The 144,179-nt window shown below is 37.7% G+C and overlaps 8 protein-coding genes across 25 annotated transcripts; 3 read left to right on the top strand and 5 right to left on the bottom strand.

Moving 5' to 3' along the window:
• Positions 1-35,285: 35,285 nt before the first annotated feature.
• khdrbs1b (KH domain containing, RNA binding, signal transduction associated 1b) lies at positions 35,286-44,859 on the bottom strand. Of its 3 annotated transcripts, XR_013190441.1 has the most exons (11): positions 44,544-44,804; positions 42,999-43,120; positions 41,827-41,943; positions 41,460-41,606; positions 40,809-40,945; positions 40,472-40,679; positions 40,294-40,361; positions 40,006-40,064; positions 39,446-39,635; positions 37,379-37,442; positions 35,286-37,072 (listed from the first exon to the last, which is right to left on the bottom strand). XR_013190441.1 is itself a non-coding variant. In XM_077196317.1 (9 exons), the coding sequence occupies exons 1-9, from the start codon at positions 44,635-44,637 to the stop codon at positions 39,529-39,531; spliced, it is 1,059 nt and encodes a 352-aa protein (XP_077052432.1). In that variant the 5' UTR covers positions 44,638-44,859; the 3' UTR covers positions 38,394-39,528. The 3 variants fall into 3 exon arrangements, 1 of the variants encoding a protein (XP_077052432.1); XR_013190442.1 differs by lacking the exon at positions 35,286-37,072 and having other exon boundaries at positions 37,378-37,442; XM_077196317.1 differs by lacking the exons at positions 35,286-37,072; positions 37,379-37,442 and having other exon boundaries at positions 38,394-39,635; positions 44,544-44,859.
• tspan13b (tetraspanin 13b) lies at positions 44,376-71,094 on the top strand. 3 transcript variants are annotated; one of them, XM_077196320.1, is made up of 6 exons: positions 44,376-44,438; positions 61,789-61,956; positions 66,979-67,059; positions 67,755-67,868; positions 68,413-68,523; positions 70,228-71,094. In XM_077196320.1, the coding sequence occupies exons 1-6, from the start codon at positions 44,433-44,435 to the stop codon at positions 70,300-70,302; spliced, it is 555 nt and encodes a 184-aa protein (XP_077052435.1). In that variant the 5' UTR covers positions 44,376-44,432; the 3' UTR covers positions 70,303-71,094. The 3 variants fall into 3 exon arrangements, with proteins under 3 accessions (XP_077052435.1, XP_077052434.1, XP_077052436.1); XM_077196319.1 differs by lacking the exon at positions 44,376-44,438 and adding an exon at positions 60,008-60,244; XM_077196321.1 differs by lacking the exon at positions 44,376-44,438 and adding an exon at positions 61,081-61,218.
• Positions 71,095-71,429: 335 nt separating this feature from the next.
• On the bottom strand, positions 71,430-73,831 carry agr2 (anterior gradient 2). Its single transcript, XM_077196687.1, has 8 exons — positions 73,773-73,831; positions 73,492-73,618; positions 73,119-73,182; positions 72,738-72,790; positions 72,579-72,655; positions 72,180-72,243; positions 71,779-71,862; positions 71,430-71,685 (listed from the first exon to the last, which is right to left on the bottom strand). The coding sequence occupies exons 2-8, from the start codon at positions 73,607-73,609 to the stop codon at positions 71,636-71,638; spliced, it is 510 nt and encodes a 169-aa protein (XP_077052802.1). The 5' UTR covers positions 73,610-73,618; positions 73,773-73,831; the 3' UTR covers positions 71,430-71,635.
• Positions 73,832-76,964: 3,133 nt separating this feature from the next.
• ppp1r10 (protein phosphatase 1, regulatory subunit 10) lies at positions 76,965-89,362 on the bottom strand. Its single transcript, XM_077196346.1, has 19 exons — positions 89,340-89,362; positions 88,851-89,158; positions 84,251-84,366; positions 84,053-84,139; positions 83,833-83,968; positions 83,682-83,733; positions 83,506-83,592; positions 83,248-83,379; positions 82,683-82,788; positions 82,446-82,549; positions 82,221-82,324; positions 81,947-82,106; positions 81,710-81,853; positions 80,891-81,137; positions 80,164-80,239; positions 79,832-80,050; positions 79,611-79,746; positions 78,633-79,001; positions 76,965-78,549 (listed from the first exon to the last, which is right to left on the bottom strand). Exons 3-19 carry the CDS (start codon positions 84,355-84,357, stop codon positions 78,425-78,427), a joined length of 2,391 nt encoding a protein of 796 aa, XP_077052461.1. The 5' UTR covers positions 84,358-84,366; positions 88,851-89,158; positions 89,340-89,362; the 3' UTR covers positions 76,965-78,424.
• A 607-nt stretch (positions 89,363-89,969) lies between these two features.
• Positions 89,970-92,558, top strand: mrps18b (mitochondrial ribosomal protein S18B). Its single transcript, XM_077196369.1, has 7 exons — positions 89,970-90,148; positions 90,291-90,459; positions 90,533-90,630; positions 90,739-90,807; positions 90,903-90,969; positions 91,063-91,122; positions 91,966-92,558. Exons 1-7 carry the CDS (start codon positions 90,068-90,070, stop codon positions 92,169-92,171), a joined length of 750 nt encoding a protein of 249 aa, XP_077052484.1. The 5' UTR covers positions 89,970-90,067; the 3' UTR covers positions 92,172-92,558.
• A 6-nt stretch (positions 92,559-92,564) lies between these two features.
• abcf1 (ATP-binding cassette, sub-family F (GCN20), member 1) lies at positions 92,565-106,683 on the bottom strand. 3 transcript variants are annotated; one of them, XM_077196344.1, is made up of 28 exons: positions 106,437-106,645; positions 105,839-105,885; positions 105,477-105,551; positions 105,235-105,358; positions 105,118-105,152; positions 104,417-104,539; positions 103,398-103,457; positions 103,043-103,144; positions 102,941-102,950; positions 102,798-102,898; positions 101,657-101,752; positions 101,456-101,554; positions 101,043-101,165; positions 100,864-100,964; positions 100,685-100,770; positions 99,540-99,679; positions 99,112-99,260; positions 98,929-99,012; positions 95,271-95,395; positions 95,065-95,177; positions 94,809-94,980; positions 94,618-94,692; positions 94,439-94,509; positions 94,259-94,291; positions 94,006-94,174; positions 93,802-93,866; positions 93,632-93,704; positions 92,565-93,411 (listed from the first exon to the last, which is right to left on the bottom strand). In XM_077196344.1, the coding sequence occupies exons 1-28, from the start codon at positions 106,510-106,512 to the stop codon at positions 93,242-93,244; spliced, it is 2,697 nt and encodes an 898-aa protein (XP_077052459.1). In that variant the 5' UTR covers positions 106,513-106,645; the 3' UTR covers positions 92,565-93,241. The 3 variants fall into 3 exon arrangements, with proteins under 3 accessions (XP_077052459.1, XP_077052458.1, XP_077052460.1); XM_077196343.1 differs by having other exon boundaries at positions 102,798-102,950; positions 106,437-106,683; XM_077196345.1 differs by lacking the exon at positions 103,398-103,457 and having other exon boundaries at positions 102,798-102,950; positions 106,437-106,644.
• An 834-nt stretch (positions 106,684-107,517) lies between these two features.
• cunh6orf136 (chromosome unknown C6orf136 homolog) lies at positions 107,518-118,148 on the top strand. Of its 2 annotated transcripts, none has more exons than XM_077196316.1 (7): positions 107,518-107,696; positions 108,781-109,030; positions 109,829-110,491; positions 110,707-110,795; positions 114,597-114,797; positions 114,876-114,945; positions 117,739-118,148. In XM_077196316.1, exons 2-7 carry the CDS (start codon positions 108,932-108,934, stop codon positions 117,880-117,882), a joined length of 1,266 nt encoding a protein of 421 aa, XP_077052431.1. In that variant the 5' UTR covers positions 107,518-107,696; positions 108,781-108,931; the 3' UTR covers positions 117,883-118,148. The 2 variants fall into 2 exon arrangements, with proteins under 2 accessions (XP_077052431.1, XP_077052430.1); XM_077196315.1 differs by having other exon boundaries at positions 107,523-107,696; positions 108,785-109,030.
• A 2,064-nt stretch (positions 118,149-120,212) lies between these two features.
• Positions 120,213-143,285, bottom strand: bag6l (BCL2 associated athanogene 6, like). 11 transcript variants are annotated; one of them, XM_077196303.1, is made up of 25 exons: positions 143,151-143,285; positions 142,482-142,571; positions 142,159-142,276; positions 139,727-139,956; positions 139,526-139,597; positions 138,551-138,673; positions 138,305-138,459; positions 137,794-137,923; positions 137,499-137,705; positions 137,188-137,416; positions 136,896-136,958; positions 135,765-136,072; positions 134,472-134,550; positions 134,042-134,394; positions 132,913-133,195; positions 132,657-132,826; positions 131,614-131,667; positions 131,428-131,530; positions 129,344-129,468; positions 129,115-129,249; positions 128,505-128,573; positions 127,939-128,133; positions 127,570-127,701; positions 127,339-127,485; positions 120,213-120,976 (listed from the first exon to the last, which is right to left on the bottom strand). In XM_077196303.1, the coding sequence occupies exons 2-25, from the start codon at positions 142,557-142,559 to the stop codon at positions 120,881-120,883; spliced, it is 3,654 nt and encodes a 1,217-aa protein (XP_077052418.1). In that variant the 5' UTR covers positions 142,560-142,571; positions 143,151-143,285; the 3' UTR covers positions 120,213-120,880. The 11 variants fall into 11 exon arrangements, with proteins under 11 accessions (XP_077052418.1, XP_077052420.1, XP_077052419.1 ...); XM_077196305.1 differs by having other exon boundaries at positions 127,594-127,701; XM_077196304.1 differs by having other exon boundaries at positions 136,896-136,955; positions 143,151-143,282.
• Between the last annotated feature and the right edge of the window lie 894 nt (positions 143,286-144,179).

The following is a 144,179-nucleotide window of genomic DNA, read 5'->3' as shown; positions in this document are numbered from 1 at the left end:
TCATGACAGAGTGAGCAGTCAAGCAAACACAAATGATGAACAATGCATTAGGAGTAATGTTTGTTAGCTTTCCGCCTGGCCGCACCAAACGCTGGAGGACTTCCGTTGAGGACTTTCATATGAGGACGCCAGAGGCGTCTCTCTGACTGTCCAAAACAGATGGGCAAACAGAGGCAGCAGACCCTGTGAAAGACCAACAAAACAAAACCGACAGAGAGAGATTTAACAAATGCAAATGACCCCATGATAGATTAGAAATCCACATCTTGACATAATTGTTACATAAGACATCTAAAATTGTTACTTAAGAGGAAATAGCTGGAGGATTGATGCGGATATGAAACATTGATCTCCCTAAGCAAATATGAGTCAACTGGTGATTATGTGTGGATTTATGCAAGCACAGAAAGAGAGCCATCAAAAAGCGAAATTCAGGGTCTTTGAATATGAATTATGCCATCTGTCACAAAGCAAAGCAATCTCAACACAAATGGACATTGTCCCAAAGTGAAGATAGATCTGAAAAAACAGAAGAAGGGGACCACTATCCTATGACAAGTTAAAGATATCTTATATCTTATTCTTTGGTGTCTTTATTATGTTTTTCATTTTAGAAGGTTTGATTCCTTCTTTTGTCCTAACAGGAGATAATCCAATCTGCCATTCGTCAAAACAAAATGTATATACTTAACATTCAGTACTGAAAAATTATGGAAGAAGTTTAAACTAATTCAAACAGGCCTACCCTATATTTTGTGTGCTATGTATTTTTATGCTTAGGCCTATTAGAGTATCACATTTTTATCTTAGCAACATTCTAACATCTAGCCCTATTTTAATATATTGCAATTCAAGACTCCAGTGCTCAAGATGCACTGTGTTGCATGAGTTTCTGCAGGCTCTAAATTTCAGCTGGGATGCTGTGATGCCTATGTAGGCTGTAAACATCAAGGCAGGCTTTGGCATACAGCTAGAGACATCACTGTCACCAGAATCAGGCCTGGAGGGAGACATGAGAACTCCACACCAAAGCTGACTTCATTACGCTACATCTGTCACCGTGGCAACAGGGGGTTGTTCCCAGCAGTGATGAAGTAAGGACTTGAGAAAGGCAGTTTAAATACTTCAGTACGCCTGTCATAGTACCACCCCAACAAAGTGGAAATGGTAAACCAAAGGAACACATGAATTCCATTATCACATGCACTCTCCTGCTCTCTGGTTCTTATGGTACAAGGTGCTAAACATGTCTAGAGAAATTTCCTCAAGATCACAGCCCAGTGAGACTCTCACTGAGTAAAACATATAACAACACAATCATTTGGCTTTTTTTAAATAATGTCATGTTTCATTTTCTCCCGGATCATTTCAGTCCTATATTGAACCAACAGTGCTGTCATAACTTTGTTAATTACGACTTATGTAATAATGAATTCATATCATAATTATGACTTTATCTCATTATTTGAGGTAATTTAACATTTTTAACTCAGTATTTGGTTACCAACATTTTTCATTCTTCTTTGGTCCCACTTTATATTAAGTGGCTTTAAGTATTATGTACTTACATTGAAAAATATGTAAAATAAAAACCCTATTCCTTTAAAGCTGCAGTAGGGAGTTTTGAGAAAATGTTGACTTAGGCTGAAAATTTGAACAAGCACAACTTACAGGTCCAACCCCCTTGCTCTCTGCTGGCTACAGCCCTCCCTCCACAGCTCCTTCCCCAGAGCGGAGCCTGCCGTGAACTTTATAACGTTGCACTCTTTCTATAAGTTATAAATAGCTAGCAAGATAACGTTAAAGGATTAGTTCACTTTTAAAAAAAACTTTTGCTGATAATTTACTCACCCCCATGTCATCCAAGATGTCCATGTCTTTCTTTCTTCAGTCGAAAAGAAATTAAGGTTTTTGATTAAAACATTCCAGGCTTTTTCTCCAATGGACTTCAATAGGACACAAACGTTTCAAGGACCAAATGACAGTTTCAGTGCAGCTTCAAAGGGCTTTAAACGATACCCGATGCTGAATAAGGGTCTTATCTAGCTAAACAATCGGTCATTTCAAAAATAAATAAAAAACTTTAAGTTTTATAAGCACAAATGCTCGCATTGCTCAGTTATGTGATGCACGTTCGTGATCCTGTTCGAACTCGTTCATCAAAATGAACAAATCTTTTTTCGATTCATTTCGTTCATTGAATGAACGAAATGACTCCGAAAAACACTCGTAATAAATGAACAAATCTTTTCTCGAGTCATTTCGATCGTTGAATGAACGAAATGACTCGAAAAAAGATTTGTTCATTTGGATGAACGAGTTAGAACAGGAGAGTCACGAACGACGGTACGCGCTCGCGCTGTGCAAGAGAGGGGTGATCAGCGCGTACACGAGCGTGATTGACACTGCTAAGACATTCCTCCTGGCTCTGATTGGTTGTTTCTGACCGGGAGCGGTGTATTTCTGCAAATGGCAATAGGACCACAGGGAGGAGCCAGAGGAGCTTGATTTTTTCACAGATTATCCGTCTCATATTCTACTGTCAGGACATAATGACAGTTTTAACAAATATTTGTTTACAAAAGTTACCTACTGGAGCTTTAAATGTCAGTCTTTTCTCCACACAAAGTGATCAGATGGCTTCAGATGGTTCTCTATGGAGTTCAAAAGATTCAATCATTTTCATTTTTGGATGAACTGTCCCTTTAAAGTCTTTCTTAAGAAATAAACAGTCTTCTCATTTACATTATAAAGACTCCTTTTAATACCCGATTCAGTCCAGCTGGAACAAAATATGACAGCAGACAGTGAATTATCTCATTACTGCTGTGTCCTTAGTGGGATGGAGGTCTTTCTTTGAGAGTGTATAACATAATGGCTGGACTCAATCAAGTGCCTATATACTCAGGTGCACTGTGTCAGCACTTCACAAGGAGAGCTCTTCACGATGGAGCCAGCTCAGCGGCAGACTGCAGACCAATTGATACCTCTTTTGATACCACTGCGCTCTGGAAGTGTGATAACTGCTCAGGTTTAAAAGATGCTCCTTTAAGTAGGCAGGAAATAAATATCCAATCTGGAGAGATACAACGTGAGAGGGGATTAACGGCTGCATCTTTCCTGTATCTTGAATGTACTGTATGGATTGCTTTTATAAACATACCTTCATGAAGTCTCATCAGTCTACATTACATGCTCTGATTATGTGCGAAAGGGATTACTTTAGATAAAAGCTCTCAAAATCAAATAGCACCTGAAAGAAGTGCACTGACCCTAATCTCATCTGTTATAACATCCACTTACTGTTCAGTATGCAAAGTCACACTACATGGATTCTGTAACACAATGATCATGCATAAGATATTTTCAAAAGAAAAGGTTAGAAATGTTACAGCAATCTGCATAATGATAAAATTACCATTTTTCTCCGCATGAGACTTTAATGCGGCTGCTGAAAGAATGATCTCAAATGTGCATAGTGGGGTGACAGTAAAGGCCTAAAGCCACTACACACTACTAGATAATCGGGACGACATTGGGCCCAATTGTCCCCTTTCGACAATCCTAGGCAAAGTCCAAAATATCTTGATGGTTCTACAGATTATCAGTTTTTCAAGTGGTGTGATTGTGTTAAGAGTGATTGAATCTGCTCGGAAGAACTGCGGGGGCCCACGATTGTCATGTTGAATGAATCAGCAAGAGAGCTAATGGAAGATGGAAGCATAACAATCATAAAATAACAATTAGTACAGGAGTACTTTAGTTCCTAAATTAGTCAGAGGCTTCATTCGAATGCTGCCTACATAGCGTCCTTCTTTTTCTCGACCCCGGAGGAAAGAACGAGTGGATCCTTCGCAGCTTATCTCAAGATTCATTGTGCGCCAATGACGTTTGGATTTATTTTAGAGAAAATGCTAGCTTACACTTTTTAAATGCAAGTATTGCTGAGTTTCAACTTACTTGAATATCTAACGATACAAATGTTTCTAAAAAAAGCACTTTAAAGCTGTTCAAATGTTGACATGTCTTAATATGTAATTTTATAGAAAGTTTATATACTTTTATTATGTACTTAAAATGGACAAAAATATTTAGACAGGTTGAGAACCCTGTTTTGTTTTCAGACAGTTATAGGCGATATAACTTTCAAAAGTTCAATACCAACGTAAATGCCGCTTGTCAATGGCACCGGTCACAGTTGCTTGGTGACAAGAACAATCCTCCGTAGACTAGACCGTCCCAATTAACAATGCTCGGTCTGACTTTCACGGATTTCTGAGCCATGGCCTTTGAAGTCTGCAAGGACTTTAGCTAAATGTATTCATTACTTCAATGCGCTCATAGTCTTCTGCCTTTAATAGATTGTTAGCTAACTGCATGATTTGTAAATGCACCTTTCTGAAATGCATACCTTAGACAGTCACCTCTGATAGCACCTCTGTACTCAGATACCTCTCTAAATTGTAATGTAGACACATCCATTTCCTGTAAAGCTGCTTTGAAACTATATGTATTGTCAAAAGTTCTATACAAATAAATGTGAATTGAATTGAAGTCTGCATTGGTATACTTTAAGCCTGCTAAATTGTAACAACTAATTTTGTACTAAATGTACTTTAGTTATCCAGAAATAGTGCTGAGGTCAAACTAAACATACGTTAAATATACTTGATTGTGCTAAAGTGGAACTATTGCAAGAATACTTTAGGTACACTTTAAATATATTTCATTTAAAGAATGATATCATACGGAGATCATACTATCCTTACTTATAGTGATATTAAACACATTTTAGGCTTAATATTAAGAAATGTGCATTGTGCAATAAAAAAGTACTCCAAATAAAGTTTAATTATAATATTCATATCAGTAAGTCTCAAGTGATATGTAATTTAAAAACATTTTGGTATAGTTTTTTTTCACTATAGGGTACTTATTGATAAAACAACCCACCTGGCACCTACCAAACTACCAGAGTGTGCCCTTTTGGAATCAGAATGAAAGTATCTTTCTGAGATTTTGAGTGATTTGTTGAATCATTCTCTCAACCGATTTATTAAAAAAACACTGATTCCTTCAGGAATGTCACTTGCTTTGCTACTGAATGAATCAGTGGTTGTTGTTTTTAACAAATCGGTTGTGCTTATTAAGTCGATTTATTGAACCATTCACTCAATGGATTCACTTTTTTTTAAAAACTTGGTAACACTTTATGTTACAGTATCCCTGTTACACATCTTAAATGTGTAATAACAGTTTATTTTCAAGACTGAAAATTTCATGAAACTAGGCACTTTTTTCCTCTATCCTTCTCTTTCATTCTGGTTCTTTCTTGGCAGTTATCTCTGCTTGCACAAACACAGGTGTTACTTAAATAAAATGCAGAGAGCAATGCCATTTACAGGATTCTCAGCTGTTAACAAAGAAAACGATGCAGCATGTTTCTATTAACGATTTACCACAATTATAATGTCTTGCAAAATGGTATTTTCACCTGCCAGGAAAGGTCTCTCACTCAGTTGTTGTTCAGTATAAAGTGATAATTCACCCAAAAATGGTCACTAGGTCAATGATGTGATGCACATTTTTTTTCTGGATCTATTAATTAAAGGAGCTGTATGTAAGAAATGTATTTAAATTAATCATAAAATGGCCCTGATATGTCACTAGACATTAAGAAATCATGTTCATTTCAAATACTTATATCACTGACAACAGTAGTCCGGCCAGGATATTGTCATTTAAAAAGTGAAGTTGCAGCCCTCAACTGATGTTGATGTTGTCATGTTGTGTTTTGGTGTTGATGCGTCACCCTCCACCTATCTACCAATCACGAAGTCAGTAGTGTTGCGGCATCCGGGTTGCCAGCTCTGCTAGTTACCACAGCTGCATCTACAAACGTGTCAGAATCGGATAAAAGAAAAGTCTAACGTTGCGAATCAGATAAACTGATAAACTCATAAACTCGTTATGAATCCGGAATACTTCTATACAGATCCTTGTTTTATTTTGGACTTTGTAACGGAGATGCCTTTGAAAGATGGAGACGGCTGAAAACGGAGAAGAATTTCTGGACAGGTAAGATTCATCTATGTTTGGCTGACTTGTACTTGATGTAAATGGACATTTCAAATATTCATGACAGTCGAACAAAGTTATGCATGTTCGTGCAAAGTAACGTTACGTTAGCTCATATGGAGGAGGTGGGTCATCGAAATTGGAAGCACTAGGCGCAATTCCACGGTAAAATAACTTTTTCTAACGTCAATAACACCAATGAAAAGCACATTGTAGCCTATGATGTGAATAATGTGTCCCACTTGGAACGTTTTGTAGCCTACTTGTTTATCATGCAAGTTCTACAGCCAAAAATAATAGAATGACATGTAATCTTTCACATCACATATTTTAGTGTTATGGACGTGTACTGCAGTAAGTTAAAAAATACAGCTGGTCGCTTTCACTTATAGCGTCAGCTAAATGAATAGCTGTATCTTTGATATCGATTAGGCCTACACACAGTGCTTGTGCTTGTACTTACGTTAATGACAGATACCTACCGTTAGTATACTAACAGCTACTGTTCTAACAATGTACTGTCACATACGAGCGTACATCTTTACTATTATATTTGGCTAATCGCCATTAGTACATTTTTGCGATATATAATTACTTTGTAAAACATCTCTCATTTGAAGCCAGGTCCGGATTGGCTAATCGGGAGCACCGGGAGAATTCCCGGTGGGCCAGTCTGTTTTATTGGCCAGGAGGGCCGGTGTTGTCATGGCACTGGGTTGGATGCTCCAGTCTCGCAGCACCACTGTTTTTTTATTATAATTTTCTGAGTGTATAATGAACTTTGTGAAATAATTGCCTAACACTCTAATTTGGTGCTGCAATGATTCGCATATCGCGGCGATAACCGACCTCATAATCTGAGCTGCTTGCAAACGTTTGAGATGACCGATCAAAGCAAGCGGGATTTATGTTAACAGAAGCGCGAGGCGTGGCCGCGCGCGAATCCCAGCGCGACGCTTCAAGAGATTAGCAAGTGGAACTAAACTAAACAGCTGTTTTACGATAGTTTTAAACGAATGAAATAAATAATCAGTTTGCAAAGACTGTATCAATCAAAGCTCAGCTTCGGTAAGGGGGGATTTACAGGTAACCTAAAGATAAAGAGACTGAGGTTGCTTCTCATTTCTTATTTGTGCATCCTCGTTTCCTTTCCTCGCTTCCTTTCCTAGCGCCTCAGCTCCTCCCACTGTAGGTTGTGACGGGAGGCTGCAAGGAAAGAAAATGAGGACGGAGGAATCGAATGAAAGCTTTTTTTATACATTGGAATACTTGATCACTCGAGCGTCACTTCACAGCGTCATCAGCAGCGCTCAAAGGATCTGCCCTTATGTTGTTGAAGTTTGTTTATTAAAGAAATTTATAATGAATAATAATAAATCAAGATACCCTGTTGAAATTGATTGCTTTCCGGGTCATAGGATGTAGGACAGAGGAGCGAGGAGGGATATTGAGAAGCACCCTGAGAGAAGAAGAATGAGAGAAGGAGATGGAGATAAGAGAGGAGAGCAGGAAGAGAAATAGCCTGTTACATACTATGCCCAGAAGGAGAATAACTTTATTACAATGGATTCCTATTTAACACAGATATACATATTCTTTGCCAATGACAGTGGAAAAATAATATGCCCCCGAACCCAGATCACCTTTGGGACCTTTGTATATACGGCTATTGCACTGAATAGATAATTATATTTTTGAAAAATACAATGAATTACAAGGCTGTACAGAACAGTGCACTATTGCAGACTTATATACTGAGGGTTTAATTACATTATTTTAATATAGTCGATCGGGAACTAAAGTGGGCCGGTCTAAGGTATGAAACTCCAGGGCTGAAAACTAGTCCCACTCTGGCCCTGTTTGAAGCATAAACATAATTAACAGAAAAAAAAAACTTAGGACTCGTCACTTGCCATTGGAAGCTTCTGTAGCAGCCTAGGTTCCTGCTGTATCCTGCAGCCTATCTGGCAACCTCGAGTCAGGGAGGAGTGGAAGGGGATACACCGCTCTACATTAATTTGAAGGGTGATTGCAGTACCAGTTTTGGCCACAATCCTACATACTGCTCCTTTAATTTCTATTTTTAAAAAAACATTAAAAATACAATTCATACACATAATGGCAAGAATGTTTTGAAATTCTGAATTAAAATTCATAAGAAAAAGAAAATTTTCATTTATTTTTTATTATTATTTAAAATTATTATTATAAAAAAAGAAAATATTTGAAAAATATTTTTTATGACAAGGTTCAGATTATCTAATGTCATGTGGTGTGACTCGTCAAAAACTTAAATATATATTAATTATATAGCTATATTTCCATCAAGACAACTCTCTCAATAAAACTCTTAAAAACTGGCATAAAAACTCTCTCAATAGTTTAGCATGTTATTGAATATGGCAATGTTAAAGGTGGGGTAAGCTATATTTCAAAAATGCTGTTCGACATTGTTGATTTTTGAAATCAATCCAGCCTCGAACACCGATCCCCCCGCATGTGAGGCGAGTGCACTAACAATGACACTAAACATCGCGTTCTCTAGCAATCATCAGCGCGACTCTCACTAGCTGGCCTCCGTTATGCACGCAATCCAAGAGTGGATGTCTGTTTATCAAAGCAGAAGCACAACAAAATAATGCTCCACGAAAAATAAAGCGCAGATGATGAACGAATAACAAAAAAGCACAAAAAAAATTTACGTACAGTACACAATAGTAATTACAAACAAGAGTTCGTTGTTATTTGCCAACAGCACAGCAGCTCCAGACAAATAATGACACTCAAACCCAGTGTTACTCACGGGTGGAGCGGAATCAAAGCAACGTCCATTTCTGTTTTCAGGCCTTCCCGCTTAGCTCTCTCCAGCGCTGGAAAGCTTTTCTAATATTAAAGTGCGTCCTAAAGCTCTTTCCTGATAATAACCCTTCATTTTCCAGTGATATTCTTATGAGCTTTTGTATTTTGTTTTGCGTCTCATCTCTATTGCGTCCCCTAATGCTTATTGGTAATGCTACACACATTTGTTGTTGTTGTTCGTGTGTTGGTCCGACTAACTTCCAAACAGCGTTTTCAAATAACCTTTAATGTATTTGGTCTGGGTGGACTAGATCTGCTACGCTCCTGCAAAGAGTATGGACTTGCTACGGCTAATAGATACACAGACGCAAGATATGCTGCTGCTGCATAAATAAACATACATTAATCCTGTAGCTAGCAGATCTAGGCAGGTGGAGCTGGGGGAGCTGGAGGATTTCAGAGGAATACGTGCTGCAGGACTTACAGCAAACAATGAACCAGACTATTTAAATGTTGAAATGTTGAGTAAGCAAAAATCAACTTGTCTCATGCGGTAATGATGAGATTGCTTGCAGATTTTGGGGAGTCATATTTTATATATGCAATAAATTATTACCTTGAAAAGAATATTTAAATGTTCTGTTGTATAAGAAAAAGCAGTCAAAATTAGGGTGAAAAAAGAGGAAAAAAAGAACATTTATATAGGTTTAGAATGACATGAGGGTGAGTAAATGATGACAATTTTATTTTCGGGTGAACTGAGAAGAGAGTCTCAAAGTGGTCTTATTACAGTGACTAAAATGAGCGCCCTACGAATCCTGGATCTAATTCATTTATTAAGTCCATTAGAGTTTATGGGGCTGTATAATGTAACTTATGCTTTATTACTTTCCAATCCCATATAATAAAAGTGCCATATTCGGTTACTGTGCATTTCCAATACCTTAATGGCAGAAAATTGGAACATAAATCTACAAAAAAAGCAGTCTGAACTGTTTTATTCTGTATATAATGGTTTATCTGAGCCTATATATATAATTTAATAGCCGATACCTTCCGTCGATCATATACTCAAATACTGGAGAAATAAAAAGAGCAGGCCTTCAAAGTGTAACAAATACTTCCAAATGCCTGTATAACAAGACTATTCTGAAAAAAATATATGTGAAGCAGATCCTTGACAGTCTTGCCCAAGAGTGAAAGCTGACGTTCTTGGTTTAACTGTCCCTTCAGCCTTAAAGGCTTCTCCAGATGCCCATTTATGGCATTATGCTTTTCACAGCCTTGTTCTAGATGTGTCTTAAACCCATTTAGAAGTGTATAATCGTATTCCAGTGCTTTCAAATGAAAATTCACAACAATTACAGGCTGCTTGGTGTTCAATTTCACTGGCTTTTACATTCCCAGGGCTCGGGCTGCTGCTGGTTTTGGCCCCTGTTGCATTGAGAGCGTGGTTTAAGAGAATAAGAAGTCTAATACTAATGTGTTATATCCTTCAGTTCAGTCAAGCCTGGACTCACAACGACCACGGAGTCTGGACACAAGTCAGATTAGGCCTGGGGATTAAGACAATATAAGTCTTGAAGAAAAAGCATCCTCTCTGTGGCAGGCCACTCTTGAGGAGATGAAAAGACGCTCTACTGTAGCGTTAACTGCTAAGCACTCTGAGTCTCTTTAAATAAAGGCAGTCTTTGGATAATGTACGTGTTCACAGAAGGTCTCACATCGCTACAGGCAGGCGCATATGTACTCTGCCTTCCCCCCTATTTTCAGCATTAAATTAGCTAATATTTAAATGGAAGGCGTGGCTAGTATTTAGGAGAGCATGAATGATGGCATTCCAATTCTTCAGACTTCTGTCAGAATGTTTGTGGACCTGTTTATGGTTAAAGAATGCATTTTATTTACATTACATTTATATTTGTTCATTTGGCAGATGCTTTTATGCAAAGTTATTTACAGTGTTCATGGTGTTGCTAATGGCATACTCTAACAGAGCTGCCTGGAGGAACATGACTTCACATGTTTTCAAATTCAAAGGCACCAAAATGTGCAAATATAAACAATGCATGATTTAAATCCATCTAAATTTTGTTCAAAGAATAGTGACCATGAGCATGACATGAGCAAAAATTGCAGTTGTTCTGTGTGACGTGCAGCTATCCAGTCCAAAAGCATGAGTGATATTGCTAATATAAACGTAAAAAAAAGAAAAAGAAGAATGTGTTTTATTATTATAGACATGTTTTCAACATTGATAAAAATGAAAAATGTTTTGTGAGAATCAAATCAGCATATTAGAAAGATTTATCAAGGGATCGTGTGACACTGAAACCTAGAGTAAAATTCAGCTTTACCATTACAGGAATAAATTATATTTTTAAATACATTTTAAAAGAAAATAGTTATTTTAAATTATATTAATATTTCACAATATTTCAGTTTTTACTGTATTTTTAATCAAATAAATGCAGCCTTCATGGCGAATATAAGGATCTTCTTTTAAAACATGTTACCTGTCACGTTTTCTATGTGTTTAAGTTCTGTTTTGTGATCTGGTTTCCCCCTGTCTCTGTGATTTTGGTTCAGTCCTGTTAATTTCCTGAAGTTTATTTTGTAAATAAATCAACTACTTTGAAGTTCCTGCATCCTCGTCTTCAGCTACCTGCACACACCCTGACAGAACGACCAAACATAAAGAAAAGAAAAAAGGAAGATGGAGATCTGGAAGCAAGCCTTTGTGGGAACCCGCCAAGCTGTGTTCCGTGGGAACCGTGGAGGTCACAGGGGAGGATATGGGCGATATAGTCCAGTTCCGAGTCCAGTTAAACCAGAACCAGTCATCTGTACAGTCAAGTTTATTTACGAGTTTGATGACTTCACCGATCTCCCTACTCTCATCGGTCCAGAAGAGCCAGAGCCAGTCTTCGAGCAAGAGCCAGAGCCAGTCTTCGAGCAAGAGCCAGAGCCAGTCTTCGAGCAAGAGCCAGAGCCAGTCTTCGAGCAAGAGCCTGAGCCAGTCGTCGAGCAAGAGCCAGAGCCAGTCTTCGAGCAAGAACAAGAGCCAGTCTTCGAACAAGAGCCAGAGCCAGTCTTCGAGCAAGAGCCAGAGCCAGTGTCTGCTGTTCCTGAGCCGGAGCCAGTGTCTGTTCCCGTTCCTGAGCCGGTGTCTGTTCCAGTTCCTGAGCCGGTGTCTGTTCCCGTTCCTGTGCCGGTGTCTGTTCCCGTTCCTGAGCCGGTGTCTGTTCCCGAGCCAATGTTTGTTTCTGTGTCTTTGTAGCTGTTACTGCTCTAGTAGCCGCTGATCCTGCGCCAGAGCCCGTTGATCCTGCGCCAGAGCCCGTTGATCCCTGCGCCAGAGACCGTTGATCCTGCGCCAGAGCCCGTTGATCCTGCGCCAGAGCCCATTGATCCTGCGCCAGAGCCCGTTGATCCTGCGCCAGAGCCCGTTGATCCTGTACCAAATACACCAGAGCCCACTGATCCTGCACCAGAGCCTATTGATCCTGCGCCAGTCCTGTCCAGCCCAGAGTTTCCTTTGCCGCTGGTCCTGCTTAGCTCAAAGCCCTCTTCACTGCTGGTCCTGCCCAGCCCAAGACCCCCTTTGCTGCTGGATCCCCCCTTTCCTGTCAATTTCCCCATTAAAATTTTGGGGGGGCGCCCACCCAAAGGGTCCTCACCGCCATGGCCACCCGAAGGGTCCTCACCGCCATAGCCACCCGAAGGGTCCTCACCACCATGGCCACCCGAAGGGTCCTCACCGCCCATGGCCGCCCGAGGGGTCCTCACCTCCATGGCCGCCCGAGGGGTCCTCACCACCATGGCCGCCCGAGGGTCCCACAGCTCCGCACTGGACTAATGGACTAATCGCCCTGGACGCCCGAGGGTCCGACAGCTCCTTCCTGGACGCCCGAGGGTCCGACAGCTCCGCCCTGGACGCCCGAGGGTCCGACAGCTCCGCCCTGGACGCCCGAGGGTCCGACAGCTCCGCCCTGGAGGCCCAAGGGTCCGACAGCTGCACCACCATGCCCTCGTCAGCCTCCAGGGCGCCCACTCTCCCACCCCTTTGGATGTTATACGGCGCGAGGACACACCTTCAGGGAGGAGGAGATTCTGTCACGTTTTCTATGTGTTTAAGTTCTGTTTTGTGATCTGGTTTCCCCCTGTCTCTGTGATTTTGGTTCAGTCCTGTTAATTTTTCCCGCTCCTCGTTTGTGTTCAGTTTCTTCACCTGTGTTCAGTTAATTATCCCATTAGTCCCAGTTCTTTTAAGCCTTGTGTTTTCCCTCAGTGTTTGTTGGTCGTCTTCCGTGTATGGTTGTGTCTCTGAATTCCTTGAGTTTGTTATTTTGTTCCTGTATGTTCCTGAAGTTTATTTTGTAAATAAATCAACTACTTTGAAGTTCCTGCATCCTCGTCTTCAGCTACCTGCACACACCATGACATTACCGACCTCAAACTTTTGAATTGTAGAATAAGTTTAAAGAATTTAACCAGTTTTGTATTTGTTAATGGAAAAACTTCCAAAAGCACCACTCCACACAGTGCACATCTGAAACAGCTATTAGACTGGACGCTCAGCCAATCAAGATAAAATTCTGCTTGGGACGTGGTGCCATCACCTGAGAAGGAAACTAATTTTGGAAGGTATTTTATTTTGATAAAACATCACAAAGACATATCTGGAATAACAGCATGTATGCAGAAAGTACATTAAACTCCCCCTGTGGTGAAAATCAAGCTTTTAATGTTGTTTGTATGCCTACGTTGTGGTTTTAATATGCTTTAAGGCAGACCATGTGTGCAATTTAACACCATTGCTGAGTATGTTCTCCATAAAACTGCAGTGAACCAAAGATTGTTTGAAATCACTGGTGTTTCTGACATCACAAACTACCTTGTAATCAATCACATCAACGTGTGATCATCAACGAGTGGATCTCTGAGCTGGTGTGAGTGAGTGGAGGCGGGGCTAATTTGCATATTCATAGAACGGCGTATACTAAATGAGGCAAGGGTGTAGAGTTATGTTCAAGCTATTTTAAGGCATGAAGAATTTTTTCATGAAAAAGCGTAAATGTAATTTTGGTGATCAAAGCTGAGTTTTAAGGGATACAATTATTGACTACAGGGGGACTTTAAGTCAATTTTGATTAAATATGTACGTGATCCAGGAAGGACAGATCAGGGTGTCATTAGAGCGTCACTTAAGACACATTACCGCTGCATCTGCATGAGCAGCCTATTCTAAAGCTGCTTTGGACAAGTGAGAACAAGCAAGTGAAATTAGGCCCCACTGGTGACGCACCACATCCAGCTCACTTCTGATGGAAGGAGAGACAGAACAGAGGTGCTTATAACACATCCACTGATGAGAGACAGACAAATGGGGGAGGCCTAGAGAGCGAGTGCACTGAGAACGAGAGAGAAAGGCTCATTAAAAACACGTGTTGCTGGGGTGTGCAGTGGGGCCCAGAACAAAATCCAATTATCACCTGCCTTTTTCTCAGCATCTCTGCATCAATACTTCATTACAAACGAAGCATCCACAGAGATTCACACTCACACAGGGCTGAGTCTCCAGACCTGCAGCACACCTACCTGTTCAGCTCCAGATCCTGGATCTGCCCCTATATCAGGCCATGTGAAAGAACTGGTAAACTAACAAAGACACCCTACAGTCCCCGCTCATGACTGCCATCCTGTTCTGAGCATTTTGGTATTTTCTTTGAAATAGCAAGTTAATAAGGACAGGCAGAATTGAGGGTTCTTTTTTGTAGGAAACTCAGCCAGAAAAAAAAAATCTCACATTTTTTTATTTTAGGGGTCATGTACTGTTGTGTTTGACCGTTGCGCTCTCGTCTCACATCTTTTGCAGCATCTCACTCATGGCATGGCATTGTAAAAAGCAACACTACATCTCGAGACCTTGTGTTTTTATTCTCCATTCCACTGGCCTCAATTTCGTGTTTTTCATTGTGAACTAGCCATTAGTCTTATGCTTCAAATGACGGCAGCACTCGAGCTGCATGAACTCCAAATTTGTGAGAACAACCCAAAAGAGCATCTTGAGCTTCATTGGCAGAGAACATCTGACTGACTGTACAAAGTCACATGACTACTGTGTCTTACATTTGATTTGTGATGTAGAAATAGTGCAGAATCTGAAATTATTTTTTCTAATTTTACATTGTTTCTTTGTTTTAAACTTTTTCAAATACTAAAACGTTTTAGTATTTAAGTTAAAATGGAAAAGAATGTGGTTCCGGATGTATATATAGACCAGCATCACCAAAGATCTCATCAAAGTGAGAAAGCCCACAGTGTTGTTAGCTGGGCTAATTGGCTGTAAAATAATAATACATTTAATTTCATACCACAATACGTGTTTTTATATTACAGCAGAGTGCCTGTGAAAGACTTCAGAACAGCAGCAGCTATAGCAGGATTGCATCATCTGGCATCTTAGAATTAAGGCTATTCAAGCTTTCGGTTCTTCTTACAAATAGCCTAGTGCATCCAATAAAAAGCAATAGAAAATGTCAGTCCAAAGGTCAAAAGCGGCCACATCAGCTGTGAGGTCAAGCAAAACCGCTCACAAATTGGATGTTTGCTTTTCAAAACATACGCGCTGCATAATTGAGGAGCAGCAATTTCAAACTGATCGATTGTGCAAGCAGCTGCTAAAAGGTGGAGGGAGAGTGAGAGAGAGAGAGAGAAAGAGAGAGAGAGAGAGAGATGAAGAAAGAAAGATAAGATGGTGCATTTGTAAAATGATAAACTGTGAATTTCTAAAGAACTATTATGATGGCACTACAGATATGACCCTGTAGACCTACTCAACACAATGGAATATTGCTTTTTCACAAGCTAAATTGAAAACTGACAAGATGATTGTAATATTACTGATACTGGCAACAAGTACTATCATCATTGACAAGTGATAATTACCATGTGGTGCGAATATTTCCTTGGTAATATTTGATTCAGTTCAGTGCTTTTCTAGATTTCAAGTTTTAGTAAGGCGCATAATGCACGGCTCTTAGGAATACTTGAACCAGTTTTACAGTACAGCGTTCTGGCCATGATTGCTAAACTACAAAATTTAATTTCAGTGGAGAAAAAAATAACATAATTCAAAGAAGAAAAAATCCTAATTGGTTTCCATTATTCATGCCAGAGACAATGCATCCAATCAAACAATTCAGCGTTTTGGTGCAAATTCCTGGTAAAATTAGAAATCTTATTTTGTTGTGCTTTTTTTTTTATAAAAAATTACAGTAAAAACAGTAATAGTGTGAAATATAACTACAATTTAAAAGTACCTGTTTTTTTATGTAATTTCTTCCAGTCTTCAGTGTCACATGATCCTTCAGAAATCATTCTAATATACTGATTTGCTGCTCAAGAAAATGTCTTATTATCAATGTAAACTGTGATAAAAAAAAATCAGGATTCTTTGATGAATAGAAAGTTAAAAAGTTATTTTTGTAACATATGTATTTACAGTCACTTTTGTGATGAAACTCACAATTTATCATATCACACTTTGCATCCTTGGTGAATAAAAGTATTAATTTCATTCTAAAAAAAAAACTCAGACTACACTGGCAGAACAATAATAAACTATTGACAAAGTTCAAGAAATACTTGGAAATCAACCAACTAAAATAAGTTCATAATATATAAAATACATATGTCTCCTTTTAGGACATTTTTGTTTACCTTTGTGCAAACCAGTAGAAAGTGTATAAACATCACATTATATTATAACACATATTCACATTGGGGCTAACTGTACATTATCCCTTATATACACATAAAATAGATACATGTAATTAGAGTATATGTTGGAAATAGGAACCATATACAGTACACATAAAATAAATACATGTAATTGGGCATGCATCACACAGTCGGTGACATATTTTGAACACCCAATCCCAGAAACTCCACAAACAGCCTCGGTGGAATACATTACAGACGAAAATCCCTAAAAGAGGTAGGACTGATGACAAGATAGCAGATAAGTGATTCCTTCACAAAAGATTAAAACACAACCTGGAAGGGGTTTGAGAGAGAAGGACACTAGAGAGATAGAAAGAAACCCACATCTCATTAGTAGGCAAGTACACGAAGACCTCAGACCGTAGTGGCGCGCATCGTCTTGTCATCCTGTCAGGCAGTCTGAATGAGAGAAAAGTGAGAAGAAACAAAACACAGAGACATCCAGAGAACAATGTAGGTGTTTATGTCTATGGTTGGTTTTGTCAGGAGTTTGAGTGTAAAGTGCCAGCTGTGCTAGTGCTGATGCAGAGTGTGTGTGTTCTGCTCGGGAGTGTTAATGCCACTAAGGGCCACAGTACAGACTCAGCCTGAGGCCCACACAGATAGAAGCGCTGGAAGATAGCACGACAGCATGCTACTGCACTATTTATGGTGGAAATGGTAAATAGGGGACAAAAAGAGCAAAAAAGCTTTGAAAAGAGTCAAAGGAGAAAGATAAGTCAAGTATTTATGATTGAATCTCACAAACACTGCCAAATAAATATCCTGGTTATAATGAAACCCCACAGTCAAAATAAATCATATTTTGTTTAACCACTAAGGTTAGTTCACCCAAAAACAAAAATCAAATAAAAAAGAATGCAAATGCACCATACAAGCATAAGAAATAGACTTGTGTGATATTTATTCAATCTTTATCTAATTTTGAGTCATTATTCACTAACATTCTTCACATTTGCCCTAGTTCTCATGTACCATGCATGTTTCTTGGGAAAGGTAGTGCTATTTCAATTAATTAAAGGGGTGGTAAAATGGCATTTTCACAAGATGTCAAATAAATCTCTGAGTTCCCCAGAGAGTGTGTGTGTGTGTGTGTGTGTGTGTGTGTGTGTGTGTGTGTGTGTGTGTGTGTGTGTGTGTGTGTGTGTGTGTGTGTGTGTGTGTGTGTGTGTGTGTGTGAAGTTTTAGCTCAAAATACCCCACAGATATTTTTATATAGCATGTTAAAGTTGTCACATTTTGAGGGTTTGCAAAAATGCACCGTTTGGTGCCTAGCCCTTTAAATGCAAATGAGCTGCCTCAGAGGGCGGGGTTTCAAGAGCTCGTCTGTTAGCCATAGACTGTAAAAAAATATGGACGTAGTGTCCATGACGTCACCCGTAGGTTTCTGAAGAGCGTTTTTGAAGCCTAAGGCCGTGTGTCCACCAAAGCGTTTTTAGCCGTCTGAAAACGCTAGGCGCTCTGCTGAAAACTCATAGCTGTGGGCGCTTGAGAGCGTTTTGACAGCGCTGCGTTTTTTCAGTTGAGACGATTCGTTGCTATGATACAGAATATCCGCAGCACAGTTTACTTGTAACTGATTTCGTAGATAATTTGTTTCATACTAAACATTTATTTTTCATCCATTTTGTTCGGTTAGCTCTGCTGGTTGATGTAGTTGTACAGAAAGAATGTTGTGACAATTGGTCGGTGTGATATTTGTCCCGCCCCTTCTCCATTGTGATTGGACGGCTGGGTAAAAAGTGACAGTGATGAGCGCAGCGTTTTACCCAAAGTTGAACATTTTTCAACTCTCGGCAACCAGTAAAAAACGCCGGACGCTCAGCGCTTGAGCGTTAAATACACGCTCAGCGCCTCGCTACGCTCATGGCGTTTAAAAAACGTGGCGCTCCCATCGAAAACAATTGGAATTTTATGCCAGCTGCGTGAAAAAACGCTTTGGTGGACACACGGCCTAAAGTGGGCGGAGTCGCTCGTCGCCATCTTGGAAGCGCGTCACTCCTGGATAAACGAAAATGGGCAAAAAGGCGGGACGTGGGTGGAATTGAGGTGCCTGGATGCTGAAACTACGCTCGCCTAGCTCGACTTTGCTCAGGCTAAGCTAATGTGCTACTGGCCTCGTGCTAAAGTGACAGGTGACTTGAAGTAGACCTAAAGCCAATAGTTAAAGTTCATGTTTTTGCCCTTTGAAATACTATAATAGTTAAAAGACATAACTAACCGTGAGACTATGTGTATTGTGATGCATTATTATTCTCATGCAGTAACTTACAATATTTGCTCTGAGCGTGTGAGTGACATTGATTCATGCGCATACATGTCAGTCAGCGCGGCATCGCACGTCAAGTTCGTAGAGAGCTTTATTCAGTCCATTTTAAATTTGAATATTACCTAAGAAGTTAAAGTAATGCACTAGAAATCCGCGCTCATTTAAGGGACGAGGAGAAAGCACTGACACCTGCAGGATTTCATCTGAAGGTACTTTTTATTGAACACTAAAAAGTTAAATAAGCATAATATAGTCTATCTGCTCCATAAGATCAACGGTACAGCAGAGCAAGTGTGGCCTCTATATCTTAGACATTTTTAAATCTGAACTCCAAAAGCAACGATATTGTCAGACATCCATGAGTGCATGTTCACAGAGGAAAACAACTGAAGAACAGCGCTGGTTGTTCTCTCGACACTCGACAACGACGGAATCCAACGGCGTGGGCGAAGTCAAGGGCGGCGTGTAATAAACTGTATGAAATAATCCCAAAAAAAGTACAAACACGGCAGAGATGACAAGTTCAGCAGCTGGAATCAGCTGAGGTGACATGATGGCTAACAGAGAGCAGGCAAACGGCTAGTAACAGCAGCAGCAATCCACCTGTCACTCAAGTGGCTACGCCCTTGATTATGCAGCATTTTAAGGCTTAATATAATTTAAACGGATGAGTTCTAAAAAAAAATTCACCACCCTCACAGTTGTCATTACGGGCAAAATTAGCTGTATAGAGCAAAACCACTTAAGACACCAGGCTGTAAACATATTTTTTTCTGCGGTAAAGTTTGGCATTTTGACATGGGGGAGATACAGATTTGACTCACTTTTGCTGCCAGCCTCAAGCGGCCAGGCGATGAATTGCAGTTGAATTCACTTCCGTTTTGGTTTCAAGATAGAGACAGGGAGGTTGCCGCTTGGTGTTAGCAGAGCAATTACCTCACGCAGACGCACTAAAATGACAGAAACTGTTCTGCCTTTAATGTTAAAACAAAGTCAGACAAAGATGGAGAGACTCAAGAAGAAGTGACATGTAGACGTCTCTGAATGGTTAGTTGATAAATTTATGTTGCTGATGTGGAGTTAACTATCTCTAATTAGGATATTACGTCATGTTAATCTATAAATCGCTCGTATAGGAACTGTTGTGAGATGCACACAGAGTGACTTTCTATTGCATGTGAAAAGAAGGATGCTAAAGTTTGAGCAGACTCACAAATACACTCTTATACAACAACTTTTCCTCTTCTCAACATGGAACATGGTTCCCGGGGGCGGGGTTTATTTAGGGTTGCTGATGTTAAACCCGGGAGGAATGTCGTGTAGTCCCTACCAGCCATTTTTTGTAGTCCCTTTCTTTAAAAGCAAATATCTCCCTTTGCTTTGAACTTTGAGAGTTCAGCGTTGTAACTTTGCAGATGTTGTTTATGCTCAAACAGCAACATTTCACACTAGCTAAAGTTAGAAAAGTGAAATCATACTTTACCACCCCTTTAAGTGGATTTGATTCATGAAACCAGTCTGAATGTTTCATGGACCTGACTAATCGAGCTCAACTCACTTACTCGATTTAGCAATGGATATCAATTCTATCAATTTTTGTGTTTCTCATTCAAAAAAAACTGCTGTTTGCCTTCACAAATCATGGATTATAGTTCAAGTTTCGCATAAACAACTTTTATGATGCCTTTTTGAAGAATGAGAGCTTCAGGCCCCATTTGTTGTAATTTCTTGGAAAAGTGAAATATTAATCACTTGATTATTAAGTTAATATTAATTATATTATTAATCAGTATATATTTAATATAGTCATGAAAATAATGTCACATTTTAATGGAAAAGTGGTTTAATGGAAAGTAAGTAAAATTAATAGTTATCAATTGATTTAAAGGCACAGTAATATTTTTAGATTAAAAATGTCCAAAAACTACAAGAACAATGTTATATATTTTGTTGTCTTGTGTACTTACATTATCCAGAACGTTACCAAAAATGTTTAAATCCAGAGAAATCAGCAATTTTAGTCATTACGCCGCTTGTCAGTGACATCATATCCGAGTTACCATCGATTTCCAGTTTTAATTTTGTAGAAACCATGTGGAATCACCAAAGACACTTTAATTTATATTTATTTAATATATTGTATATATAGTGTATTTTTTTTAGACATGTGTGCAACTGTTTGGATACATTTTTCAACAGAAAACTAATCATTGTTATATAGCTCAACACGGTTAGTCCTATTTGTTTGAATGGTTTGTGTTCTTGATTTAACAGGAGTACCATGTTTTCTCATGCCTCAGAGACAACACTATTTTGTCAAGTGGCTAACATAGTATATTCAGAAAGCTTTCTCCATCATACAATATATTTTAAAATGCAAATGTGTCATTTAACAACACAAGTCATCCAGCTTTTATTAATATGATATTCTAATATCAATCTAGATTACTGAAAAGTGCAGCAATTGTCTCATACCAGCCACCGAACGAACAAGTCACCTTTATTTATATAGCGCTTTTAACAATACAAATTGTTTCAAAGCAGCTTTCAGAGATAACAGGAAAGTAAAGTTGTAATAGTATTGTCAAATTCAAAATTAAATTTTAAATGTCCCCAACTAAGCAAGCCAATGGCGAATAAAGGCGAAAAAAGGCGACAGTGGCAAGGAACCAAAACTCCATCAGGTGACAGAATGGAGAAAAAAAACCTTGTGAGAACCCAGGCTCAGTCCGGGGGCCAGTCCTCCTTTGGCCAACAAACGAACAGTGTATGATTATGATTTAGGCGGCATAATAGGTCAGAAGTCAGATTGGATCAGAACTTTCACGATAATTATCCAGTTCATCTGGTTAGGGGTCGGAGTCATCACGGCGGTATGGAGAGGAGTTTGTTGAGGTGTCCATGAGGCCTTCACAGTGTTGATGAGGCTGGAACTTCAGGGATGTGTTGTCGTCGTGTCCATGTGATGGTCCTTCCTCAGATCTGGATATGGCCTGGATCCGGCGGTTTGCGGTAAACCTTGGGATAAACAGAGAGACTAATATTAGCGTAGATGCCATCCTTCTTATGATGTACAAAGTACATCAGGATTTATGGGAAGTGTTCCCGGTTCCGGCTAATCTAAACTATGCAGCCTAACATTAAATTATAGCAATCTATAATGTGTTATGTGTATGCTAAGCCAAAGAGATGTGTTTTTAGTCTAGATTTAAACTGACAGACTGTGACTGCTTCCCGGACCATGTTAGGAAGATTGTTCCAAAGTTTTGGTCCCAAGTAGGAAAAGGATCTACCGCCAGCAGTTGATTTTGATATTCTAGGTATTATAAACTGGCCAGAGTTTTAAGATTGCAATAGACGTGAAGGACTATAATGGGTTACGAGCTCGCTCAAGTACTGCGGAGCTAAACCATTTAGTACTTTGTAAGTAATCAGCAATGTTTTAAAATGTATACGATGTTCAATAGGGAGCCAATGCAGTGTTGACAGAACCGGGCTAATATGGTCATACTTCCTGGTTCTGGTAAGAACTCTAGCGGCTGCGTTTTGAACTAGCTGTAGTTTGTTTAAGCGTGCAGGGCAACCACCCAGTAGAGCTTTACAATAATCTAGCCTTGAGGTCATGAACGCATTAACTAATTGTTCCGCATTTGTCAATGAGAGCATATGATGTAATTTAGATATATTTTTAAGATTGAGAAATGCGCTTTTACGGATACTAGACACGTCATTTGACTTTCAAATGAGAGATTGGTATCAAAGAGCACACCCAGGTTCCTAACTGATGACGAAGACTTTGCAGAGCAGCCATCAAGTGTTAAACAGTATTCTAGGTTATTGCGTGTGGAAGTTTTTTTCCAATAATTAGAATCTCTGCTTTTTCAGAATTTAGTAGTAGGAAATTACAAGCCATCCAATTTTTTATATCAGCTATGCATTCCGTTAATTTTGTGAATTGGTAAGTTTCGTTAGGTTTTGAGGAAATATAGAGCTGAGTACCATCAGCATAATAGTGAAAACTAATTCCATGTTTCCTAATGAAATCTCCTTACCGTAGCATGTACAGAGTGAACAGCAGCGGTCCTAGTACTGAGCCTTGTGGTACGCCATAGAGTTCCTTCCTGGTTATTGTTTGTGCACTAGCTCACTGTTCTGTTTGTTTGGGTATTTACTTATTGGAATAAAACCTTTGCTATTTTGTATCTTCACCTACCTTCATCTTCTTCATCCACCCAAGGACGTTACAGGAAGCATCTCTTTCAATAGTTTAGTCGGTATAGGGTCTAACATACAAGTTGTCGATTAAGATGAGTTAACGATTTTGCTAAATTCTTCTTCTCCTATAGCAACAAATGAATCAAATTTTTCCTCAGGGAGACTACAAAGCACTCCCTGATGCGATACTGTATTAGACAGTTCCATAGTTTTGTCCCTGATATTATCGATCTTATATAGTGAAGAAGTTCATAAAGTCATTACTGCTGTGTTTCTTGGAAACTTCTGGGCTTGAAGCTTTCTTTTTCGTTAGTTTAGCCACTTTTTGAAATAAATACCTAGGATTATGTTTATTTTCTTCTAATAGGTTTGAAAAATAAGCAGATCTAGCAGCTTTTAAAGCCTCTCTGTAAGCAATCGAGCTCTACTTCCATGCAATCCGAAATACCTCTAGTTTTGTTTTCTTCTCTTCCAGTTGCCCTCCATTTTTCTGGCTGCTCTCTTAAGGGCCCGGGTGTGCTCGTTGTACCACGGCGTTGGGCTATTTTCTTTAAGCGCAGCGGAGCAACTGTGTCTAAAGTGCTGGAAAAGAAAGAGTTAAAAGTTTCTGTTGCAATATCAAGTTCTTCTAAGCTATCCGGGCTCCTGAGATGATGAAACTGATCAGGAAGATTATTGATAAAGCAATCTTTCGTGGCAGAAGTGATAGGCCTAACATATTTATAACACGGAGTCGGCTTTGCAGCCTTGGCTAAATGTAATTTACATGAGACTAATGATCTGAGATGTCGTCACTCTGTTGCAGTATTTCAACGGCATCAACATCTATTCCATGTGATAAAATTAGATCTAGAGTATGATTACGACAATGAGTAGGTCCTGACACATGTTGTCCAATTGAGTTTACAATGTCTTTAAATGCCAAACCCAATGCATCTTTTTCATTATCTACATATATATTAAAATCACCAACAATTAGTACTTTATCTGCAGCCAATACTAATTCTGATAGAAAGTCAGCAAATTCTTTGATAAAGTCTTTATGGTGCCAGCAGTAGCCAGCAGAATTCTCAAACGTGATTTATCGTTTACACTATATATTTTTACATTACACCAACACTTCAAAAGAATTATATTTAAAACTAGATTTCTAAGTGGTTTTGAAAATATTACTATAAATTACAGCAACACCTCCCCCTTTGCCTTTCGGACGAGGTTCATGTTTATAACAGTAATATTGTGGGGTGGACTCATTTAAATTAATGTAATCGTTTGTTTTTAGTCAGGTTTCTGTCAAACACAGCACATCTAGGTTATAATCTGAAATCATATCATTAACTATGAGCGCTTTTGAAGTAAGGGATCGAATATTCAGCAACCCAAGCTTTATCGTTTGTTCATCTGTATTATATCTGTTCTTTATTTGTTGAACATCAATTAAATTTTTAACCTTAGATAGGTTTGGAAGTTTTTTGTATTTCCAAATTCGGGAAACAGACACAGTCTCTATATGATGATATCTAGGTGAAAGAGCCTCTATGTGATGGGATTTATCTGACCTTGGTGACGCGAAGCCGCTAGCAGACGGTTAGTTCAGCCAGTCTGTCTGCTTCCTGACCTGAGCCCCAGATTGTCATGTTTTATCTCTAAGGGGGCTTTTACACTGGGCTCGTTTGCTGCGGTCGGAGCCCAGGCGCGATTGTTCCCGGCGCCCCCCGCAGCGTTGGTCTGGTTTCATACTCAACTTGATTCTATCGAACTCTGATGCATTTGCGTGCATCTTACGTCATTCCAAACGTGCACGGCGCATGATAGAAAACACGACGCAGGTCAATATATTGTGTTTTTTTATTAATGTGGTGCTATTATGCATAGCTGAGTAACAACGCAGGTTAAGTATGTGTGTGTGTGTGTGTGTGTGTGTGTGTGTGTGTGTGTGTGTGTGTGTGTGTGTGTGTGTGTGTGTGTGTGTGTGTGTGTGTGTGTGTGTGTGTGTGTGTCGCATAAGCTGTCTTTCTGCTGCTTGCAAATGGACTCTTTTGAGGAGACAGTGGATTTCTATTAATTTGTTGCCCTGATTGCACGCACTATACGCGAATACACTGCAGACTCACTCTTGCTCGTATCCAGGGTAAATCTTCATCTCTTACGTGTGTTTTATTTAAGAAGATACATCATAATCGGCTAAAACGCATGCGCAGGACACTTTACTTCCTGAACAAGTGCGCACCCGAGTCTGTGTTGCTTTCACATGCACGCGAACCGCAGCACGGTTCGGGAGCAACCGAACTCAGACCACCTCCTCCAGGTTGTCTCGGGTTCGGGACCCAGTGCGCACCCGGGTTCACATGACAGCGTTCACATTAGCGATTTTTCATGCGAACCCTGCCCCGTTCCGAACTAAACTGCCAGTATGAAAGCCCCCTAAGACTATGAGCCAAATTACTAGAGAGAACAGCAGCACCATCCCAGGAGGGATGAATACCATCTCTTTTCAACAGGTCAGGTTTGCCCCAAAAACTTTTCCAATTGTCTACGAATTCTATAGTAATTTGCAGACACCACTTAGACAGTCGGCCATTGAGTGAACACAATCTACTAACTATCTCATCACTCCTTCGAACAGGAAGGGGGCCAGAGCAAATTACAGTGCCTGACATCGTACTTGAGTTCAAGCACCTCTTTAATGTTAATTTTGGTGATCTCCGACATGCGGAGTCGAACATAATTACTGCCGACGTGAATAATAATCTTAGAGAATTTACGATTAGCATTAGCCAGCCCTTTTAAATTTGCTTTGATGTCAGGCGCTCTGGCTCCCGGCAAACATGTGACTATGCTGGCTGGTGTCTCTATTTTCACGTTCCATGTAATAGAATCGCCAATTACCAGGGTACAATCAACAGAATTCTCAGGCGGTGTTTCACTGAGTGGGGCAAATCGATTTGTTATGGTAATCGGAACGGAAGAGTGGTTTTTTGATCCGCGACTAGAGCGATCTCTCACTGTCACCCATATGCCTTGCTGCACAGGCAATAATTCAGCCGGAACCGAATCATGTAAAGGGTTCACTATGCTAGGCGCATCCAAAATAGTATCTAAAGCTCTTGCACACTTACTATCCTCAATTAAAGTTTGGATGCGTGTCTCTAGTTCTGAAATCTTCTCTGTCATCCTGACTGTTTCCTTGCATTTATCACATATCCCGTATTGCCGGCAGGGAAGGCTATACTAAACATGTGGCATGAAGTGCAGGTGACAATAACAGGACAAGACATTACTCACCGTGTTTGTTGACTGATTCTTACTCACCTGGGCTTTTATGAACTCAGAGGCGCGGGCGCGCGAGAGAAAAATAAATAAATAAACTGAGCACACGGGTGGCGCTTTAACAGACTAGCGAGTTACTAGTTTGTCGTGCTAAGAATAACGGAAGCTAGCGAATGTTAAGTAAGCTGTAATTAGTAGTATAAACAATTAGAAATGATGGTTCAAAACAGAAAGAAATACGAAGCTAATACGAGGCTTAAACGTAGCTTACAGCCTCGAAGCAGACAAAACTCACAGCACAGCAGGCAGCTAGGCAGACAGGAGCCATCGATCAGCGATCGATCAATCAATCAGCGAACACACAGAGTAACGTTTTAACATAACTTTCAGCACACTCAGATGTATTGAGTATGATTGTTTAAACCATGTAAAACAGCACTGCGTTTACCCACATACGAAACAAAAAGAGCAAATGCAGCATAAGCATAATAAAAGCTCTGCTGGACTCGAGACCAGTGTATTGCAGGTGTCTTTAATAGCATCGCTCCAGCTGCCTTGTTCTGCTTCCACGGCTCTCGGCCCGCCTTAGTTCATACCACATTAACGTTAATAAAACCGTAATACATTAGCTCATGCATGAATCCATGAATGCTTTCTGCCAGAGTCCGTCGGATTCCATTCCACTGTGGAGGTGAAGACGACAACTCCCATTAATCCACTCTCATTCACGGCGTCATCAAGCTACACCTTTGTTGTTTTGAATAAGCGAACTCAAGCGGTGAAAATTACATATTGTGCCTTTAATAATTGAATACTAAACAATAAAAATGATTAAAAAAAGGTTTATAGTCAGGGTAAACCTTTACCTTGACTGTTTCATGCTGGTGGAATGACCTGCCCAACTCAACCCGAGCTGCTGAGTCCACAGCCATTTTCAAGAAACAGCTGAAGACGCATATTTTTCGACAAAACTTGATCCATTAATACTAACACTTTCTTTTCACTTCTCTTCTACTCTATAGCGATTTAATTTTTTTTAAAAATAACTAAACTGGAAAGGGTCACAGCACTTACATATTGTTGTCTGATTGTTAGTTTCACTGCTTCTATTGTTTCTCCTCAAGTCGCTTTGGATAAAAGCGTCTGCTAAATGATTAAATGTAAATGTAATATACTTAATATTATTGTCATTAAAATGAAGGTTTTTTGGAGTGAAATATGACATTTCTTTGAGACATTCCTTATAATATTCTTATTCAGATGGGGAATAAGAGAGATTTCAATGGCCAGCCCTGCGCAAACAAGTGATGCTCTTCTCCTTTTGAATCTCACCCTCAATTCAGGTCACTGTACAATCATGGCGGACACCCCTCCGGTCAAGCCCGATTCAGACTCGTGACCCATGGAACGTGTGGCAGACTCCCTACAGAGGCAAAAGCCTGGCCTTCTGCTCTCAGGCCCGGCAGCTATTTTATCATCAAAAGGAGCTTTATCTTGCACAATAGCCCACTGACATACCGGCTGTTTCACAAGCAAGAAAAACAGCAAAATGGTTTTAATTTTGCACCAGAATCTTGAATGAAACCCTTGGGCAGAGGAACCAACTCGATGAACACCAGCAAGCACTGAGATCATCAGTCACGACTTAGACTGGATTCTCAACCAGCCAACAGCAAAAGAGAAGCATGTGGTAGTACAGCATCAAGCCCCAACCGGCTCTCTTTCAATAACGAGGACAGAAAGACTTGAGAGAGATCAATAAAATGAGCGGGCCCACAGGAGCATGAGCCTGGCCATGCTGCGACTCAGAAATAGGTTGCCTGTCAGACAGAGCGCTGTACAAAGAGAGATAGAGAGGGCTAAATGGAGACAAAACAGATAGAGACAGCAGAGCCAGCAAAAGGGCTAAAAACCAAGAGTGAGACGGCAAGAATGATGGGTCAGGTATTCGCGTGAGCTAGATGGTTGAGGGACGCAGACAGGATTGTCTAGTTGGTGGCTAATGACATCCCTCGTGACAGGTGCTGGCTTTCCCTACAGGCAGATGGTTGATTTGCCAAACTCATCTCTGCGTCTTCAAAGGAACGGAGAGAGCAGATGTGACTCAATTCGGTTTGACAACTCGAGAGGGTGGGAGAAAGCCAGGCAGCAACAGTAGACATATTCTATTACCTAAAGTAGAAATATTTCCAAGAATACATTCTTCAAACCTCTTTTCTCGATGGCCTGGTGGTGGAGGACTACGACACATTGAGGTTTCTCTTAGCACGCTCCAAGCATTGATTAAAAGGGTTGCTGCAGCCAAATCATGTGAAAGCAGGACACTGTTTCCATGCACATTCTTCCTGGTGAATGTGTTTGGTTATTTATTAAGATGGAAAAAAAATTAGTCATGTCTATAGTATTGCAATCAATGCAAATGTGAATAATAAAGAATATTTAATTAAATGTGTTTTTTACATTTTCTGCAAGCTGTCATGTCATATTTAATGGGACAGCTCACGAAAACAGAAAATTCCCAGCAATTATGTTCTTCGGTGGAATATAAAATATGTAATATTCTGACGAATCCTCAAAGATCTTGTCCATTCAATGACAGACTCCAAATAAAAAAGTCACTGCTACAATTCTACCACTGTTTTGGAGTAACTAACTAAAATTAGCAATGCTAACTTGACTATATTTTTCAGTAGCTTGACTAGTTCAGTTATTTTCATAATAGTGTAGCTTTTCTAATACTACTTGGAATTCTGGATTCCAACGCTACTCTTTTTAACTTCTGAGGGAATAACAATGCCATTCACAACTCCTCTCTCGTGGCCTCATGGGATAGTAAAGCGTCCATTGAATGCTCACTTCAGAATCTCGCCAGAAGTAGTAGGTATTCCAGGTACTTTACGGCTACTTTTTGATTACTATGAATTTACTATTCGTTTGACAAACTGTTTGTTTGTTTTTTTCCCCTATTATATAGCAGTAAAGTATTAAATGCAGAGCCTGTATTATACTGTATACTGTTTTCAACTTGATTATGTAAATGGAGCTTTTTCTTATATTAAGAACAAATTTAACTACTTGGCTAACTTACACTTAGCCAATTACATTTTTCTTTTTTTTCTCAAAACTGTGGCATGTAGCATGTGAGCAGCTTTAAAAAAGCAGATCTCTCCACACAATTCACATGATTTAGTGAGTTACGCACCAGTTTAATACTTAGTTGTAATACTTTTGGGTTCGAACCCCAAATCCAAAATATGATCAATTTGCTTGCCTTAGAAAGCACCATTAATAAGCACATCATAGAAGATTGCAGAATAAAATTAATTTCAGTTGCAGCTACATACTATATAAATGCAAATTACTCAAATTAGCAGCTCTCTTATCAGTTTTGAACTCAAAAGCCCCCAGACATAAACCATTTAACCACTAGCTCTGCTCATCTAGATTAATAGGAATGATACATTTTGTAATTAAAAGCTTATTTCATTATTATGGTACTCCTTAGCAAGAGGGAAAATACGACTCAAACTGCTAGGTCAGTAGTCTCCCAGGTGACAATTTGGGTATAATATGGTATAAGGTGTAGTGACTAACTGATATATTGACAATTAAATGGATAGTTCACCAGAGGCCCAGGAGGAATGTCCTCCTCAGAAAATTGTCTATGTCAAAAAAAAAAATTTCCATATTGGGCTAAATATCCATGCGCACTGGCCTTCCCGTCCAGCCTAGGGAGGGTGCCTTAGTCCCGGGCACAGTCAGATCCGTTTTCCTGTCCTCTGGAGCTCAGCCTCAGGTACAGACTGGCAGAAAACGGGCCGTCAGGGTGTTGGTAAGCGGGTGACAAGGTGGACTTTGAAACAGACTACATCCAGGAAGGCAGACCGAGGGAATGGCACACTTCAGCCCAGAGAGAGTGCACTTGTTCCAAACCTGTATTAATTTCTTTCTTCTGCTGAACACAAAAGATGACATTTTGAAGAATGTCAGTAACCTACCAGTTGATGGGCCCCCTTGACTTCCATAGAATAAAAAAAAAAAATTACTATCAACTGTTGGTTACCGACATTCCTCAAAATATCTTCTTTTGTGTTTGGCATAAGAAAGAAATTCAAACATGGAACAACGTGAGGGAAGTAAATTATGAATTTTAATTTTTCAGTGAACAGCAGTTAAAACGCTAGTAGTTGGTGGTCTGTTGGTTGCTATTCAACTCCAAGACTTTTCATTCTCATTGCTTTATATCTGTATAAATAAAGTCAACCCTAATACTGCATTAATTCATTTCCCAGACACTTATCCAAAGCAATTTAAATTGCATTCAAGATGCTTTTTTTTTTTATCAGTTGATGCATTCCTTGGGAATCGAACCCATGACCTTGGTGTAGGTGACCTGGCACCATGCTTTATTTGAGCTACTGGTATGCAACTTTGCTACATCATCCACATTATCACATGTCTCTACAAATTACCAACTTTTATTGGAACATATCTACTTGCAATGCTGTCAATGTGACATCATTATGAATCTCTTTACTCTTAAAAAAGGCATCAAAATTGCTTCTATTCACCTTATTTATTTCTATTAATCTCCCTTTCAATTTGTAATGGGTATGCGATAAAATATCCATCCCACCTCCAATTTACTATATCTCCGACCATTATTCTCAGGGAAAAGCTCTGATCTATGGAGAGGTGACTGAGTCACCACTGCGTCTGCCGGCTGGGTTTGCTGCAGGGAGGCTGATACCGAGGTAACAGGATGGGTAATTAGGTTGGAAGTCTGAGTATCGCAGAAAGACCCCCTTGCCCTTCCCCTGCTAGACTTTTTTAAATCCTACTAAAATAAGAGCTGAGCCGAAGGCAAGACACAACAACCGCAGAGGGTCAAACATGAGACCTGTGAGAGGAAGAGGAAGAAAACTGCAGGTTGGAAGGAGAGAATGAGCTGGCGATGTGAATGACTAAGACCTGTATAGTAGAGCGAGAGAGAGTAAGGTAAAGACAGCTTGCGGTGGTCAGAGTTGTGACTAAAGCGCAAGGGACGTGTGGGAAGCCTACGGCTTGGTAAAGCGCACACTTTCCCACCCCCTCTCCTCCTTTCAAGGCAACTATTTAACATAAAAATTGATTTATATCGAGCCCTAAATTGCTTCCGAGGGATTCGCTCCCATAGACACGCAGACAGGGGTCTAGAGTCAAGTGCGTGAGCTAATGAGGCCCAGGGTTTCCATGCGAACAGGCAAGAAGAGGAGCAGCATGCGCGGACATGTCAGCGCAGACCACAGTCGGTGACCTGTGACAGACCGTTGTGTTTAAACTACATTCCCAACAAGGCGCAATCTTTAAAAGGTGATTCTGGGGTTAGCTTGAGGAGGCGTATTTGCTTGGAAACGCTAACGATAAAAAGCATAAACTACATCAACTGCAACAACTTTCCACATGAAAATGCTTCTGAGGCTTTGCTGCCATTTCAGTCTCACTTCAAGCGAACATATTGGCAGCAGACCAGTGAAGAGGAAGGATGAGAGCAGGCAGATTTGTACTGTCGGCGTGGGTTGTAGGTCAACATGAGAACAGTTTCCTTTTTAGTCATTTAACTTTCCCAGACTAGAAACTAAAAACACAAGGAAGGAAGCAATTAGTCGTCTATAAATACATAGAAGATTCAATGCTAAGGTTCTTCTGCAAACACTGTGTTTATCACAAGGAAGACATGATACTTCCTCTAGAACTTAATGCTTGTTGAGCACAGCCAAAGGGCAGACTGGCGCCCACTTCCCTACAAGCTGCGTAGCACCCTGAATGTCTCATTGATTCTCATCTGTTGCATCAGATACCTGAGCGCACTTGCATTAAACACACATTCCATTAAAACCCCACAATCACTCAACAGACCCTGCTTACATCAAGGATTGGTCCAAACATAGTTTTCTAAGTGCCCGGCCCGTGAAAGCACATCCTCGTTGTGCATTAAAGTATTCAAGACTAAATGTCTTTAATTATTCATGAGGGAAACACAATGCAGATGTCATATTAATCCTCACTGGTATCAGAACATGCTCATCACAGCAACCAGCAGGACAAGTAGTCATTACGCAGATTGTCTGATTGTTGCTTGCACTTTCAATAGAAGTCTATGAGGACTCCATACATCAGCTGCTCCACAGACATCCTTTACAAATGCATTTCTGCTGATTTTATAAACTTGATATACAAGCCAAAATTATTTTCTGTGGTAATCAACATCCAGCTAATGCCGTCTATAGAACTTAACCATATTAAAAGCATAGTTGTATTTGACCATAAATGTTCCTTTAACCAGATAAATCTGGAGACCCAGGATGTATTCTAAAAATCACCCCATATACCCTTATATAGTATGGATTCCCATTCTTTTTCAGTGATCATTTTCAATTTCACTAGCAGGAATTAAAAAGTCATGCCCTAAAGTAATATATTTCTCTCCCCACAAGCCACAAGTCTCTAAAAGACGTACAGTTCATGGCCATGACAACTCTAAAATCAGTTATTTTATTAATACGAGTTCTTATTATGCATTATGACAATTGAAAATTAAAACTTACATTCATAATTTTGAATGAGTTATTTAGCCTGCTCACAGAGTTCTGCACTCTTGTGAAAACTCCCATTATAATCAATGAAGCTGGCTACACTGCACAACTAATCTCTCATTTACATGTTCTGTAAATTGCTATTCTGAACAACTTGAACACCTCTGATTGGTCAGTGCATTCAGGTATTCAACACTGGCTACAATGTTTAATGCTGGAAAAACACTGTATATGGAAAAATTTGAAACTCTTCAGAGTTCTCACAAATATGAACGGGAGTGTCTGAAAGCAGCCGCCTTTCATTGGATATACCAGATTGACCCAGTACTCTACGTATACAGTGGTTCCCAAAGTTTTTGAAAGCAAGACACCCCATTTGTAGCATTTTTCCCCCGACGACACCCCAACCCAATCAAATTAAACATGCATGTGTACATGTTTAAAATTATGAAAATAGCGTATAAATGATCAAATTGACTTGTTTTATCAAACAAATGAGAAAAATAAGAATATACTTTGTTTTTTATTGTGTCATTTAACCACATTTTACACTCACTGAAGTTAGCTGAGCAGTGTGTGGGACATGCCAAAGTCACTTACATCCAGTCAAAGAAAATGGTATAAAATGAGAAAACACATTTCAAGAGATTTATCATTGTACTTCTATATGTGTAAATGTTTGTTGATTTATCATTAAACCTCAGCATTTCATTATTTTGCATTATGTTCATGATGACTGAATGATTCTGATGTAGGGTGGCCAGGGTGTTTTTTTTTTTTTAAAACTTCAGTATCGACTTGGTACCAAAGTATGCTACTGCTACTTTTGCCAACAATCAGAACTAAACAAAAAAGCCTGTGTGCCTGCTCAGCTAACTGCTGCAAACATGACTAAACCTCATTATCCAAAATACTTCTCTCCGTGTCAAAACTCAGCATCCGTGAACATAGCACTTTCTGCTACAAACAATAATTGTTTCAGGGTGTGATATACTAATTTTCTTAGCTAAAGAAAAACAAGAACATGACTAAAATAATTTTACATGCCTTTTCCAGGACTGGAAAAATAATAAATTTTCCAGATTTTACAGTAAACGTTGAAACCCTGATAGTACTGAGGGGACAGCCATTTGTAGTTGTGTCTGAAACCATATCCACATTATCCAGCGCTCTCTTTCAATCCCATAGGACAGTGGGTCTTTAAGAGCAAGGTTGAAGGTTTTAGGGCTTAAAAAAAAAATCACTGATACACAAAATAAAACATTTAAAAGCTAAATGGCTTGACAAATTAGAATCGTTTGATACAGATAGTAATTGATTGAGTGCATTGCTTTGCTTCACTGTTTGAGTGATATTTTTTGACACTCTTCTACATATTTTTATTATACAATAAATGTAATATCACCCAAAGTTGCTGCATGCAGGAAACTACATGCAGACAAAAACCTTTCCCGATTACCAACAATGGCAACTAGATTTTAAATTACCTTTGAACATGGTCCAATTTGCGTCCATTTATTCACAGTCTGAAACCCTGAGGAGGACAAGCTATCAAGAAACATGAAGACATAAGCTTTGAAAGAGACACAGGAGTCAGGTCTAGAATTTATTTATTTTTTATTTTGACATTATAAAATAGGTAAAAACATATGCCAAGTTATTAGGTGTTCTCTTTGTAGTTGCAAGTAATAATTTGCAGGCTGTGCACGCACTTGGATGCACCAACTTTCCAAACAAGTTTGAATAACTTTCAAAAGTGAAAAATTCTGTCCGCTCCCCTAAGTCACCAAAAGGTTACTACAGCCCCAAAGGCATTAGTTTGCTTCTACAGAAATAAGGCCAACAGCTATGCTGAAAGACGAGCACTTCAATAAGCTTAAATCCTGTTTAGCTGCATTGAAATACAGGCTCGTCAATCTCCTTCAGAAAACAAAAGAATACAGACTCCTGGCACTCATCACTCATCTATTTAATGTTGGAAGTGCCCAGATCAAAACTGAAACACTGGGGTGACCGCGCTTTTTCGGTTTCTGGACCTAAGCTTTGGAATAAGCTACCCAGTGAGATGCGTATCGTTACTGACCTGGGCCTTTTTAAATCAAGACTTAAAACGCATCTTTTTAAAGTGGCGTTTTGTACCTAGTAATGTGATGGCACATTCATATTGATTTCACATTCATTCATATTGTTGTTTTAAACTTGTAGTTTAATTTGTTGTGAAGCACTTTGGTTCACCCATCGGTTGATGTAAGGTGTTATATAAATAAAATACATTTACATTTACATTTAATCACTAATCCCAAGCAATTCCCATGGTTTCCACAACATTGTTTTAGGTGTGTCTGCTTATGTGGATGCTGGAAAACATGCAATGGAATGTTACGTCAGCGACAGCCAAGGTGGAGGTGTCCAACTCTTTGTCCTGGAGGGCTACGGATTACTCAAGCCAGATTCCACATGGATGGATGTAATTCATTTTCATCACAGCACATTGAGAGAGACCTTTAGGAGGCTAAGTTATTACCAGCATTTCACACTGAAGGAGTTGGCCAGCAGCCATGGTTCTCCAGGACATGAGCCAGAAACCATCACAACTCCTCCCCGTGCACTCAAAACCCTGACTCCCTGGAGAGTGTGTACTTGTTAGGTGTGAAACTAGCAAAATAGCCATGCAGGAAGACAGACAGACATTGGTGAGCATTTCATTTGCATTTGTAAAGCCATGCTTCCTGTTTTCAGTATGCACAATGTGTCGGTTTCAGACCACCACACATGCCTTGCACATTACCCCAGAGGCATTTCCCCAGCAGCTGTAGGCCACGCATCTCCAACGCAAACAGATATGACTGTAAACAAAGACTCATTTAATGCATACAGTTGGGTTGAACATTTCCACCTCCTAGAGACTTTCGAGTTTTCTTTACCCCTTAGCATCTGTCCGGAAAATAAATATTTCCATTATCTCCTTTTGCGATTTCTCATTATAGTGAAGCCCGCATGCACATCGGTCAACCTCCTACCTACATGGTCCCATTGTTCGACGCCACTTGAGCGGTGGCTGATGCTTATTAAAATCTGTGCAGAGGACAGATTTGTCTCTAATGCAATAAGGCATTAGTCCTGTTAGCCAGTCGACAACCAGTGGCGGCTCCGCGGGGGACGGACACACTGTCATCGGCGGTAATTGGTCAGAATGACGGGCTCGAATCGTACGTGTGCATGGGGGGGAGGGGTGAGCTCAAGATAAAAGCTACAGCAATACACACTGACAGTGACATGCACAAAAGCCATGCAGTGCTAAATTCAGACTCTGCACAGCGAGGATTAGAAAAAGCTGAATTTATGGAAAGCTCTCAATTAGGGCAAGAAAGACCTTTATCCAGACCTTAAGGTAACAATGTTAGTATAGTATGATTTAGATAAACAGTTGCGAGCCCCTGGAGATGGTACACAAAATGAAAAATTCAATTCTGATTCACGCTAATGCAAGACAGCTCCGGCAGCCTAAACCCATTCAAACATATCTACTCAAGAGCAAGACAAAAATTACCATGGCAATTAAAGGAAAAAGTCTTTGCTAAGAGATAGGGGCCGGACAGCTCTAAATTAGCATGTACGTTCCTCCGAGCGAGGAACTGGGGAAGACATGCTTGTCCTGCAGAATAAAGCACTGGAGTATTGTCTGAGGTAGACGTTTAGAGAGCCCGGACAGAATTTTTCCAAGCTTGTTAAAATGATTTTTTGGCCAACAGGAGCAGAAGAGGTCAATTTTAGATGAACATTTAAAGTTAAGTGTGCTTAGAAAGCACTAGAGGTTAACAGTAAAAAGAAACTTTTCAGTACAGAGAATTGACTTCGCATAACCACTGGAGAGCAGATATACACAGCACCAGGGCTCAAGACTTTTCAACCCTTTTAAAGAGCTGGATGGTTTAAACTTTAGCTGACAGGACCATCGATTTCTGCCATTCCACCCCATTCAGAAGCTGTCCAGGCAGACCGTCCATGGTTCCATAAAGACTGCTGGTGTTCAAAAGGTAAGATTGCTCTTACACTGCAAACAAACACTTGTCTTTTCCTGTAGGAGAATTACAAGTCAATCAGCAAAGTGACCAAAAAGGGGAGGAGCGCACACACACAACTCTGAGCCAAACATCTGATTCATCTTGTATGATATCACATCAATCACATTAGGCCACTGAAGCAACCAGTAATTACTGAGCTGAGTATATAGTGGAAACAGGAAGCAAGCCCATTAGGGCAGTTCAACTTCGTACCATTTAGAGCTTCTTGCAGAACATGCAGATTTGGAAAGCTTTGACTCATCAGAACAGGAATGGACTAAAACTACAGAGAACAATAGGATAAAGAAGGGATAACTGACCTGACGAGAGGTCTGATATTCTTGTTTAAACTTTCCATTTCCAGGAATTTCCAGGCATCACAACCTGAGGGAAGAGAGAACACTATGAGCGAACAACCAAACATAGCTATGATAAACTATATTGTATATAATAAACTCATGCAATCTTCCAAGATTGAGTCATGCAACTCAAGCTTTCCCAGGTAACGTTTTCAGGTAGGACATTGAGTTTTTTCAATACGTTAAACAAATCGCAAAAGAAAAAAACAGGAGCAGCATTACAAACATAGATGGATCTAGATTTGACACCTTGCACCTTTAGCATAAGTTGCATTACAATTCTGCTCTAGAATGTTAGTACACAAATATTATTATAAGCAAAATCTATTACTGCGTGTTTGTATATTTTTTTCCACTTTACTTTTATATTTTGAAACGACTGAATATTTTAAATCATTGCACGCCGTCACCAAATACTTTTAATGTATAAATGTAACATTACTCACAAATTTAGGGTTAGGGTTACCTTTACAATGCTGCACTTAAGTTTAACAGTCCTCTCCTGCCCTCTTTACTAAAAGCAGCCAACGTGTCTTTGTATCAGACTTGACAAATATTGCCCCTGCAAGCTTAACTTTTAAATTCAAATTATTTCAGCCTATAATACATTTCCCATTCTGAGAGAGACCAAAAATAGAATGTCATTCAAGAAAAGTTTAATACATACCCAAGCATCGAATGCTTTAGTTCTCTCTATAGACATTAGGAAGCTATCCAGGTTATTTTAAAGAGCACAGGTCTTACCTCTAGGGTCCTTTTTAAGTATAAAAAGAGAGAGAAACATTAAAGGTGTGCTTTTAATTGTCAGATCAAACACTTTAAACAGACTCTTTAGTGTAGTTTACGTCTTCAGACTACATGCATTGTTTTAAATTTAAAATCTGTTTTTGAAGAGGAAGAATGATTGGAACCGAAGGTTATGAGTTATTTAAAAGGCCATTTCAGATTTTATGAAGACAAAGAAAAATAAACCAGGTTAAAGTTTCATAAAAAACAATCTAGGCTTTATTGACAACTGCTGCAAAACATGTTTTGGACAGATTTAGTTACCTATTTAGGCAAGCTTACACATGTCATTCTGCATTTTATGGAGAGGATACAAATACTAAATGGCAGTACAGTTTGGATGTGAGTTGTTTTTTTTTTCCTTTTTTAAATTATATACAATAGTCAGTTTTAGCTGCAGTATCCCTTTACATAAGAAAGAGATGACCCTTGTGGAGATTGTTGTCCAAATCCTTTTTTTAAAGCAGTTTTTGCATGCAGTTTATATAGCATGGTGGCATCCATGATAATCTGACTTTTGATTATTATGTTTTACATAAGTAGCCAAACATGGGTTATTCTACAGAACAGTTTTGAAGAGTAACATCTTATTTTAACAAATTAAGGATTTGAGGACATTCCATCTCAACAGCGTCTAATTGGGCTATATTTCAAAACTCTAAAATACAAGGAAAAATATTGAGGCCTAAATCTACATTTACAGCTTTTAAGACTATTTAAATCAAATGAAGAATAATCAATGGCTGTTGGAAATACCATTAAAGACATTTTGACTTTCAGTAATTTATACTCCTTATTACAAAACAGAGATTAAGTTTAGGGTCTATTTGATATGCTAGTATTAAACAGAATTTTGAAATGTAGCCTACATGGGAATCTGCAACTGCACCTCAGCAGAGTTTTTAAGGTAACACAAATTAAAGTGGTGTCCTGAGACACAAAAAGTGGCTGTACAGTTGTTAGGGTTTACCTTTCAACTAAATACTTTTTCCAATCATTTGACAAACTTTTACCATCGACAAATGCAAAAAAGCAAGGGTAGGTATGAGCAGAGGAAAAGATATTTGCAAAAACAAATAAAAAAACAGCAATGTTTAAACTTTAATCCCTTCTAAAAGTTATATTGATTCTTGAGGCATTCGAATGCCGTTCCGTCAAGTTTCTTTTAAGTCCGGAGTAAAAAACACAAAACGAGAAAAAAGAAAGAAGAAAAAAAAACGAGAAAAAAAAACAGACAATTACTTTTGTCGGGTAGCTTAAAGTGTGAGCTGCCATGGGAGACAGTTGTTATGGCGACGCGTTGGATGACTTTCCGCTAGTCAGACTTAGTATCGTCCATAGGGGGGTTCCCTGAATCCAGGCTTAGTCGGTCTCTGAGTGGGAGCTTTTCCACCACCAACAGTGCGCTGTGTCCCGTTCCAGTCATCTTGAGCTACGGGAGCAAACACAACAGTGCAAAAAGGTAAGAAAGCAAGCAAACAATAGCTTTCCAAGATGTTTAAATAACTGAGCTTTCACGAAGTCTTACCTTAAAAACATTACTGATCAAAATACCAAGACAAGTCTGTGTTTGGATGGTTTTAAACTCAAATTTACAGGAATTATCCAAAAATAAGATGCCTGTTCTTTTAAACTAGCATTATCAATTGTAATAGCTATAACAAAATCTCACCCTTTCATTAACTAGAATAAATGTTTGAAACCATTATCAACAGCAAATAAGGGGTTACAACTTAATTGACCCTACAGTGTCATGAAAAAAAAACTAGAAAAAAAAAATTATTCAAAGGCAAAAATCTTACCGTAGTTTTCATACCCCTCCTGTGTCTCTCCGTGTCCATAATCATAGTACTCTGGTTCTCTGGAAAAAGAACAAACATAGTTCAAACTAACTCTTAAACAAGAGAAACTGGCCTGAATTTCAAAAAATAACATACTAAGCCAAGCACATTGTGGTTTTAAGACACTGGGATGTTTCCAAAAAGCCTCCATAAACCCCAATAATTATAAGCAAAGTTGATCTTTTTGAGGAAACTTGGACTTTAGAAGTCCCAAACCAGCAGCAATAATATTCTGTTCAATCAACTTACGCTTGTGGCTGGCTGTAGTAGCTGTCATAGGATTCATAGCCTGGCTCTGTGTAGCTCTCGTCATAAGACTGAGGAAACGGAAAATATAATCAGTCCACAGCAACAAACTTTGAAGATACTAGTGCACTCAACATCTCCAAAGCAAACTCAGAAGATATATTTTCTAAAAGAAACATACATAGTCTTCGTATGAGTCTTGGGCCGGAGGATGCTGGGCTGGTGGAGGGGGCATCCGCTGAGACGTGGCGGGTGGACGGGCACGGTTGGAAGCTGCTCCTCTGGGCGGCTGGGCTGATGGTCCACCTCTACCTGCAGGAGCTCCCCTTGCGGCTCCACCTCGAGGGGGACCACCACGGCCACCTCCACGTGGGGGCATACCACGACCCCTGCGAGGGTAAAAAGTGTTAATCTTCTACTCATCTAAATCTACTAAATGGAAGTTCTCATTGCATTAAAAATCAGGTTTAGCAGTTCAAACTACTGGTCACAATGAATATTAAATAGGTGTATGTTACCTGGGTGCCCCAGGAGGTGGAAGACCTCCACGGCCTCTGATGGGTGGCCCTCCTCGGCCTCTGCCCCCATGTTCCTGACCCCCATTTAGATACTTCATCTCCATGAACTGCTCCTGGCAAATGTCATCCATCATATCCTGTGAGACAGGCACACAGCTCACTAACATAACACCAGACACTTCACAAGAACATCCATCTCAGAACATAAGAAATGCAAATAGTGGTTTCTACAAAATCCAATGCTGAAAAGAGCTGGACAACAACTATATCTCTTAATGAAGAGCCAGCATTAGGCCTTGAGAAATAAACTTGCATAGCTCACATGAGGCCATTAGAACAGGGCACAGAAGTTTGTTCTCAAAGGGGAAACATTGTTTAGCAAACCTTTCAGTCACTCAGTCCAGCTACAGGAGTGAACACAAAACAACCGATTTATCTGATTAAATATTAATCTGCCGCCACGGGCAAAGCAAGTAGAGTTACAATCCAACAACGCAGGCGTTTTGGACTTAAACAATGGCCCATTTGGAATTCATAAATCACAGGACTATAAACAAAGAAAGCTTAGACAAAACACATTATCAGCACTTCACTGCAAAACATGATCTCTGGGCCGCCTTTCTTGAATCCAGAGCATATTTCAGTACTTACAGGGAACAAGAACTTTTTGATCTCCTCCATTGCATGAGCCATGCGCATGTATGCCTCAGGAACAGGAGCAAACACCTCGATAAACACATGAAGCTCCATGGACAAGTGTGCGTACTTCGGCTCTCCACTTTTTCTCAAGCCATCCTCCTGAAGAACACAAAAAAAAAACGTTCACCAGATCCAATCTACCCTTAGTTGTGTCACTTAACCTTCACTCACACGCACACAGCAAGACAACCAAAACGTGATGAATCAAATAGCCTAAAACCATCCTTTTATTTTTTCCAAGTTTAAAGCTACCTTAGAAAAAAAGTTGCTCTTGCAGCAATCATTCATACTTTTAAAAACAACCTCAATTACACTTTACCTTGGTTTTGTCCCTCATGGATCCTTTCCCCAGCACAGAGATCTTAGCGCCTGTCTCCTCCTGCAGTCTCTTGATGGTGTTCCCCTGTGGTCCAAGGATCTTTCCAACAAAGTTAAACTGTACAAAGCAACAGAAAATTAAATATTAAACACACAGCGTTTGAAGAAATCTACAGCTCTTAACTTAGCCTGACTGTACTTGTTTTCAAGGACTGAAAACTCAGAAGTTTTCATCTTCCTGAACAGGACAAGATTAAATGGAATGCAAACAGATCAAAGGCTGGAGTTGTGCTCTCCTCGACACCAAAGCAAGGGGGAACATTAGGCGGTCTGTGAACTTAAGGACACAACTAAAATGGGGGGGGGGGGGGGGGGAGAAAAAAAGAGGGAGACAGCAGAAAACATCTGTTTGGTGCACAAACCAAAAAGTGCCACTCAACAAAAAGGGGGGAAAAAAGTCAAATATTTAAATTTATGGTAACAGCAGTAGGGTGTGCAGCTGACAGGTGTGTTGCAAAGGTCACAAATCAAAGATCTAACAGACTCTAAAAAGCAACCGTAAGAATTAAGCAGCATAATCAGTCACACATAATTCACATACCAATCTGATATCCACATAATATTTAAGAAGAAAAAGCGCAAAAGATTGGATTCTGAGATGCAGCAAAAAAAAAAATTAAATTCAGCTAGACTCAAATGATCTGGCACATCCTTAGACACGGAAAGTCAAAGAAAAACACTGCAATGCTATCTAAAACAGCAGAGGACTCAATCAAACGGCCTGATCGCATCTGGCTGGTAAGCGATCACAGGACATGCACAAATAAACATGCATTTCGAAGATAACTTAAGAACCTTCATGACAAATTGCAGCCCTTTCACAGGTTTAGGCAATCAAAGGTTTGCAAATTTGTCAAAATGCATCCATGAGGATTGTAGACGTACCATTTCACTCTAATAGTGCTTTTCAAAACTAATTAAATTCTATGCACAAGTTCTACTTAGTCTCAAATGTTTGTACAAATTGAATACCTCCCAAGAATCCTCAGGTAACCTTTGCTTGCGATTAGTGAGGTGTTACACATTCCTTCAACACCAGATCAGAAGCAGCACACATGTAATCGAGTAAATCGGCACAGCAGACATGTTCCTAAATACCACAATGACACTCACCTTAGGGTACTGCTTGACTGGTATCAGAACCCTTTCCTTCAGTTTGATGTTTTTTGTCGTAAAGAGGTCCAGGTAGCTTTCTGTATCTTTCTCAGTCTCCCCATTTTGAACCTTTTCAATTTCTAAAATGCACAAGAAACATTTTTAGGCATGAGATTTGAACATTTTAAATGTAAATACTAAAAGATATTTGAAGACACTGATTCCACTAAAGACATTTGCACACATTTCTTGCCTTCCACATTAGACAACAAGGTCAGAAACTTATTGCAGAGCTAAAATCAGCAAAAAGTAGTTTTGCCCCTTTTAAGATTAAAACCCCAATGAATGCATCATACTCAACAGGGATCAAATATCCACTGATAACATATGTTTCTTCTCATAACTTGCTGGATGATGATTACAAATGTGTAGGCCTGAAATAGTCTCCAGGTCATTTTACTTCAATGGCAAATGTATGCCTGACACTTAGATGTTTGCTTCGGGTTGCAAAGAAAAGTGCTTGCCTCAAAGATAGATAGACTCCGCTTCACTAGGGGACTTTTCAATGCAAGTCTGGTGCTAAACACTGAACATTTACACGCCTCTGCAAATATAACTTATGGAACCGATCTGCTAATATAAACCACAAGATACAGTTAAACTCCCACTACACTGATGATATAAGACATGTGGTGAAACGAGGCAAGGAAAAGACATTTCCTACACCCAAAAAAATCCATTTCATCTCCAGATGCAACACTTCCCACACTAAAAGGCACATATGGTCCGGAACATGGTTATTACTACGACAAATCTCAAACTTAAGATTTTCGGTCTTGGACGATTTCATCTAAAGCTTTCCAGATCTTTCAGTCTAGACAAACACGATAGGCGCAAGTAGACTGGGACTCGATGTGTACAAAGAAACGCCACGTTGACCCATTAGATACAGAAGCCCTCTTTACAAACAAACAATGATGTAAGAGGTAAAACTTTTTTCCTTAATTGTGTTGCGATACTGTAGTATGACTCACTTAAATCACGACTGTGTATTTTTTACATTGAATATGATCATTAAAAAAAAACATTTCCGACTAATTAGGTATCGTTAAGTTGTACAAAATACGTATACAATACGGTTAAAACCAATCCAGCACGCGGCTCACAATGTAACGTTGGGCTACTCGAGCGGAAATGGGAATGCTGCCCGGGGCATGATGGGGTAAAACTATACAGCGTTACGGCGTGCACAGTGGAGGATGATACAAACAACTGATATTATCCATGAAAAGTGGGGGTTTTCCCTCCGGGAGTAAAAAATCATTAGCTACAAGCCGAAAATGGCTTCGACAGCACGTGCCTGGTTCGAGCTAAGAACACGAACAGGGTCCTCGCGCACTGAAATGAGACTTTGTAACGGTCGACCTCCGTCCCACGAACGACTACAGTCGTATGGAGGTAAGTGGCTTCCCTCCAAACAAAACTGCTATTTATCTACATCCCGAAAAGTTACTCGGTTACACGTGCATGTCTCCCTCCTTCGTTTTCACAATCGGCTGTTACCTGCTGATATAAGTTTCGTGGCATGAGTGAACGACGCGTCCAGGGTGTCTCGTTCTGCCAGCAGCTGCGGGAGGTATTTGTTCTCGCTCTCCATGTTGAGTTTGTAAGTAAATGAAGATCTAAACACCAAACGTCTGACGGTGAAACTATTTTAGTATCCACGTCCTGCAAGAGGTAATACGAACACACGCGTGACTTGCTGCCAAAGACCGTAGTGAGTCGCAATGGCTCCTGTTCTCCGCGGTGCGGCTGGAAACAGATGAACAAAAGCTCGAGACGAGCGCAAAAGACTTGAACGAGCGGAAATTGCGTCACTAAAACTAGACGTATGGAACCGCCCACTTTGATGTGAAAGTTTGTAGAATCAATGTCTATTCAAAATTGATTTTGCTTTCGGTAGAGGCTGTCTGTCCTATTCATTAACACACACACACACACACACACACACACACACACACACACACACACACACACACACACACACAAATAATAATAATCTAAAATTACATGTGTTCATTATGAAGTATGTTAAATTACACACACACATACATACATACATACATACATACATACATATAATAGTGCTGGACTGGTCATATAAAAATGATCTATGTTCTTCCATTAAATGTAAGGCTGTTATCCATGAGTTAATATGCTGCTATGCTGTCTGGTTTTTGGAGACATCCACAAAGGTTTGCATAAGCTTCTGGGCTCATCTAAGTGGTAAATTATGAAGGGATAGCGCACACTATACATAATGTAATGTTTGCTGCCCCCCTCTGGATAAAAATGGAAAATTATTTACATTCAAGGGTTGGTGGTGAAAAATGTGGACAGTATTGATATGGCAAAATTGTAAACATGACCAATTTGCCTATCCATTGAACCAGGGGCGTCGCTAGGCCCTTTTTAGGGGGGCTTCAGCCTAGTCCCCCTAAAAATTTGTGATTAATGTAGGCTTACTAGGCTACACAAATTCTTGTTCGCTTCAGTTTTGTTATAATTAGATTTAGCACGCTCTTCATGTTCAATCCGCAGCGGCGCCGAGCAGAGAGCACGCCAGAAACAGAGGACTGTGTGTGTGTGTGTGTGTGTTCATCTGAGCATCATTAGTCTGTCACTGCTCGTCAATGTCAGAATATTTGAGATGACCAATCAAATCAAAGTAGGCGGGCTTTATGTTCACAGACACTGCTGAGCGCGAATTTTAACAGTGCGACTCGACGCGTACGGTCAAGTGCGAGATAAGTAGCTAAACTTAACATTTCATATTTGACATTTTTTTAGGTCATAAATGTTAAACGAATGACAAAAAATAATCAGCAAACTAATATAGTTTTGTCTAATTTCGTCATTTTGAGCAGAAAATATGCCCATGTAACGCTACCTATTTTCAGTTCAAAAAGTATGTGACTTATGTAATGTAATAATTAGTTTACTGTCATTGTGAGGGGACAAGAAACATTAACAAAGCCATTTTCATCATGTTAGGCACAAGATTAATAATGAATGTGTACATATTGAAAATATAATACAAATTGTAGCCTTTAGTAAATTAAAAAAGCTCAGCTTTAGGAGGGGAAGAGAAAGGGATGAAGAGACTGAGAAAAAAAGAAAGAGTGATGGAGATGAGGAGAGAGCAGGTATTGAAAAATAATACACTGCCCACTAACATGGTTTTAAAGCTATTTCTTATCCTTTTTTATCTTAAAAACGTCTTGAAATCCACATATCAGAGAGATAAAAAATTTGAACCCCCTACCAACCTCAAATTTAGGACCTCTTTGATTATAAAGCCTTGTCTACGGCCCTGTATTAGGCATAAGATCAATAATGAATGTGTAGCCTACATATTGTGAATGCATTTAATACCTAGCTTTAGTAGCTTTCAGTAAATAAACGTGTCTGAGAAAATGATTCATAGGCAAAATCAACCTATCAGTTGACCCTATGTTTACTTTCTTCACTGACAGACAAAAATGAAAAGCCTATATCAGTCAAAGCTCAGCTTCAGGAGGGGAAGAGACAGGGCAAGATAAAAACAAAGAGAAAAAGGGTGTGATGCTGATGAGGAGAGAAAAATAATCAGCTGCCCACTGACATGGTTTAAAGCTGTTTTCCAATTTTTTTGGCCTTCAAAACATCTTAAAATATGTAGATCAGAGAAATCAAAAAATTTTCTCGGGGAAACCCAGAACCCCGAGTGAGCATTAGGTCCTAAACTAAAGTGTTACCTTTTTTTATATTTAAAAAAAAAATCATACCCTCATTGGGGGCTTAGCCCCCCTAAAATGAAAATCCTAGTGACGCCCCTGCATTGAACAATAAATTATAATATAGCAATGACGTATAATGTATTACAATATAGTAATGATTTTAGCATGATTTACATGCTTATGTATTTATTACATTTACAAGGCAATCCTTGCACATTATATTCAATTTTGAATCCATACTATTATACTATTATTATTTTCAGGGCATCCTTCATTTAAACTCAACTGTGCTTGTTTTCCTTCACGGCTTGAGCACTCTCTCTTTACTGTAAACACAGCTTCTCGGTGCCAGTGCTAGCGAGCAGTGAGGTCAGCCGTGGCTCAGCATTGCTAGGAGGCCAGTGAAACCTTTTTGTCCAGTGAAAGCTTTCAGAACTGTCACACCTGCTTAGGTCTTTAGCACCACTACCACCTCAGCCTCGCTCAAGGTTAACACACTCTGTTTGTGCATGTCAGAGTATTCAAACTCGTAAAGAAATGGCTGCTGACTGCTGTGGCCTTTGAGCTTGACTGGGCATGGCTAGCATATATTTCTCTATTTTTTGTGCTGCTTTATCGGTCTCATTCTCTCTTTTCCAGGGCTATTGTTTACATTCACAGGGCCCATGCAAGAGAAAATATTTATAGGTGAGCCCACTGAGTAGATTTAGTTACTTATTTGCTTGTTTGTTTACACTGTTTGTTTATTTCCCTGATGTTTCGGGGCAAACACTTCCATTTTTTATAAGCTAGTGTAGCAACACATTTAACAAATCTCTTCTGCTCTGCTGATAACTGACAAATGACACATCAATTATATGTAGGAAGTGCATTTCAAAGGAAGTTTTAATTTGAGTTACTGAAATCTATAGCAGAACACACACACCTTTCAATATGAATACAATGGTAAAACGTTTCATATTACACAGGGAAAAAAAACACACTATTAACACAATGTTAATTTTATAGTAGGCCTACCCCTATTAACAAATTAGTAAGTAATAGCACTTTTTTTATATATATCGCCTAATACTTATTGTGATATAATTGAAGTATAATTATTGTGGATGATGCATAATTAATTCTAAAGTAAAGATCATGGTAAACCACTACTAATGACTCAAGTAGAGCAAATCCTTCAGAAGGAATTGCTAATTATTTTGAACTGTATTCTAAAGTGAAAAACAGGATATCTCCTTGTAATGTAAGCTGTAAATGTATAAATAAGGGAATATAGTTTTTCTTAGTTGTTCTCAGGGAGGTTTTGTGGAAAAATAGTAGATTTATTAGCTAATAGTGAACTACGCATTCAACTGAGTGCTATTACAAATTCGTTAACCAGAGTTTCATGATAGTTAATAGCAGTGATGGGAAAAGTTACTTCGGTAACACTTTATTTTCAGGTGACGTAGTTACACGTTACTACATGTACTTACTACAGTAATAACAGTACATTATACATAATTACAAGTAACTAACTATAAACCTAACCATAACTCCATAGTAGGTAAATGTATTTAATTAATATTAATCTGCACTTGTTGGAGTATGTAACTACGTCACATTAAAATCAAGTGTACCCGTTAATTTTAAAATTATGTGTTACAATATTGCGTTACTCCATATAAAAAGTAATTAATTGGGTTACTAAGTTACTTTTTATGGAAAGTAATGCATTACTTTTTCTAATGCTATACTTTTTTCACCTGGGCTGGGCTTGCTTATTTGTTTTTTAATAACAAAAAAGTTATATTTTTGGCACAGGGAATAGGACACAGGAGATTAAAGTTCAGCACTCTTACTTCAGCAAAGAAAAAAAAAACAATAATGAAACACAAATGTGATGTTTAAAAGAGTCCTTTTTGCTTATTCGAATATAGTTGAATTGGTTCATCGAAGGTCAGCAGCGAAGACATTAATAAAGTTAATAAAGTGAGATTACATTCATAAAGCATGTGTTATTTTAACATTAAATGTTGCAGGTTTGCGTAATGTTCTAAATATGCATTTCACTGTTTTTGTTCATTTTGAGGAATACTGAATCTGTTTTTGTGCGATGAGTAAATGTATGATCACATTTAGTATAGAACTACAATAACCATCATGTTCACATAGCACACACACAACGCCTCTGCACCTTACTCCTGATTTTTTTCAACATGTCAGTCAATAAATGGGTCAAGTCACTTGCATTACTTATTTAAAAAATACTTTTTTAAGATATTTTGTTGTAAATTTAAAAGTTACTTGAAAAAAGTAATCTGATTACTTGTAATGCGTTACCCCCCAACACTGGTTAATAGTCGCTATAGATTACTACTATTGCTATGCATTTATTCCTGTGTAGTTATTCAGTAATGACGGAGCAGTAAAGTAACATATCTAGTAAATCAAGCCGTATGAGAAAAGCTCCCATGGTTTTATTAACTGCTGTGGTATTGTTTTCCTGGAAGCACTGATGTTGGAGCCGCACATCAGGCTCTGACTTCACATTGTGAAGCCGATGAATAGCCATTTCAAGCCAAATTAGAGGGCAGATCTCACTGAGAGGAATTGTTGCACTTATTTCTCCCAATGACCCGACATCCCAGACGAAGGTCATTCATCATATTAATATCTCTCTGTATTCTGTTTTTTTTTCTCTCTTGGAATGAATTCCTTAATATATTAAAGACAGATGTGTGCATGGATTAATCTGGTAAAGCTTCTCAAAGGTTTGTTAAAGTAAAAATGAAGATTTAAAAATAACTTCAAACCATGCAATCAGTTTGACCCAAAGGGAAGCTGAATAATGATTTTTTTTCTCTTCAGAAAATGAGTTAAAATTAGCACTGCGATGTGTTTGATGTGAAATAATACAGCGCTGCTTCTAGAAGGGTCTGTATAACACACTTCTCAACATGTCACAGCTTCACAGTAGATCAGATAATTAATCAGCACAGGGTTTGATTCCCTTTAACCTGCTTAAGGGCCCCAGGCTAGATCTGTTTCTTGAGAAACCAAAAAAAAAAAAAAAGCACAAGATAGGCTACTAATGATGCTGGAATAATCACCTCAAGCAAAAAACATGTTCAATGCTTTTCCACGCAAGCACAAACACGTACCGAGAGTGAAATGCCATGTGTAATGTGCTTTTGCTGCTCTTTCTTTGATCAGTTTTGATATAGTGCGAGTCTGGAGTCTTTATCCGCTGCATATTTGAGCTCTGGTTTCACCAGCAGACCTGTAATGATAAAGAGAGATGGCTAAAAATGAAGATGTTCTCTGCAGGTTCAGAGCCTGAAATTGCAGTTTCCTTATAATGATCCTTACTGCAAGAATGTCTTGCTAATGATTTGTGATTTCTCAGTTTGGTTGCTGCTATACATAATGTTAAAGTGCAATGCACACTGGGAGTATCGAGCTGGATTTGAGTCAGGTTCAAGAAAATAAAGGGCTGATTTTGAAAAGAGAGCTGCTAGAGATGATGATGAGTACTAAATTATAAAAGATGGTGTCATGAAATATAATTAGCTATTAGAGAGTAATGATAATGGCATTTGAGAGCTTCATAATGATTTCAAATTACTATAGTTTGCAAGTTCACCCCTTGTTTATGTTACAGGGTATTTCAAGGATTTCTGAGCAAAATAATAAAAATATATTGACAGATTTTATAGGAAAGAAAAATCTTAGATCTTGCTACAGTCTCGACAGCAATGCGATTACATGGAGTGAATACATATAAATTAAAATGAAACAACTGTGAAACATAAGAAGAGTTAATTTGCTAATTTTTGTAAATTTTCAAAAATCATGTTTTTTATTGAGCATTCCAAGTAATATCAATCAAACTGCAGGGTTGTTCTTTAAGTAATAGTAACTAAAACGTACTAAATTAAAGTTCACAAAAAGTTGTCCAACTTTGTTGTGACTAACTTTACACGCGAAAGAGCTTTTCGGTCCCCTCGCCACTGTAACGTGCTGCTTTAGCAAGGTTCCGTGAAAAAGTTTCAGCTTTTATTTTCCTTTTGCGCCCCGAAGATGATATCACTGGTCCATCCATTTCGCTGAAATGATCCATCCTCGATCACTTTTCAGTTTTCCCGGACAGAGATTAAGCCTAGTCCTGGACTAAAATGGACTTTTAAACCAGATTAACAGAAATCCTAGACTTGGTTTAGCCCAGAGTTTATAAACTGATTTCCCGGAGGAAGATTAGAGCTACTTCAGGACTAAATTGAGGCTTGAATTAAACCTAGGAGGCAGGTTTAACTTCAGATTAATGTCATGTTTCAAAGAAAACACATGTATTACTATGTCAGGATCAATACATACAAATGTGTGTGTGTGTGTGTGTATATATATATATATCTATATATACACACACACACACACACACACACACACACACACACACACACACACACACACACGTGTGTATAACATGTGTGTGTGTATGGAAGTAGGCCTATGTAGCAGAGGCAAGCTAGTAAGAGCTGTGTGGGTAAACTTCACTTCCCTAACCTCAAGGGGTCTCAGTAATTGACACCAGGGACTAGCATCCTTGTTAGCATGTCTGCCTTCCATGCTGGAGACCCAAGTTCAAATCCAGCTCGGAGTGGGTAAAGTGGGAAACTTTCCATTTGCTCACAGTGTTTTTGTAAATGCAGTTTTTCAAGGGAACACAAAACATTTTGAGAGTGAACGCAAAGTTTCTTGAGGGAACGCAAAACATTTTGCGAGCGAATGCAAAATATTTTTCGAGTGAACGAAAAGTTTCTCCAGGGAACGCAAAACATTTGTGAGAGAACACAAAAACATTAACGCATAATTTTTTCTCCCTTCTCATATTATTTTTCCTTCACCATGTCCCTTTATGGGCTTTTTCAGAAAGGCATTTTTATGACACAATTAACTATTCTAGATTAAGGCCTACTCCTGTCGCAATTTAAACCCTGTCCTGGAAACCACCCATTAATGATTAACTGTGAAGGTTTACATTACAGAGACTCTGACACAATGTCCATCAGGACGTCTGCCATGATGTGTGAACATTCTTACTTCAAGTTGTTTGATTGACTTGATTGAAACGTTATCTCAAGTGACTTTGACTGTCTAATTGGATCAGACAGGGTTGGCCTTTGGTTTGGGTGAACGCTTGTGGCTGAACTACTATCTTTCTTTTTTACTCTGCTGGTCCACCTGACACATTCAAAACACACAATGTCGACAAGCAGTTTGAGGGAGCCGCAGGCATGGTTTGAAGTAAATGGCATACTGCCAGCTTTACTTTGCTCATGAACTCAGTCATATACCTCAAGTCATGATTCAGCCGGCGTATTCCGTAAGCTATGAAGCCGCATAGCCTCATATGAACTACTGAGCAGCCAACCAAATTAGTGTTAATAGCTAGTAATTTCCTTTTCTTCTTACTTCACATTTGTCCCGTCCTTTAGGTGGCCTCCATGTGGTGTTTGTCATTCATGTCACTCACTGTAGGCCTTCATTGGGAAGTGTGCCAGAGCATTAAAAGACTTTATAATTACTCGTGCATCAAGATTAGCCCATCCAAACAGATTTCTCTTCTCCCTCCTGACTTTAGGCGATCTATATGTATTGAAACCAAGTAGACATTTAAGTATCTGCAAGGTCAGTGACATAAGTTGCGCAGTTCCCTTGGGGGAACCTCGAACGCTAAAGGTACTAATTATCGCTCACACGCTGCGCATTTTCAAAGAGCAGACGCTGATAAGATGCGAACAGGCAACGGACCGCGGTGTGTGTGTATTTGCATAATTCAAAAGCTAGGCTGAATATGAGCCTAATGTAAATCATCAACGGCCTACAGTGGAGATTAACCAGAACAGAAAGGAAGGAGAGCACCATGAGTAAACTATGCCACACGTACCAGGCCAGACTGTGTCTGATCCTAATCGCTTGTCAACGAATCAACAAGAGCCCTCAGCACTTGACAACAAGACCTTGAGTATGGTTATCACCCTCGAGTCTTGTCTCAATGTCAGGCTGACCGTGTTCGCGAGCACATATGCACACCCCCGCGCTCAGTAACTGCCAAACACACAAACACTCGGAGGATAGAGGGTGTAAATGACCTTTTAGAGCACAGGGTTGAAAGACAGCAAAGAGCAAAGCAGAATATCAATTCACGTAGTCACTCTGCATTTTTACATAAATATATTTTAATCTAAATACGCTACCATTCAAACGTTTTGGTTCTGTTTTTTTGAAAGAGTTTAATACTTTTATTCAGCAAGGATGCATTTATTTATCAAAAAATAACAGTAAAAGACATGTATGATGTTACAAAAACAAAATATTGTTCTCTTGAACTTTCTATTTATCAAAGACTTCACTTTTTCACGAAAATATTAAGCAGCACAACTGTTTTCAACAGTGATAATAATAAGAAATGTTTCTTGAGCACCATTGAACAATCATTTCTGAAGGATCATGTGACACTGAAGACTGGAGTAATGATGCTGAAAATGCAGTTTTGCCATTACAGGAAAAAAATATACATTTAAAAATATATTCAAATAAAAACAGGTGTTTTAAATTGTAATAATATTTCACAATATAATTTTTACTGTATTTTTGATCAAATAAATGCAGTCTTGATGAACATAAGAGACTATCAAAAACAATCATACCAACCCTAAACTTTTGAACAGTAGCGTAAAATTATACTTTTTCTGAAATTTGTATTTTAACATGAAAATTTCCTCGCGCTTTAAAGTATATTTCGCAAAATATACTGAATCTGATTACAAGATATTACAATATATTACATCGCAATATATTACATCAGCTCGATTTTTGCATTTTCTAAGAAATTATCAGTGTGGTTTGTCTGTGCAGAACTTGCAGACACAATTTCCAGGGTATTGTGGGAGGTATAGGGCATTGTTTGGTTGTTGCTAGGGTGTTATGGGTGGTTGCTATGTGGTTTCCTCACAAAAGCCCCCTAGAAATACGATCTATTTTATCCTGCGACAGCCAAAAAATCCAAGTGAAGTACTTTGAAAGGAGCACACGTCTCCTCTTCTCAACAAACTGTATGATTTGTGATTCCGTTCAGGTTTGAAGCACAAACAGTGCAGGACGAGTTACGTATCAAAGTTTAATACTTTAGGTCAGAGGTTTGTTCTAATCCCTGACCCTAAGCTTTAGCTAGAACCTGTAATATTGTTTACGGATACATTTTTTAGCTATAACTGAGTATAATATTGATGTGAATCCATTCTAACTCGTCTTGCACTCTAATGGGCCCAAGTCAAAAGCTATGTTGGCGTAGAAGAGGGAAAGGAGGTCGAGGGTGAGCTTTTAAGACTCCAGACTGTGTTCCTCATTGTAAATGGATGGTGTCTTGCCTTCTGAAAGGTTTTGAAGTCCTCTCTTGATATAGCAGGTCCATAAAAAAATCTGTGTGGCCGTGACATAAGTGAAAGAATGTGCCGCCAGGGGACTTCTGGGAGCGTTAATGTACCATCACCGGATGAAAATAAAGCTTACAGGACCCCGGAGAGATGGAGAGGGGAACATCACATAGTTTTCAAACTCATTCAGTAGTAACAGGAGTTTTATTTCAAAAGTCCTTGCAGCGCATGCATGTCGTAAAAACAGTATGAATAAAATAAACACAAAAGCACAGAGATCATCCATGATCTTTTCGTAAACATCAGGGGGCTCAGATGTGTCAATGGGGTCTTATTTCAGAAGACAGATTATAAATCATGATATCTGTCATCTTTAAAAATACTCTATTCTGTTCATTTGTTCACTTTAATTTAGGCGGACTAGATTACTGAATGTGATGGATGACACAGCACTACTGAAGTTTGATGTAGCCTCTATATCTATCTATCTATATATATTTGTGCTGTCAAATCAATAAATCAATAAAAGTTTATATGAAATTTAAGTTCAAAAGTATGAAATCAAATGAAAGATCACAAGAGCAGCATTCAATTTGAAATAGAAATCTTTTAGAACATGCACGTTTGCACATTTTTGGTATGTACATCCCATGAAACACATAATTTTATATGTCGTAAGACAGGCAAAATAACTCTTAGGCTTTAATCTAACCTAGTTGCTGAACAAGCTCTCTCCCTCTGTTGCCTTGAAGGCAATGAAATAGTGGCCATTTCCAAGGATTATGCTATGATTTTCTGTAAGAGCCAGCAGTGTGGACAAGATTTTGACAGATTCAGGGCGGTTAGTGTGATTTCTTTTTACCGCACCCCTTTATAGTGGCTAAAATAGGACACACTGAATAAGAACGTGCGCCAAAATCTAGAACTTATCTCCCTCTCAAGGGCAAACCAGAAACTAATGTTATCAGCAATCGTCACACTCAGAAAACAGGGACATTTTATCACCTTTTTTTCTCCGTGATCAAATGTGAGAAACATATATCAGCAGAACTGACAAAATAAAAAGGTGATTGTGAGTTCCAAACGGCAGCTGAGATATTGAGACATCGGTCTAGCGAATCTTAAAGACAGGATTCCTTATCCACTATTTTTAACCTCATACACAACATAGATCTGTCCCATTTAAAAACTAAAGTGATAGGCAGTGCTTCTCCTGCTTGGATGACCTCTCATAAAAGTCACATTTAGAACTGAAAGGTTAAGACCAGCTGTCAAGACAATGCTTGTGCCATATAGACTGTAATACAATTAATTAAATAATGTGTAATTTGTATTTGTTTTACCAACTGGTTGTTTTATATAAGAAAATGAAAGTGGGACTCTTGGGAAAGTGCTTTGCTGTCACCTAGTGGTCAATAGATTAAAATACTGTTGAAAAATTGTGCAGCGTGTGTCATTATTTTTCGATTTTCATCACCATGACTGAACATTTGGACCACGTGTATTTCTCCCAGAATCCTTCTATAATAAAGCGCCACAAAAGACACATTATCAATTTCATTCCCACGATTTCATGCTTTCATTTCAGCTAAAATAAGCACTTTAGAAGCTCTTCTCATCTCATACTCTTTGACTGTGTGAGTGCCTCAGGGGCCTTTAAGATTTTAACACGGCCTGCTTCTGTTCTCTCACTGGCAGGTCAGCTTTACTCTGATCTTATTATCTCTGTGCCTCAGGAAAAGTTGTAGATCTTGACTGGAGCAGGCGTCTGCCCTCTAGTGACTGTAAAGCATGCCTTACATCGATTAAAGGGAATTTCCACCCACGTAGCTTATTTCAGATTGCATCGTTAAAGATTTAGTCCCAAAAGTTAAATTTCATTACAGTGAATTAGACTACTTCAATACAGTCACCATGAAATATATATTTTTTTAAAATATGAATATTGCAGTAGGCTATTTATTATAAATGATTTATCTGTGAACATCGTTCATTCTTTGGAGATCACAGCAACAGCAAACAACAACGATCCAGTCAATTCCTGATGGACAAAATCAAGTCCAATCCTACATTTTCTTTCGAGAAGCCGTTTAGTACAGCATTAATAGGGAAGAAAAGACTATCGCAAACTTCAGTTTCATGCCATTACTGTAAGATATCTATATGTATGTTGAATCTAAAAGTAAATCTTAATCTCAAATTAGAGTTAAATATTTAGTAAATTTATAATGCCCTGGGATTTGACTATACTTTTATATCATGCATTATTGTATTACTTTAAAGCTGCATTCCGTAACTTTTTTGAGGGTTAAAAATTGTCCAAAATATTTTTTTTAGCAACTACATAACCAGCCCCTGTTCAAATCTATCTGCTTGCCTGAGCTTGATTCAAAACGGTAAGCTTGTAATAATGTTTTTTATTCCAGTGGTACTGGTGGATTTCCGTGGGAAATTCGAGCATGTCTTTGCATCATTACGTCACATCTGTACACAGAAGGTGTCTCGGCTAGTAGGCTATATTGCGTATGAGGATGTTGGAGGTGGAGATTTATAGCCTTTTCTCACAGCACTTTATATAATTAAACTTATCAATTTGATGACGGATCCAGAAAGGTTCAAATGAGAATGTTCAGATGACATTTTACAGTGAAAATTCATATGTTGGTCATACTTCCAAAAAGTAGAATCTGTGATTCCAAATGACAGGATCCACCCCAGCGCGGTGACTGACAGCCGCACATTCTCCTCAAAACATTGGATTCATCCGCGCTGTGCTGTGCTGAGGCACAACCCACATAAGTTGATAATTCCGCAAATAACGCAATTGCAGTTTTAGAACAGAGATGGCAACAAAGAGGAAAAACTACAGACAGCAGCTTTAAGTTATCTTAGGCTTTAAAATATGTTACATCCTTAAGAGGCCCAGAGAGCTCAATGCTCTGCAATTGAAGAAAACACAAGCAAAATAGAAAGAACACCATCAAATTAAAGCAACACCAAGGAACTTTTCTCTGCGGTCGCCCTACAGGTTGGAAGCGGAATTGTCCATTACCGCTGTCGTAAATAATTTAGCCTACCGCAGCTTACTGTTGCACACGCTCGCTCGCTGTTTATCCAGCACCGGCTTTGGAAGCAACAATGGCCACAGACAAGGTAGAGTATGATGCATGATTTTATGACAGACATCACAAACGAAGAAAAACTATGCATGCCGTAAAGCAGTCGAATTTTGCAGTTCTTTTTGTGCTCCGGTTACTACCCGAAACCCCTTAGTTACATAGTGCCAGAAAAAGCGATACAGACCACGTCAGGCTATGGCAAACATGTCATTTAACCTATTGTAAGTCGATGTACCATCACACGGATCTTGGAAATATATTATTAAGGTTAAAAAACTACATAGTGTTACATTAAGAAAATATCACACGTGCTGCAAATGCTCACAATGCAACCAAATACAGAAACACACTGTAAATACATACAACACAACTAAATACAGAAACATGCGGCAAATACTCACAACGCAACCAAATACAGAAATGCACTGCAATTACTCACAACGCAATCAAATACAGAAACACGCAGCAAATTCTCACAACGCAACCAAATACAGATACGTGCTGCAAATACTCACAACGCATGCCAAATACAGAAACCAGCTGCAAATACTCACAACACAACGAAATACAGAAACACGCAGCAAATTTTCACAACGTAACCAAATACAGATACGTGCAGCAAATACTCACAACACAACCAAATACAGAAACACACTGCAAATAATCACAATGCAACCAAATACAGAAACGCTCTGCAAATACTCACAATGCAACCAAACATAGAAACGCGCTGCAAATAGTCACAACGCAACCAAACACAGAAACACGTTGCAAGTACTCACAATGCAACCAAATACAGATAAGCACTGCAAATACTCCCGATGCAACCCAATACAGATATGCACTGCAAATACTCAATGCAACCACGGGCTGCAAATACTCACAACACAACCAAATAACCAACAACATGTTATCAAACTGGTAGAGACAGACAAGAATTTTACTTTTTTTGTTTAAACTTCTTTTGTGAACAAAAGTCAGCTTGTGCTCAATTAACTGTAACTGTATTAACTGTATACTATTTTACAGTAAGTTAAAATAAGAATAGAAGACCGAAACCTAATATGCTGTTGGAATAACAGATACATAAACTGTAAAATGCACGATATGTGGGAGGCCAACCAGTTGGAGCTGAAAAGGGAAGTGACCTACTGTAAAAAAAAAAAAAAAAAGTTGATGCAAATTCCAAAAATGCTGTTTTATTGGAAGGTTCTAAAATATTTACAGTGCAGGAGAAAACAAAAAGAAATAAAAACTATACAAAAAGAAAAGGGCAACAATGTGCTAATTTTGGCTAAACCAAATGGCCCAAGTTCGCAACACTCCTCAGTTTTATATTTCTCTGAGTCCACAGCAAGCCTATCAAGCCTGAAGCCCCAGGGCATATAGCCTACCAAACACAGGTAGCCTATACAAACTAAAACATTTGTAACTCAAATTAAATAATATAAACACTCAACACAACACTTAAACCTTCCAAACAGCTAAAATAACAACCATTAACAGAGAAAGAGTTTAACAACCAATTAAATGGCAAAAACAACTGGTTCTAACCTGTTTCTAACGTATTTGGCATGTTGTCCGAGGAGAGGGCTCCAAGCTCGGTATTTGGCTCGAACCCAGAGTAGCCTCCCCGTATTCCTGGCTGTGCTAGGAACAATGGCATGATGCTAGGAACAGTGGCATGATGACTAGTTGATTGAATAGATTAGCCTATTTTAACGTTCTCCTCCTGAACTTTGTCAGCGAAACATCATTTTAAAATGATGATAAAAATTGATTTGTTCATTGCAAGCAGCTGAATTCTGTAAATTGTGCCAATAAACCTGATTTGCAATGGGGGCAGCCTATATAAAATCTAGAAAATGCTGAAAGTTGTCTGTGACGTGCAGGTTTATGGGTAGGGTTAGGGATTAGAATGTAGGCCTATACAGTTAGAAAATCGTTACGTTAAAAAATGTAAAAACATAAAACATGGAACAGCTATGACAATAATGTATGTCCAGATGTTTTCCATCTTAAACTTCTCATTGTTGTCTTGGAGAATAAATGCTTCTCATAGCAACTGTTACTAAGGGGAGGCGGGAATACGTGCAAACCACAGTCATCATTATTCAGAAAAAAAACTGACCAATCAATTTTACAGCAGACAGCCAGTTCCGCCTCCTGAAATAGTTGCCATTTCGGAGTAAAGCCCTCATTGCAATGTTTTGTAGGACTGTATAAATGTTTATTTGAGAATACAAATGCATACTACTTATTATTGTATCCGACTCATTAGTAAGATATTTTTTTTATAGCTTGGCAAAATTAATTTGTATCTGTAATTATTAGAAAGAAGCATGCCAGAGGGACCTATTTTGTGTGTGTGTGTGTGTGTGTGTGTGTGTGTGTGTGTGTGTGTGTGTGTGTGTGTGTGTGTGTGTGTGTGTGTGTGTGTGTGTGCGCAGTGGTAGTGTTAATAACATTATTATTATGATTATTATTATTATTATTATTATTATTATTAAATTTGCAGGCCAGAATCCGATAGGCTTAAAAGCAGCTCTGGGGTGCGTTTCCCAAAGCAAACTATGGTCGTAAGTTATGTCGTTACAGTGGAACTTGCGACCATAGTTGGCTAACGATGCTTTTGGGAAACGCACCCCAGTGCAGACCTCCCGCATCCTAAAAAAAAATGGATTTTATTTGGTGGGATCTGGCAACCTCTCACGCATCAGCGTTCATCACTGTGAATTGGTCTGAACCACACGCGTATTTTCTCCTTGCTCAACTACAATTTCTTCTATTAAATTGTTCGATTTGCTTGTCATGTAACTGAAATTTCCAGTGACGGAATTTTATACAGGTGAAAGCTTTTGTCCGGGGGAAAAAAAACATTCAAGATGGGTTGCGCTGGATTCACCTGCTCCAAGAATTCCCTGTGCGCGCTCAACATCCTCTATGTTGTGAGTAACCAATGCATGAAGGGAAGCAACCATATGGAACATCTTTATCGTAACATTTGCACATGTGTTTTATAAATGCTCATACAAGAGGTGTTTCTATGCGGCTGTATTACAGTTCTAGAATTCTCCGGGCTCATGTGAATTATTTAGAGAGATTCTTTGTGTGGAATGAGGCCGATGAGCGGTTCTGGTTTCACGCACAGCCTGTAGAATAGCATGCCGGTTTCCTGCTCCACATCCTGCTTTTGTTCTACTTATCCAGATATCCTGCTTCATTAGTCTCGAGCTGATATTGTGGTGCTGATTAAGTTCTTATCTTCATTAGAGTAGAATCTAAGAAAACATTATAATCAGCTGTGATCATTCACTTAGGTAATTTATCATTGTCGGTCAATGATAGCAGGACTAACCTCTAAAGAATAATTTGTGCTTTGGAGGAATTAATAGCCTTTTGTATAAACATTTTGTGTTATGATGTGACTGCTTGTGTTTTGTTCTCAAGTGACATCACAGCTGTTGGGTCTTTCTCGCCATTTGTAGGCTAGGCTACTCCCTTGAATCATCACTGACATAATTAAAAAGAAACTGAATCTTTTGGGGGGGTGGGGGGGGGGGACTTTAAGTGTGTGCAATACACAATGCAATAACTTTTGGGATTTGGAAAATTGTTTAAGAATCTGCCATTATGTAAAAAAAAACATGGTTCACGCCATGTCTTGTAAATACCGTATATTCTGACCAGATTCTGTCCTGTAAAAAAGCATTCACGTGACTAATTTTCTGGGAGCTACGACTTGCAGGCCAACCACGTGACCGCTGTACCACGCGAGTGACGCGACCACTGCAGATTTATTTTGGAGTTAATAGTGCAAGTACAAGAGAATTTAAACGTATACAAGAATAATAATAACTTATAAGTTTGAATCCGGGGATAGCTCCGAATACAGCGTCACGTGTTGTCATCTTTTAATTCGGTAATTACGACATGGCGTGAATGCAGCATGAACTCTATTTGACTCTAAAGTGGGAAAATGTTATTGAATATTGAGAATCAAAACATAATATAAATAATAATTATAATGATGATGATGATTACTCAATTATAGTTATGTTCCAAAAGTGTATTGTCTTGGCCTCATTAATGATTTCTTATATTATTTTCTTAGCTTCCTCACCAGTTATATTAGTATTGTTTTTTTATATACTATTATCGTTTTTATTAATATTTTGAATTAGCTTTTATTTTTATGTTTTCATTTTAATTTAGATTTAGTATGTTTATGTGTTTGGGACATTTGTGTTCATTTTTGTATTTTTATATTTCTTTTTAGCTTTATATTTATTTCAGTTTAAATAGCCTATTTCTAGTTACTTCCAATTAAACTTACTTATTTTAAGTAGTGGCTAAGGCAACACTTGTAATTTGCATTTAATTTTTGTAAAAGTTTTTAATCAAATATTTTATTTCAGTTAATGAAAGCATTGCAATGAAAGTTAATGTAGTTTTATTTTAAAATAACACCACTGTTCCTCCCTGACCTCAGATGGTGAGCTTGCTGATGATTGGCATCGCTGCCTGGGGGAAGTGTTTTGGGCTGGTGTCGAGCTTCCAGGTGGTGGGTGGCATCATTGGAGTGGGGGTCTTCCTCTTCTTTGTTGCCCTTGCTGGACTTATTGGTGCCATGAAGCACCACCAGGTTCTGCTGTTCTTTGTATCCTTTACTGTGATCATAAATAGCAGTGAACATAGTCCAGTTGTAGTGCAGTGTTTACACATTGGTGAGTATGTATGTCAAGTAGAATGAATAAATAAGTTTTACTGCAATAATTAGTGGCTGCAAGTTTGTGGCTGCATCTGAAATTGTGTTCTATATGGTATGAATCTGGGTGCACTACATTCACCATGTTGTCAGTATCATGCGACCTACCAGCGTCGGTTGCGTCGCTTCACTGCCATTCTCGGATCCTCTCCCGTGGCCTCATGAGATAGTAAAGTGTCCATCATATGCACACTTCAGAAAGTAGTAGGTCATCCGGGTACTTTTTGCCTACTCTTTTATGAGTATTGTGAATTCAGACATGCTTCTTTTGTCACATACTGTTTTTTGCCTACTATATAAATATAAACTTTCTTGGTGTATGTTGTAAGATCCTTCTGTAAACTGAACACCACTGGATCACCCTATGTAATCAGTCTAAAAATAATTAACTGAAACTAAAATAGCTAGTTATTTATATTAATTGCTTGAAATGCTTTTTTCTAATTGGATCAAACTGTTTATTAATGTACATATATATATTTTCAGTGGCCTCATCATGCAAACAAACTCTAATGTGTGTCAGGTCTTTGTCTTTCATTACGTGTTGTGCTTTGTGTTTTTTTTCATTGCTCCTGGGAATGAGACAGGGTTATGATCTGCTCATGTAATGCATTTCACTCTGTGTCCATAGAGTGGTGCAGTTAACATTACTATTTGTAATGTAAAAAAGTCTCTTGAACTAAATGAAATGAAGTAATCCTGAGATGAATTTGGGTCATTACTAAAAATGTTTATAGGAAGCTTGTATTACACTCTGATACTCGAGGAATAATTGCATGATTCTTCCAGTCTGTTAATGGATATGGGAAACTATTTTAGTATATTACATTTCTTTCTTACTCAATAAAACATAAAATAATATATCTGTTTTAATTTTAAGCATAGCTTACTGTGTAATATATATATATATATATATATATATAACCTTTATTTAAACAGGAAATGTCCCATTGAGACAGTCTCTTTTACATGGGAGTCCTGTATAGCACAATTTTCAACCATAAACTGAAAAACAATACATTACGTAAATTAAAATACAATACAGATTTACACAAAGTTTTAAACAGATATAAGAAGACAAAAGACCTAAAATAGCTTTATATATAAAAATGTGCCAATGTAGCAACCTGCGCACTTTTAGTGACGGCCAATTTACCATACTGTATAAGATGCAGTGATGTGTCTGATAGCCAGCATTTGTGATAAACCTAAGAGCCGCATGATAAAGAGGATCAAGCATTGACAGAGTAGATGGACATGCAAATTTATAGATGGTATCACCATAATCTATCTGAGACAGGAATAATCCTGTAACCATTTTTTTCTGTGCAGTCCTTAAAAAGCAAGATTTCAATCTAATTAAAAATGCCAGAGTGAATTTAAGTTTTGTAGCAAGAGCTTCAATATGTTTTTTAAATGTAAAACCTTTGTCCACCAGATACCCAAGTTTTTATAAGTATCAACAAATTCGATGGCTTCATCTTGCAATGTGTTATAGCAGCCAAGAGCTGGGACTTAAGTATTTAAAGGTGCAAATATCACCGCTTTTGTCTTTTTTGCATTTAAAAGTAGTTTCAGATCGAACCGGGCAGATTGTAATGAGGTAAAGTCAAACTGCAAATTTGCACATTCAGTTTCAGGTGTAAGGGCACAAGAATACATAATTGTGTAATCGGCATACAAATGATACTGTGAGTGTTTAAACTCACTGCAGACATTGTTTATATAGATGATAAAGGTGATGATAGGACCTAGAACTGATCCTTATGGGACACCCTTTTTTAGGACAACAGGGTCAGATGTTACATTTCCATGCCTTACAATTTGCATCCATTCAGAGTGATAGCTGTGAAACCATTTTACAGCTCTATGCCCAACACCAATATTCAACAGGGTTTTGATTAACATGAAGTGGTCTACTGTATCAAATGCCTTTGTAAGGTCAATGAACACAGCCATACAGAATAACTTTTTATCAATCGCCGCTTTAATATCATCAATAACTTTTAAAAAGGCAGAAACTGTACTGTGGCCAGATCTAAAACCAGATTGCATTTCATTAAGGATATTTTGTGAAACCACAATTTTTAATTGATCAGACACTAAAATCTCCAAAACCTTTGCTAAAACCAAAAGATTTGAGATAGGTCTATAATTATTTGTGTCAGATGGATCCCCAGCTTTCAGCAATGGCGTGACATAAGCCTGCTTCCACGAAATAGGCACTGTGTCTGTGTAAATGGATAGGTTAAATATGTAAGTGGCTTCACTATAATTTCTGCTGCCATTTTTAACAAAACAGGATCGAGTCCATCTGGCCCGCAGCCTTCTTGGAGTCGATGCTCTGCAAAACGTGCAAAACATCTGACTCAAGAATGGTGCAAGCTCAAAGGTCAAAGCAGAAACAGAATAAGAAACCACTTCCCTTTGTGGTGACTGGGATCTAGCTTCAGCCAGGAATAAATTATTCCAAGCTTCAATTGGGATTGCCATGGGGAATTTCACCTATTGCTACCTGGGCACGATGTTGAACAAGAGAGGTTTCACCCAGTGTATCCTCAAAGATATGTCCTGCTTTTTCAAAATGTTCATTAAAAGCATTTAGCATATCCCTGTGCTCTGTTATAACAGCATTTCCTATTTTCAACTGGTGAGGGAAGCTATTAACTTTCTTATTCTGTAGTGCTCTAATAGTTTTCCAGAATTTCGAATGGTCATGCAAACTAAATGACATTTGTGCTAAAAAAGTATTCAGCTTTAGATTTTCTAATGAAAGCTGTACACTAATTTCTAAGAGTTCTAAAAAGACGACAATCGTTAGCACTCTGTGTTTTTCTAGCTATAGACCATTGATTATTTCTGGCATGGATTAAGTCAGCTATGTCTTTAGAGAACCAAGGATTGTCTCTGTTTTTTATCCTGAACTTCCTAATAGGGGCATGTTTATTTGCAAGCTTTAAGAAGTGTTGCTGAAAAAAAGCTACAGCATCCTCAATGTAGGTATCAATTCTATTTGAAACCATTTCATTCTGGACAAATCTTGAAGGAAAGCTTGCTCCGAAAAAATGCCTGAAACTGTCTAAGAACAGTCAGACCTTCGGATTTGGGTAGTTTTGTACTCCTAAAACATGCAATAGTACAATGATCACTCATATCGTTTGGAAAAACACCAAAAGCAACATATTTATGTGCTGCATTTGTTAAAATAACATCAATGAGTGTATCTTTACCTGGCTGTAAAGGATTTATCCTGGTAGCACAATTTATAAGCTGTGTTAGATTTGAAGAATCACAAACCCGCTTTATGTTCTCAGACTTCTCGGTCATCCAATCCCAGTTCAAGTCACCTAGCAAGATCAATTCAGATGAATGAAAATTTGATAACACCTCTGACAGACTAGTGATGCTATCGTTAATGGCAGAAGGGGGCCTATAACAACCGATGACAATAAGTGGATCATTGCCTACAATGTAATATAATTTTGGATGTCATTGCCATTTATTATTGGATTCCAACCACTATGTGCCTTGATTCATATTATGTCTTGTTGAATCCTTTGTCTTTATTTAAAGTTTAAATATTTAATAGTATTTATAACACGTGTGTGTGTGTGTGTATATATATATATATATATATATATATATGTGTATATATATATATATATATATATATATATATATACAGGTGCTGGTCATAATTAGAATATCATCAAAAAGTTGATTCATTTCAGTAATTCCATTAAAAAGGTGAAATTTGGATATTATATTCATTCATTACACACAGACTGATATATTTCAAGTGTTCATTACTTTTAATTTTGACGATTATAACTGACAACTAATGAAAACCCCCAAATCAGTATCTCAGAAAATTAGAATATTGTGAAAAGGTTCAATATTGAAGACACCTGGTGCCACGCTCTAATCAGCTAATTAACTCAAAACACCTGCAAAGGCCTTTAAATGGTCTCTCAGTCTAGTTCTGTAGGCTACACAATCATGGGGAAGACTGCTGACTTGACAGCTGTCCAAAAGAAGACCATTGACATCTTGCACAAGGAGAGCAAGACACAAAAGGTCATTGCTAAAGAGGCTGGCTGTTCACAGTGCTCTGTGTCCAAGCACATTAATAGTGAGGCGAAGCGAAGGAAAAGATGTGGTAGAAAAAAGGGTACAAGCAATAGGGATAACCGCACCCTGGAGAGGATTGTGAAACAAAACCCATTCAAAAATATGGGGGAGATTCACAAAGAGTGGACTGCAGCTGGACTCAGTGCTACAAGAACCACCACGCACAGATGTATGCAAGACATGTGTTTCAGCTGTCGCATTCCTTATGTCAAGCCACTCTTGAACAAGACACAGCGTCAGAAGCATCTCGCCTGGGCTAAAGACAAAAAGGACTAGACTGCTGCTGAGTGGTCCAAAGTTATGTTCTCTGATGAAAGTAAATTTTGCATTTCCTTTGGAAATCAAGGTCCCAGAGTCTGGAGGAAGAGAGGAGAGGCACAAAATCCACGTTGCTTGAAGTCCAGTGTAAAGTTTCCACAGTCAGTGATGGCGTGGGGTGCCATGTCATCTCCTGGTGTTGGTCCACTGTGTTTTCTGAGGTCCAAGGTCATCGCAGCCGTCTACCAGTTAGTTTTAGAGCACTTCATGCTGTTGTCAGTTTTAATCATCACAATTAAATGAAATAAACATTTGAAATATATCAGTCTGTGTGTAATGAATGAATATAATATCAAAATTTCACTTTTTGAATGGAATTACTTAAATAAATCAACTTTTTGATGATATTCTAATCTAATTATATGACCAGCACCTGTATATACTGTATATATATATTCTTCAGTGATTTTACTCTGAATATTTCTGAATTGTATTCTGTGTTTTAATCCTTAATTTGTTGAATAGTACATGATTATCCTGTTCCTGGTGTTTGTAGTTCAGTTTTCAGTGTCTAGTGCATGTCTGGCTATCAATGAGGACCAGCAAGTAAGTTTGATCACTGTACTTCAATATACTGTATATACTAGCATAAATCCACTTTGGTGGTTTGTAGTCTCTGGAAATGTGCTACAAATATAAATAATTTTGAAAGAATTAAAAAATATTCTGCAAGGATGCATTAAATTGAATAAATTAAACTGAAAAAATGCTTTTATAATGTTACAAAATATATCTATTTCAAATAAATGCTGTTCTTTTGAACTTTTTATTCATCATAGAATCCTGAAATATTAACTGTTTTCAACATAGATGATAATAATAATAAATGAGCAGCAAATCAGCAAATTAGAATGATTTCCAAAAGATCATGTGCCACTGAAGACTGGAGTAAAATTCAGCTTTGCATTAGCTTGAATAAATGACATTTTCAAACATATTTGAATTGAAAACAGTTATTTTAAATGGTAATAATATTTCACAGTATTAGTGTTTTTACTGTGTTTTTGATCAAGTGAATGCAGCATTGGTGAGCATAAGAGACTTCTTTGAAAAAAAAAACATTTGGTGCTCTGAATATTGGGTCTAAAATGAACTAAAACTAAAATGACTAACATTAACCCCATCCCCAAACATTGATGCATGTAAATGGGTGTCTTTTTATTTGTTTGTTTATTATTATTGTTGTTTGTTCGATTTTGTGTTTTCTCATAAGTTGTTGTGTGTTTCATACCTGTGTGTAGAATCACCTTCTGGAGGTGGGCTGGAATAACTCTCTGACCACTCAGAGGGACGTGGAGAAGAGTCTGAACTGCTGCGGTTTCTCTCACATGGACATCAATGGAAGCTGTGCCGCAGTAATTTCCTCTGATTCACACTCTTCATTGTTGTTTTGTTGTGTTCTTGAAGCATTGCTTGTGCTGAACGATAATAAATGACACCTGTGTGAGGGAAAATGACTGTGTTAATCATTTGCATGCTTATTATGAAAGCATAAGTTAGGCAGTTACATTATTTGTTCTATTATAATAACTCTGTTTATCTTTATTTTGATGGTCCCTTTTAACACATTCTGTTGACTAGAAGTAATGTTACACCTATATGTCTACTAACTCTCATTAGAGTGTTAGCAGAGTATTAGTAGACTGGTTGGTTTAGGGTTAGAATAAGTTAACATGTACTTGCAAAGTTAGTTATAGTCAGTAGAATATCTTTTGGGGGAGCATCAAGATAAAGAGTTAGAAGATATTAAGCAGACAGTCTACTAATACTCCAATGAGAGTTTGTTGATATGTAGTTGCAAAGTTACTCATAGTCAACAGAATGTTCAAAAGGGACCATCAAAATAAAGTGTTATCAATAACTCACCGCTCTTGTCAATGTCTGATCTGCTTTGTGCAGCCCTGCTTCCATTACAGCACTTGCACCACATGTGCAGCAAAGATCCAGGAGCACGCCGGCGAGGTGCTGCGCTTCGTCGGAGGGATCGGTCTCTTCTTCAGCTTCACTGAGGTCAGCCTGCTAAACTAACTTCTGATTTGATCTCTTCTTTGAAATTCTTCACTGAATTTGACAACCAGGTGTTCTTGAGCTTTCTTTAGTGTGTAATGTTGCTGTTTAAGCATGAAAAGGGTCTGCAAAGCTACAAAGCACAAAGTCCACTCCAAAGGGAGTTATTCTTTATATCAGTAAACTGTTACTGAACTCCCTGAAACGCCACGCTTGTAGTCTTGGGGAAAAAACTCTTTTCTACAGGGAACATACACATCACAATATTCCTCATTTAAATTAATCCCACCAAAGACATACGCAAAATTAAGGGTTGAGTTGCATTGGAAGTGTATTGAAACTAGCAGTTATGGTAAGGTCCATGACATTTCCAAAACATGCTCGAAGGGGTTGACCAATCACAACACAACTGACCGATCAGAGCACTCTAACCTTTCTGAAGTAGGGGGTTCATATAGAGACAGGAACTAATCAGGGCGTTACAGACAGACTGGGAGTGGAGCTGTATTGTCAACACTTCTGTGATTTATCAATAAAATTAAAAAGTTCTAGCATATATTTCTTAGTAAACTTATAGCTTCACTATTAGTAGAGAGATTCTGCCAGGTAGAATTAATTCACACGCAATTTCTCTCTCACTTATGCATTCATGTAAATGTAATCTTTACTGTGCTACATTATCTGTATCTGATTTAGAACAAGCAGAAATCTGTGAGAAATATAATGACTCAAAGACAAAAGAGCTTAAAATAAGCTGTTATGTTGGAGCAATAGTCTTGTGGGCAGCGCTGTGTCATATGCTACAGCTGTGCACAAGGCAACCCGCGTTCAAGTCTCAGCTTAAGGTTGAGGCTTATTTGTTCATTAATGAAGTCATCAGACTTTAATCACATAAATGTTGACTTAAACAATCTGAAGACGTTCAACCCCTAATTTTTACAAAAAATACAGATTGTAAAAATTGTACAGAAAACAGGTTAATTGGTTAACTGCAAGTTAGCTCACTGTATTCTATAAAAAAAGTTTAACATTGCATCGGATTGCAATTTTAATGTAAAATACTGTAAAAAGTATGGTTTTTGAAAGTAAAAAGAATGAATTACAAAATGAAAAAAAAATTACACTTAAAATCTATATAATTTTAAAAAAGAACATGTATTTTTAAAGTAAATTATTGTTAAAATGATATATCATTGTATTATTAAGGTGGTTATCAGTACATTTTAGTTTATGAAGTAGTATTTTAACATTTTATCACTTAAAGGAATAGTTCACTTAAAAATGGAAATTCTGTCATTTACTCACCCTCAAGTTGTTTCAAACCTGCCTGAATTTCATTCTTCTGCTGAACACAATATTCTTCTGTAACCAAACATATGGAAGTCAATGGGGTACATCAACTGCTTGGTTACAGACATTCTTCAAAATATCTTATTTTGTGTTCAGTAGAAGAATGAAATTCATACAGGTTTGAAACAACTTGAGGGTGAGTAAATGATGACAGATTTTTCTTTTTTAAGTGAACTATTCCTTTAATGAAATATACTAGTAAAAAAAATACTGTTTCCAATATGCCATCACATGACACCTGAACACTGTCACTGTATTTTTTACAGAACATTTCTAGCAACCACAGCTACCAGTTTATTACTATACATTTAACAGAACATTTACAGTGTGTTTGTTTTTCCTCTCTCGATATTTCAGATTCTGGGTGTTTGGCTGACATATAGGTACAGAAACCAAAAGGACCCACGGGCGAATCCAAGCGCCTTCCTGTAGATTCGAATCGTATTATGTCCTCTGACCACTGGAATTCTCATTGGAGCTGTTAAAGAGAGTGCGTGTGTTTGCTTTTACTGAAGAGGAGACCAGCCTGTGTGTTCTTGCTGCTATATATTATTATGTGCTTGATTTTTCAAGAGTACAGAGTGAATGTACTGTACATCATGAGGCTGTACTTATAAGAATTCCTCTCTACGAAAGAACAGAACACGAAATACTAGTATGCAGTACTTGCACTAATGGGATAAACAACATAGACCATTTGACTTTATGTTAACAGTTTTATCGTATGTGGTAAAACACATTAACAGAAAAAGAGCTGCTGTGATCAAGATGTGCAGTGTGAGCATGACACTATTTGTGTTGTTTATAAATATTGACAATATCAGAATGTATCCATTTCAATTCCACATTGATTTCTGATGATAAATGCACACATTTACAATTAGCATGGATGACAGTGAAAGTTGCTCGGAAACTGTCTTTTTATTATTATTTGGAATTCATAATTAGTATGAAAAAAGTAAAGAACTCAATTAACATAAAGATTAATGGATGAATGTTTTTTTGAGCACTGTTTAATGATTTCGGATTTCATATTACATATTTATCTGCCTATTTGCATTATGTGTGTGCGTGTGTGTTAGTTTCACTGACTTGATTTCGTGTATTGTTTTTGATTCTTGCATGAATTCCTCATTGAAATGTACATCTATATCCAATGGTTCTGTGAACTGCGCTCTCAAGCATTTGAAATCAGAAAAAAAATAAAGACTCTGTGGACAATTGTACTTTGCCCAATTTTGTCTTTTGTATAACTTAATTTTTGGGTTATGACTAATGCTTTTATTGTCTGAAATCCCATTCCATTATTTCAGGAGAGCAACTTCCTCTAACCTAAACCAATCAGAAACTGACACGCTCGGGCCAAGAGCTCAGCCTTTACTGTCAATGAGCTCAGCTAGTAACTAGGCAACGGTATGACTCGCTTCCAGTGCCAGTTACTCGGACTCCTCCCACCAGGATACAAACCGGAGACTCCGTTAACTGGAAAACCACATGTCCTCTGCTTTGAATAAACTGTGCAAACGTCGCTGCGTACACAAATTACTACGAACACCAACTTTTTGTACAACTTCATTTATTGAAAAAAGCAAACATGGACATGAAAGCCTGACGGTTAACCGTAACAGGATCTATTCAAAGAAAGTATTTCAAATTTGTACAGAGCTTTACAGTGCGGTTCATGCCGTCAGTGAACAAATGACAGAATAATAGTGACACTCAGGGAAATATCCTCTCGCTGGACAAAAAGACTAGACTTTTGTGTTCACAACTCTGTCTTCAAAAACTTCAGGGCTCTTTGCATGTTGCTTAACACTGTGGAAACAAAACCAAACAAGCGATACTGTCAGTATGATGATGATGATGTTTAATAACTTATCTTGGCATTATAATTGCTTTCAGACTTACAGAGTTTCATGTCAGCCGGCTCATAGGCGTACATGCGGTTGGAATAGCGGCCTGTGATGTCTGCCCGAACGGTCATGGAGGGATCTGGAAAAACAGGAAAGATTTGAATCATTTATGTAGACTTAATCTGTAACTTACACTGTTAATAAAAAAAAATTACATGACCAATGAGTTTAAACAAAATATATATTTTTTTTTACATTAACTCATCAAAATAAGTTCAGCAGTAAGTTATAGCTAACGTTACAAGATTCAACTAATTTTCTAAGTCAGTTTAAAGTAATTTAAGTTGAAATTACTTAAATAGGCAAGTTGATTATACTTAAAAAATGTAAGGCAGTAAACATTTTTTTTTACAGTGTAGCATCATTTATCTGTCTGTCATAATTAAATCAACTCACCAACAAAGAGGATTCTGGGAACATACTGTCCATCAGGAGACAAGTGCTTATCTGTGGTCTCATACTGTAATAGACATGAATCCAAGTTCAATTTACAGACATTCACAACACACATAACAGACAGACCAGGACCTTAAAACACTTTAATGCTGTTAATGTATTAACAATGAGCAATACATTTGTTACAGGATTTATTCATTTTTGTTAACTGTTGTTAATAAAAATACAACCGTCCCTTGTTAGTTCATGTTAGCTCAGGTCCATTAAATAGCATATTAACAGATACAACTTTTGATTTTAATAATGTGTTAGTAAATAAGCATTAATTAAGATAAATAATGCTTTAGACAAATTTTCATTGTTAGTTAACAAATGTAAAGTGTTATTGATTTTACTCACCACCAGATTCAAGACCACGAATTCCTCATCGACCAACTTCTGGATGTCCTTATCCTCAGCAAAGGCCTTCTTTAGAGCTAATTAAATAATACAAACATGAAGAACAAACTAAGAATTTTAAACTACCAGTGAAAATGTCAAAATAAAAGTCAAGCTTACACTGGCTGTGTGGACAGTCCTCCAGGTGAAAGATGACCATGAGGGGCTTGTTCCTAATTAAATAGTCGTACATAATTTTAAAAAAAGATCATAAAAAAATCAATTTTAAAAGGAAACACTTTATTTTACAGTGTCATTGTTACACATTACATGTACTTTCTTTAGTAACAACAATTATGCATAAGTACATGCAACTAACCCAAACCCATGTTTCAATTCATATTACTCAGTACTTAAATGTATAATTAGCCTACACAATAACACTTAAAATAAAGTGTAGCCAAAAACTAAAAATCATCAGCAGATCTTCTATACCCACAAAATTACTGATTATTGGACACCATATACTCTATAATTCTATATAATACAAGCTTTTCTCACTTGGATCGTGACCAAAACAGAGCTTCCTCGTACGTCTGTGCCCAAATCAACTGATCACCCCATCCTGAAAAGAAAACAATACACAATATGAATCATAAAAAAACGAAATCTACTTAGCCAATGTGGACTACTACAGTCCATTTAAATCAATATTGCACAAAGTGAGGTCTTGGGTTGTATTTCACAGAATAAAGAACTAGAATATTTCTAAAAGTAATCTCAATGAAAATGATACTACACTACTTTCTGCGTATACAGTTCATCATGTAGCTTCAGTTTTGCTTGTATAACAGATCACGACAGCACACACGCTTAGCCATTATTATGCAAAATTGCTGAAAAGAATGTGTGGAGATGTTTTCATGAAGCTGACCTCTGGAGAGAGTCTGAGGAATCCTCTTCTCCTTCTTCGGAGTGGTCTTCTCAGGCTTCCCCAGGGCAGAGGACAAGGCCACCAGGACCAAGAGCACTGATAGTAATCCTTTAAGCATCTTCACGAGCTGAAAGAAAAAAGCATTTCAATAAATAGCTGTTAGGAAATGACAAAGCATGAATTTAACATCAGTCCCAGCAGTTGCGTGCTAGAAAGCGATCTTTAGCAAAGCCTTCTGGAAAACACAAAAGCACAATGTCCCTTTAATGACAGTTCCTCACCTGTTCTCAGGTTCCCTGCTGTGTGTGTTCCGGCTCAGACTCCTGGTCCTCCTGTTACCACTCGCTCTCACCTGTTGGACACTTATACACCTGCTCACCTGAGGCTCCGCCCACCCCTGTCCTGCTCTGGAATGCGATTCTGCGCTTTGATGCTGTTCAGCCCCCATTTTGCATGCCAACTTTCCATTAACTTTTTTATTTGGCTCGGCGCCAAGGACAGGTCAGCAGATAGTTGTGATAAGCTTTCGAAGACTAGTATGATTGGGCTTCTTAGGATTGGCTGAGCTCTGATCCGTGATGTCAGAGGGGTACATTAATGGGGTTTCGTAATTTGAGGCATGACGTGGTGTTAGAATGAGAAACCAATGTTATGTATTAATATCTTAATGACCCATTTTGTCAAATGCGTTGAATCGACAAATTTGATTGAGCGAATTATTATTGAACAGTTTGTAGGAAATCTACTATTTGTATGTATCGGACTTTATAACTGGTGCATTATAATTAATCTGATATCTGTAATATAATAGGGTGTGTGTTGTATAAAGGATTTTAATAGTCTTTATACAAAGTCTAGTTTGCCGGTGAAATCCTACCCCTCAAACATTTGCTTAATGAAGCGTTCAAAAGGAAGTATCTTGAATACAGTCCTTCTTGGACTGACGTGTCCTTAAGACGGCTGATTATGAGGAAGACTTTGGTGTAACTTTTTTTTCTGTGTAACCTTTTATTATTATTATTTTAAATCATATTTAAATTTGTTGTTAATTTACTCTCCTTCAGGCCATGTAGGTTTTCTAAAGAAATTCTTCAATTGAACAGTAAAGACGATTTTTACCTGAAACTGTCAGAAGCCATGGGTATTATTTTTGGTTTGCCTGTAATGTGTTTTTTATTTTATTTTATTTTTTTACTCTCAATGTGACAGTAGCTATTGATTTGCATTATACAAATCACCAAGGTAAATAGTTTCAGCTAAAAATCTTCTTTACTGTTCAACTGAAGAGAAAAGTCACCTACACCTTGAATGGCCTGAGGGTTGAGTAAATTAACAGCACTTTTTCATTTTTGAGACTCATGATTCTGTGTGAGAAAGACCTTTGGTGTAACTTTTTTCTGTGTAACCTATTATTATTATTTTTTAAAATTTCATTCAGTTTGTTTTCATTAATTTTCAATCATATTTATTCATTATTTATATAAAATATTTATTTAATTTCATATTTAATTTCTTTAATTTAATTTTATTCTGTAAAAAAAATATTATTATTTTATCTATTTATTTATTTATCATTCTCATTATTATTTTATTTTATTTTATTAATTACATTACAGTGAAACCATCCCCATTGATATTTTGTTTGATTTTAGAAATGATATTGATAACTATATAACATGTCAGTTGCAGGCGTTATTGTGTAACATCCTCAGTTGAGTTGCTCAAATGTTGAAAGGTCAAATTTCCTGTGCAAGTCATAGCATCAGTGCTGGTGAGCTGGAGAGATGAATGCTTAGCTAATTTCATCTTCTCTGAAAAATGACTCTCTGAAAATAAGGTTGCAATTCAGGCCTGACAAAGTCCCTTTCCACTAGCAGCTCTGGGATAATGTGACCAGTGGAGGATCAATGGTGTCTTTGTGCGGAGTGGAATCAATTCAAGGCCTCTACGACAACCAACACCCCTCAGACTGAATGAATCGAGTCTTTTTATGACTTCACTCTCTGTGTCCTTCAGGTGGACATTTCTCTGTCACTATATTTCTGCCAGTGTGCTGAACATGACAGGTTTGACTTAGACAAACTACAGATTTATCACAAACAAAACGCATGCAGGAGACTAAAGCAGAGGATGTGCTTAAACCTTCAGAAAATGTTGTTTATAATAATCATTTATTATTAAAATATACTAGTAATGAAATAACATAGAATCTAATATAACTTTAAACAATATAATTAAATATGGTATTTTTAAAAATATAATATTTTAATAATTTAATAAAAAATAATCTGTAAGATTTTTTTTGAAAGAAGCCCCTTATGCTCAACAAGGCTACATTTATTTGATCGAAAATACAGTAAAACAGTGAAATATTATTACAATTTTAAATTTTCCATTTTAAACTCATTTTAAAATGTAATTTATTCCTGTGATGGTTAACTTGAATTTTGAGCATCATTACTTCATTGTTCAGTGTCACAGAATCCTTCAGAAATCATTCTAATATGCTGATTTCATGGTTATTATCAATGTTAAAAAAAGAGTTGTGCTGCTTACTATTTTTTGTGGTAACCATAATAATTTTTCTTCAGGATTCTTTGATGAATAGAAAGTTCAACAGCGTTTATATGAAATATAAATATTTTGTAGCAATGTAAAAGTCTTCACAATTTAAGGAATCCTTGCTGAAAAAAAAAAAAAAAAAAAAAAAAACTATTGGATGGTATTGTGCATGTTCACATTTATTTGCAAATATAGCATAATAATATTATATTACCAAGATGTGTGACTTGTCTGAATACAGCTTAAAACATTTGTTTGAGTAAGTTATATTTTCTGGCAATAAACATTAAATGTGCATATGTATATAGAAAGCATTCAAGTATCGTGCTCACAAGACAAATGGATATATATATATATATATATATATATATAATTTTCCTGTACGATCTAGAGGAAATACTCAATGTTTGTGAAAATGACATAGGATGAATGAATTGCTGAGGTGTCCTTAAATGATAATTTAGATTTCCTCCACTTTGCATGCAGGCAGAAATTCTATGAACCTCAAGTCAATATTTGCCCTTGAGGGCTGGGTGCACAGGCCACTCCTTGTCATACACACTACAGCAGCCATCTGCACCCGATTCCGCCCTGAGAACACGGATCTGTCAGGCAGGAAGGCAAACGCACTGTTACGACTGTTAGTGAATGGACTGGATTGGCATAAGTGGGGGGAGGAGAAATTAGGTGCAATTGTCTAGAATTCTAACGTAACCCTGTTTGAGATGCACAAACAATGAAGCATTTAGAGGTTAAAAAAGCAAACCGGAACTGAGTGAGAGTGGTGATTATATATGCATACGGTCTTATGCGAGTCGGGAGACTGAAAATAAAAAGTTACTTTCAGAAAGAACAGCACATTCTGGTGAATTTTTTTTAACGTTTATTAATTTACATGTAGAAAAAAATCGTACATTTCTGAATGTGCCTTTTATTGTTTATGCGGCGCTCTGACACATAGACATCTTTCAAATAATAATAGAAAAGAAAAAAAAATCATCAGACTTGTATCAAAATAAAATCATGGGAAAATAATGAATCATGAATCAAACCAAAAAAAGAAAAATCGAGTCCCACAAGAGACAATGGCCACTGTTTTCACAGAAAACACCTGAATACGTTTGGCCTTGATAGTGGTTTGTAGCCCAGGTTTAGGCTCAGCTTAACACTGATAGAGCAGGACAGACCCACATGAGTCCGAGCTGGACTGAGGGTCTGACAGCATGAGAACATCAACGCACACAGCTAATCAAATGAGAGCATCAACATCAAGTAGGAAATAATCACAACTAATTCTCCTGATTGTCACACTACAAAGAACAACTGGTTCATATTTCTTTAGCAGGCTAGGATAGCTTTTCCATCACAAGGTATCAATTCAAGTATGCAAAGGGACTTCGAAAACGTTGTATTTTGTGCCCAGGAGCAAAAGGTAATTGTTCTAAATGGTATTAACCCCTCAATATTTCCAATCCGGGCATACGGTGAACATAATGCCAATTCATAAATAAAATTCAGTGCTACAATATATAGACGAGTATCGGTCGGATGTTTTTTTGGAACTGAAAACCATTGAAAAAAGAAGGACCAGGTGTGAAAATTACTTGAGGCTCTTTTCATGCCAGCTGACTGAAAATCAGACCATTTTAAAGCATGTACACATTTCATAGAAGGATAGTGTCTCCCTCTTCTATAGAAATCTGAAAATAAAACAACAAACAAGACGCCATCTTCTGGCAGCTTCCGACGCACTGAATTCAACCAGAAGAATCTTCAAATAAAATTTCTGTGCTCTTATAACTTCTGAAAGTGTCAATTTCATTATGCAAATCCTAGTTGCACTAATTATCTGATGTGCAAATTATAATTTGGAAAATTGCACATTCAGTATCTTGGGGTTTTTTTGGGCACCAGAAGAAGCTGAAGTAACCACTGCGTGAAGACTGTTCCTAGTGGTTACAAGAGCAATGTAGTACAATCTTTAGCAGTCAGGTCAGTGATACACAGAATCACAATAAAAAATATACATATGAATGACCATCTCCAGGAATGAGTATTTACATGTAGGCCCCAAAGTCAAGTAATGGGTTTAGTCACTGTCTGACTCTTCGTAGAGGATCTCAGATCTTCTCCCAGCTTTCCAGATCAGGGAAAGTAGAGTAGAATCAAGAAGAAACTGTTTTTGTTCAGATCCTGACGAAGCAACTGTACAGACGGAGGAAGCAGATGGGATTGTGCTGTCACAGACGCAAACATCCCCCTCCGCATCATACTGTTTCTGTGAGTCACGTTCAGTCCCCGTACACGAGGCTCATTTTGAGTCCTGCTGCCCACTAGTGGCAAGTTCAAGGAATTGCAGCTTTTCAGAGTGTTAGTGTCCGTGCTGGGGAGGAAGAGGTGGTCCATTCACCCCGGGGTGGTAAAACGCACAATTATTTTCATACCGACAGTTTCCTTTCATCATGAAATGGCGACACACTGGCCTCTTTGACATGTCTGAAATGAAAGAAACAGTTTGACGTTACTTACAAGCTCATTTTAAATTTTGGAAAATGAATGCTTTTGGTGTTCAAACTTACCGCCCATGCTGTTATGTCCTCCACGTGGTCCTCCGCGTCCCCCTCGTCCTCTGAATCCCGGATCTCCTCCTCTCCCTCGTCCCCGATGGAAGTGACCTCCTCGGTGTGGGCCTCCTCTCATGGAGTCATCGCCCCAGTAATTGCCGTTGTCCGCCCCACGGCCCTGTGGACCGGGTGGGGGACCCATCATGCGCGGGCCGCCAGGGTTGAAGGGTGGTGGGCCATGGCCGTGTGGAGGAGGAGGTGGAGGATGGTTGAAATGTGGTCCAGGAGGCTTGTTGGGAGGGAAACCACCATTCATGGGCATCTGCATGTTGTTCATGTTGTTCATGTTCATGCCGGGGCCATGACCAAGCAGACCCGTGTTCACTACGAATAGAGAAAAACAGAACATTAAGCATTCTGTTTAACCATCATGCAATTTTTCCTTACCATAGCAGTGTTGTTATGGTTAACTAAAATATTTGAAGGTTTTTGTTAATTGAAATAAAGCAGTATGAAAATGAAAGTATAAAAATATAAATATATATATACAAAAAAAAACTAATAGGAATAAAAATAAGTTAAAGTACTAAAATAACAAACTAAAACTGAAATAAAAACAGTTTTAAAAAAACAAAAACTAGTAAAAAAGAAAATTTACTAAGCACAGCTAAACAAAGGTTTGTCAATTGAAATAAATCAGAAATAAAATAAAATACAAAAAAGCTGAAATAAAAATTAAAGCTATATAAATAATATTAAAAATTATATACACAAATGTTTTCAAATGACTTAAAACTAAAATAAAAATAAAGCTTAAAAATGTTTTTAAAAATAAAAAACAAAAACCACAAAAGCACATAACAAAATTGCTAAAACAAACCAAATTTAAATTAAAACTGATAATATAAAAATAAAAGCCAATTCAAAATATGAATTAATATATAAATAAACTAAACAAAACGGTCACATAGTTGAAAGAGAGCAAACACGTACTTGGTGGAGCATTGGGAGGCGGGTTCTGGTTCTGGTTCTGGTTCTGTTGCAGAGAGCCCAAAAGCTGCTTGATCTTGTCAGAGAAATCAGGCTGTTTGATCAGGTCCTCTGGAGATTGGTTAGATCCCTGAGCACCCTGAAAACAAGCAGAGAAGCTTAAAAAAACAAAGACTTTACACATTCTCATGATTAATACATTGTAGATGTGTATTTTGCCTTACCATAATAGATGAGAGCAGTTCCTGGACATTAACAGCGGGGTTATTATTGGCTGGTGGGGCGCTACCTTGCGCCTGAGGGCTGCGGCCGCTGTTGCCCAGGCTGCCCATGAGGTTGGCTAGAACAGGAGGAAGCTTGGAGCCTTCAATAGGGCCAGAAGAGCCACCAGAGAGAGCAGTGTCAACGGGCTCCATGTAATTTTCCTCCATCATACTGCTGTCCTACAACACCACAGAATGAGAAAGAGGTCAAATCCCATACCACATCTGATACTTCTAAAATAAAGAAGAAAATGGAAGGGGAAAGCATGTAAAGAGGTAATTGGCTGTCTTACCTCATCCAATGGGATGAGACGAGGCGGCATGGGCTCATACGGCTCAGGGTCTGGTTCATGAGGACTGTCTGGAACACTGCAGAGAGAGGAATATCCATTTAAAGTTCAACGATTATCATGTTTTTAAAGACAACTAAATTATCAATGAATTCCCTATCTACTTCATAAACGTGGACGATTCCTTTGTCCCGGGATGTTTACTGTTAACTAAAACTAATAAACACATTTTTGTTAAATTAAAATAAATCTGAAATTAAATATAAATATTAGACGAAAAACCTAAAATGAATACTAAAACAATGAATAGAAATGTTGCTTTAGAAACTAACTGAAATAAGTTTGATTTTAAGGCCGCACTAACTGGAAATAAAAACTAAAACTGAAACAAAATAAATTAATCCTAAATAGTAATATTAAAAAAAGAACAAACTAATAAAAATGACAATGAAAATATAAAAATAAAAGCCAAGTTATAATTTCAATAAAAAAACTATAATAGTGTATATAAATAATACTAAAACAACACATATTTTTGCATGTTATTGCATAAGCAGTAAATAATATCAAGTCCCACTTTTAGTGGGATGGATTCCCAGCCCACATTATGTAGATCTATATATATGCCAGCTTTATGTGCATTAAATGTTCACATCATGAAACAACATTCGCAACACAATCACTAAACATGACACACTACAAGAGAAAAGGCATCAAAGTGTTGTCTTACCTCTCCTTGCTGAGGAAGATCTCCTGCAGAATGCCCATCTCTCGGTCTCTCTGAATCATCTTCTCTTTGCTGCTGGCACCTGCAATGACCAGGCAGCCTATAAGGGTCAAGGGTCGCGGTAGAGTCCAGGGCACCCTCTCCTCCATGGTGTCGTGAGAAATACGACGAGCCATTTCAAACGTATGCCTGTCCATCATCAGCTCCCGTTTAGCAGCCTCACCGAAGTCCTTAATTTTATTGACGTTCACTGAGGTAGAATGATAAAGAGTGATTACTAGTGAACAAATCCCACAAATATTTTATGTGTGATAAAATAGAACATACACAACTGTTCAAATGTTTGGGGTCAGTAAGTTTTTTTTTTTAATAAAGACATTTATACATATTTTTTTCTCAAGTAAATGCTTTTCTTTTGAACTTTTTATTCATCAAAGAATCCTAAAAATGTATAATGGTTTCCATGAAAATATTATTAAGCAGCACAACTGTTTTCAACATTGATAATAAGAAATGTTTCTTGAGCACCAAATCAGTACATTAGAATGATTTCGTAAGGATCATGTGACACTGAAGACTGGCACTGAAGTAATGATGCTGAAAATTCAGCTTTCCCATCACAGGAATTTAAATTTTTAAATATATTCAAACAGAAAACAGCTAAATTACACTGTAATAATATTTCACAATATTACTGTTTTATTGTACTTTCTAAATCTAATAAATGCAGCCTTGGTGAATATAGGAGACTCAAAGGAAAAAAAAATCTTACAAACCACAAATTTATGAACAATAGTGTAAGTGCAGAAAGTGTTGTTTTACCTCTCTCAGTCTCATCCAGGTCAAAGAAGAAGTACTCTTTGAGATGATCCTCTTCCGCCCACCGAACGCTTTTCTTTTTCTTCCCTTTCTTAGTCAGAGTTTCCTCCTCGCCGCGAGGTTCAGACAGAGCATTGGGTTTATCACCTTAGACATGAAATAAAGCATTTTAAATTCAGCACATACATTCATACAGCTCTCAGTGAAGCTGTGGCCAATTTAAAACGCAGCAGGACTCACCCGTGTCCATGGCTTCAGGGTCCTCGGTGGGCACAGGGGTGCCGGGCTGCTCCAGGTCTTGGGTTTCATGAGGAGGGGTCTGAGATGAAGGAGTCTCAGGGGAAGACGGTTTGGCCTGTGACCCAGAGTATGGCTGTGGCCTGCCGTCAAATGGACAGGGCTGTGGAGCACAAGAGAAAAAAAAAAAAGTTAGTGGATTTTTGCTTTTGGAGAAAAAAAAAAAAAAAGAAATATGTGAAGCATAAACAAATGAGGGTATTCTGTTGTACCACACCTTATTAGTGGTAGGGGAAACGGCTTTTGGTTTCTTTTTCTTGATCTTGATGCCAGGCACTGGAGCGGAGTTGAGGGCATCTAAAAATCCAGTGGCCTCCATCGCTAAAACGAAAAGAGATGGATATTTAGCACTAGTCAGACGGGAAACTCTACTCTCTCCACCTAATTCAAAGATTATCATAATCATATTACTTGAGTTGAAGTGCTGAATGGGCATACTCACGCTGTGCGGGTATAAGTTTGACTTTGATCTCTTTGGTAGAGTTGGGGGTGGTGTTAAGCGGCTTGTACTTCTTCTCCACTGGTGGTGCGTCATTCGGCGATGTGCTGAAGGAAGAAAGTCAAGAGTTTAATGATTCATTTCAAATACTCCAAAGTAAAACCACATTCATATTCATTCAAATCATGAACCAAATGAGAATGGATTACATGCGACTGCAGAAAGGAAGTGTCTGTTTACCTTGGTCTTTTAAGCATAGCTGGCTTGATGTTGTATTTGTCTCCAAGTTGTGGTGCACTGGGGGTCTTTTTTACAGGAACTGGAGCTAGGCTCTCAACCTCCAAACCTGCAGATACCATGTATTCAGTCAATTCAGACAGATCACTTTTTAAATATGTTAATGAGACACAAGAACCTTTAACGCCAGGTGTAAAAGTTATTGAGACAAAAAAATACATTTATAATCCATAAATTAATAATTTCGTTTTTTTTAGGCAGCTAAAACAATGCAAAACGATTGTAAAAATAAATTAATAAATAACCATAAATTAAAACTCGATTTTGTAACTAAAACTAAAATAAAGCATAAAGATTAAATATTACACTTTAAAAAAAATCTACTGCAACATTTTAAATCTGTTTAAATATTAAAATTAAAACTGAAATAAAAATAAAGTTAAATAGAAATATATATTATTAAAAAATGGCAATAGAAAAAGAAATTACTAAATCTAAAATTAAAATTAAAAAACAATAAAAAAAACCTGAATAGATACTAAAAAAAATAAAAATAAAAGTGACTAACCTGTAGAGCGGATCTTTGCGTGACTTGGAGCATAAGCTTTTGGTTTGTCTTTTTTCTTCTCCTCATCTGCAACCTTTTCTCGGGGCTTCACCTCTGGACGCACTTTTCCATCCTCCTTTTTTCGTTTCTTGTCTGATGGAAAACAGAGTTGGGTTATGCAACAATAATGGAAACCTCACTTGGCTATAATTCACATTAAAAGTCTACTTTAACAGAAAACAGAGATATATAGAAGACAATGTAAATGAGAAGCCCTACCATTGGGTGACACTCCACTGGCGACGCTCTGAGAGCGGATAATAGCCATCCAGCCTTCCACCAGCACTGACGCCAGCTTCCTCAGCTCTGGGAGAAAGAGAAGTGACAAGAGTTGAAACCTGAGCTGAACACTAGGCAAATTGTCTGGCATTGATTTATGCAACATGTGCTCTTACCTTCTGTCTCACCGCTCTTGCTCAGATGTTTCACCAGCTTGGCTGTGTTGTTCTAGCAGGAGAGAGAGAGAAACAAACATGCAGAGAACAATTGTTATAAGACTGCGGGGGCATGTGTGTGAGTTTTCTGGGCTGTGGTGTGGTGAAGTACCTGTTTGAGGTGATCCACAGTCAGAGGGAGTTTCTGCAAGGTGAGCAGTATGAGCTGCAGCAGGGGGGTGTTGGTGGTGGTCTTTGAGTAAGTGAGCCAAGAGTTCAACAACTTGTAGCCTCCAACTCGAATGAATCTGTGTGGAAGAGAAAGAGTTACGTACAACCTTGAAAACAAAAGTGTTTTAACAAACAGTGTTTTTAATGGATATTACTCTTACCGATTAAGTACATCATGTGATTTTGTCTGGAGTAAGATGTTCAGGTACATGCACCTGCTGACCATTTTATGCGAGGCCTTCATGAGACTGTTTAAAAAAGGTTGGAAAGTGGGAGATAAGTTATAGAAAAACGATTGGTTAATTGAATGAATGGCCTTTAAAGAAGTCCAGAAAATAAAAATGGTATAAGCATCTCACCTGAAGACTTTAGCGACTCCCTCAAGACTACGTAGCTCTCCATCTTTCCCCAGCAGAGCTTCCACTCCTTTCAGCACCTCTCTGGGGTCCACCGGGCCCACGGCCATAACTGCTTACTGACAGAGGGAGAGAAAACAGGGGTTAGTCATCTGCTTATGCCACTGGTGAGAATCTGAGATATGGCATAAATTCATCCTAGCAATTGTGAAAAAATTAGATGGCGCTTAATGAGAGCTCACTGGAACAGCAAAAGGACAATGCTGAATCTTTCACAAGTTATTCCCATTAATGTTTACCCAGGCAGGCGACTATGGATCTGAAGCAACACGGAAACAACAAGCTCTGAAGACATTGGATAAGATGGCAACAAAAAAGGAGTAGAGCAACTTCCAGATTTTATATATATATATATTCCACTGAATCAGATATGGGCATCTTATCAGCAGTTTTCCGATTCACCTCAGATATGATTTGAAAACACGAGGGCATTCATAACCATGAAGAAAGCAGTATCCGTTCAGTTCTCAACAGCAATAGGAAGTCATGTATTCATTAATAAACACTACATCAAACAACAGTTGTTGCTCAAATTTATAATGTTTCATCACTAGGAAAATTATGTAATTGCCTAAAAATGTGGGAATTTTGATTACTAGATCCTAAAAACTGTTGCAATGTCAAGAAACTAAATTTTACAGTTCAGCTGACTACAAAGTTCCCTTTCTAATGAGCAAAATGTTTAATATATGACGTATATTGGGCTGTCAATATTAACTGGACTTTCTGCCACTAGAAAAGGGGCAGCAGATATAACAGTTATAGTTTAACAATTGCAGACTGAATTATACAACACTCATGTTACCAGTCTTTCTAGTATAATCCAATAAGTCTGTCACTTATTTAATTATACCAGAAACTGGATGAGTGGTTACAGGAGTGTTGTATAATTCAGTTCATATCTGAAATGATGAAAGATGAATGTAAAAGTAAAATATAACATTACATGTGTTTTGTCAATGTCATAAACCCACCTGCTTTTTACATAAACTGTACATTACACAAAGTATACATCACAGGTACAAAGGACTTAGTTATGGAACAGAATATAATGTCTGTGATCAGTAATGTGCATTCAAATATGATATTATATCATTTGAATACTAATAATAATTATACACAAGTAGAAATAGGAGGGAAAAAGACAATTAAAAAAATATATTTGAGAATGCACTTACAGTTGAACATTGTTTTTACAACTTTTTTTATTAGTAATTAAGTAATTTGTATAACGGTAACCCTTGCAATCCTCCAAAAGTTCAATTATAGTGTTTCTAATACCATTTATCACAAATTTTTCAAGAAATACTAGGGAAGTAACAGTAGAAGTGTGCAAATGATTGACAGGATTTTCTTGTTTAACAGAAAAGCACTGTCACACTGACAGCTGTGAACCAACAGGGACTCTGGCATTAATACACTTTCTGTCTTCCTCGTTTGACACTGCTGCGATCCATCTGTCTATTCCAACTTAACATCTATAGATACATAAGTAAAACAAGATCATGTTTGTAAAAAACCTTTACATTATGTACATATCAATTAAAAAAATATGAACAATTTTATAAATACACATATCCACTATTCTCATTGCTATGGGGCTGAGGGACATAATTGTGTAGGACTCACTGTATATCAAGTGTCTTTAAATGTACTAACATTTAATCATTAGATACAATGCACTTACTGTGTACAAACAGATTTTACAATATAACTACACTTTTGACTCTATCCCTTAAACCTGTACCCCTACACGTTTCCCGTTTAATGTCAGGAAAAGTGTTTCATAATACAAAATGAACACAATAAGTACATTGTACCATTTTTTTTTACCTTAGATAAAGTGGGACCAATTTGTAACTTTGTGTAACTAATTTGAAAGAGTAAGCTTTAAATATGTTACAAAGACATACTGCAGGTTTTGGAAACTCTGTATGTTAACTGGACCTTTTCATTTATGTTTTAAGTATAGACCTACAAAATTCAAGAACCAAATTTAAATTTTATGCCTTAAGTGGCTTCCTGAGACTATTTCCTCATTATAATTTTTCCGTATTTCATGACAAATGTAGTTTTTTTTTACCCCACAAAAAAGTTGGAATTTTCTTTCTCCATATTTTCCATCATGTATATATGCCAAAAAAGTAAAATACTAGTAAAAAAATCAGGAAATAAATAAATAACGAAGGAGATAGACTCTGGAAGACTTTGTTTCCACCTTGTGAATCAGTGTCCAATTGCAAGAAACTCCTTGAATATAATTATGTTTAGAAATGATAATTTAAGAGTCTGATCAACAAGGGTTAACTTGAAACTGAGCACAAGGCTTTCAAAGTGTTATGTCGCCACCATGTGGTTATTTTCTAACTATACAGTATATACAAAAACGGTGTATGCCACGAAGCAATATAAGAAATGCAAGTATCATTTGTGATCAAGATATAATAAAATAAAGAAACATGTACAATATATGCAATAAAATGTAACTTTTTCTTTTTAAGAAAAAATAGGTGAACGTATTTCAGTACTAATATTATCTGAGGTAGTCAAGTCAATTACAAAGAACGTTTGAGGGAGGGAAAAATGTTTCTGGTGGAGAGAGAGAGAGAGAGAGAGAGAGAGAGAGAGAGAGAGAGAGAGAGAGAGATCACGTCATTTGCCCTGCCCACGCGGAGCAACAGCGAGTATTTCTCCCTTCAGTTCCTCTCACCACAGCACACTTGACTGGACACCGACGAGACTACCAACTAACTACAGCAGAAATGTAACAACGCGGCGAGTTAAACATGAATATATATATATGATTTTTTTTTACGACTGTTAAGCATGCAAATGTTTAGCAACGTTTTAATTTATGTTCTACATAATTTCAAAGACAGAGAAAATGTCTACTAATGGCTGAATCGAAAAACTTAGAATTTACTCACTTTTGATCGTGTGAGAAATCAGGTTTTGTCTTACCCGTTACACTGTTGTTGAAGAACTTTTTATAGTCACAATCGAACTCCTTAAACACGGAACAATACACACAATTCCTGGAAACGTCAGTTGTCATAACAAACAAGAAAAAGTCAACAAGATTGTACAATCACTGTAAAGAAAATATTAACATTGTATCTGTCAAGTTTTTTTTTTTTGATGAAATGTAGATGTGAAAAAAACTAGTCTAACCTTTAAAAATAAATCTGAAACTAATTATATTCCACACTTTCCTGTATAATAACCTTCCTACAGCACAAGTTCAACACCATGTTACCTACTTTCAAGATTTAATCTAGTGCAACAGACTGACATCTTTAAGCAAACTGCTTAAAGTTTTTTTTGTTATAACTCGTCAAAACAGAGCATCCAGTGTTGGTCTGACTAAAGGCCAGTTATATGAATTTATGCATCTACTCAATAGTGGCCACAGGGGGATTTGATTTGCCATCTGTCGAAGTCTCCCTCTCTCATAGCAGCTCGCCCTGAGCTGACAACGGCTCCTCTGATTGGCTGGGGAGTAGTAGCTAAGCCACGCCCACTATCTTTAACCACTTGTCTTCGTGTTCGCGGTACACTAGATAGAACGGGTGCCCGGTCGCCATATTTGAATTCCAACAAGTTTTTAAAAAATACAAGGGCTATATTCCCCACGCCTGCCATTTGTCTTCCTCGTTTACAAAGTGCTACTATATTTACCCCGCTAGCGACTCAGTGATGTTAAGACGATACCTCGAGCTGTATTTGGGGATGATGGCAACGCGAGACAGCCGTTCCGAGCTACAGTATTTCCCGTAGATCCAGTCAGAAAAACAAAGCCACCATTGCCTCGAGTGATCCGAGCAAAGGACAACCCGTCCGCCATTTTAAAGCAAAAACAACAAGACAAACAACACCCTATCTACGCACTCGTAAAACACAAAAAAGGCAATCTTTATAGTCAGACTGCTATGCATTTTATAAATTTATCATTGCCTGGGGAGGTTTATTTCATCAAACTGTTTCCAGCTCCGCCAACTAATAACACCTAACGACATTATGAACAAAATGTTGCATTTCAGTCTGGGTTTTTTTCCCCCCGTTCGGCTAAATCCACAGGCGCCACTTGGCAATCTTTATGTGTAGATTGCGTTGATTGTTCCAGTGAGCTCTCCTTTGAAAAGAACGCAGTTTATAAAAAAAAGCCCCAATTGAATGCAGTCACTTCCTGGCTCTGCCTATGGCAATCTTTATGTACAGATTGCTTATGATCAGCGATGGCTAGCTTATTATTCGATGATTTATCGTTACTTTAATTATCATTAGGATTACTCCCGTCTCACACACAAAGAGAAGCAGGGCGTTGAAGCCGCTGCTTTGGCTTTGCAATGTGAGCTCATACGCTATAGCTAGCTGTCTCGCTTTATCTCAGCATGCTGTCTGCCTCTAGAAACTGTGGCGCATTTAGGTTGCCACATACGAGATCTTTCTATAAGTTCTCAATTTATATCTGGAATCATTTTCAACAAAGACAATTGGTTAACGTACGTAATTTCGATTCAAATTGGTTTGAAAGAACACTTACTATTAATACCTCTCCTCTGCGTCTCGGGCTGCTATTAATATATTGTGCTTAAAAGCAACAATTTTCAGCTTTTAACAGTTTAAGAGAACGTAAACTGTCATGACTTTAGCATTATTGGCTGAAAAATGGCATAATGGGCGGGATTGTGGTGGCTGAAATTGAGCTTTTCCTTCTTGAACAATCTGGAGCAAAAAAGCAGTAAGCGAATGTCCGTTATTCGAGTAGAAAAATTGAGTTTTTTGGGGTTTGATCTTCGTACACAGTTGAAAAATCCTCGACGCCAGATCTTCACTGAGACAGACTCAGACCTGAAACGAAACAACAGCACAAAGAGACATTAGAGAAAAGCGAATGTTTGGCGGCGGAAATCCAGATAACGGTCGAAAAGCAGTTTTTGTTGTTAAAACTGAGGTAGCCGGACTTTGGGACAAAAAAAATCGTCTTTAAATCGCAAAAAGAGGGAGAGACGTCCTCCGATATGACACTTACCTCAGACAAATCCTGGAATGCTCTAGAAGGGGTGGGACTCAGTATATATAGTTCTGACGTTTTTTTTGCGTCATCTCGGTGTCGTGAACGCGCTTTCGGGCGTTTATTTCAACACAAAATGGAGTTGATGATCACGCTGTCCTCTCGCGCGCACACACACGAAACGACCTTTTGTGTTCAAGGACGAGCCCATCCCCCACTCCTTTTCCGGTTGTTGTTTTACGGGCTTTCAGTGTAAGGATAATAATTAATTTGTTGGAATTTGGATTTGTACACGAATATAGGCATATTCAAAAACTAAATATTGTAATTTGGACTAAACGTTTATGTAAATTACTGTAACACTATTAGGTTCAAAGTCTGGGTTAAAATGAGAAACATACAAAGGATAGAAAAAGAAAAAAGAGATTTAAAACACATTTTAAAGGTTTTGATCAGTCTTTGTTGACAGATGTTTGATTATGCAATGCTTAAATCCTTTCAATAAATCTATGATGGACTTACAAATTTATATTTTCAACTATAAAACATAACATACAACATTACGTAGACAATATTATAAAACATTCAGTACATTTTACATAGATTTCTGTAAGAAGTATTTGGTAAAGTAAAATTTATGAATTCATTAATCTCTCTAAAACGAGAAAAAGTGAGAACAATAAAGTTGTGCACTTCCGCCACAGTACACTTTGACCTCTAACTTCCTTGTTTGCTTCAAAGACAAAATGGCAGCCTCCTTACAACGCATTGGAAAGGTTCTCTGCCGCTCATTTCCTGTTATTTTACAACGAAATATTCAAAGACAGGTTGGTTGAATAAAATCCTTTTAATAAATGTAGTTTTTGTACGAATATTAAGCCTGTTGGGGTTACAGTTCAGTGAAGGCATGCGAACAGCTCAAAAGGACAATACAGACATGAAGGACAATTTACGCGTTTTGTATTGCAGAGAATTCGTGATTGGAAAATAACTTCAAGTGCTGCTCCAGTGCTGCGTGGGAATTTTTGTACATCATCATCATCATCATCTTCTTCTTCATCTGCTGATAGCACTGATTCAGCTGAGACACTAGTGTCTAGATATGCAGACAGACCATGGGAATACTTAGAAAGTGAAGGTAAATATGATCATTAGATGATTGGAAAACAGTAATAGTGGTCAAACGGTGGCTATAATAGCTCTCTATTTAGAATACATTGAACGCTATGGATCAAAGCCTGTGTGGTCCAACTACAGGAGGAACCACAAGGGGGGCGTCCCGCCTCAGAAGACAAGAAAGACATGTATTGTAAGTACACATTTGTTTTGGTTTTATATTCTTATTCAGTTTGTTGGAATATTTATTTACTCAGTTCACAAACTTTGAATTAATGAGTTATTTTTATTTGCCTTATAGAGAGGAGATAAGATATGTGCGAATGCTTGTCCCATCTGTCGTGATCCAAATGTCATTGTCCATTACAAGGTTTTTTTTTCGATTCTTTATTTCATTTGAACTGTGTCAGTACTACACTTTTAAGTTATTTTCTTTAATATACAGTATTTCCCCACCCCCTGCAGAATGTGAACCTGTTGCAGCAGTTCATTAGTCCTCAAACTGGAATGGTGTATGATCCCACTCGAACCGGTAACAAATTACCTCATAGGTCCAATTGTCATATTGCTATTATGGTCATTATCTGATTACCACTTTTCTCTTCATCTTTAATTGTTTCCTCAGGTGTGTGCATGAAACAACAGAAACTACTTAACAAGGCCATTGATACCGCTAGAGATCATGGTAAATTGTTGTTTCAAAAGGATACTTCACCTAAAAATCAAAATCCTGTCATTAATTACTCCCCCTCATGTCGTTCCATATCAGTGAGTCTTTCATTCATCTCCAGAACACAAATTAAGATCTTTTTAATGAAATCTGAGAGCTTTTGGTCCCTCCATTGACAGTCTACGCAACTACCACTTTGACGTTCTAATAAAGAGATAAAACGTAAAACTAATCCGCATGAATTGAGGGGTTAAGTCAATTTTCTGAAGAGACTCGATCGCTTTATGATGAACAGATTGAATTTAGGCTTTTATTCTCATATAAACATTGAGCAGTGAACATAAACAGAAGCTCAACCATACTTGCTTGACGCTCAAACGTGCTGCATCACACACGAGAATGAACCTCATTGGTTCTCGCACGTCAAGCTTTGAGCTTTCTTTTACCGTATCTGATGTGTAGGTTGATGAATGTTTATGTGAATAAAAGCCTAAATTCAATCTGTTCATCATATAAAGTGATCGAGTCTCTTCAGAAAATTTTGACTTAACCGCTCAATCAATATGGATTAGTTTAACAATCTCTTTATGAGCTTTTTGAAGCGTCACAGTGGTAGCTGCCAATGGAGGTACAGAAAGTTCTCAGATTTCATCAAAAAGATCTTCATTTGTGTTCCGAAGATGAACGAAAGTCTTACGGGTTTGGAACAACATGAGGGTGAGTAATTAATGACAGAATTTTTATTTTTAGTTGAACTATCCCTTTAAGTACCAATGTGCACACAGATAAATATCCATTAATAAAAGAAGCTGATGCATAAGAGATTTATGTGATTAAATTTTTTTCCCCCCCTTTTAGGTTTACTTCTTGTCCAGTTACCTCATGTGGACTACTCTAAAGAGGACTACTCAAACACCCATGGTGCTGTTGCACCAACCCCTGCTCCATTTTCTCTCAGCTCTGGAGAAATGTGGTACTCATGGTATGGTAATATAAAAGCAGATGAGCGAGAACTGGCAAGAGTGAAGCGAATCTACAAAGAATACCTGAAACCGAATGTTTGAATCTTGTTGTAGCAAGACCTTAGCTAGGGTAGATGCCATAGTGAGCTTTACATGCGTGAAAACGAGGTTGTGAGGGATAGACTTAGTCTTTACAATGGCATGCACTGAATAAAGGTCCAAGATCAAAGATTTTCAAAACTGTTATATGGAATTTTTTTGTCTGCTAAATAATTGGCACCCTCACAGACTTGTTTACATTCTTGTCAAAAACTAAATATGGTGCTACTACCTTGATGACAGGTCTACAGAAAGACTAACTGAATTTAAAAGTTTCCATAACAATACTTAAAATGAGCAACAAGAAAATGTACATTTTCCATTTGTTACATTTTGTCCAACTGTGCATAAAATACATTTAACTTGTTAAAATAAAAGCTCTACAACAAACTTGACTTTGTTGCAAAAAATCATTTATTTGCTTTTCCATGAAATTTGGATGTACACTATATTCAAATCAAGTTAATCAATAGTCATGTTAATATCACCATTCAAGACAGATGAACTACAGGTAGCATCATTGCTTGAATACAGAGATTATATATATATATATATAGGGTAAACTCTTTGGGGCTGGTTTAGTATGAGAGCATGATGACAATGATTTAAACCAAAGTTCTCATTCTACAAAGGCAGTTTAACACTAAATATATGCATCAGCAGTCAGATACATCAAACTGCACACTTCTAGTCCCCCTCTGTTCACATGTGATGGGACATATGTTTTATAGCATTGCATCACAAAGATAAACAGCTGGTAATGATATGGCCTGAATGCAAGATTAATACAAGAATGTCAGACATCATGACTAAAGAACAAGCGCTGAGTGTATAAATTGTATGTAAAAATACTGATTTGGATTCAGTCTTAACCTAAAAGGCATGGGGGGAGGGAACATCCTACAACACTGTGACTCCAGGGTTTGTATACATCACCCAACAGAGTTTGCATGCAGGTGCTGAGTTTGAATGATCAGTCAATTTAACAAGAAACTTTTTGGTTCTATTAAAACTTGCAACAAAAAAAGCCCTTCATTGATGTAGTCTGACAATCTTGTTATTAATACCAGCCGTTATTCATTTTTAGGCTTGTTGACCAGGGTTTCTCCAAGGGCCTCCAGAACTTCTCTCTTGTAATCTTCAAAGTCTCCATCAATTTGGTTGATTGACTGGTCCTCCACTACCCACATATGGCACTGGGTCTCTGTGATCAGCCTGGCATCATGGCTCACAATTATCACAGCTAAAAAAATAATAATAAAAAAATCATTAGATGTTAAAATTTTACCCGCTGGTTTTTACCTTAAAAATCACTGTAATATAAGTAAAATCTTGCAGGTACAAGGTATATTAATATCAATGAATTGGTATACATGCACAAAAGATTATTAGCCACAAAAAAGGCATATGAGATCAATAATATTAGACTCAGTGTTGTGCTACCAATACAGAAGAAAACATACCCCCTTTGTATTCATTGACGGCTTCTGACAATGCATCAATCGACTCAATGTCCAAGTTATTTGTGGGCTCATCCTGTACATTTGCATGGAGAGATTGAGAAAGAATGTTAAACCACTAATTTTAGTAGAAAAATCTTGAATAAGACATTTAAAACAACATAACTCCTTACCAAGATGAGGACGTCAGGTTGCCGACAAGAAAGTTCAGCAAATACCACTCTTGCTTTCTGACCACCTAAAAAAAAATTATTATTATTTTTATATATATATATATATATATATATATATATATATATATATATATATATATATATAGTCTACGAAGGGCAAATTGTTTTGAACATCATACATAAATGCATTTCTATAGTGCTTACCAGACAGTTTGGAGATCTGGATGGTGTGTGCATGGCTCTCTAACCCAAAGCGACCCAGGCACTTCCTGGCGTCCTGGTACTGGAGATTGAAATTCCTCTGGAGATATTCTGTGGGAGACTCCTCCATGTTCAACTGATCAGCATACTGCTGGTTGAAGAACCCCACTTTCTACAGGCACAGACAGAAGAATTTAACCAATTACAAAAAAGTCAAGTAAAGGAAAATAAGAATGATTTTAAACTTTTGGCCTACCAATCGATGATTCTTCCTCATCTCTCCTTTAGACTAAAATAAAAAAAATTAAAAATGTGTGCCATTAAAGAAATCAACAAACTTGGGGGGGGAAAATGAGTACAAAATCATTATTTTAAAATAAATGTTTTTTTTTATTGTACAAATACGAATTATTTCATATATATAACTGGTACTTACAGGATTTAATTTTCCGGTCAAAAGCAGGAGGAGTGTACTCTTTCCAACTCCATTTGGCCCAACAATACATACTGAAACAGAAAAATGATCTCAGGCTCATTTTCAAACAATCTCTTGTGAGCATATTTTCACCATCATTAACCTGCCAATCATAATGTCTGTAGACATATGCGACTTACTTCTAGACTCCATGTCAATTCCAAAGTCCACATTCTTGAACAGAGGCTTCTGGCCTTCATAACCAAAGTCAACACCTGTGAGTGAATGAGAGGAAACATCAAAAATGTCACCAATACCAAACATGTTTAATAAAAACATGATTCTACAGAGTGAAAGTGATAAGAGACAGGAAAAATAGAAATGTACTCACTGTAAAGGCCAAGAATTGGTGGTGAGAGTGGAGGAGGGTTGGGGAAAGTGAATTTGACTGTGTATTCTTTCGGCCTCTTGAGGAGCTCTGGCATCTCACGGCTCTCCTCCTCCTGGCCTTTCTTCTTACCCTTCTGCTGTTTCCTCGTCAAAATGTCTTTCGTCTGTTTCTCCTGAAAATGAAGAACGAAAAATGAGAAGCAGTACTTCAGAAGAAAAAAAGAAAAAAAAAATCAAGGCAAATTTCAAGGACTCACAGCTTGTTTTGTGGACTTTCCTCCCGCCTTCAGGTCTTTGAGCTTTTTCTCTTGTTTCTCGTACTGCTTCAGGAGTTCTTTTTGTTTCTGTGCGTACATCTTCTTAAACGTTACTATGACACATCAAGCAAACAGAAGATACAGTTAGATGACTAAACTTCTTTGAGCAGTTTTAATTTGTGTCGGCAATCAAAAATGAAACTCACGATAGTTGCCCCTATAGTAGTAGAGTTTCTGGTTGTCCAGGTGCATGATATCTGTACAGACGTCATCTAAGAAACTCTGGTCGTGGGACACAATTAGAAGTGTTTTCTTCCAGCTCTGCAAGTAACTAAAACAGAAAATGAGATGTGAGGTGATTCTTGAGCACCATATAGCAATTATTATGACTAAGTGACCAAAAATCATTGTCACAAGAGAGTTGCTGAGCAGTAGCAACATGAGTGACAGCAACCATTTGTGATGCATTGTGTCCAGCGATACAACAATGTTAAGAAAAGTTTAACATTATGAAAATGAACAGCAACTACCAACAGGCGAAAAGACTGCAGTCAAGTGTAGGAAACTTGGAGTTTAGGTTTATTACTGCTTACATGAATGGATATAATAATATAAAATAGGTATACAAGTATAAGTTAATAAAATAGGGTTGTTACACATTGCAGATGTTTCTGTAATAAATCGTGATTAATCATGATTTACTAATTAATGTGGCAACAACATTTTAAATATTTTATATTTTAAAGGGGACATGACATGAGAAACCAAATTTGCCTTGATCTTTTGGTATATAAGAGATCTATGTACTATTAAAACTTCCTGCAAGTTTCATAGCTTAAGACGTCCTCCCCATTATAAACAAAGCATTTATTTAATCAAGCTCTAAATACAGCTCGTTCTAGATCCATGGTATGAAGTGACGTCACGGTGCGAAGTGACGTACCAGTCGTTTGCATATGACCGCCTCCAGCGCAAGACAACTACGCCTCATTTTGCATCATCGCATGCGTTGTCGTGCAGCGAGTGGGTCTGTTTACAAGATGACTGCGATGCTACGCAGATGTGCTGTTCCTGTTTGAGTCTTTGAATACGCTGCCGAACGATCCAGACGTCAGGGAAAACAGTCGGATGCAGTTTATTTGCAGCATATGCAGCCCGCCAAAGCTTAATTTGAACGGTGAGTGATCAGATGAGTGTGACAGGGCATGTTACTGAAGAACGAGCAGAGAGAGAGAGAGAGAAAGCCCCGGCCGCGCGCGCGCCTTCAAACTCTCTCTCTCTCTCCCTCCCTCCCTCGCGCATTTGAATCAAAATCAATTGAGAATTGACACGATGGTAAAAGATCGGAAGACCGAAGTTTCACGTGGTGGAGCATTGTGTAGTCTACGTGTGATACAAAATGATAAACGTTGATAATTTATGCATAAGCAGCACTGACGTTAGCGAATCATAACAGTGGGCGTTAACACTGAACTCTTAAAGGGGAAACACCTCCAAAACAGACTGTTTGAATCAGAGGTGAGAAACAGGGCGGGAAAAGGTCATACATCACTATATTTTTAAAGTTTTTTTGTACAAAAAACTATAGTAATACTATAATTGAACCTAAGGGAACATAATTAAAAAAAACAAAAACCATGTCATGACCCCTTTAAATATCGGTTTAATAGCATCCTTTTAAGAAGTACTATGAATAGGGATGCACCGATCCGATACTCAGCATCGGTATCGGCTCCGATACTGCCATTTTTGCCGGATCGGGTATCGGTCAGATGAGGCCGATCCAAATCCGATATTGTGCGTCTACTATTCTGTGTTATAGTTAACCCACAAAAGGCACAAAAACATTATAAAGCACCATAAAGTTTTCGTGCACTATCTTATAAGTGTTCTGAAGCCATTATGTAGTATAATGTGAGATATAAATTCATATTTAAGTCATTAAATTCAAGATCACGTAAACTTTTTCCCTCTGCTGCGGCTGTCAATCATTCTCCATTCAGCATCAAACAGCGCGTCACGTTCGGGTACGACAGTCAACATGATGAAACTCTCTCCAAGATGATTCAATGTTAATATTATTATACTTGATCTGTAGATAAAGGTCTATGGTTTCGCATAAAACAACTTTATATTGCTGGACTTTATTGCTGTAACTAAATCATGTTACTTTCTACCGTGTGTCTGTTAGATCACAACACTGGAGTCAGAGCACTATCATTGTTCTTCACGCGCACAGTAACTGATATTTAAAACTGTTAAAAGAAAAGGCTCAATAAACTATTGCATAGAGATAGATACTGTGTAATACACTACGCATCAATATGTCTTTCCTTTGTGCTTTGAACTTTTCAATGCGGACTCGACGCGCTGCGCGCTGTGACTCTGTGTTGCTTCAAGCGCATCATTCTGCGCTCGGGATGCGCATAAGCGCTTTGTGCCGCACTGTACTGGAGCCTTTTGTGCAATGAAGGATTATTAATAGCCTTTCTTGTTCTGTCCTATCTATCATATGTTGCTGCCTCATTAAACAGCTGTGCTATACATTTAAAACATGTCTCAAATTACATAGCCTAGGCTTCTATAAAAAATTATCTTTTTGATTTTTGTTATCTTGTTTTTCATGAATGTATTTTACAACAATATAAAGAGCAATGTGTAACGTTTTACAAGATTTAGTGTTACACTTATTGTCTCTGACTTTTTCCCCACTAAATGTTTTTTTTTTCACTAAATGTTCAGATTTTATACAATTATTGTGCACTCGTGATATTTCTAGACTAGATTTTACTGCTGAACTATCCACTGATCTAGTTTATAATAGCATTTTTGTCATATATTATGATCATATATTTTTTGGATTTGTTGTTTTTCTTTATAATGAAGTTGTCTGTATTAAGTAGATGGTGTTTAACTCACAAAAGAGTGATTATCAGTTTAACACACAGTTATTGAAATTCTACTTGATTTAAAAAAAAAACTGTGCTGGTATCGGATTGGTATCGGTATCGGCCGATACTCAGAATTTTGGGATCGGATCGGATCGGTTTTGAAAAAGCGGTATCGTTGCATCCCTAACTATGAATGACAGACAGTATCATATATATCAATACTGATGCTTCTGTTAAGTGATTTTTTTCAATGTCTATGGATAAAATAAGTAATAATAGCCAGTATGATTAAAATGAGTTTTTTAATTTCAAATTTATCAATAATTACAGAACATTATATAACAGTATGTTTTTTTTAAAGGTTGAATTTGAAATAACAAATGCTGTGTTAATTGCATTAAAGGTTTAGTCCTTTTTTACTCACTGTCATGTCGTTCTAAACTCCTAAGACTTTCATTCAGTAACTGATGTCAGAATTTTCTTGTGAACAAAACCTTTAATTGCGTTAAACAGCAATAAAGTAATGTTTTTCATGATGGGATGCATTATTTTGGTTATATTTGTTATTTTTAGAGGCAACTGTTTGTAAAACTCATTGTAAAAAATAAAATTACATTTATATTCAGAGCTAATACATCCTATTTGTTGTCAGCACAAATAAATTTGTTAAGGCTTGCATTTATAATACATGTAGTTCATTATGAATGTCAATATAATTTATGTTTGTTTTATACTTTTTAATTCCTGTTTTGTTATGATTTTTTTTTCTGGAAAATATGATAAGATCAAAAGTGATATAAAGTGACTGACGACCTCCAGTGATCTAATCAGTGTGAACTACCCTTAATATGATCAAAAGACACCATCAACTGGGAACATTTATGAAAAAGTAGGCCATTTATAATTTGCATGAAATTTAAATACATCAACTAGATGGATTTGTTTTGTTGATACTTAAAGCAGAAGTAATTACTTGTTAAGCCAGATAACAGCGTTAAGGTCCAGGTGGTTAGTGGGCTCATCCAGCATCAGCAGAGTGGGCTCCATGAACAGCGCTCTGCACAGAAAATAACACAGAAAAACAATAATATATAATTTCTCATGACAATATGAGTGTAGACTTTAATTAACATTCATAAAATGAATATATCCACACCTAGCCAGGGACACTCTCATCCTCCATCCACCAGAGAACTTCCTGGTGGGCCTGTTCTGCATCTCTGGAGTGAAAGACAGACCAGCCAAGATCCTACGAGCTTTAGCCTCTGCTGCCGCTGCTCCAATCACCCTCAACTCCTCATACACCTGTGAGCGACACACACACACACACACACACACACACACACACACACACACACACACACACACACACACACACACACACACACACACACACACACACACACACACACACACACACACACACACACACACACACACACACACACACACACACACACACACACACACACACACACACACACACACACACACACACACACACACACACACACACACAGGTATTCTTCACTACTCCATGGATCAGCATATTTACAGGATCTCCGCAAGGTGCTCTCATCTGACCTTATCGAGCCTCTCGGCCACGCTGTCGTCTCCTTTCTCCAGACGACTCTGTAGCTGCCGTTCATCCTCCAGGAGCTTCAGTCTGCGTGTGTCTGCCTTCAGCACTGCCTGTACTGCAGGAGTGTCGTCCGCTACCACCTCTGAGGAACAACAAAGAAAATAGTAGTAAGGGATTTCACAATCGGTATCATATCATAACAATATTAGACAGCTCAAATAGGAAGGTGGGGATAAAAAAATTTGGAAATAGGCAGACAAAGATATGGAGATATCATAGATTAAAGATTTGTATGCAGTAAATGTATCTAATTAACGGAATACGCCTGTATAGTGAAATCACTGTTTCCAGTGAAATCACAAAGAAATCACAAAACAAAATGCTTCGACGATCGATCGACATGCTTGTTTGCTTTGTGGCCCCTTTAAATACAGTTGTAAAAAAGACCACGCGTTCGATCTACGTCAGAGCATCAGAGCGTCCACGAATCTTTCCACGGCGTCGCTGGCAGGGCGGCGAGAGCGAATTTTGCCACTCTCGCCGGCGGCGGCGTGAACGTACAGTTACCGTATAGACAGGAGGAGAAGCTCGCAGGCAATCGGGGGGACGTCCCGTCAAGGGAGAAGCCCACAGATAATGAGTCCATAAAAGCAACGGGACAAAATATTTCAACAACGTTTTTGGGGAATTGGAAATAATTCGGCATGTGGCAAGTGAATACATATGAAGTGATTAACGTTGGCAATTTTCACGCACAGCTACTAGAAGATTTACGTCTGTCAGACAGGTTGCTCACGTCATCAAGCTTAGTTTGAGTCGGTTTGAGTCTGCGCGTCAGGAACGGAAGTGCTAAAAAAAAAATCGCTAAAAATGGGCTTCAACTGTCTCAACTGAGTTCCAATGAGATGGCTCTGTCCACTTCTTATACTGTCTATGATTAGAACCCAGAACCGGATTTAGGCATTCATTCACGTGAAAATTCTCGGCACTAACAATATATATTAGCAGATCTCATTAAACGACCAATTAAACCCAGTGTACTATTGAAATTTATTTCTGGACATCGTAATGTTATTTTATCAGAAAATTTTTATTGTACACATATTGTAAATATATATGATTTTAGCTTAACACTGATGTACTGTACCTTGCTCACAAAGCAGGACATCAATATTGGGAGGAATGCTTAGAGCTCTGTTAGCGATGTGCTTCAGTAGAGTGGTCTTCCCTTTCCTGATTCAAACAGTAGTAAGGAAACCAGTTTTACAAGCAAACTAAATCTTAAGTGCAATGTAGTATTGTGTCAAATTAAAACCATCAACCCACCCATTTGGTCCAACCAGACCGTATCTTCTCCCAGCAACAATCAGAAGGTCTGCGTTAACAAACAGCTCCTTACCGTGGGCTGAAATGCTAAATCTTTCTAACTAAAACAAAAAAGGGAAATCATTTAGTACACAGTGCTAAGTGTTATCAAATGGCGGAAGGTTTCCCAGTCGTCTAACCTTGATGTCTGAGGCGTTTTCCAGCATGGCCTGTCGAGAGGACAGCTCAGCCTGAGAGACGGAGAAGTCTCCCTCTATTGCGTCCTGAACACGCAGACTATCCACCTGACGCTGATACTCCATCTGTACAACACAGCAGGAAGTGTCTACAATCAGTGTTACTATTGTTAACTAAAACTATTAAAAATAATTTTTGTTCATTGAAAGAAGAGCTGAAATAAAATTAATGTTAAAAAAAAGCCATAAGTTCAAGTACTAAAAACTACTAATAAAACTAAAGTATTAAATGTAAATAAAGACTGAAAATATTAAAATAAAAGAAATTCAATATTCAGACATCACAACGATTGAGCGCAATCAGTCCTTCTATAATATAAACATTAATTAGAGTATTTAAAATTTGCATACGCTACCATTTTCTTTTTCTTCTTCTTCTCTTTTTTACTCAAGTTAGCAAAAGGGTCGTCCGGTTTCTCTTTAGCTTGCTCAGCCGCGAGCCCATCCTCTGCACTCTATGGGACAGGAAATAGGACAAGATGTTAGAAATGAAAGTGGATTAATGAACTTGGAGTTTTCGAATATTAGGAATACAAAATAAGAGAATATTTTTGTACCATCATTGTGTCATTGTCATCACTCTTTTCTTCCTCCTCTTCATCATCATCACTAGGAGGAGGAGGAGGGCGAGCAGGCTGAGCAGGCTTCCCTTTCTATAAACACACCAAAACACAGAATTTACTCCAGTCTTTGGTGTCAGACGATCCTTCAGAAATCATTCTAAAATTATCATCAATGTTGAAAACAGTTGTGCTGCTTAATACTTTGTGTAAACCGTGATACATTTTTTAGGACTCTTCATTGAATAGAAAGTAAGTACAAACGAACATCATTTATTTGAAATTTGCAAGATTTGCTGCTTGCAGTCATGGGTTGAAAACGGAAATCGCGGAAATTACGTCAACACAGTAATCCCTTTCACACAGTAAATTACCAGAATGACTTTAACAGTAAATACACAAATATGCTGTTCACACAAGCAACGGCATTCTGGCTTATTACAGTTAAAAGACCAGTCACAAATCAGCACCAAAATACAGCTAAATTCTGTGATGTCAAACATCTTAAAAGATCTTTAAATTCTGCGCTGTTGTCTTCATTCTCCCGCTTGGGGAGAATTGCTTTAGTTTCACTATCTGTTCAATTTGACACCATTTTTATGACGTCAGAGAGACAGACCTAAGGGGATGCTCAAACAGCACTCGTTTTTGCTCTTAAAACAAGAGACGCTCATAAAAGTATCCAACTGCAGAGCCACAGCGCTGATGAATGGAAAAGGCAGCTGTGTCTCGAGCACGACATGCTGAAAAAGCTGTGAGGCGTGGCGCAACAGTCAAAGATGTTGCATATTTATTTTTTCTATAGTAAAACTATTAAAAAAAGAAGCAAAGATTACTGTAAAAAGCACAAAATAATCACGTCATCTCCATAAGAACTTTATAATTGGCTTATAGTAGACTTTTTTGTCAGGGCACCTCATGCGAGCTCATACGCTCATATTATCTTTATTCTTTGTTCACATAAGCATCATACCTGTAATTAACTCTTAATGTCACAACTTCTCATACTGGTCAAATTTACTAATTTACCAGTAAAGACTGTATGTGTGAAAGGGGCTACTGAATAACAACGCCTTTAAAAATAAACATTTTACTGACCTAAAACTTTTAAATTGTAGTATATATATGTTTTTCTGACCTTGGGCTGCTCCTTCTTGCCTTTCTTCTGAGACTTCTCTTGTTCTTTCACTTCGACTTCGTCTTTCTTCTGAGACTTCTCTTGTTCTTTCACTTCAACTTCGTCTTTCTTCTGAGACTTCTCATGTTCTTTCACTTCAACTTTATCTTCCTCCTGTCAACATTAGAACGTCTTTTAGGTTAGACACAATTAAACCTTCACTGGCTTGTCAAAACAACACATTCATCGAAACAAGAGACACCCACCTTAGATGGTTTAGCAGCAGCTTTCTTGTCCCTTTTCCCTCCTTTCTTTTCATTCTCATCTTTTTTCTCCATCCCTTCATCTTCTTCATCATCTGAGGCCTCCTGTTTTTGAGAGAACTCAGTAAATCAAAGATCCTATAGGAAATGTGTGATGAAAGCACTGCGCACAGTACAATATGTTGTTAGTAAAGCAGATTGGAATGTGCAGAAAGGGGTTAGTTTCTGTGATGACTGAAGCACTGCTGTCATGTAGCAATAATAAACTGCAAGTTAGAAGAAAGGTAGGACGTGCATTTTGAAGAACGACAACAAGGAATAAGAATAAGAAGCTTAAGAAACAATCCCATGTACCCACCTTCATTATCTTAGGTTTAGCCTTATCTTTTTTCTTGCCCTTGGTTACCTTTTCAACATCCTGAATCACATACATACATACATACATACATACATACACAGAAACAGGCACATGTCCTTTTAAATGTAGAAATATTCAATATGCAGCCTTATCTTTCCTTCCGTATCAAACGCATACAATGTGAATAAAATGATGTGCAAAATCAGCCTTGCACAAAAGATAAAAACCCTGAACCAAGACAGATAAGTGCCAATATCACATGATTTCATTAAGAAACGTAATTTTTAATGATTGAAACAATAAGGGCACTGGAACCAGTCTGGAAAAGGAATGAATGCAAAATGGAATGAATTCCACTGGGAATGTCATGAAGCGCGAGAAAGGACATGCGGGATGGCTGGAGTGGGACTGAAAGATGAATCAACAGAATATTAGAGAGGATGAGTTGTGTGTTGGGTGGTGCATATGTATTATGGTTAGGTACATCAAATTGGACTATGCTATAAAGATAATATTATGAATGGTGATGGTATAGACAGCCACTATGATGACTAAAAAGACAATATGTAAAAATGAAACTAACAAACATTGATTTCCATGCAATTTCTCTCTACAAAAAAATAAAATAAAAAATTCTAAATAATATTTATACTGTTAGTTGCATGAAATACTTTTGAGAAGTAGAAAAGTGGGCTTTTATACTCATACAGTTTCATTTAAGTTGAATTTTAAAATTAACTACTGAGGGTAAAACACTGAAATGGTAAAAAAAAACCAATCCTGATAACTAAAAGAATTCTTATTGCATGATTAAATTGCTAATATATCTATATATATATATATATATATATATATATATATATATATATATATATATATATTTTTTTTTTTTTTTTATAGCAACAAGACTCAATCTACAATGACTGACTCAATCTACAATGACTGACTCAATCTACAATGACTGACTCAATCTACAATGACTGACTCAATCTACAATGACTGACTCTGAAATAACTCACCTTAGAGCTCTTCTTGTTTTGGGGTTTCTCGTCATCATCATCATCATCATCATCTCCACCTGCGTCTTCTTCATCGTCATCATCACTTTTCCCCTGACTCAGAGCAGCAAATATGTTACCACCCTAATAGTAGAAAAACAAAAACAAAAAACAATCTGAGCGATGTGTTCCATCATCTAGATTAGTCCTGCCACTAGCGCAGGGCTTCCCAAATGTTTCCATTCCAGGATCCACTTAGAAAAATATTATCTAATCTATCTCAAGACCCACCAAAATATTTGTGCTTAGATCAAAATCCTAATCAAAAGTTTATAACATATGACAGAAATCGAGTATTTTATTTTATAATACAACTGTAAAATGTCAATACTAATATTTACGGTGATTGGAGTAAGTGAGTTTCTTCTTATATTATTAAATCTCGGCCAAGATCGCGATTTCTATTTAAGGTTGGTATATCGTGCAGCCCTTGACTAAACTGTTTGTGTGTGTTTGTCATTCACTGAAACGCCAATTTAGCTGCAGCCAAGTGACTTTGCCCAAACCAAAGTTTGAAAACCCCTGCAATAGTGGATGAATAGAGACGCTGACGTTGTGGATCACATGGCTTAAATTGCACTGTTCTATACATGGTGCAGCAGGAGAAAATTACTCTTTTCTGCAGCCCAGTGAAATACCACAAAAATATCAAAGCAACTTACTTTGTTTCGCTTTCCACCTTTGACTGGAGCAACAACTGCAAAATAGAAATAAGCCACAATGTTAAATATGTCTTGTGATGCGTGACATACTGGCACAAACTAAGTTTCTGACATTACCCTCTTCCTCATCTTCATCACTGGCCTGGACTGACAGTTTCTTGAGACGCTGCATGACCTCTGAATCATCATCGTCGTCGTCTCCTGCTTTCCCTTTTCGTCTATCTTTCTTTTTCTTCTGAGGCTAACAGTAAATGACAAGGAAATACAAAAACATAACATATTTGAGTATAATTTCATTAAATATATTTGTACTTATTAGAATGCATTTTAAAACACTGGCATTAATTAAAATAATGGACCTGTTTCCCTTGTGCCTCTTTCACTGGTGGCTGCTCTTTGTCTGGTTTATTATCTGATGCCAGCTCCTCAAAAAACTGTAAGATAAAATTAAATTAAAAATTAAAATGCAGAAATATGCATAAACAATTCAGATGTCAGAGGTATAATTATATAATCGGCTACATTGCATTTGGTTCTGCTAGTAGCTCAGATAGTATTAAATAACTAAATAACAATAGTAACTGGCAAAAATATTCCATTATATATAATGCATAAATAGCAAAGTTTTGATTTATTTTTATTACATATTTAAATGTACTTGAAGAAACAAAATATTTAGAATTAAAGTTATGACAGACCAAAGTAGTGAATGGAGACTTACACTCTTTTTCCCCTTCTTATCCTTCTTTCCTTTTTTGATATGTTTGTCTAAACAAAGAAATATCATTATGTAAGCACTTCTGTCAAAATAAATACACTCACAAACACACCTGACAGAGCAGGCTGGAATAAACATGCACACCGACAGAAGAATGGCAATGCCACAGAAAGAATGTCATGTGTACAGGATAAAAACGGCTGTCTCAAACATAGTCAGCATTTTGGGCATCATATGAGGTTAGGTACATTTGAACGTTCCCAAAATGCTGTTAAGGACTGCAGCTCACTAGGTTTTGAAACAAAGCAGCTACTATATCAGCAGTTAACCCTTGCGCAGAGTAGAAACATGGATCAATAAGCGAATATGGCAATGATGACAGTGAAACATCAAACTCCGCACCGAAGCTAATGGGCTAAGCAAAATATACCAGCAATATAATAAAACACAACTCCTTTATCTACATTAAACAAAATGAAAGAAAAATGTATTTCAAAGCATAGCTGTCATAATAGAAACTATTTCAATATAGTTGCATCATATTCATGTCGATTTTATTATCAGGCTGTGGTGTAAAAGAAACCTATAACGTTAATCTTACCTGTTTGTTGCTGTTGTTGTTGTTGTTGTTCATCATCACCCTCCCACTCAGCCACTTCTTTTGATTTCTTAGGCATTTTTCTGCTAAACCTTTCCCCCACAAGGAAAGAAAATAGAATATTTTAAACGTGACTCGGGGGTGGATCACAGCTGACAATGAACACGAGCACACTGTGGCTCACATCACATGCGGCCTATCTGCGCACTGCCACAGACATGCAAACGCCGGGAGTTCGGTTTGCGACAGCGCCACATCCTCGCGCAGGCCGCCAAAGGTATTGCATCAGCGTTGCCGAAAATGATTGATTTCAAAGAAAAAGTTGTTACAGTAGAAATTGAGCTGGTGTGTTAATGGGTCTTCATTCTAAAAAAAAACTTGTTTATTTAAAACACTTAAATATTTTATTGAAAAATCGGAAAATTAAAGTAATTTAATATGATGTATTAATTACATCATGATTTAATTTAGTGTCCTTGTTACGCGTTACATGTACTACTTACTATGGTAGTAAGTTAACAGTACATCATGCATAATTACAAGCAACTAATCGTAAACCAAACCCTAACCTTTTAGTAAGTACATGTTAATTAATATTACTCAGTACTCATTGGTGCAACTGCAATAACACTATAACAAGGACTTTTTAAAATGAAGTGTAATATAATATAATATAATATAATATAACAATATTTTAGTATCCTTGTTACACATTTTACATGTACTTACTATGGTAGTAAACCAAACCCTAACCCTTTAGTAAGCTGTTAATTAATATTACTGTATTGGTGTAATAATACTGCAAAAAATACTCCTTAAAATAAAGTGTGACATAATACAATATTCTAAGATTGTTTAATGAATTACACTGAGAAAATAAAAAATCCAAATCTGAATAACCAGGTTTGGATCTATCACGAGAATGGCCCACTAACTGTCCTGCGTTTCAGACTTTTATTTTGAAAAGAAAAAGCCGCCATAGTTCATAGCGGGCGTAGGTGTGTTGCAGTTCGTCGTGTCGGCCGCTGGATGCCGCTGTAAAAGGCAGATTCCGCTTCTAGAAGGGGGAGGGCGCATGCGCAGTGCCTCAGACTGGCACCGGGCAAGGACATAAGGAGAGTGACATTTGTATAACGTTAAAAACAGATTCCTATTCTTTCTAAATCATACAGGAATTTGCGTCAGTCGGATTTGGATACACTCTCGTATCTCTGCACTGTGAGCTGACGTTCTACAGCATTTCATCTGATTCTTTGAGGACAGGTATGCATTTAATATTTACAAGCAGGACAGCTAACTGACTGACTGGCATGTATAGATATGAAGACTAACAGAATAACTATTATCTGTCCAATTCAGACAGGAAACCTATGATCCTTGATCACTTTCAGCTGAAACACTACCCTATTTATTGTCGTTCAGTTTGTTCACCTCGTTTTGAAAGAGTGTTTTATACTAGTCAGATTGTCAGCTCTGGGTTGAATGTGTTGATTTGTGAAGTGTGACCCAAGCGTGATGTGCATGTGTCAGGCTGCGTCTGATCACTGTCAATACCTGCCCAACTGTAAATATAGTATATTTGGGTAATATATATCGTGAATACGAGGCGTAGTTTAATTTAAACAGATTATTGAGCAATACATAAGCTCCCTCAACCATTTTATATTATTATTTCTTAATTAAGGTCTTGAGAATGCCTTTAGAGGGCATTTCTGGGCGTCCAGAAATATGCACCTTTTCTGTCTCACAATGCTGCTGCCAATCAGTGCTTTCTCAGACAGGATTCTTCAAAGAATCCTGAAAAAGATGTATCCTGGTTTCCACAAAAATTAAACTGCACAACTTTTTTCAACATTGATAATAATAAGAAATGCTTCCTGAGCACTAAATCAGCATATTAAAATGATTTCTGAAGGATCATGTGACTGAAGTCTGGAGTAATGATGCTAAAAATTCAGCTTTGCCATCACAAGGAAAAAAATACATTTTAAAATGTATTGCAATAGAAAACAGTTATTTTAAACGGTAGTAATATTTCACAATATTACTATTTTACTGTACTTTTGATCAAATACATGCAGCCTTGGTGAGCATAAAATATACTTTTCAAGAAAATTAATACATTTTACAGACCCCAAACTTTTGAATGGTAGTGTAACTCAAATAATAGAGCAATGTGGGCGATGCCATGAATTAGATTCCTGGGAAGCTCACAAACTGATCAAATGTAGACTTCAATGCATTGTAAGTTGCTTTGGTTAAACATATCTACCAGATGCATATATGTGAAGGTAATGAACTGATGTCTTGTAAGTGTGATTTAAATGTCTTTTCCCCCCTGCCCTAGCAAGGTTTTGAAAGACTGAAGTTGCACTGTGAATGAGTGAGTAACCAGAGGAAGCGGTGGATGGGAGAGTTCGTGTTTCCTCCCCTTTGAGTAGCTGGATGATGTCATCTTTCTGAGACTGCATCGAGGTTGCCTCAGCACCCTGACTTGAATGGCTGTGTGCAGAGGGGGTGTCTCTCTTTGGGTGGGGTGTGTCAGGAACCATGGCGGCAGGCAACCAATGAAGAAACAGTGCTGGAATATATGTCAGGTAATCAAAGTAATGTGGTGCATTTCTGAATGAATAATTAATGCTGTGGTATTTGTAAAGTTTTTTTTTAACCACAAAAATGAATTTAAATACATTTTTGAAAATAAAATTTAAGATGTTGACACTCAAAATATTAAGCAGCACAACTGTTTTCAACATTGATAGTAATAAATGTTTCTTAAACAAATCAGCATATTTGAATGATTTCTGAAAGATCATGTGACACTGAAGACTGGAGGAATGATGCTGAAAATTCATCTTTGCCATCACAGGATTGCATTACATTTTAAAATATATTAAAGGGGTTAGTGTTCTCTTTTCAATAGAATAAATCACTTTATTGGAGACTGAGCTTTGTAACTTTGTAGATCGTATACATGCACAAATAGATACATTGCACACTAAAGAAAATTGAAAACATTAAAAAGTGGCATATGATGTTCTTTTAATTGTTGTTTAATTGTTAATAATTGTTTAATACAATATTTTAATTGTAATATTATTTCACACACAGTATTGCTATTTTTAAGGTTTTTGATCAAATAAATGCACCCTTGGCCGCATGTTATTACTTATTTGATGGTTACACCACATGACATTTTTCATTACATTGAAACTTTATTCTTAAATGCTATAAAAATTTTCAAAACCATATGAAATCAACATGAATACAAAAAGTGAATTTCTAAAAACTTTGAACAACACTATATAATACACAAAAAAAATCCTTTGGATACCCATATTAGTCATTGACCCATGTGTGAATATCTTTGCACTGTCTATTTTTCTGATATATAGACAACCGAGTTTCACTTGAATGACAACAGTAGGAGCCTGAGCAGTGCATCATGGGCCTTGGCTCCTCCAAACAGTCTACGTTACCTGTCTATTAAACAGCCATCCCTGTCCCATCCCTTCCACCATGCATGCCAGCCAAACCAAGCAGCCAACCTAGAGGAGGAGGAATGGGAAGAGGCTGTCAGCTTGCGCATCTTGCTCAAACCCTGTGAGAGCGATGAGCAGCACACGCTGGTGGAGGTGCCCTTTTTTGGGCCGGCCAAACTAAGCGAGCTCCTTGCCTTGGGACCCAACAGACCCTTTGACTTACTTTTTCCTTTAACCACTGTCGATGGGAGCAGAGAGGATGATATTAGCATTACCAGAAAGGTAGGGACAGACACGGAGAGAGGTTCCTTCAGGAGTCTGTTTGAGACTGAGGGATGCCCTGCGCCTTTTATGTTGGGATCTCGCTTCTTTTGCTTTCACTGCCCCGGGATGAAGTCTGCCTCGGAGATTGGGGACAAATCAGGAAAGGGACAGGACAAGCAGAGCTTCTATCCAGCCCTCCGTGTCACACATTGCAGCCATGCTGAGACTGAGAGAGTGGACTACAGCTCTAGCCAGGGAGACAAGGAGAATGAGGAGAAACTGGCCCTGATGTATGAAAAGCTGAGGGTGGAGGTAAGATGAGTTTTAAGGGAATGAGATGGACCACTTGTAGAAAAAAGAATGGGAGAAATGATAATGCTCAATATGGAGGTCCACACTATATTTGGATTATCCTGAGAAATATAGTTTTTTATTTAAGCTAAACAATTTTAAAAATACATATATTATTGCTTTTAAATATGCAATATAATCTTGACTCATAGTTTAGGCTCTACTTTGTGTTTCAGCTGCCCAGTTTCTTTGTGAAAAATCATGACTACAGCATATACTCTGAAGATGTTGAGTTCATCAATGGTCTTCTGAACACAAAGACAAGGTAAAGAGTTCCTAGATGCATGTTATTCTAGATTTTTGACCTCATAGTCACTTATACGTGCGTTAATTTCGTTAACGAAAACGATACCAAAGTCATTAAACGATAACTGACTCAACACATGCAATATCGTTGACAAAAAAAGACGAGACTGAAATATGTTTAAAAAATTTTTTTACACTTGACCAAATCCACTTGTTTTTGTCGAATAAAGGAGGAGACGACACATTACAGACTGTTTTTACGAGCGTTCATGCTTACGGTTGCCAGATGTCAATCATGTAAACCCCCAGTCAGAGCACTTTTTCTGTTAAAAGAACACATTTTCTACCCAAGGGGGTAATCCATCAGCCGGAAGTTGAAGCTGCCTCCTGGGGCCGCCATTGTAGCTGGCTATCACCTGCTGTTAGCATCCCATTGACTCCCATTCATTTTGGCGTCACTTTGACAGCGAATAACTTTACATCTGAGGTGTCCAAAGACTCCATTTGTCCATTATTTATTTCTAAAGAAACACGACAATGTATAAAAGGCTCCATTACTTTGTATCTTACGTTATGGCCCCGTAGAAGCCATTCTTGTAAAAATAGGCTAAAAATTGCGTCATAACCACGCGACTTTATGTCGCACAATAGAGACATTACCGTATAGACAGGAGGAGAAGCTCGCACAGTCTCGCAGGCAGTCTTTTACTGTCTAAAGTCAGCCCATGGCATAGATAGAGTCCATAAAAGCAACGCGACAAAATATTTAAACAACGTTTTTGAGGAATTGGAAATAATTCGATATGTGGCAAGTGAATACATATGAAGTAACATTTATCCACGAACTTTAAATTATTTATCTACTACTACACCTACGGGGGATGGGGAAATTAATTATCAGGAAATTATACAGGCAATGGAAGAAGAAAAAAACATCTCAATGTCTATCGCGGTTAACGTTGTTCCTTTATTTATTTACACATCTACGCTTGAAGATGAATGTGATCCCGTTCGGAAGCCATATGTACAAAATGCCTACATAACGTGAAATAAAGAAAAACGTTTTTTTTCAAGTGTTTGTGACCGTGATTTATTAGCCAAAACTACATGATTTTACACCTAGCTCACAATTCTTTATATATTGGAATATTATATGGTCATGTAATATTGAATGGATACGAAAATGACTCGAGGGGACATTATTATATGGTTCCTGGGCTCATACTAAGAAGTATTTTTTGGATGGGTTATTATTCTGTTTGATGTAGAAGGAAACGAAAAAGAAGGGAAAAAATTATTTGCATATGTGCCTATATTTGAATCATTTTTAATAATTTTGGAAGATTGTGCTGTAGCCTACATGCATTTATTTATCTGTTATGTTTGATTGTATTATGTGTGTGTGTGTGTACTAGCCAAATATTTAAATCTAATGGATATATACATAAACATGTTCAAAATAAACTAAACTAACTAACTAAAATTACTAGAACTGCAGATAGGCTACTCAAACGATTACAATCCTAAAGTAGGCTATTTTAAAGTCGATTTTAGCCACTTCTTTTATCATGTCATATTGTAATTATATAGCGTAATATGTTATATTAAATTAATTATTATAACCACGTCCATGGGGCTGCTTTGACAGGGTCAACCACACACACCCACACTACTCTTAAAATGTTACTGTTATTAAACTGCACATATCTGTCTATATTGTTCATACTGCATACCCATGTGTTCTGCTCATAATGCTACTGTTAATACACTTCAAATATCCTTGGCACAGCTACTAGAAGATTTACAACTGTCAGTCAGGTTGCTCACGTGACATCTACGTCATCAAGCTCAGTTTGAGCCTGCGCAGAACGCTTGGCTATCAGGAAGTGAGTGCACATGTTTGGCTTCAACTCTCCGTTGAAATCAACGGGGTCGCTGTGTCCATTTCTTTTACTGTCTATGTTTCTACCCGGTCTTTTCAATAATATCTGGCAACCATGGGCTTGCGCACACGCTTTCTTCACTGTTACTGAGATTTATGATCCATTCATAAATACAGCCACTTGCTTCGTTACTGATGAATGAACGACTCGATGACTCACTCATAAAGATAGTGACTTACCGCCACCTACTGGTGATTTGAATTTAATATTTAAAAGTAGCACTTCGTTTTTACCATCATTGCATATTTATTGAACATTGTTTTATTTAAAGCATTATTTATTTTATAAAGGTTCAAAATGAACTGGAAAAATCTATTAAAGCGTGCAAATATTGTCCCTTAATGAAAAAGGTGTGACTGCAGTCTAAGTGGAAACAAATTGGAGAACCACTGAACTAAGGAAAAGGGATAATGTAAAATTGCACTGGTGCTACTGCTAAAGACTGCAATGTCAATACAGCCTGTTACATTGATTCTAATTTCTCATAAGCTTAATTGAATTGGCCTAGAGAGAAAAATTATAATTAATTACATTTTAATAAAGACTACATATAAAATAGCTACCCAAATTAATGTCGGTAACTGCAGTTTGACTTAAAGTAGTGACTAAAAGTTGACAAAAATGCAATGCAATGTCAACTAAAACTATGAAAGACAAAATGGCTTAAATGTGACTAAGATCAATACGCATTTTCATCTGAATATGAAGACTACCAAAATTAACACTTAACCCCTGTGACTTCATCAAACTCTGTTGTTTCCATAGTGCTAATAAATGGGTGCGGTAATCTGTAATGAACTTGTGTTAACAGCTTATAGGTCTACAAGACTTGATTGCCAACACAATAAAAAAATCATGAGATCACGATAATTATCATGGCTAATCTAGAATTAATCTAAAAAAGTTTTGCAAACAAAACTATACATTTTTGTTCCCTTATAATTTTTTTATTGTCTCAAGTTTTGTTCTCAACTTTTTTTTAAAATATTTTGTCTTTTATGTTTGAAAATGTTTTGTTTGCAAAACATTTTTACAAGCACATCAGAAAAGTTTGAAAGCATTTTTGTTGCATGATTTGTTTGAATTTTTTTTATTTGCGAAATGTTATTGCAAGCACATGAAAACATGTTTTGAGAGCAAAGCTTAATTTAAAAAAAAAAAAATTGTTCTCAACTTTTTTCTTTTTTGAAAATGTTTTGTTTGCAAAACATTCAACACTCAAAAAAAGTTTGCAAGCAAAAATTATACATTTTTGTTCCCTTCAAGATGTTTTGATTGTCTTAAGTTTGTTTTCAGAACCGTTTTCTTTTATGTTGGATAACGTTTTGTTTGCAAGCACATAAAAATACTTTAAGTAAAAAAAATTGAAATACAAAAGAAAAACATTTTGCAAGCAAAATGTTCTAAAGTCCCCATGTAGTAAATAATTGTATCACTTAAAATTCTTAATGCCTTAAAATAGTTTCAATGTAACCACACACCCTTGTTCCATTTAGTATACGCGGTTCTATGAATATGCAAATTAGCCTCGTCTCCACTGACTCACACCAGCTCAGAGATCCACTCGTTGATGATCACACGCTGACGTGACTGGTTACAACATAGTTTGAGTCGTCAGAAACACCAGCGATTTCAAAACGCGTTTTTGAGACTGTCTTTGGTTCACTGCAGTTTTAAGGTGAAAATACTCATCTTGGTGTAGCCTTATGATTTGTTCATGGTTTGTCTTAAAGCACATTCAAAATACCACATAAATAACATAAACATTTTGATTTTCACCACAGGGGGACTTTAATACTAAACAAATTGGTGTTGTAGTTTGCTAACTGCAAACAAATTGACTTGATTAGTATATGCGTCTATTTCTATATCTGAAGGGGTCGTATAGCGTACCAGCTGACTTTGACGTTTTGGCGGTTGATGTGTCTGTGTTACTATGCGGAGGCTCAGCTGGAAGTCCTGAAGCTGACCAAGCATCCAGAAGATGGCTCAATCAAAGCTCGCTGGAGAATCAAAGGCCTGCCCTTCCACTCCATTCTGGTGTTCTTCTACAAGAAAGACAAGAACCATCTCTACAGGTGAGTCATGCTGTGATAACCTGTCAAAGCCATGCCCTGTGCTCCTCTTTGTGTAACTTTATTTATTTTGCTTTTCAGAACATATGATGCATTCTCCACCTTTTATGTTGGCTCTGATGGACGAATACACCGTCATAAAGTTGAAAAGGTGTGGTTTGCTTGTAACGCCTAATTTTCAGAATATCCATATTTTCCATATTCAGAATCAAGTAGGACTTGAAACTTAAAAGATACATTTTTTTCATACTTTCCATCAAAGGGTTAGTGAAAAGAAATGTCCAAATTATATTACACTACCTTTTAAAAGTTTGGAGTCAGTAAGATTTAAAAAAACGAAAAGAAATTAATACATCTATTCAGCAAGAGCGCATAAAATTAATCATATTTTCAGAATTGCAGCATCTTCCTAGACCGCAACGAATAAAGCTCTTGTCTATACTAAAAGATGAAAAAAAGGCCGAAAAGTCGCACATAATCAAAAACAATCAAATCATGTGGATCAAGACTGTAGTAGACTAATGAGATATCACTGTGGGTGGAGCTAACAAGAAATATACTCCAAGTGAAAAAATGTCATAGTCTGTGGTAAAAAAGCAAATTAAAAGGGATTATAACCTTTAATGCTTGTCACTTTATTCTCAAGACTTTTGGCCTCCAGCGTCCAACACAATATTCAAAACCCCCATTTTGCACTCTAAGTATACTTGACTAATGCCAATGTGTTAATCGGAGCTTTAAAACATCAGTCAGTGTGCTTCTCTGCTCCACCTAAGCTGAATTTCAGTCATTGTGGCGTTGTGGACTTAACGTAAGCTACTAGAGTTAATAATTTGAGCAAGTCAGAATAAAATCATATGTAACAATTTATTATTACTCGGGTAAATGTAGCATGCCAATTTCATAACCAATTCAAAGATAATCAATAATACATAACATCAAATGCTCTGAAATAAAGAGTTAAAGATGCATACCTGACCTCAGGAATATATTATACATGATGCTGATTTCTGAAAGACACTTCAGCATTAGAGGCTGATCTGACTACAAATCTCCCTGAGCCCTTTGCAATGTTTCCTTAAATACTCAGACCAAGACAGAAACCTCTTTCAAATGGAAAACATAAGCTAACAATGGGAAATTGCATTACTCAAGGTCCCAGACTAGGTAGTTTACTGCTTTTGGGGACAGAAATTAATTTGCATGAAAAACTAGAGGGCACACCCACCATAGTAAGCAAAGTATCTATAAACTCTTAAAAACTGTATTACCTTTTGGTTTACTTCTGTGGGAATGAGACTTTTGTACAAGTCGCATTGAGACATTTCGAATGATACCAAACATGTATAGTGTTGTAGGATAATTGTTCACACAAAACCATATCGATTTTTTGGGTTAATTTCAGAATTTCAGCATGTGGAGAGAAGAGATGGGGGATAGAGGGGCAAAGGGAATGACATGTAAATTAAGACAATACCGAGGTGATTGCATCTCGGGTGGGGATGCTACTTTTGCAAGAAAGAGTTCAAATGTTAATTTCCAGAAACGTCCTTTGTTTTCTCTGGGAGTAGTCATTCCTCTGTCCAGGCGGCTTGCCATCTTCCAGTTTTTCCAGTCTAGTAAGCCCCAAGAGTGCACCTACCTATTGTGTTTACCATGAACTAATGGCAGTTCAAAGGTGTTTACCAGCCTGAGAGAACTTTTCCGGAAAGTTTGCTTTGACAAGCTGTTTAGAATTCCCGGAATAACTTCACACGAGCTTCGTTTTGGCCAGATTTTGTTCTAAATGACATCACACCAGTTCGTTCTTCAATTTCAAGCTCACATTCATATGCCTCCACTTTAGATTGCAACGCATACATCTCAACTTCCAATCAACAACAGATACATAGAACTAAGTCCCTGCCCCTCATTTTTGTCTTTTTCGATAATCCATTACACTTGGCTGTATGTCACAATATGAAAAAAAATCTGTTGCTACTTCCGTTTTATCATGACTTTAAACACAATTCATGTCATGATTCCAGAGATTTTAAGAACTATATGTTTGGTAACACTTTATTTCTATATTCAACTTCGTTTATTTCTATAGAAATCGTTAGACATTCTACTTGCGACAAGTAACTTTACACCTACATGTCAACTAGCAGTCATGTCATTATAGTATTAGTAGACTATCTGCTTTATATCTGTTAACACTTTATTTTGAGAGTCCCCAAACTGACATTCTACTGACTTTTAAGAAACTTTGTAAGTACATGTTAAATTATTTTAATAACCCGAACCCTAACCCAGGGGTGTCCAATCCTGCTCCTGGAGGCCCACTGTTCTGCAGAGCTTAGCTCCAATCAAACACACCTGATGTGTGTTAAGGGAAGTTGGAGTTAAACTCTGCAGGATAGTAGCCCTCCAGGAGCAGGATTGGACCCCCTGCCCTAACCGAAGTGAAGGCTAAGTATGGTAACCCATACTTGGAATCTGTCCTATGCATTTAACCCATCTAATTGGCTTTATGCCCAGCTGCACTACTGCCTGAACTTCAGCCAGCTCCTTTGTTTCCTGTCTGCCATTATTGGACAAACTGATTAATCCAGGTGTGCCTGGCCTCAGTAACAATAATCAGGCACACCTGGATTAATCAGTTTGTCCAATAATGGCAGACAGGAAACAGAGGAGCTGGCTGAAGTTCAGGAAGTAGTGAAGCTGGGCATAAAGCCTATTTAGTGCACACATATTAGGAGCAGTGAGTAGTGTGGACACACACACTCGGAGCAGTGGGCAGCCATTCACAGTGGCGCCCGGGGAGCAAGTCCGACTCTTTAACCATTGGGCCACAACTGCCCCAAAAGAAGTTTACTGAGGCCCTCTGGTTGAGAAACACTTCTTTATTGTGTTGCGTCTGGTAAACCTTAACATTAAACTTGCTGTTTATCTATGTTGGCAGGTTATGGAGGCTCGTCCCCCCTTGCTGCCCAAAGTGACCTCAGTGTTGGCCGGGGCTCTGGTGGCCCTGGGCATTCAGGAACACCGGCCCGCCCTCAACCTGCTCCCACTCCTGCTGTCTTCCCTCCGACAGGCCCGAGCATGAGCCACAGAGCCAGACGTGTGGATGTGTATGTTCAGAAGAACTTGTGTTTGTTCTCACCATTAAAAAGACTGAAAAAGATGCAGCGCTGTATTGTGTGGGTTGAGTGAATGAGATGGTGGTAACTGTTTTTTTGGGGTGAGTAGTATTTGCAGGAACAAGAACAAACAATTTAAAACTGTTCTCACTTGAAACAATCTTCTGTGTGCGCTTTCCATTATTTGAATATTACCAAACTGGAATCAGTTACCTCTACACTCTGGTTAGCATTGTAACAGGTTTCAGAGCCTAGCTAATATGTACTCCACTATAAGGCAGGATAACCCACTAGCCTATCATTTGAGCCTTCTCTAATTAGGAGGTTAAAACGCACATGACCCAGTACATTACTGTAGAGGTAAATTCAAGGTCATCTGTTAATAAGTCTGCTGAGACTGATGCAGTAAAACGTTATGGCTTTTAAGTACATGAGGTTGATGTTCTTTTCAGTGACGGTAATAAATCAGCAGAGGTGGTGGACTAATAGGAATTGGGCACGGTTAGTCTTGACCATTGTGGTAATAATTAATTATATATTTTTTATTATATTTATATATTCATTGGAGTTTTCATCAGTTGTTTGATTTAAATGTTGTAGAGACTGGTACCTGCTTACAGCTGTTTCATTTAGTAGCGAAAACCAATGAAAGACGTCAGGGACGGGGTGTATGCCTTTTTCTTCACCTTTGAGGGAAGGTGATGCCAGGGACTGCCTTTTGAGGGTAGAGTTTAGTTGTTCTGGACTTGTTCTTGTTTGCTCATCGTATTCAATGCACGAATCAAATGGTATAAGTTATAAGTTCCCCGCATAATAACATTGCCAAATCTGCACTGGTCTTACTTAAAGTCGTGCCGTCAATGTAAATTTAAGCACTCTTAAGTCCACAGTTGATGCTTTCAAATTCTTTTTCATTCAAATATGTTCAGGAGTGTATTTCCACATGCAAAACTCTATCCTTAATGCATAACCCATACATTGTTAAGGATAGAGTTTTGCAGATGCAAAATTTGTCTGCAGGTTAATTGGTCGGTTCAATTCAGTAGCCCGTTTTTCTTTCATTGGTTCAATATTTGACTTTCAGTGCATTTGGTGTGATAACACATGCTGTCAACCCACATAAAGGACCATGTGTTTTAACAAATGTTTTCAATTGCTTTGACATCCTGTCGTAAAGACATAAATCAACTTCCTGTATCACAAAGTAATCAGAACACATCTTTCTCCAGTGCTTGCGCTTTTAAATGGACAATAAAGCATGAAACGTTGTCACTGCAATCTGCAATTCAGTTTCAAAGGTTGAAACAGAACCATAAAAAACATGGCCGAGTCATTGTTTTGCTGTGATTAGTTTTGCGCTAATTAATAATTATCCAAAAACCTGAATATGTTGTGGGACAAATAAAATGCATACTGTCATTGATATCTTTGGTCTCTGTTCTTATGCCTCACCCAGTTCCATTTAGATATTTAGATTATCTGCTAAATAATTAGTTTAATTAGCTGCATATAAAGGCATTTTTCACAAGGTACAATATTTTTCAGGAAAAAAATGTGGGGAAAAATCCAAAATTTTATTTCTTTGAATGGTTAAATCTCTTGATTTTCTCTTGAAATCTCTCCTTTTTTTCAGAAAGAAATTAATACTTTTTTCAGCTATGCATTCATTTGATAAAAAATGCTAGTAAAGATGTTTACATTGTTAAAACAAACTATTTCAAATAAACACTGTTCTTTTGAACGTTCTATCCATCATATAATATCAATAAATGTATCCGTTTCCACGCAAAAAAATTAAGCAGTATTGAGTAAATTAAGTTCAGTATTGATAAGATATCCTTAATTATAATAAGGATCACGTGATTGTAATGGCTGCTTGAAATTCTGCTTTGCATGTAATAAATTGCATAAAAAATTATTTTAAATTTTACTAAATATTTTTGTTGAAATAAATGTAGTCTTGCTAAGTATAAGAAACTTATTTCAAGAACATGAAAACATCAAATTTACCCACCTTAAACTATTGAACTAATTGTTTTGTGTACATTTTTTTTAGAGTTTAAATCTCTTGATTTTGATGAAAGTACATTTATTGCTACAAAATGAATTGAATATGGGTAACAGGGTTACAAATTAAGCCTAAATTAAGTTTTTCAGAAAGGTCCAAATGTTGGTTTGTAGTTATTGATCAACTTATGTTAAATGCACTTGAAAGTCATCGTGTTTGTTTTAAAAACTAAACCATAGCAAAGGTGTTTCTTTAATATTAGTGACCACACATGGAGGCAGACGCAGCTGTTTTTAAAACTAGAAGTAATTCTAGACTTGGATCATTTTATTCATAACAGCCACATTCATGGACAACATGATGTTTTTGGCATGCAAAAAATAAAAACAAGTAACAGCTCTATGTCATCACTATGACTAAAACACTTCCAGTCCTCAGTGACGAATGTGCAGTGGTGTACATCTAATCATGTTCAACATGTCTGCACCTTGTAAACATTCATCTTGGCATCCTCTTTATCTACACATTGAGCAGGTCAAGCTGGAATGAATTAGGTTTTCTTCATGTAAATGTGTCTAATACAACTGCTATTATTGTCAATATTAAAACAACTTAGTACAACAATGTACAGCTAATTTACAATGGACATCCATGAATCCCGTCAGTGTAAAACTGACTGTGATGACATCTTGAAAGACTATAAGATGGACGCCATGTAGACAGAAGAAAGACTAGTTTCTTCTGCCTCTATGGCCGGTCTAGTTCACCGGCTCTATATTTAGTCACTATCCACACATTTGACTATGGCAGACATCTGAGTTATGTGTCAGTTACCGATTTCAAAACAACTGGGTTCCCTTAAAGCATGACACTATTGGCTGTTCCATTCGAGACGTCATGATCATGACTTTGAGCTTGACAGATGACAAGACAGATGTGTAAACGGAGCTGTCAGTTTAACAGTCTTCAGAAAAAGCTCTGTGGGTGTTGGGAAAGCGCTGGTGGTTGTAGTCTGGATCCTCACTCAGTCTTTTCTTTATGTCACTCTTCACCTGGAAGACAATTAAGGATGAAAAGGGTTTTAAAGGTTTAAAGACATTCAGAGAGCAAGATCACAATGGTCTGCTTTTTTCAGATATTACCTTCTATGTAGTGAGTTATATAGCTGTTTTTTAATGTAAAAAGTCTGCAAAGTTTCAAAGAAGTGCCCAATAAATTGAGTAATAGTCTCACAAAAGAAAGAACAGATTCTAAGCTGCCTGAAAAGAGACGACAGGTTTTTAACGAGAAGTGAGACTGGAATTACTATTTAGGTTTCTATCAAATCTGCATAATGCCAGCCTGTGGTCTTTATTGGGTGCCCATGAAACAACATCTACTTTGACCCGCCCTCAAACACTGTAGTTGTAGCTGAGGCCTGGAAGAGTTTGGTTCATGTTGTCGACATGTCGAGAAAATGCCGTTTTCTGCGCTTCAAGAGCAAATCAACTTTGTATGTACTTCCAAAGGACGAGGACAATTACTGCATATCACTGTGTATACAAGTGCTGAGGAAGCATCCAGAGCTGAAATTCAGATGGACGTTTCGTTTCCGGCATACACTGTTAGCAGTAGACCAATCACAACAGACTGGGCCATCTGACCAATCAAAGCAGAGTATGATATCAGAAAGGAGGGTTTTAAAGAGACTGACTCTTTTATCAAACCGTTTCAGACACTGTGAGAAAAGAGGTGATGCTGCAATGAATATTATGAGAAATATTATGAGAGTATTTTTGACCTTGGTGCACTATTGTAAGAGACCCACAAAACAAAACTAGGAACCTTTAAAATAGCATTAAAGGGGCACTTTAATATCCTGACCTAATAACATGGACTTGTGGGAATGGGACAAATTGAGGGAGGGTGGATATGAAAATTCTATGGGAATAAGATGAGACTCACAGGACAGGGATGGAAAAAAATCAGTCCTACGACTAAAACTTTAACAATAATTTGTATTAATTATAATAAATAAAATAAAATATAAATATTAGATGAAAAACTTTTTAAAAATTGAATTCTAAATACAAATAAATAAATAAACGAATAAAAATGAAGCACATAAAAAAATTACCAAAAATTCAACTATAAAATAAAAGCTAATTCAAAATATCAATAAAAACTACAATGGTCTCAGGATGGACAAAGAGTATAGAAGAACAAGAGGCGAAACTCTGATGCTTTTTTGGAAACAGCCACTAGGTGGCGCTTCGGTAGCGCGGCCGCCATTTTGGGGTGAAAATTCCAACTGGAGTTACTGGACAACAGCACAGATAACAGTTAATCCAATCATTAAATACACATTTGAGATAGTTTTTTTCTTGCTTTATTGAGTAGTTCCATTTTATGCAACTTTACACATTTATTACTATTATTAGTTACCAACTCCACTAGGCCTGAAATATATTTTGTACTTTTTACCCATACAAAAATGTAATATATGGCCATCTATGTTGTATTTTAAATAGCATGACATATATCTATGCATATATTTGACTTATCTGAGAACACAATATAGCCTATGCCTGCAACATATATGAACATTTATGTGTCCAAACATGTGAAGAAAATATTTGAGTTAAACTACTGTATATATGATACCATATATCTGCATATATTACAGAGTATAGTATTTCTCTATGGACAACATTAAGTATAAATATGTGACATACATATTTGTTTCCCACATATTTAATACATGTATGTTAACATACATGCATGTCATACTGATGCATCGATATAAGTACATATATGCAAACATGCGTCTTAGGCTACATATATTTAACATTTATGTGCATATACGGGAAAATATATGGCACTTACATGAAAACGGGCCATTTTTGCTATATTGTTTCATATATGTCTATGTGTTTTATATGAATTTTGCATATATTCTCATATAGGCAGCAGACATACATGGGCACTGACATTAGGTTATATATGTCATTTACTTATATTGACATACAGTATATTACATTTCTGTATGGGTAATCCCCTAGATCAGTGGTTTTCAATAGGTGAGGCGCGCCTCCCCTGGGGGGCGCCAAAGAGCCACAGGGGAGGCGCGACACGCGAAGAAAAAATAACTGTATGCAGCTCTATTAATATCGCAGGGCTTAAAGTATTCCGGCAACGCATGCGATACATGTTTGTATATGATCAGGCTCTTATTCACGCAAATGCTTTTAAAACATTCATTCGCGACAAGACGAAAAGAGAACGTGCTGTCAGTGAATGTCCTCCTGACACTCACACAGACACACACACACAGAAAAACGCGCGCCAGTATTGAGTTCTCTTTCGCGCTTGAACCGAACAATAATCCACACGTTTATGCCAAAATGTCCGTTTGGTCGAGTATCCTCACAGAACAGTCTTAAACGAGTAAAATAAAATCTTAAATAGAAGTAAAGAGTAGTGAGAGAATGAGATGCGGCAGATCTTAAAGTGACAGCGGCACTCATTCTCTCTGTCAGTAAAGTTAACCAAAGAACAAAGGGAACAGAGAAAATTACTAGGGATGGCCCGATACCAATACTGGCATCGGGGATCGGGTCGATACTGTCCTCATATACTCGTACTCGTAAAAATTCGCCGATACCACGCCCCGATACCACGTACATTTTGCGAAACGAAACTGGCCGCCGCGAGTGCTTTGTCGAGGTGAACTGAGGCATAGGGACGTGCACTCCCAACGCAAAAGAGTGCGGCGCGGCACTAGATCTGATGGCCGAGCGCGAGCGCGGGCGCGGGCGGTAATGCACTCACTCTGTGTGTGCGGGTTCCGGGAGAATAAAACGATTCGCGGGACTCCCGCAAACTAGACATATCTATGAATACAACATATTAAAACTAATAGATTTTCATTCATCTGTTGCAGAAAAGCAAGAAGAACAACTAAAACAAAATAGAAACGATTTACAGGCCAGAGTTTCTATTCATAACATGTTTGCAGCGTTGAGCGATGTAGCCAATCACAGACATGTGTGTTGATTTCTTGAACGCAATGGCTAATCAGAAGCATTTAAGATAGACTCCCCTCACTGCTCAAAACTTTTTTGTTCAGTGCTGAATTCTGTATGCTGGCAAATCCTCTAATTATAACAAACAAAGTGTGGATATTATGAAAGATTCATTGTGCAGTCAGCTTCATTGATAATAACAGATGTGTGAGATCGCGATGAACTGTCAGCTTTTTAGGAATTAGACTATTAAGGGAGCGCACTTTGGGCGCATTCAGTCATGTCAGACCATGCACGCAGTAACTGCTTGCTTTTATGTTAAATTAACAGTGGTTTGTGTGTTAATACATTTATTATTTTACTCATTATTATTTATTTTTAGACTTGTTAAAACAAGCAGAGAAGAAAATAAAAACAGTCTTCTAACCTGTGTTCTAAAATAGTCTTCTGTCTTCTTTTCTGGGAGCCTATAGTTACTTTTGCGGTAGAAATATCGGTATCGGTACTCGATATCGGCAAGTACACAAATGTAAATACTCGTACTCGTATCGGTTTGAAAAAAAAATGGTATCGGGCCATCCCTAAAAATTACTCGCTGCTCTTGACTAAAGAAGGCTTGTAGCTTTAATAAGGATTAATCTATATTTCATTTATAATTTATGCAGTGCAAACTGTTTTATAACTTTATTCAATTTCTGTATATTTCATACCTGTTAGACAGGATAGATAGCCTACAAGTAAATATTACATTTATTATGGGTTTAAGTGAGGATTTTTTTAAGTTAACTTAAATTAAAAGTTGTTATATTTTTTGAAGCCTAATAAATGTTTACATTTTTGGGGGGAAATCATTTTCATGGAGACATCAGTAGCTATATTAATATCAGTGATACTGGTCTTTATTCATAAAAAGATGCCATAACAAAATTCAGACCCATTACTTTAGCCCCCGATATCTGTAATTGTGTGTAAAGCCTGTATTAGCTTTAAAATGCATCGTTTCCTTGTCCAAAGTCAACAAAAGTCAGCATTAAGGGATGAGACAGAACCCATCGAAAAACGTAGGAAATATGATCCTGAGTAGTCGGGGCCCGAGGATGCACCTCTGCCGCAGTGTGTGATCTGCAAGGAGGTGCTAGAAAATGATAGCATGAGACCATGCAAACTTCGGTGTCACATTGAAACTAAGCACACGAATTAAGTGAAAAAGCCAGTTGATTTTTTTGAGAGGAGGCGTGATGATTTGCAGTCACAAAAAAGAATAATACAGTTGTTTGGCACTATTAACATGAAGGCGACAGAAGCATCTTATCGTGTCACGTATAGCGAAGGCAGGCAAACCCCATAACATCGGCGAAACATTGCTACTCGTTGCATTACACATGTTAAGCATGTTTTGTTGACTTGTGGTTAGGCTTACTGATGTTCAGTGATTTTAAAAGTAGCCTAAATTAGGCCTGCATAAAGTTGGAAATGATTTGCTGTTGCAAAGAATAGTTTATGAATGCACTTTTAAAAAAGTTGTGGAAATAAAATGTCTTCAAATACAATATAAAAAAATATTTACATTTTATCAGTTTTTATTGAAACTCACCATTGCCTGCCTGGAACACACAAAAGATGGCATTTACTGCAGAGCGTGAGTGGGTTATGGCAGGCGGGCGGGATTTTGGGGAAGGGGAGGCTCGGCTGTCCTAACCCACTGTAAGGGGAGGCTCACATTCACCCTATTTGAAAACCCCTGCCCTAGATCATGCTAAAAATATGATGATCTTATAGAACAAGATGGACAGTGGCTGTGTTTTTTTTGTTTACATAGTCTTGCTTTAACGGTCATTAATATAAGATAGTAGCTACTGCAAAAAAAAAAAAAAAAAAAAAAGTTGACTGTAGGGCTGGATGATTAATCGAAAGATAATCGAAACCGAAATTCAGAGCCTATAACCGACGTAATTTTACCATGTCGGTTATTTCGTTTTTTTAATCCTATTAATATTTCCGCCCACTGTGTGTTAATGTACTTTCCCCTTAAAACATATTACCGCGTGTGTAGTCACGTAACTCCGCCCCGTCCAGTCTGCGACATTGAAGCAACATTAGCCCCTTTCACACAGCGCGTTGATCCCGGGAAATTGCCAGAACAAACACCTTCTGTGTGAACGCAAACACGACCCGGGATTGATGCCAGGTTGGGGACATAGTAACATTGCCGTGTTCAGTCCCGGAACGCGCGCTGTGTGAACAAAAGCCGTAATGAATGCCGTTTCGTAATGATGGCGCTAAGCTGGGTTCGTTCGCCAGCGTGAAACGGTTCGTAATGCGCTAGTTTATGATCGAATCAGAGAAAAAAAATGCACAAGTGTGGTTTCTCGATAGAAATCGCAGCTCATAAGCAAACTATAGACGCCGCTGGGACATGTCACGTGTCTTTGCTGGTTGTGTGTGTGTGAGTGTGAACGCACTCTCTTGATTCCGGAAAATCACTGGCAGTGTGAATGAACCAAAGTCAAACAAACCCGGGTCAAATCCCGGGCCACTTTATCCGTGTATTTTCCGGAATCTCTGTGTGAAAGGGAACTCAAACACTGAGTCAACTCAGCAACAGGAGCGAGCCGCTTGTACCAAAGAAACACGCGAAAAAAGAGAGAGACTGACAAACGGCCAGCAACAAGTGCCTCCACTCCACAAAGCAGGTTTCGATAAGCATTTACAAATGCTACACAATATGAAAAGGATTAGTTTTTTTAGTTTTATACAAGTTATATTTTACTTTTAAGATGGCAATATTTACAATAATTTATTTTGTTTACAAAAACAACTATTTTCTACATTTTTACGAAACTTTCTTTTTGCATTAAAACTTAATCACTTTTTTATAAGACGTTTTGATTTCAAGCATTGTATGCTTTGTTTGATTAAATTTTTTGAAATATTTAATAAGTAAGCATTAAAAGCTATCCGTGCGTTTCCTTATTTTAGAATCACAAAGATAGGATTATGCATTCTTTCATAAAAAAAAATAACCGTGAACATATTTACAGTATAAGCCTTGCCAGTGACACATGAGAAAGAATTTTTTTTTAATAATCGTTCAATAATCGTAATCGAGGTAACTTGTTCGATAAATCGCGATTATGATTTTAGCCAAAATCGTCCAGCCCTAGTTGACTGTATATATAAATATTGTCCAACATTCCCAATTATCTGATATAGCATGTCCTTTACTTACTTTTATATGTTGGTATTAATTCAGGACTACTTGTTGGACTGCCGAGTCGCTTTCACCCCAAAATGGCGGAAGCGTAGCGCTGCTGCTGGGCGCGTTTGTTGCAATGGAATCTTCTATTGAGTTTCGCCTCTTGTTCTTCTATACTCTTTGGGATGGATTAGGTGTGGGTTTAGTTTCTTACTTGTTGTGTGTATGCTTCCTGCAGCTCTGGTGCCTCCAGCTCCCCCTGTAGGCTGTCAGGGGCAGTAACAGGTCGTACCCCTGCTGTCCTGGCAGCTCGACTCACGGCTTCAGCTAAAGAGAGGTGAGGACCCTCTCCCTGAGCAGTCTGCGAGTCACATGAATGCAAAGGAATGATATCTGATCAGTACAATGTAGTTTCAGTGAATAGTTCATTCATTGATTCACTCACTATGAATGTAGTTGGTGCACAGACCTTCCTCCTCTTGGCTGGCATCCCGTGCAAATAAGCATCAGACAGAGGAGGCTGTGCTTTTATCTTTCTCTGCGTCAACATGTCATGTCTTATGATGGGTACCCACTCCTGATTAACACAAATATACAAACATTCTCATTATTACTTACAGACTAGGGATAATAAAACAAATAAACAAAATAGAGTCATGATTATTATAATTATTGGCATTAGCTAGAATTTTATTTTTCAGTGCATTCCTGTTCTAGCTCTGTTATCTTTGAGCTCATTTAGTGTACAAAAAATGCTGACAAACTTTTAGCAGATACACTGAATTAAAAGACACAGTAGACAATTGAGTCTCACGGGTGGAACAGTTGCTGCCCATGGCTCCGCCTCTCCAGTTGACTCCTCCCTGTCCGCGGTTGCCATGGCTACCGCTCCTCGCAACACTTCTAACGATGGCCTGCCGGGTGGTTCATCACCATCAGCAGTGTCTCCTGAGGATGCCATAACTTCCTCTGCAGTGGTGGCAGGAGCAGGAGACAGACCCTCTTCCATCTGGAAAATATAATTACATATTATTATCACAACATACGGTTAATAGTGCAGACCCACACCCAGATATATTATCAATGTTTAAAACCGTTTTGCTGCTTAATTTGTTTTGTGGAAACACAAAAATGTACATCTTTTGTAACATTATAAATGCATTTACTGTCACCTTTAGTCTATTTAATGTGTTCTTGCTGAAAAAAAAAATTTCTTACAAAAAATATCTTACTGATTTCAAACTTATTTTATTACAATAAAGTAATAAAGTGTATATAAAAAAGTGTGTATATAAAGTTATATATATTTTCATATTTTGTACTCGGCTCATTTACAAATAATAATTTTCTGTGACTTACTCTTCTTCTGTTGAAACATACCTCAATACTCGTGTCATCTGACTGGTGGCTTGCTTGTGCATCTGACTCTGTTCTCTGAGACGACTCGCTCTGTACATGAAAAAGATAATAGAAGCATATTCAGTTCTGTATTCTGTGGCTCATTTTGGGAATGAATCCTGATGATGGTGTGAATCTAAATCAAAGATGTCCAAACCTGTTCCTGGAGGGCCATCCATTTTCAAAACCACTGGTCCAATGTGGGTACAGTGTAATTTCATACAGGTATAAATTCCTTTTTAATTGATTATTATACATGCTAGTTTCTATGACAGAGTTTAAGATAAATCTTTTCATTACCACTGGAGCTGCCAGTTTGCTAAGTTTCAAATTATTATTAAACAGCAAACACAAACTATGCAAAAGCGGCAGCCCTTCCGGCGCACTCAGTGTCTGAATTGGCTCATTCGTTTTCATTCACTCCTCGAAGTGGACTATATTAGTGGAGTCATGTAGGGAATAGTGATTAAGGGTATAGGCGGCGATTTCAGACACAGCCTAGGAATTTTCAGGCAAGTGGGTTGGAGCTAAACTTTGCAGGACGTTGGCCCTCCAGGAGCAGAATTGGACACACATGATCTAAATTAAGGACCTGTGTATAGATGACGTAGTTCTGGATCTGGTCCTCAGTGATTGGGTTGTGCTCTAAAATCACATGCAGCCTCATGGTCATCATACTGGTCAACCAGTTCACAAGACTGGGGTTCACTTCTGCGGACATTCTCCTCTGAATAGCAAGGAACAAAACATAAACGCATCAAAAGATATGCATTTTATGCAACATCAAACCATCTTCATGAGGATGAATCAATGGATCTTACAATTCGGTGGTTGATGACAGTGGTTAAAGCTCTTTGCTCTCCTCTTAAGCAGAACAGATTGAGGGCCAAACACTCAAACAGACCCTGAGTGCACAGGTACAGCAAGCGCTGGCCAAACGTGTTATCTGGAAACACATTAGAAACAGTGTTGTTGTTAACCAAAAACGATTACAAATAGTTTTTGTTAATTTAAAATAAAGCTGAAATAAAATATAAGTATTACCTGGAAAAACTTGGCTAAAATTACTAAAAAATAAATGCAAGGGGTCACGAACTGGAATTTTTAAAAATGTATACTGTCTGCAAGATTTTTACATAAAAAAACATTCTAATTTAGAATAGGCAATTTTCTATTCTGTTTTTGACCCTCTCTTGAAAATACTTTGTTTTGATAGGTGTGTCGCTTTGAAGTACACGCCCACTTCCTTGATTGGGTAACAGTTTTGCATATTAAAATAAATTTTAATGATGTTTGCCATACTGTAAATGTTTGAGCCAGAGTCTGATTCAAATCAGAGGACAAACCTACACCTCAAATACCAATGATACTCCATTCTGTGACATCATAATCATTAGTCATCTTAATTTATATTTATTTCTTATGTATTTATGAGGTAGTATTGTATTTTATTGCATTATATTAGTGTTAAAACGAAGATGCAGAAAGGCATTTATCTCGTTATAAAGTTGAAACATTTGGCAACTGTAAAACATTTATGCGTATGTCTTGGTTGTGGCAAATTTAAGTACTTGAAGTTACCAATGTTAAAGCTGACAGGATAATTTGTGGTGCTTCATGTAAACCAATTATGAATTAATGCACTATCGTTCTTATATTCATCGTTCACAATTTTAAGTAAAGTGAGTACATATCAAATGATCTTAAGGCTAACAGACAAAGCAATAGTGACACTTGGTAAAATATGACACATGGCACTATTACCCCTTTTCCAATAAAAAAGAACTGGTTCGGAACTGGTGCTGGTTCAAAGTTGGTTCAACTTGCGAACCTTCTCAGAACCTGTTTGTTTTTCCACTGACTAGAGCGCCCAGCGAACGACGTCGTTACGTCACTGTGTATGTCGCCATACATCTTATCTAGAAACGCTTGCAAACCTACAACATTACTTTGGGATTATCTCTAACTCATGAGCCAAAAAGGCTTTAAAAACAATTGAAATATGTAAGTCTTTTAAACTTTTCCTTTGATATGTCATTCTTTCTGATTAGTTATGTACCCCTGTCTTTTTTTCTTTCCATTTATTTGTTCTATATTGTGACTGTTATATTCTTTGCTTACATAATGCTTTCAATAAAAAAAAAATAGAAACACTTGCGCCAACTTCAAGCATAACAATTACAATGGCGGACTACATCGTGTTTCTGCAAATGTTTCCCCTGGCTTTGCGATCCTATATTATGGTCAGAAAAGATGTATAGAACACATCTAAACCCGCCCCCAGCCCCCGCCGTAAGCATGACGTAGTAAAAGAACGGTTCTAGTCCAGCAAAGAGTTGGTGCCGCTGTGGAACCAGTTTTCCTTGCTGAGAACCGGTTCTTTGCCTGTCGAAACACAAAGAACTGGTTAGCGCGCAGGCACCGGCTCCTAACCGGCTCTCAAAATGCTTTGGAAAAGGGGTATATGACATCATATTGAGACAAAATCTAAAACGAGTCATTTTAGGAGCTTGGTTTCAATTAAAACTGTTTTTGAGCTAACAAGGAAGTTTTAAGTTGTGAAACTTACAGGATATTTGTATTGTATAATGACCTCTTATATGTCAAAAGATCAAGGGAAATTGGATTTTTAACTAATGACCCCTTAAAGCTATGTAGAAATATAAAAAATAAAACTAATAAAAAAAATGGAAAAAGCACATCAATAGTATAATTAAATGATGAAGACATAAAAATAAATATAAAATAAATGGCAATTAATTTTTTTTATAATCCTATAATTGTATATAAATAATACTAAATACTGATTGGAAAGTTTCAAAAACAATGTTTGTGAAGTGGAATTTGAATGTTAGGGCGAGAGCAGTTTTTGGGTCTGTGTTTGTGTGGATAGTGTGGTGGTTACCTGTACAGCGCAGGACGTGAGTAGCTATGCGAGTGAACTGTTGTCTCAGGAAGGACATGTTGGTTTGGATGATGTCCACCCTCTCTCGAACAATCACAGTGGACTTGAAACAAATAAGACACAGGGACAATCAGTTCTTGTCTGATGAACAAAATGTTACAGGATAAATCAGCAAACAAGACTTACAAAACTCTCTGCAATGTACTCCTCTAGTCCATTGATCAGATCCTCAGAAGCACTCTAAATAACAGAAACAATACCATCAGCCTTTGCAACATTCAATCAAAAGATCAGTTTTACTCTGTTTGCGATACTGTTAAGAAATTGTATTAATTTTTATTGATGAGTTCTTTCAAAGTGTCCAATTCAATGAATCAGTGGATCAAAACACTGTATGAATGATTTGTTTGCATCATGACTCAAAAATGGCCCCTTTAGGGGTAATGGCCCCTATGTATCGTCAAGGATAAAATCATAATTATTATTTTAACTTTATATGTGCAACCTGACATTACACACTATGTCACTCACTTGAGAGTGCACACATTCACTGTAATGTAGCCTATTAAAAAGCAATGAAAAAAAGTTCCATATAAAGAAATGAATCTGCAATTTTATATGCAGTGAATTTTTCAAATAACCCATTCATGAAAATGCTCACTTGGTTCATTTCTGAATTAATCAGCCATTTTGAACAAATCTTTTGAATAAATAGGTGTGTTCGTCTTGAAGTGGTAATGCACAGACCGTATGACATCAAAGTATCACAAGAGCGATTTTAAAGCGTACAGAGCCGTCTGCTATCTAATTACCGCTACTCTCACAGTACTTTGATATCGTAGACCAATCGGTCTGCGCAGGGCAACTTCAAGTAGAACTTAAGAATTTGACATAAAAGATGACCAGAAAAGTTTGCTCCAGCCGGTAAAAAAAAAACCCTTCAAACTACCATTGGTCCATGGCAATTATGTAATAAGTGAAAACATGAACACACTGGAGAGCTGTTTTATAGTAGAAACTTAAACTGTAATTATAATTGAAAGCAACATAGCTTATATAAAAAAAACTCATGCACTCGTGACTGGAGTGCTAAATTGATTTCGGAGTCAGCTAGGTAAATACCGCTACAAGTTTGTACCACACTGAACATATCTGACAGTATGTGAGATCTTCTTGTAGAACTGATGTAATGAAGGTCACGTATGGAAGATGCGTGAGCTCAGACTCACAGCTATGTTGGCATCATTGGGCTCTCGGCCCTGCAGATAGTGCTCGGTGAAGAAGGCTGTGAGTTGGGGCTGGATGCGGCTCAGAGGCTGAGGATTACCATGCAGCAGCAGAACCATGTCCACCATTGAGAAACTCTGACAAACCAGAGACAGCAGATCTCCAAAAAACCCTACCAAACCAACACAGACAGTGAGTCATAAATTGTGGCATTGTGCTGTACTTTGAGTTGCATTAAAGGAACACAGAAGCCCTTACCCACTGCATCTCCAGCTCCAGGCGTGAAGAGGTTGCTGGTCTGGGAAAGTCTCTGGATAAACTGGGCGATGCTCTCAGTGTTGCCTTGGCCAGCCCCCAGAGAGCCCATCATGGTGGACAGGACACCCTGCACGATACCTGTGAAAAGCTCGGGGCTGAGGGTCTCTCCACCTCCACTGGGAGGCTGAGGGGCAGTAGTGGGGGTGGCTCCTGAAGGGACAGGGGGTGGGGCTTGTGAGGGTGGAGGCTGCTGGTTTGGTGGAGGAAACACAGGCTGACCAGACTGGAAAGAAAACAGGGCATTCAAATGGACACATTTGGTAAGATCAGACTGCAAAGACAGAGAAAAGCACTAGTGATCGACCGATATTGATTTTTACTTTCTTTATTTTTTAAAAAAAAACACATGCATAGCAATTTCTGAAATGAAATTTATATTTATTTTATATATTTACTAAATAATTTGAAAATTATATGAATTTTTTTTGTTGAAAATCTGTAAAAAACAGATTTTTAAGACTTAGATGGCAAATTCTTGAATCTGTAATCCTATTATAGTAGTTTACACAAATAAAGAAAATACATATGAGTAAAAAGGAAGTAAACACTGTAACCAACAGTGTACTCGATAATCTGGTACGTCTATGTTGTACTGGGAATCCTTTTTTTTTTACTGACAGTACACAGCGAATTTGACATGAATACAACATAGCGGCCAAATGGATATAGCACAGCATAGTTTGAATCAAGGATTCAAAGTTTGTCGATCATGTGTTCTCTGAGACAGCTAAACTCTCCTCTTTGGAGAATATTCCTCTTTGGAGATACAATTCACACGGACCGACCATTACGCAGTTCACAAATTTTTATGCAGTCTAAAATTGCACACTTCAGAAGATCTCACAGCTGGATCTCAAAAGTTTGCAAAACTAAATGTTTATTAGACATTCAAAAACGTTTCTATGTTTAACTGATGTGTTTTCAAAAAAATCCTGCTGCCATTTCATTGGGCAAAAAGTTGCCAATATTTTTCTCGATATTTACAGTTGCCGATGCCAATAACTGAAAAATGCTATATACTCTTTGCTGATATATCGGTATACCACAAAAAAATAAAAATAATACCAACCTGAATGAACTCAGACAAGCCTTGGATGAACGTAGGGACACCTGGAATAGTCACTGTAATGGAGGGAGCAGCACCTCCAGACACCCCTCCACCAGCTCCTGCAACTCCTCCCAGGAGAGAGCCCAGAAGCTGAGCTAGGTTATCTCCAGGGTTACCCTCTTGGGACTGACCCACAGACGCAGTGCTGGTGGTATGGGTGGACGTCTGACCGGACGTGTTGGCAGAAGTTGGAGGAGCAGTGGAAGACGAGAAAGAGGAGGAGGAAGAGGAGGAAGAAGAGGATGAGGAAGAGGTAGATGCAGAAGTAGAGAAAGAGAAAGACTGGGAGGATGAGGTAGAGGATGTCTGGTCCCCTGACAATGGAAAACATAATATGTTTATAAGCTTTGTGTTGCTTAACACAGGAACTGAATAGGTAAGGACAACTTACCTGTGTGCAATGGCATCAAAAGCTGCCCAACCAAACCACTGACCATCTGCGTGAGAGGAGAGGACATCATAGGATTGCCCTTGATTGAGGAATGAAAATGGAACTGAGTTTTACATGTCTCCAAAATACAATAATGCAGGGCTCGACAATAAGGACTGCCTGAAGGCCCTTGGTCAGCTTGAAAGACGCTCAGGACTGAATTGTCACTGGCCAGATCGAGCACAAAAAGTTTACGCATGTGTTTTTAAGTAATGCCAATGTAAACATTCAACCAATTTTAAACCATTCAAGCTCAAGACAAGAAAGTGAATTCAATTCCGTACTCAAGTGCGCAAATATTGAAATGAGTTCTCTTTCGTGTTATCTTGCACTTGAACGGACAAACACCCACAAAATTATGTCAAAATGAGTATCATCATAAACACAGTCAGTTATGTCATAAGTGAACATAAAGAGTAGAGAAAGAAAATGCATGTGTAAAGTATATTGGACCTTTGCATTAGGTCTTAAGGCCAATTCACATTGCACAGACAGACGCTGGAAGACGGCAACAGACACTTTGGCGAGTTTTGTCGGACCAGTGTGTTACTAATAATAATAATAATAATAATTCGTTACTTTATATAGCGCTTTTTCTGGGACCTCAAAGCGCTTTACATAGAAGGGGGGGGGGAGTACTACCCCTTTCGGAGTCTGTTGCCGTCTTGTTTTCGCCCAATTGTACATGCTGAATTGGAATTAGAATGTCTGTGAAGTGACATGCTGTAATATGGTGACTGTCGGCGTGGTGTGAATTGGAGTTTAAAGTGACAGCAGCAGTGAAGTGAAGATGCAGTGTTATTTTACATTTGATTACTATATATAATTAAACCTGAATACTACTGTTTAGACCAACCTGAAAAACTTAAAGCACTGTTTTATTTGTACCTTTGTTATGCTATATTTCTTTGTGATGTTGCTTCTAATTTGTTTATTTGTACTTAATTTATTGGTGACTGCTTCCTTGTCTTTAATAATGTTTGAATTTTATATTAATTGGTCTTGTAGTTTTTGCTATGTTATTGAAATTGAGAATTTCACTGGCATCTACAATTTTGGTGTAAATCTTATTTATGAGAATGCAAAGTTACATGGGTCAAAAACAATGAAAACAGTGACTATTTTTTTTTTTTTTTGCAGTGGGGCCAACTGAAAATTTTGGAAGGGCAAGTAAAAATCTGAACCTTTGTTCCCACTGGGCGAGTAGAAAAATTATTAGAATTGAGCCCTGTAATGTAACATAAAGGTTCATACTTGATTAGTCTGTTGTCCTGCTGAAGGAGGCACTGTTGCGCCCAGGTTGATGGTGGTCCCCCTGGTGTTCATGGGTTGGGGGACGCGTGGGGATAAGGAGGGGCGTGTGATAACCACCCTGGCCTGAGGTGGTGGAGGGGCCAGGCTTTCTCCACTCTGGACATTTGTGCCAGCAGTGCCCTGCTGCTGCCCCTGGAGTCCAGCAGAGGCTGCAGTTGCCATGGCGACAGCCTGCTGGGAGATCTGATGCATGATGGCCTGCATGAACTCTGGCGGCAAACCTGGAACGTGGATTGGCGCCGTGGTGCCTTTAGAGAACAGATACACAGAATTCAATGAAGAGATACTATAACAATGCTGACAAATGAAACTGCTGTAAGTCTGAATTCTACACACAAGACTACAGACAACTGACTAACAACAGCTGCTTTACATCCCAGTGCACATACTGTATAGTGCTTAAACACCACTCAAACTGACATCATTTTCTCACCCTCATGTTGTTCCAAACCTCTATGACTTTCCTTCTTCCATGGAACACTAAAGGAGGACTTTTGAAGAATGTCCAGAGCAGTGTTGTTAACTAAAACTATTAAAGAGTTAATTTACTGAAATATATAAATATATATAAAATATAAATATTAGTTCAAAAACACCCAAGTAAAAATAAAGTAACTTTAATTTAAAAACTATAATTACTCAAAGCTGAATAAGAATATTTAAATAAACAAAAAATAATAAAAATGAAAAAGGCACATAAAAATTGCTTTATTTAATTTAAAATGAAGATGAAAACTGAAATGATATAAAAGATAAGATTATTATTTAATACAGACAAAATAATACTAAAATAACAGACAGCTTTTACTTCTTCAAATGGAGCTAATTTGTAAGCTCATCAGCCCCGGTCCAGATTTACTTTTATTGTATGGACAACAAGCACACTAGAAATTATGTAAATATTTCCTGTTTTGTGTCCCATGGAAGACAGGGAGTTAAATGAGTTTTAAACAACATGAAGGCCTGAAAAGGATGGTAACATTTTTTGAGTGAAATATTCCTTTAAGACACATATCACATGTTAATGTTGGCACAGCAGGTTATTGACTAGAGAGAGAGGTGGAAACTAACCAGTCTCTCCAGCAGCGCTGAGGTTCTGTTGCCTTTGGCCCTGCAATCCACTGTCTGAATCTGCTGCACAGAAATGCACAGATCAGTGGCTGGCAGTTACACTACAGCAACCCATTCCAGGTCTGAAAAAGTCATTTTCTGAAAGCAACTATTTTAAATCGTAAAAATCAGAATGATGAAGAAAAATATTTGGGATCTTTAGAAGTGAAGCAGACCAGGAATGGGCAGCACGGCTGAAACACAGTGCTAAAATCACTGGGGTCTGATTGTGTGGGTTGGTTTGTTGGCATACCATCCAGGTTCATCTGCATCATGACCACTGGCTCCATGGATTGGTGAGTGATTCTGATCACTCTTGGAGTCCCTTGACCGTGACCTGCCTGTTGACTGGCTCCATTCGGTGGAGGAGGAGGTGCCTGACCCGGTAGCTCTGAATGGTTGCTCGGCTGTGAGGGTTGGGCCTGACCCTCGCTTGTCTGTCTGCTGTTTGAAGTCATGGTCACAGTGGAGCCTAGGTTCACCTGGAAGATGACATATTTTGTAAGGTTGACTGTTTGATAGCAACAGTATGAATTCGTTTTGAACGTATAGTGGTTAGCTCACCGGAATGGGAATATGGGGCAGTCCACTCTGCAGCACGACAGGTGAGGTGGTGTAGTGAGACATCGGTCGGACCACATGTAAGTGGCGGGGAGGCTGGGCAGATAAATTGCAACGAAGGTCACTCAGAGACACCAATGTATTGCCAAGGAGATGGAGTGACTCTCCAATCAAATTGAGAGTGCGCTGATCTTCCTCACGTTCTTGAGTCTGTCCGAGAAAACAGCTTTTTTTAGAACATGAACACTGATATGTATAGCACGTCAATCATTTAGCATTACAACTATCTAGAGCATACATTGTTATTGTAGTCAGCAGAACTAGCCGCTCCAAGGATGGAATGTGTTCTTTCCATGAAAGGACGAAGGCGCTCCTCCACCCTTCGCACCTCTGAAAGAACCTCCACCAACTCTAAAGGGCTAGGGTGACTGTTGAGACAAAGAAAAATGATTTGGAGACACTTTGACACAATCAGAAAATGGAAACAAGTTGATACATTCATTAATACTTTCATTCAGCAATAATGCATTACGCAATAATGCATTACGCAACTTTTACAAAAGTAAAAGTAAAGACATTTATAATGTTACAAAAGATTTCTATTTCAAATAAACACTTTTCTTTTGAACTGTCTATTCAAAGAGTCCTGAAAACAATGGATCACGGTTTTCACAAAAACATTAAGCAGCACAACTGTTTTTGAAATTCGAAACCACATGAATACGACAAGTCCATTAAGCATTTGGTATGTTTTTCCTGTTCTTTATCATGAACAATTTTTGTCTTTGACCCTAATATACTTCTCTTACTTGGGTCCAGATTGAGTTGTTCCTTCTGTCTGTGAAGGAGAAGAGGAGGAGGAGGGTGGAGGTGGGGAGCTGTCCATTGGTTGTGCTGAGAATGATGATGATGATGGCTGAGAAGGGGGTGTCTCCTGCTGAGATGACGGTTGATTTGATTGACCCTGAAAATTAGCATCATTCTGAAACATTATTTATGTACAAGTAAAAAATCAAACAAGATTGTTTGACTTGATATAAATGTTTGTTCTGTACCTCAAGTCTGTGGATTAAAGCCTGAGTCTCTCGCAGCAAGCTTTCAGCCAGCTGGAGCCTCATCCTAGGCTCGCTCTGCACTGATTGGTCCACGTTGATATGAACATCCACAGAGCCACTGCTCTGTGAGAGGAAATAAATGACTGTAGATGTGTCCAGAGATAACCTTTTGTTTTAAACAATAGGCTGCGACAACACAAAGCACAAGTACTTCTGAGTCAAAGATTCAGGAACACTGCTTATAACGTTCATTATTACGTAAATATACACTGCCCGCCCAAAAAAAGTTGTTGTTTGGGTTAAAAAAGGCAAATGCTTTAGAGTCTATGACTGGACCATTCTTGCTGTGATTATTATGTTTCTAGCATGTTGTATGTTTGGCAAAAGTTCTTCTAAACCTAATTGATGGGAGTGTGTGGCTTTTCATTTCTTAAGCAACTATGAAGAAAAGACACATCATAGCCATATTCCAGAATAACAATGTCAAGATTCATCAGGCTCAAATTGTTAAAAGAATGGTTGGGAGGGACATGAAGAACCATTTTCACACATGAATTGGCAGCTCTGAGTCCAGACCTTAAATTCACTGAAAGTCTTTGGGATGTGCTGGAGTAGACTTTACAGAGCGCTGGACTCTTGCATTGTCAATACAAGAAATTGACCAAAAATGAATGCACCTCTTGATGGAAATAACATCACAACATTTATTTCAACCAAGAGGTGTGTCAATTTTTGGACAAGATCTTGTATTGACAATGCAGGAATACAGTCTACTTCAGAAATGGTAAACTACACGATCGATCAATTAGGGTTAGAACGAAGAACTATTCCCAAACATATAACATGCTAGAAACATAATAATCACTGCAATAAAGATCCAGTCATATATTCTTAAGCATTTGCCAATTTAAATCCAAACAGCAACTTTTTTTTTTGGCTCGACAGTGTATAATAGGTGAAATTAGGATGACTTACTCCAGTGCTAGTGCTTACTCTAACATTACGTCCCGTTTCTCCAACACCAGCCAACATTTGCTGCATTGACATCTAGAGGGGTGAAAAAATTTATATTTTCTTTGATAGCAGAATCACTCATGTATATTACAGTGGATGTCTGAGGTTAAGGGATCATGTATTGAAATCACGTGTCTCTTGACGTAAGGAAAGCACTGTAACCTGTATTTGCTGTGAGTCCATGATGTTCACAGGCAGGTTAAAAGTGCCCAGCATGACATAGTTGTTTGCATTACGGTCATGTGAAGTTCCTGGAAATGTGGTGGACTGAGAGGAGGTGGATCCCGCATCCGTTGCACCCGAGGAGCCAGAAACTCCACCTCCTCCACCCCCAGACTGATTGCTCTGAGGAGGTGCTCGCTCCACAAGATGAATGACCTTCCCATCAACATCTGAAAAACAGAAAGGCTGTGATAGAAACATGCTTGATAGAAAATTATTTATCATTCAAATTGCACACAAACCAAAAAAATAAAAAAAATAAAAAAAATAATATATATATATATATATATATATATATATATATATATACATACATATTTATCTTTGTCTTAGGGCTGTACGATAACGGTTAAACTAATAATCATAATAATATTTTTGCTCAAAAATTAAAAGCCGAGAAATTTCTTTTTACATTTGACCATAATTATGGAACTTTCACATGAGCACACCTCAAGAGAACAAGTCATATGCAGGTTTTATATAACCTCACCAAGTTCCTGACTTATTATTTTTATCACATGCATTAAGACATTCTCTACATTATGAAAACTGCTAAAACAGTAAAATTCCTAATATTAGGCTAATTCCCATAATTCTGAATTATGTTCACATTTTTATATTATAACATAAAAAAGTATTGCTTGTATTGTTGTACAGAGTATGTAAGTGCATTTAATAAGCAAACACAAACAATATAATCGAGATTCATGTTTGGAGCACAAGAAGCCATGTGAAGGAACACAGATAATCACAGTGGAGATCACTAAACATTTTTCAGATCATTAGTGTTTTTTTTTTGTGTGTTTCTTGCTGTGCATAGAGAGCATGTGCTCATGGTTTCAAGGTTGGGAAGATTAAGTAAACATTTGTGGAAAATTGGGTGGAAAAGGTATTTAAAAAAGAAGAAAAAAACTCTTATTGGGGATTTCAACTTTAAACCAATGCAAGATCATGGAAATGTCAAATGAAAAAAATAACCAAAAAGGATAAATAACCAGCAGATGATAATAACAGATGATTATTCTTAATTAATTGAAAGAAGCAGCAATTGCAATCACGTTTATAATACAATTAATCATGCAGCCATACTTTGTCTGATTTTGCCAATGAAAATATTATATATATATCTATTATGGCTTGTTTCCACCAAGCGGTACAGTACAGTGCACTATCATTTCCGTTTCCACTGTCAAAAGTTGTGAATGGTACCAAAATGCCGAACCGTACCACTTTTTTGGTACCCTTCCGTTGGGGTACCTAGCACAGTTGTACGGTACCTAAAGGATGAAGCTAGACTCACTACAGAACGTTGATAGATTGACAGAGAATCGTCACTTGCGCTTGCTGCAAGGGGAATGACAACATAAGCAGCACCATTTTTTTAATATACAGTTGAATTATAATACTAATATTATTGGGTCACGATATGTAGTTTTAAGAGTTTTTCAGGCAAGAATGTAGTTGTTTAAAGCTCAAATATGTGGTTTATTTATAAGATTTATGAAAATTTGATCCAGGTTGTGAGATCGATTCCAGGCGATCACCGGGCACTCGGCGCTCATTTATCCCACTTGGAACAGCCTTTCCTCGGCTGGTTGTTCTGACATTTGCCACTGACTCTGACGTCTCTGTAGTGGTTAAACATGAGATATAATTTGTCTTGTGTAGACCTAACGGGTGATCTTTGGTCTCGTGAATATATAATTTGTTCCCTGGCCAATCGTTTTGGCTGATGGCTAAGTGAAGTTTCATAACTTTATATATTTAGGCTATTTAACTTTACCGTTGCAAGGTTAGACTGGAGCACTGACTCTGTATGTTTGACTGAATTGTTTGCTTTATTTCTAATTGTATAGCTTCTTGTACCTTTTACTTATACTTTTAAAATGGCTAATATTGATAAAACAGAAATTTAACATTTTTAATTTTATTACAGTGAAGATGATCACTGTAATGTTGTTTACTGCAACATTTGTTGTTTAGTACAAATGCACACATTGCCTGGACCATATTAATATGTTTAATATTTTTAAACTTTAAAATTTTTAAAAAGAGGCAGGGTTGAGTTTTATATTTCGTTTTGTTATAAATAGGCTAACGTTATGCATGCAGTGAATACGTGTTGCCTGAACCACATTTGTGTGGCTATAATGTTTAAGATTTCTTTAAATGAAAACGAAAAGAGGCAGAGTTGTGTTTGAATCAGTGTTTAGAACGAAACGGTTGCGTGAACGATCCAATGACTCGATGATAAAAAACAGTCACCTGTCCACCAACTGGCGCAGTGGCACAGCAAAAACGGACAAGCGCAGTAATACAAACAGAGAAAAGTACTGCAAACGAGCGAAAACAGACATCAAGGCGTGACTCACTGTATTCTGCGAGTGTCCTTTCATCCTGCAGCACTTTACCCTGGTAAATCAACCTCTGTTTATCCACCGGGATTTCAACGGAGGAAGAAATGTGCTCTTTAAACTGCTTCACTGTCCACTGAGAGAAAGAAAGAAAGAGAGGTGACAATCAGATGGTTAACTTCAATGGAAATGATTTATCAATGTAAAATGTAGGCCTATTCATCAGCAGTACTGGTTCATACTCTACAATGACACTTTATGAACTAAGGTATTTGGGTTATTCATAAATAATAATCATAGCGCAAATGATTTCCTCTTGACTGATAAACTAGAACACACACCTCTCCCCTGACAGTGAACGTCCTGCTCTGGGAATCTAGAGTTTTCACGGTCACCTCTACGGCTCCTGGTTCCTCCATGACTTGAAGTTTCTTTGACAAGACGACAGGATGAAGATTGTTTCCAAAAATGATAGCAAGCTTTTATATGACCAATTAACTGCTATGTAACACATCATCTAACAGTCACACTGCTAGCGATGAAATCTGAACCCATTTAAATCAAAGAAGCTTACTAGCGTTGCTAGTTTTACCACGTAATTTGTCGCGATAGAAACGTCGTAAGACGGTAATGCAGCTTCGTTGAATATAATAGGAGGTTTCAGTTCTCATTGTGTCTCTATAGTAACGTCGGGCGCTACTAGTTCTGAAACTTAGATGCTATCTGTACAGATCATCGTAACACCCATTATATATACAATCCACATTGGCGTACTTCATTTTAATAATGCGTATAAGCAAATATAACCACACCTATTATTAAAAACACACATATTTTACACTAGTCTTACATTGTTGCTATTGTTAAACTAAACACCACTACTACAGTTATGTTCTCGGCTAACAAACGTTGTTAATCGGTTGATAATTCCAGGGAAAAAAAACTAACATCCAATATGAATAGCAGCAGTGCATATTTGGGTTGGAAATGCAAAGAATTAAACACCTTACTTTAAATGGATAACTGTGGTAGTTCGGCGACTTAAGTGTTATTTACGCTATTTTATCCCACACACCGGTTATAGGGACATGGCTAGCTAAACAGCTAGCTGGCCCCAAAACGGTGCTTTGCCAGGAAGTGATGTCATGTTCTCAAAATAAATTGCGATTTCAAAATAATGTTGCGTTCATCTGGTTTATCAAATTATATATATATATATATATATATATATATATATATATATATATATATATATATATATATATATATATAATTCATTTAAAAGGTAATATTTGAGAAATTATATTATAGGCTACTATATTATATTATCATCTTAAACCGACTGTCAGACAGAGCTTGGTAGATTACTTAAACATTGTAGTCGGTTACTGATTCGAAACTAACTTACATGACAAAAATTGTAGTAACATAATTACTTCTTTTTGATTACTTTTAAATTAGCCTACTTTTGACCTCATTCGTTTATATCATTGATTTGTGAGTGTAATGAAAAGCTATTTACAACAACATCAACATTTATTTAAAATACATTATAAGACTAAGTTATATAGATTGATCCAAAGTGCTGTAACGTTACATAGTACAAAGCAGGTCTACCCAATACACACACACACACACACACATATATATATATATATATATATATATATATATACACACACACACACACACACACACACACACACATATATATATATATATATATATTTATATATACACACACACACACACACACACATATATATATATATATATATATATATATATATATATATATATATATATATATATATATATATATAAACAATTTAAAAGGTTTCCAAAAGCTAAAGAATAAAAATGCTTTTTAAGAGTAGATTTAAAAATGTCCAATAAAGGAGCTGACCTCACATGATAAGGGAGCCCATATTATTAAGAAATTCTATTATAAAAATGTAAAATTAAATTAAATAATTTTTAAAGAATACAAATTATAATAAAATAGTTTGAAAGACAAAAGCTTTCCATAGAGAACAATA

The sequence above is a fragment of the Siphateles boraxobius genome, unplaced genomic scaffold (assembly GCF_051911475.1).
Source record: "Siphateles boraxobius isolate OS27281-9 unplaced genomic scaffold, OSU_SipBor_1 35, whole genome shotgun sequence".
In the NCBI taxonomy this organism is placed as follows: Eukaryota; Metazoa; Chordata; class Actinopteri; order Cypriniformes; family Leuciscidae; genus Siphateles; species Siphateles boraxobius.
The sequence above is the reverse complement of the archived record's forward strand: the minus strand, read 5'-3'. Positions and strand labels throughout refer to the sequence as shown.

Coding starts and splice junctions, on each gene's coding strand:
- cunh6orf136 (XM_077196316.1), top strand. CDS start 108,932: ATGGCTGTGTGCAGAGGGGGTGTCTCTCTTTGGGTGGGGTGTGTCAGG. Junction 110,796..114,596: donor CTTCTGAACACAAAGACAAG/GTAAAGAGTTCC, acceptor CTATATCTGAAG/GGGTCGTATAGCGTACCAGC. Junction 114,798..114,875: donor GACAAGAACCATCTCTACAG/GTGAGTCATGCT, acceptor TTTGCTTTTCAG/AACATATGATGCATTCTCCA.
- agr2 (XM_077196687.1), bottom strand. CDS start 73,609: ATGCTTAAAGGATTACTATCAGTGCTCTTGGTCCTGGTGGCCTTGTCC. Junction 73,183..73,491: donor TCCTCAGACTCTCTCCAGAG/GTCAGCTTCATG, acceptor TTTTCTTTTCAG/GATGGGGTGATCAGTTGATT. Junction 72,791..73,118: donor CTGTTTTGGTCACGATCCAA/GTGAGAAAAGCT, acceptor CTATTTAATTAG/GAACAAGCCCCTCATGGTCA.
- abcf1 (XM_077196343.1), bottom strand. CDS start 106,512: ATGCCTAAGAAATCAAAAGAAGTGGCTGAGTGGGAGGGTGATGATGAA. Junction 101,166..101,455: donor AGAAGAAGAAAAAGAAAATG/GTAGCGTATGCA, acceptor TGTGTTGTACAG/ATGGAGTATCAGCGTCAGGT. Junction 93,867..94,005: donor CCAGATCTCCAAACTGTCTG/GTAAGCACTATA, acceptor ATTTTTTTTTAG/GTGGTCAGAAAGCAAGAGTG.
- mrps18b (XM_077196369.1), top strand. CDS start 90,068: ATGGCAGCCTCCTTACAACGCATTGGAAAGGTTCTCTGCCGCTCATTT. Junction 90,808..90,902: donor ATGTCATTGTCCATTACAAG/GTTTTTTTTTCG, acceptor CACCCCCTGCAG/AATGTGAACCTGTTGCAGCA. Junction 91,123..91,965: donor TGATACCGCTAGAGATCATG/GTAAATTGTTGT, acceptor CCCCCCTTTTAG/GTTTACTTCTTGTCCAGTTA.
- ppp1r10 (XM_077196346.1), bottom strand. CDS start 84,357: ATGGCCGTGGGCCCGGTGGACCCCAGAGAGGTGCTGAAAGGAGTGGAA. Junction 82,325..82,445: donor CAAACTTATACCCGCACAGC/GTGAGTATGCCC, acceptor TTTTCGTTTTAG/CGATGGAGGCCACTGGATTT. Junction 80,051..80,163: donor GTCTCATCCCATTGGATGAG/GTAAGACAGCCA, acceptor GTGGTGTTGTAG/GACAGCAGTATGATGGAGGA.
- bag6l (XM_077196303.1), bottom strand. CDS start 142,559: ATGGAGGAACCAGGAGCCGTAGAGGTGACCGTGAAAACTCTAGATTCC. Junction 138,674..139,525: donor GAGTAAGCACTAGCACTGGA/GTAAGTCATCCT, acceptor TTCCTCTCACAG/AGCAGTGGCTCTGTGGATGT. Junction 131,668..132,656: donor CCAATGATGCCAACATAGCT/GTGAGTCTGAGC, acceptor TCTGTTATTTAG/AGTGCTTCTGAGGATCTGAT.
- tspan13b (XM_077196319.1), top strand. CDS start 60,182: ATGGGTTGCGCTGGATTCACCTGCTCCAAGAATTCCCTGTGCGCGCTC. Junction 61,957..66,978: donor ACCAGGTTCTGCTGTTCTTT/GTATCCTTTACT, acceptor TTTGTTGAATAG/TACATGATTATCCTGTTCCT. Junction 67,060..67,754: donor CTATCAATGAGGACCAGCAA/GTAAGTTTGATC, acceptor ACCTGTGTGTAG/AATCACCTTCTGGAGGTGGG.
- khdrbs1b (XM_077196317.1), bottom strand. CDS start 44,637: ATGGAGAGCGAGAACAAATACCTCCCGCAGCTGCTGGCAGAACGAGAC. Junction 43,121..44,543: donor CACGAAACTTATATCAGCAG/GTAACAGCCGAT, acceptor TGTGCATTTTAG/AAATTGAAAAGGTTCAAAAT. Junction 41,607..41,826: donor CCATGAGGGACAAAACCAAG/GTAAAGTGTAAT, acceptor TGTGTTCTTCAG/GAGGATGGCTTGAGAAAAAG.